General features: G+C 41.1%; 2 protein-coding genes and 1 pseudogene across 5 annotated transcripts; 1 reads left to right on the top strand and 2 right to left on the bottom strand.

The window, feature by feature from the left end:
- Window positions 1-4247: 4247 nt before the first annotated feature.
- LOC147899007 (germin-like protein 1-3 pseudogene) lies at window positions 4248-5023 on the bottom strand (annotated as a pseudogene).
- A 50893-nt stretch (window positions 5024-55916) lies between these two features.
- LOC147899006 (uncharacterized) lies at window positions 55917-57005 on the top strand. The gene has a single exon (XM_087378180.1). The coding sequence runs from the start codon at window positions 55917-55919 to the stop codon at window positions 57003-57005; it is 1089 nt and encodes a 362-aa protein (XP_087234306.1).
- A 6300-nt stretch (window positions 57006-63305) lies between these two features.
- LOC147899005 (uncharacterized) lies at window positions 63306-127808 on the bottom strand. 4 transcript variants are annotated; one of them, XM_087378421.1, is made up of 9 exons: window positions 127621-127806; window positions 115856-115966; window positions 97964-98056; window positions 97636-97726; window positions 97369-97522; window positions 72794-72879; window positions 72538-72670; window positions 71830-72083; window positions 63306-63656 (listed from the first exon to the last, which is right to left on the bottom strand). In XM_087378421.1, exons 1-9 carry the CDS (start codon window positions 127685-127687, stop codon window positions 63641-63643), a joined length of 1005 nt encoding a protein of 334 aa, XP_087234547.1. In that variant the 5' UTR covers window positions 127688-127806; the 3' UTR covers window positions 63306-63640. The 4 variants fall into 4 exon arrangements, with proteins under 4 accessions (XP_087234547.1, XP_087234550.1, XP_087234548.1 ...); XM_087378422.1 differs by lacking the exon at window positions 63306-63656 and having other exon boundaries at window positions 71224-72083; XM_087378423.1 differs by lacking the exon at window positions 63306-63656 and having other exon boundaries at window positions 71871-72090; window positions 127621-127808.
- Between the last annotated feature and the right edge of the window lie 16371 nt (window positions 127809-144179).

Here is a 144179-nt window from a genome sequence, read left to right as displayed (position 1 = left end):
ACCTTGCAACAAAGTAAAATGGGCGAGCGACCTTAAACTGAGATGCTGCCCCATCTGACCAAACCCAGTGTCTTTTAAACTTCAAGCCTTTAGACACCAACCATTGATGGTGAAGCATAAAGCAATGCTGCACATATAGTGTGTCATGTACTTTGTCATCTGAAATGTAAAGATGGATTGCTTTTTTATCTCACTCATCTCCTTCCAATAGCAAATATGAACCAAGATGGTCACTTGGTCATTATGCCAATGCATTGATTGAACCTCATTCTGCACTTTGAATGTATAGTTCTGTGCAAAGTCAACAACTGAAAGCACCACATCATCAGGAAAAATTATGGTGCACTCTTTGAATTGAGAGTGTTGCTAGTAACTACGGAAGTTGTGAGTGATAAACACATTTAAGTATTGCAAGTATTGAGGGATGATGATGGATAGAGGAGTTTCCTTGTATAAAAATTTTATTCTTTTCTTTGCATCACCTTTTCTAGTATCCTCGGTGGCATATTCATATGTATTTCATCTTATCAATGCACCATTTGCATCATCCAACTCACATGGGCAAAACAACGGTTGTGGGCACTTGTCACATTTGCACAATAAGCGTTTAAGCTTGTGCCATTCAGCATCCTCTTTCTTTGGACATATTGCCAAATGCCAGATTTTAGACACAAAAGAACAACTGTTGGTGTGGGCTCCCCTTGGGACCTACCATGCAACAATCTGCTATTCTGCCTCATGGAATTCACTGCTAGTCGGAATAAGTCTATTCTTGTATGGTAAATACAACAAGTATTCCTTTCCTTTAGTTTTTTAATGAAATAGGACTTCAGATTTTGAAAAGAACATAAACTAATATCTATAGAAGGATGCTCCTCCTTGAAATTAAGGAAGAATTTTGCCCACAAAATCGATCATCAACAATCATTATTATTTAAACCTAAACAGTAGACAAAAAAACTATAAGTTATTTAAAACTTAGAGTGCCATCATTATTTTTCTAAGTTCTATCACTCAATTACTATCTTAGCTGCTACTAGTAGTGCCAAATATGAGTAAGTGCTAGATAGTACTAAATGCTAAATAGTACTAGGTGCTAAGTATTGTTGTTGTAAACTCTAGATAGTACTAAATAGTAAATGCTAGATAGTACTAAATATGTTTACATAGTACTAAGTGCTAAATATTTTACTAAATGCTAGATAGGACTAAGTGCAAATATTACTAACTACTAGTTTAGTACTATTAGTAAGTGCTAATATTAATTACTAAAGTGCTAGATAGTACTATTAGTAAGTGCTAATATTACTAAGTGCTAATATTAGTAAGTGTTAGATAGTACTATTAGTACTAAATATTAAGTGGTAATATTACCACTTAGTAAGTGCTTATATTACTAGTGTTGGATAGACTAAACAGTAAGTGCTAGATAGTACTAATAAATAGGAAGTGTTAATATTAGTGAGTGCTGGATAGCAAGTGCTAATATTACTAAATAGTAAATGCTTAATCTATAGTACTATTAGTACTAAATAGCAAGTGCTAGATGGTAAGTGTGATATTACTAGGTGCTATATAGTACTATTAGTATTGAATAGTAAGTGCTAATATTACTAAGTGCTAGATAGTATTGAAGAGTACTTACTAAGTGCTAATATTACTAAGCGTTAGGAATTATTGAGTCCTAAATAGTACTTACTCAGTGCTAAATGTTACTAAGTGCTACATAGTATTAAATAGTGCTAAAATACTGTAAAATAATACTAAACAGAACTAATAGTAGTAATAGCATAGTTAAGGCAAGGAAGAGAACAATATCTAAACAGTACTGTATAGTACTAGTAGTAGGGTTAGTGCAAGGGATACTACTAGATAGTACTAAATAGAACTAGTAGCAGGGTTAGTGCAAGGAGAGAATGATTACACTCGAAGTCCTTCTCTAATACAAACAATCAAACATCACACACTACTAATTAACACTAAATAGTACTATTTAGTCAACGAGTATTCTATTTAGTCATAATAACTGACTTGAAAGAGCAAACAATACTATTTTGTCCTATCTTTATTCCTAGGACTGATTTCTAAAATATGGTCTATACTATAAACGTATTAATCCCCAATGTAGTATTTAGTACTGTGACTCTATGATTTAGTGTTAAATTCGCTTCATATAGAGTCTGTTACAGTGTTAAATGTTAGTTTTAACATTTGAACAATACTAATATTGTACCTAACAGTACTAAATAATTGTAAAGAGTACCAAATAATAGTATGTAACTTGGGCTTCGTTGAAAGGAGAAAGATGCACCTCTGTGAGCTCCAAGAAATGGGTGGGATGTTTTGCATACTTTTTTGGACCAAGCCTATGCCTACAAACATCCTTCTTGTTTGGGGAAACTCTGGTGTTGTCTTTCCAAAACTGGACAACACATTTAACAACCTCACAACTTAAGGAATCCTGTCTAAGCTTTCGATCTCCATTTGCGCATTTGAAGGAAGCTTGTTTTATGTCCACGTGATGTTTCTTTAGATTTCATGCTTGAATTCCAAGGGCTTTAGCTACTTTGCTATCACTATATTTTTTAAATGCTAAAGTCTTAGCAATCATGTGGAGAGCTACTCTCTTTGGAGCTAACTTATTAGCACTTTCTACTCTTTTCACAAGACTCAATGATGTCTTTAGATTATCCACTATTGCCATTGATATGGACTGGCTTTGAAAATTTGTCTCATCGACAACCTCTTGCATATCTGAATGTTTTATAATCTTAAACAAAATGTCAGCCTTCGTTCTCAAGTCCAAGTTCTTAATGGTATGCTTGAAATGTCGCACAACTATTAATGTCAAGTGTCTCATGTTCCTTTTGGAGCAATGTTGTGACAGTGCATTGAGCGAGTTCCCTTGGCACTTCTAGTGTGGAGTTCTCCATCCTACGCACAACCGTATTTCAATGGTAAATCATAAATTAATGAATGACACAAGAAGACAATACATCAAAACATGCATGCTCAATCTTACTGTACGAGAAAGTCATCCTAAGAGAGAGAGAGAGAGAGAGAGAGAGAGAGAGCTCTAGAGAGAGAGAGAGAGCTCTAGAGAGAGAGAGAGAGAGAGAGAGAGAGAGAGAGAGAGAGAGCTATAGAATCACTCAAACATAACTGGTCTTTGCGCCAAAGAGAACATACGGTCCAAAGTGCGAGGGCTTCAATGAGAGAGAAGGGGAGAGCCAGTTTGCACAGAGAATGGAGAGAGCCGGGGAGAGAGAAAGAGCAATAGACCTCTGAGAGAGAGAGAGCAATGGGCCTCTAGTGAAGATGAGCGGAGATAATTGCAAGGACAGAGACAAGACTCCACGAGAGAGAAGAGAGTCAACTGTCACTGGTTTCAAACATGTGCGAGTGATTCCACGAGAGAGAAGAGAGTCAATTGAGAGTAGATTGCCGATTGCAGATTCCTTGATGTGTGGGGAAATCATCCTCGATTGAGAGTGGATTGCAGATTGTAGATCGTGGACTCCTCGATATGTAGAAATCTAATCCAACTGTTAGCGCCTTTTAGTACACAATTTAGTACTATATCTATGCTAGAACCTTTGCCAAAAAGAGTACTTTTTTAGACACCGTAGCATGCTTTCACCCCTCTATGGCTTTTCCTAAATGTCATGTACTAGTTGGGAGATCCCTTGAATTCAATCTTTAAAATGCATTGGTTTGAACATTTCCTAGGCATCTTGTTTGGAAACTGAACAAAGAGGTGAGAAAGTAGCGGGTTCACTTTCCTAAAAGACATTTTACATTTAGGCATGGCTTTAAGAGTTGAATTTATCATTGGCCATCATTTGAGAGTCAGCGAAAGAGAATTGACCTTCATTGACTAAAGGGTAGGCTATCTTGATAACCATCCTTAGCTACAATGAATGTATAAGTGTGAGATTGTGAAGCCGCACTACGTCCACTATCAAGAACCATGTCCATATGTATGGGGATCTCAGAAGTCTGCGGCCTCGTGTGGCAACTCTCTAAGATCGAATCATCAAGGGATATCCAATGTGGAATAAGATACTTAAGCATTACACCATAGGTCTAGTTTTTTTTCCTTTTTTTTTGGCAAGAACTAAATTGATTAAAAAGAAATTTGTACAACATGAGCACAAGGAATCAAGGAGATCCTGATATCAAGATATAGACGCATGGACGCATGCACCACTCACTATTGAAACAAGAAGATGAAACATAAGCCAGGTCCAACTATGGCTACTCTTACATATATCACACTCTGACTCTACCCTCCAAAAGCCTTTTTAATTGCCTCCACTTCTTGCTGTGATATGGAGAAAGTTTTCTGGAGAACTATATCAGGAATCCCCGGAGTAGAACCGAACAGCGCACTTGCTACCAGAGAGAGGCCCGGGTTCTGGCTGTTTAGCGACGAGAAGGAAAGACCTGGCACCCCTCCTACATCAAGTTGGAAGTGCACAAGACCTCGTGGAAAGACAAACAGATCTCCAGCATAAATTGTGGTAGTAAAGAGTTTTCCAGTGGTGTCTATGAAGCCCACCAACTGCGCTCCTTCCACAGGCAAAATAATCTCTGATGCTCGTGGGTGCACATGAGGAGGCACAAACCCACCCGTGGCGAAATCTATCCTTACCACGGTAAGACCTTGGGTGTTGAGAGCAGGAAAGGTCGCCCCAGCAGCTATACTCAACCCTATCCCCAGGGCGTTAGAGACATTCGCAGCCTTTGCCACCAGGCTCGATTTGAAGTCGGCATAGGTCACAGAGGCCGGGTTCTTGCATGGAAGGCCATTGAGAAAGAGGTTCGTATTGCTAGTGTCACCAACGCAGAAGTCAAAGAGAGGGTCAGGATCAGCGGCGTAAATGGGACCTAAGGTTGCAGCTGAGACACAGAATGTGAAGAGGAGACGCAAAATTCTCTTCATGATTATGCTGTATGAGGGGCTTGAAGACGGAAACGCTTGGATTCAGGAATCAGGATGTGTTGAGAACCCAGTGGTGGACGGATAGCTGATTATATAGCCATGAAGCTGGCAATCAATTAAGCTAGAAAGAACAATTTTTAAGATTGAAGACGTTAATGGATGCATGACAGCCGTTGTATTGAACAAACTGGAACTCGTGATTGTGGTCGCGTACAAGGGTCACGACTCTCACGAGAAGAATTGCTACAGCAAAAGTCGTGGCTGGCGATTGCCGAAGATCAATCATGCGACTCGATTGAAGCCGAAGAGACATCTGTACGTGGAAAAGTTGAGAATTGTGCTATTACTGGGCAAGCCACAGCCAAGTGTGATATCGAGAGGCAAGGCAAGCCTCACGGGTCACGGTTCGAGGGCCGCACTTCCACGGACGGGTTGTCGCAACCTTGTAAAGTCCAGCTTTGCAATTCAGCTTTTGTAGTGTTGAGTCGATTCAACACGAGGAATGGCCTTTTTGCCTTTGCCTTACGGGTGTCGCCACTTTAATTTCGCAAGCCCGTCCTTATGAACAGAGGCTATAATGTAAGGCTGGTATACACTTTGCCATGTAAAAAGTGAAAATTGTTCTTTTCTTGCATGGGTCCTATGACCCCCAAGACTTTTTAACTATGAGTTCAAAGTTCATTTTACCTAGGTTTCGTTGGCAAAATCTATACTTTATGTGTGTGAGTGTGTGTGCATGCACATATGTGTGTGAAGGAATTAATATGAATGTCATGAGGACATGTGGCAGACAAAGTAAATGCCAATGTGTCAACAAGAGAGCACTAATGCTCGAGTGCACTACCTCCTACTTCATTTGGCTATACATGAAATGTTTTTGTATTTGTTGCCAAAATAAATGTAATCTTAATATAGAGCTAGTGGCCGTGAAATTTGTAGCTTAGTTCACCCATAAATGGATGTACTAGAAAAAACTAAATTCATACATATGCAATGCTCTATGAATAAATTCCAATATTATTTATCGTTTTTCTTTGGTTCCTTTTAGAGTCACTACCTTGCAATGAGGCCCATAAGCATGTCAAAGGTGGTTCTAGTTATTAATTCACAACATCAAACCTGCTAGCGAGCTATTTTCCATTTTTCATTTTTCAGCCATGTTGGGCTTCTTTGCACTGGTTTAGGGGGCACAAGTTGGTGACGTGTACATCTAGAGGTGGCAAAACACGACTGTTGGTTTTTTAAAAAATTTGACAACTCCCGCTATAGCATCCAAATTTTCATTAAATTTACTTATAGCACGCATGTCACCATGTCCTATCCTCTCACCCTATCACCCAAACATTCTTCCAAAATCCAAATTCTCCTAGAATATAAATTCTCTAATAATTCTTACCTTCTTCCCCTCCCTGCTTCTTTTAAATTTTGTTTTATGTGCTCCTCAAGGGCATTTGCCCTCGTGGCTCTTTGTGCTACGCAGGCTCCTTGGAAGTTAAAATGTGTGCAATTTTTGATTTCTATCACAAAGCTTTCAGGCAAGTCCTTGTTTCTCTTCCCAATATAGCTCGTCTAATAACAAAAATTATTTCACATTTCTTCATTCGCTTTCTTTATTTAAAATAAAGAACCATGTGGTACAATGCAGTTTGTCATGGGTTGCAAGAGAACTAGATAGAGGCTGTGTGAGTTAGGAAAGTTGATATACCAGTCAGGCTAAAGGCCATGGATATTATTGATACAAAATCAAAACAAAAACAAAAGACACATTTGCAAGCAATGAATGCTGAAGGAGAGGTCTACAACGGTGAGAAAAATGTCACTTTGCTTAGCAGTTAGTCTTAGAGGTGGCAAATGCACCCATTTGAGCAATGTCATCAAAACAAAGAATACAAGATGTGGTTTCGAGGTAGCAACATCAGTTCCTTTGGGGGACTAACCGGCTCGTGTCCTAAGATGCTTTACCATGCACCTCGACAATGTGAAAAGGGTGCATAGCTTAGATTAGCTAGCTGCGAAGAGGAAGTGAGGAAGCCATCGTTGCAGTGACATTATTCTAGCACAATAACACGAGAGTATCTCCAAACAAGGACATTTATAAGTCACAAAGGAAATGCAAGCAGTATGAGGAGCATATCATACACATGCTTAACATTATGCAGGTCAGTATCGTACTTGTGGCTATCTTTTTTCTTCACAAAAACTGGTTACTTTTCATTTGCATCTCATGAAATTTTGGCGAGTGAGGGAGGGAAGGAAGGGGGAAGAAAGAAAGAAAGAAAGAAAGTTTATTAAAGTCTTCAGAAGACCAATGGGTCTATGAAACTGTGAGAAACCTGACACAAATTTACAAGCTATGAGGGTGGATCTACCAAGCGAGCATCAACACTATATGATGTATATCCATAAAGACCATCAATACAGAGTCATAACATAATGTCAATATGATACTCATCACCATCACCCATGTCATCAGATCATCAAAGTACAAGGCAAATCCGGCCCAATATCATGGATCAACCAGTGGGATAGTGATAGAATAAAATCAAAGATAGGATGTTTTCGCCTATCCGTGGGTATTGTATGATGTGATCTCCTGGCAGAGGCTCTGTATCAAACTAGGTCTATGGTAACCCTTGTCAAATGCATCCCAAGCCTAAACAAGGAGGTAATGTCCCTAAATGCAATCTCTGAGTCTGTCCTCTTGGTAGTTATAAATCTTGACTATGCATAACAATGGTCAATCACTAAAATTAATGTATGCTTTCATAACTAGGGACCAATGCATGTTTGGGCATAGCTATTTTTTGTGAAATTTAGGGTGATCATGGAGAGCCAATATTTGTTTGCTTGTTTCAACCACCATGTTGGGTGTGTCAATTTGTAGAGGAAGATTTTCTAATGAATCCATGAGGCTACAGCTTGTTGGGGAGGCTTGCAAGTGAGAGAGATGGAGTTGCTTGTCAGGGAGTAGAGCTATAGGCAAAAGGGTCCAATGATTGCAGCCACTATGTTGGTTGTCTGCTGCTATTCTTCTTGTTAATTTTCATTTGCATTTTATGAAGTTTGGGGGGTGGGGGTGGTTGATATTCAACCACCATGCTGGTTGTTAACATCCATGCTCGTCGCAATTGTCATGTGCTAGTTCAACAGTGTGTGAGAGGAAATCAGCTTGATTAGAGCACATGGACACTTATAATAATGATAGTGAAAATCGACCACCATGATGGAGCTACCAGTTACTACCATTTAGGGAGCACATGCATGAATCCTAATTACTATGCATTGGGATGACCACTTGATCCAATAAAGTCTACACAAAGGGGATTCTTCCCCCCCTTCAAAATGAAGTTCCACATTGGAAAAAATATCTAGTAGTGCCCCTTCGAAATATAATAGGCAGCCAATTGCTCATCGACTCCTAGCAATTTAATTCAAATAGCCAATTGATCATCTAGGTGGCTGGGTGGCCACTAGCTATTTGTGCCATGCAGCCTCATCGACATCACACTACTCCACCCTCCTTGTCTCCACCACCCTCGTTGGCTTCACAATGTCATACCCTCATTGTCTCCACCACCCTCATCAACTTCACACTACTCTATCCTTGTCTCCACAATCCTTGTCAACTTCACACTGCTCCACCCTATCTCCCACCCTTGTCTCGTACTCAACCCTCCTCCTACACCTCTAGCTCTAGCTTATTCCATTCTTTCCTAGTTGTCTCCAAAGTGGTGGTAGTAATCTCCTACAAACATAGAGTGGGTGATATGCTATAGGACCTTAATTAGATCAGCAATCTACCCAATTCAGTTCGTAAGAGGCCGATGTTTGAGTCCCACAATGATTCAATTTATTTATCGTCATGAAGGTCGAGTTGAGTAGCTTACTAGTTGAGCAAAGTATTTTTGTAAAGTTAAGCAACCGTACTGCACTTGCTCAACTAAGACCTATTCTTTTATTGATAGAATACCTTTTTATAATGTAAGCTTGTTAATACATATAAACTATTGGTCTTGTGAATACTTCATTCTTGTATTGACAAAACACCTTTTTGTAATATAAACTTGTTAATATGTACAAAGGTGTTTTGAATTTGGGTCTTATGAATACTTATTGGTCTTATTTGAAAAATCCTAATAATAATATGGATTCAATCCTTATTAACCTTTAGGATTTCTCTAAATGTCTATCTAGAATTAAACTTAATTCAAGGGCTTTAAAACATTTTTTACACCGATCTGGTTGGTGGGCTCTCGACCATCATGTGTTGTCACTACTATGTTTCGCATATGGCCAAAGTCATTATGGCCCTTGAAGGGTTCCCTTTATGGGAAAGGGCCATATTAACGTGTCATATATGTTCGGTGGCATCATTCATGGTCTAGTCTGCCAAAAATAAACAACCATCTATTTTGCATCTATTGTGCTTTGTTATAGTTTAATTCACGTTCTTTGTTGCTTATCCAGCTCCATAGGCTAAAATACTTGCATTTTTTAATGCTTTAATTTATGCTCTTAGTGTGCCATTGGGCAATATTAAAATGATGCTGCTGTTTAAACTATCCCAACCTTATCGTGCCACCAATCCATGGTTGAACGAGGCTAGTGGTTGTACAACAATAATCGCTTGAGGAATCTGTAAATCATTCAACACACAACGACAACTATACATAAAAATATGCACGATCTTGCAAAACTCACAAATGGAAAAGATAACAACCACACAGGGTGCAATCTCCCCCCATAGGATGGTGCTCATCTTCCAATTCCTATGTATTTGATTGATTCAATAATTTTGAGCAACAACTGATACAAGCCCATGTACATTGCACGAACTAGAGATAAGCCACACGTGCACACCTTCTAAAATAGCTTGCCTTTTCTAGAAATAGAGTTTGATTTTCCGACTTTAGTTAATATGCTTAGGCTAAGCCTCTAATGTTCCAAAAACTGAAGTATGTACATGAACATTTGTAATCTCAAAAACTAGGATTTTTGAAGTAAGCCTTGTTTATTCCTCGCATCACTGATTGCACCTTACATGCACAAAAATATAATGAATCATGCTTGCCACCAATAGCCATCTCTGATTAGTTACTTTCCCCTAAATTCACAACATCCATAAATAATGAAAATATTTCAAGCATATGAAACCTTGGAATCAATCACCAATATTATTCAATCTTTTAGCATTTAAGCAATGCAAAATCAACAAATCATAGATGGATGGTGCACACATGTGGCACATACCATTGCATGGTGCACACACTGCTACACATACCATCATCGCGTAAGTGGTGCACACATTTCTAACCCTCATAAAATCATAGCCATGTATCCAGCCATGCGTAAGGATGTTGCACACACTACTAACATATCGTTGTTCATCGCGTAAGTGGTGCACATATTGCTACACAATCATCGCATAAGTGGTGTGCACTCTGCTACACACTCATACGAATAAGCAAGCACACACTGCATTAGCTATGTGACAAAATGCTAGATCTCACAACTAAATACTGAAATATTAAAGAATAATGGGATAATCCCAATTCTTGTAACAGGTTGAAACTTGTTATAGTTTAATTAATCTTAAGAAATTAATGTTTAAAACTAGCCTAATGGTTGGAACAATGTTTAAAATTAATGTTTAGGACTAGCCCAGTGGTCCACTAACCTATGGTTGAACCAGCCCGGTGGTTGGCATTGGTTATAGTTTAATTAATAGTTATTAAAAATCAATGTTTAAATCCATCCCTGGTTGAAATATGTTTATTTAACTTTTAATTTAGTCCTAAAACCATCATGCATGTTGCAGTTACGCTTATCTAGTGAATCATAAACTACTTATTGTGGTCAAATAGTACTAAAAGAGTGCCAAATATTGGTCAAACAATGTGTTTAAAATAAACACTTATTTCATTAATTTTGAACTCATATGTCTACTCTGGGACTAATCCCAAAAACCCTTCCCAATTAAAAAGTTTGCTTTATGAAAATATCATTCAAGAATCAAAAGTTCACTTTTTGGCACTATCATTTCCACATAATAAATTTCACAATCTATCTCTATAATGGTGCACTACTAATGCAAAAACTTTGATTAAATCCTACTTTTGTACTTCTTGTTTTTAACAATCCTATTCACGTTTTAAAAAAATCATGACTTATTAATTTAAATCCATGAAAAATCACTTTCAATATAAAGACTTATTAATATTATTTAATCCAAAGGAATGCACTTAAAATTTGATGTAGAAAACTATAACACTCTTGAAGTCCCAAAAAATTTAAAGGTTAAAATAGACAAGAGGCATGGAAGACTCTTTAAATGTGCTCCACAATTAGTAGTATGCTTGCAATTTTACAATGTCATATGTTTACAAGAAATATTGCTCTCCATGAGTCTTTGTACAAAGGAGTCTGACACGCAACCTTTTCAATAACTCAATTCTACCTTTACAAATGTGTTAAGTACAAATAGGCAACTAGTTTGTTTGAATGTCCGATTCATCGTCACTTATTGCTTGGATGCTTGAATGGTATTGTCATGGGCATTCTTCATTTGCGCTATCTCCTTCTACTTTCTCCTTAGCGAGCATCTTCAAAAACTCTGTAATGTGCAAAATAATGGGTAGTGGTATTCTTATTTTTTCTTCTACATCATATCCCATGTGCTTCCTTGTTTTCTTTGTCCTTGATTTCCAAGATACTATGACTGTCTCTATGGAAAGCTCTAAAACTGCTTCATGGTTTGGAACCCAATCCTTTTTCAAACAGCCAACATACAATGTATTTTTATCGTGGTTCTCCTTCCTACCCCTTGGCTCATACCATAGTGCTGTAAATGTTACAACTTTTCCCTTGTCGTCCATGCTCATGTCCACCACTTTTGCAACCTAGAACTTAACATTCTCATGCTCATTGTCTGATGGTCAAACTACAACAAAACAGTGGATCTATATGTCTACTTCTAGCATAAACTCTCTCTTCCTCAGACCACAATATGGACATGGGAGTAGCGAATCAAGCTCATTTTCAAAGACATCAAACGATGGGCGCAAGTCGTTACCAACATTTGGCCAAAATAAAGGCCGTTTTGCCTTGGCATCATTTGCTCGCATTTTCTCAAGGTCCTTTATCAATTGATAGGTCTTCTTAATTACAACAGCAATGTGCTCCTTCCAAGAGAGCTTCTAATCAGGAAATCTATGAAGCATTTTCTCTTTGTATGTAATAAAAGATTTTAAGCCTTCTATTTCACCTTTAGATTTCTTGCTGAAATCTTTTATAGGAGTCCATACTGGATGCATTTTTTTGCTCGAGATCGAAGTTAAGAGACAGTAAGATTCTTCGGGTTCCCATGTTGTATCATGAGAATAGTGTTACCACTGCATCACTGGTTTTTCATCCTTTAAGGAAAAGCGAAAGTAGTGTGGAGCGCTATGACCAATCAGGGCATCACCACCTTTTTGTATGAAAGGTAGAATAAAGCTCTTCCAATCATACATCCTTTCAACCATGGAGCATACTGTACCTTCCTTGCGGCCACCAACTTGCCTCCCACATTTTCTTATCAAGTTATTCATCATCTCTATGTCTTTATGTTTTAGCTCTCTTGAGACTATGCTAAAAACCTGATTGATATCCTCATGCGTGTCCAACCAACAAAAACCCAACTTCAATCTCATTGAAGATTCGATGAGCGATTAGCATTGAGCAAAATGTAAAAAAGAGTATATTCTTATTCTCTCATCCACAATTGTCTGCCTGTATTCTCAAATTTGCTGGTAGGTGACCTTTAGGTGGAGTATTTATGAATCGAGGAAATGTTGTTGTGTTCTAATCCATACCATCTATAATAATGCACATGTACTCATTTGGATGAGAAATAGCTTGCTCCTTCCAAAATGCATATCTTAGTCTAGAATGCCGAACCAATCCATGATGAAATTCCCTTTTTTTTTTGTATGATTCTCTTTGTTCTAAAGATGTTGCATCTCAAGTGCTCGCTTTAGATCATCACAATCACTACACTTTGACATTTTTTACCCTTTTGGGATTTTAACATGTACAAAGCTTTTCTTCCAAAGAGTATACAAATTGTGAAAAGATGTCAGAGCATGCCCTCTTTGTCTCCGTGTTTCTGCAATACACTTAAACACTTATTTTTTTGTCAAACCTATCAGAAGATGCATTTCAGATAGATGCGGTTGAGGTAAAGCATTTTCATGAATGTAGTCTTTTAAAATTGTTGTTGCTGAGACTATTGAGGCTCTTGTTTTGGGCCTTCCTGTGTTTCCATGAATGTTAATCTTTGCTCCATACTTTGCTTTATTTGCCAAATCCCAGTATGTTCCATGTGATAATCCTGTAGTAATGCGATATACATTATTGCAAATATTTTTTTCATTTATACAAGGCTTTATCTATTGTTCAAAATTTGGCTCTTTCATGTCATTTACCAGAAAGCAAGAGAGCCTCGTGAGTAGGTATTCATTTCTTTTGCTCCCTCTTCTTTGCCACACCTGTTCTCTACATCCCTTGATGTTAAGTAAGTTAATGGAATGCATACAACTTTGCTTGCAACATGTAGATCGCATTGCTTTTAGCATAACATCTTCATTCAATACTCTTATTCTCTTTGGTTGCTTTTCTACATCTACCTGGACTCACTTTCTTTTCATGCATATGTATGTCTGTTTCTTCTGTACGTTTGTACACTTCTCCTTATCAAATTTGTTTATCACTTTATTTTCATGGGATGTTGCATCCTTCATCTTATTCAATCAAAGTCAAATACCGAATAGTCTTATGTTGGTTTCTTCTATACTTCCAAGTTTTTGAAATTTTACACCTCCCAGTTGAATTTATTTATCATCGTGTTTTCATGGGATGTTGCATCGTTTATCTTATCACTATCAAAGTCAAATACCGAATAGTCCTTTGTTGATTTCATTCTTGCCCTTGAAGTTATCTTCGAACCATTTGAGTCAATATCCATGTCGTCCATTTTTTATAATCCAACACTTTCAAACTCTTTATGCTCCTTGACAATGTGTATGAATTCATCCAACCACTCCAGATGACATCACTTCTAAAACCTTTTGCTTTATTGGTACCAATAAACTCACCCACTTCCGACAAGATATCACTTCTATAATTAAGTGCATTGAAATCATCCAAGTTTGAGGAGACAACACAAATGATATCTTTATCTTTCTCGATGTGCGTAAATTCATTGACTCCAGATAAGGCATCGCTTCTGTAGTCTTTTGCCTTCACAATACCATAGAACTCACCGATGATATCTTTATCTTTCTCAACATGTGTGAATCCATCAACTCCTGATAATACATCGATCCTGAAGTCTTTTGCCTTCACAGTACCATTGAACTCATCCACTCTTGATAAGATGTCACTTCTATAGAGGATTGCATTGAAATCATCTAATTCTGAAGAGACAACACTTTTGATGCCTTTGCCTTTCTCAATATGCAAGAATTCATCCACTCCAGCGCACGCATTGCTTGTGAATTCTTCATCTTTCTCAATATCAATGAACTCCTCCACTCCTGATAAGATGTCACTTATGTACTTGAGTTCATTGAAATCCTCCATGTCTGAAGGGACAAAGCTTGGCTTGTAGCTAGGCATATCGATGGGCACAATACTTTGCACGTGCCTCAACCTAGGTGGTATTTACTTTCATGCAAAGTGACGCACCCATCCCATAAGTCCTTGTTCGCATAACACACCTGGGAGTGAGTTAGAGTTGTAACCGTTGTAACATCTAATTCGAGAACTATAACCTTAAAATGAGAACTCTAAAGGAATCTTTCAAAGATTCTCTTCTTTTCATGTGAATTTTACATATTTTTTAAAAAGATGGCCATTTTGTACAATGTCTTTTGACAAAAGACATAAAAACCGTCTTTTTTAAAAAATTTTCAACAATAGTTTTTCATAAACCAAGCATGAAAACCTTTACTTAGAATACAAAATCCACATAAAATACAATAATGTCTCAAAACCATTGCAATTTGGACCTATGCATCCAATGCAAATAAAAGGACCATGGCATGACATATTTCAAAAATCTAATATGATAGAAATTACATTGCTTCACAAATATTCATGCCATTGATTCTACAAAGAATAGTACTCATCTTCGAATCCTATACCTTCAAATGCACTAGAGCTAAAGTTGTAAGAGCCTTCCTCCTCCAAAATATCCACTAGAACATTCTCTGAGTCAACCCAACCAAGTTGAGATGCCACCCTCTTTCTTGCATGACATATCTTGGCTTTAACTTATGCACTGCATCTAATCAATGTCTTTGGAATCTTTCGGGATGATGTTATGTATTGTGTCGCCTTTAGCAATTGCCCTGCTTGTCTAAATTGAAATGCACATATCAAAATATCTAACCCCATTATTGAGTCAATGATATCATCTACCAAGCTATATGCTTGGTCAATGATATCATTGACCAAGTGAGCCAAAAGCTTTGAAAGCTCTAAATTTTTTGAGAAAAAAGGTAAAGTTTTTGTAGATTTAACATAAAAAATGAGCTTGGAAGGCCCCAAAACCCTAGAAACAACTGCAAACACGGATACCTTTCGACGATTTTTTGAAAATTCCTAGAGGAAAAAGCATGCGTCCACAAGTTAGGTCGATGATATCATCAATCAAGAACAGTGTTCTAGTTATTATGCCAATAACAGCATCAGGTAGCTAAGTTGGTAGGGAAGAACCACTGAAAGCATCTAAGCAGGAAATCCTTCTCTAGACAAGTTCTCCTACCAAGTGAAAGAACATCACTTCGATAGGCAAGAGGTGAAAGCACCACGAGGATGATGGGCTTCCTCATACTAATATGTTTCCAACTAGAAAAGGGAGAGATAGTAATAATAATAAAAGGAATAACTTGGGCTCGATGTGAAAAAAGGCTTCCTCGCAACATCACGCGCTGTGATCTTAGCTCGGCTAGGATTACACACTCCCCACACGCCAGGGGAACCGCTGGGATTATGTTTTCAAGAGGAATCTCGAACTCCTAGCCTTTTGATACTTGTTGTGTGTTGGAGGCACCAGTAGATATGATACCAAGTCCCTTAGGAGTACCTCCATGAATGAATGTAGGATAGATTTTTGAATGTTTGCTTGGGTTGGCACGGGAATTTCTAAAGATGCATCACAGAATAACACCTTTTGATGAAAGACATGAACCAGAAGCTTCTAGAAAACTAGTATTTCAAAAATGACGAGACAAGGAGGGCTATTCTCTGTGAAATCAGAAGCACCAACGAGTCATTTAGGGGAGATGTAGCGACAGATGTCTATAAAGACTTTTGCAATCTTCCTCCATTCGAAGGCAGAGTGCATGCTGGTAAAATCTCGTAGTATGCAAATTTGATGGCTTGCGGCATAGATCTATGATAGATTACTGCCTTATTTCCACCTGTTCAATCCACACCAAACATCCTCCCCATATGTATACACTTCGAGGGTTCTTGCTCGATGATATCATCGACCAAACGCACACCAAGTCGATGATATCATCGACCTAACACGTGGGTGCATGCTTTTCCCTCTAGGAATTTTCAAAAAATCATCGGAAGGTATCTATGTTTGCAATCGTTTTTAGGGTTTTGGGGCCTTTCGAGCTCATTTTTTATGTCAAAAGTACCAAAATATGAATCTACAAAAAATTTGCCTTTTTCTTCAAACAATTTAAAAGTTTGGCTCACTCGAATGAAAGTTTTCCATTCTTTCTATATGTGATTTAAAAAGTGGGTGAAAAGTCTCATTTGGACAATAATGAGTAGAACATGCTATTAGGTGCAACAAGTTAAGATAATAAAAGTTATTTTTTGATAAAAATACAAAGGGCACGGGAAGGTAAAACCTTTAAGACTTTGAGAATATAGAAAATCGAAATATATTTTGCAATATGGTGGAGGCCCTTTTTAATTTATAAGCATGATGTTTGAAAAATGCATAAATTTTATAAGTTTTTAGTTTTTGACTAAGCAAAATATAGATTTTTTCAAAAAAAGATATAATTTTAATGAAATTTTTAAGGAATCTTAAAACGGGTACCAATGTTACGTACCTGAAATAGATGTTACACTGTTTTGTGCATAACACTATGGGAAAAACGGAGCATAATGCGTGATCCAGCATGTAAAGCATATCCGATGGAAACAAAACTTTGCATGCACCTCAACCTAGGTGTTGTTGAGTTACATGCAATGTGGCGCATCAATCCGATAAGTACTTGTTGGAATAACATACCTAGAACAATCTTTTTTTATGCTTGTGCATGACACAGGCAAAAACGGAGTTTAATGCTTGGTCAACCATGCATATAATATCTGATGGGCACAATACTTTGCATAGGAATCTATTCAAGTGGTATTGACCTGCATGCAAAGTGACATGTCCATCCCATAAGTACTTGTTCAGATAACACACCTGGTAGCGTGTTTTTTTACGGTGGTGCATAATAATAGGAGGAAAATGATGTATAATGGGTGATCAAGCATGCAAATCATATCCAATGGACATAATACTTTGCATGCATCTCAATCTAGATGGTATTGACTTGGGTGCAAAGTAGCGCACCCATCTGATAAGTACTTGTTTGGATAACACACGTAAGAGCGTGTTTTTTTACGGATGTGAATCACACTGAGCCAAAAATGGTATTTAATGCTTAATCCATAATGCAAAGCCTATCTGATCGGCATAATACTTTGCACTCACCTCAACCTAGGTGGTATTTACTTGCATCAAAGTGACACACCCATCCTATAAGCTCTTATTCACATAACACACCTGGGAGTGTGTTTTTTTAGAGTTGCGCATAACACTAGGGGGAAAACGGAGCATAATGAGTGATCGAGCATGCAAAGCATATCCGATGGGCATCATAATTTGCACGCACCTCAATCTAGGTGGTATTGAGTTACATGAAATGTGGCGCACCAATCCGATAAGTACTTGTTAGAATAACACACCTAGGACAATCTTTTTTTATGCTTGTGCGTAGCTTGGTTGATCATGAAAATTATATTTGATGGACACATAACTTTGCAAAGGCCTCTATTTAGGTGGTATTTACTTGCATGCAAAGTGGCACACCCATCCCATAAGTACTTGTTCGGATAACACACATGGGAGCATGTTTTTTGATGATGGTGCATAGCACTAGGAGGAAAACGATGTATAATGTGTGATAGACCATGCAAATCATATCCTATGGACACAATACTTTGCACACATCTCAACCTAGATGGTATTGACTTGGGTGCAAAGTGACACGTCCATCTGATAGTATTTGTAAGGATAACATACCTAGGAGCGTGTTGTTTGACAAATGTGCATCACAATGAGGCAAAAACGATGTTTAATGCGGGAATCGACCATGCAAAGCATATCAAATGGGCACAATACTTTGCCTCAACCTAGGTGGTATTTACTTGGATGCAAAGTGGTACACCTATCCCATAAGTACTTGTTCAGATAACACAACTGGGAGTGCATTTTTTGACGGTTGTGCAAAACACTAGGGAAAAATAGTATATAATGTGTGATCGAGCATGTAAAGCATATCCGATGGACACAATACTTTTCACACACCTCAACCTAGTTGATAATGAATTGCATGCAATGTGGCATGCTAATCCCATAAGTACTTGTTGGAATAACACACCTAGGACAGTGTTTTTTGACGCTTGTGCATGATACTAAGGCAAAAGTGGAGTTTAATGCTTGGTCAACCATGCATATCCTATCCGATGGCCTCAATACTTTTCAAAAGTCTCTATTCACGTGATATTAATGTGCATGAAAAGTGGCATGCCCATCCCATAAGTACTTGTTCGGATAACACACCTCGAAGTACTTTTATCGACGCTTGTGAATAACACTAGGAGAAAAACGTTGTATAATGCATGATTGAGCATGCAAATCATATCTGATGGACACAATACTTTGCATGCATCTCAAAATAGATGGTATTAACTTGCAGGCAAAGTGGTGCACCCATCCAATAAGTACTTGTTTGGATAGCACACCTATGAGCGTGTTTTTTAACACATGTGCATCACATTAAGACAAAAACGGAGTTTAATGCTTGATTGACAATGCAAAGTCTATCCAATGGGCACAATACTTTGCACGTGCCTCAACCTAGGTGATATTTACATTCTTGCAAAGTGGAGAACCCATCCAATAAGTACTTGTTTGAATAAAACACATAGGACCATGCTTTTATATGGTTGTGCATGACACTAAGGCAAAAACGATGTTTAATTCTTGATCGACCATTCAAAGCATATGCGATGAGCACAATACTTTGCAAGTACTCCAACCTAGATGGTATGGACTTGCGTGCAAAGTTGCGTGCCCATACAATAAGTTCTTGTTGGAATAACACACCTAGGACTATGTTTTTTTATGATGTTGCATAACACTAGGGGAAAAACAGTATATAATGCGTGATCGACCACGCAAATCATATCGTATGGACACAATAATTTGCATGCATCTCAAACTAGGTGGTATTTACATGCTTTCAAAGTGGCGCACCCATCTGATAAGTACTTATTAGAATAACACACCTATGACCATGTTTTTATATGGTTGTGCATGACACCGAGGTAGAAATGATATTTAATTCTTGATCGACCATACAAAGCATATCGGATGGACACAATACTTTACACTCATCTCAACCTAGATGTTATTGAATTGGGTGCAAAGTGGCACACCCATCTGATAAGTACTTGTTCGAATAATACACCTAGGAGCATGTTTTTGACGGATGTGCATCACAGTGAGACAAAAACATTGTTTAATGCAAGAATCGACCATACAAAGCATATCAAATGGACATAATAATTTTCTTGTGCCTCAACCTAGATTTTATTTACTTGCACGCAAAGTGGTGCACCCATCCCATAAGTACTTGTTCAGATAACACACTTGGGAGCGCATTTTTTGACGGTTGTGCGTAGCACTAGGGGAAAACAGTATATAATGTGTGATCGAGCATGCAAAGCATATACGATGGGCACAATACTTTTCATGCACCTCAAACTAGGTGGTATTGAGTTGCATGCAATGTGGCATGCCAATCTGATAAGTATTTCTTAGAATAACACACTTAGGACATTGTTTTTTGACGCATCTCAAACTAGATGGTATTGACTTGCATGCAAAGTGGTGCACCCACCTAATAAGTACTTGTTTGGATAACACAATACTTTGCACACATCTCAAAGTAGGTGGTATTTACATGCTTACAAAGTGGCGCACCCATTCGATAAGTACTTGTTGGAATAACACACCTAGGACTATGTTTTTATATGGTTGTGCATGACATTGAGGCAAAAACGGTGTTTAATGCTTGATTGACAATGCAAATCCTATCCGATGGGCACAATACTTTGCACATGCCTCAACCTAGGTGGTATTTACATGCTTGCAAATTTTAGCACCCATTCGATAAGTACATGTTGGAATAACACACCTAGGACCATGTTTTTGTATGGTTGTGCATGACACTAAGGCAAAAATGATATTTAATTCTTGATCGACCATTCAAAGCATATGCGATGGGCACAATACTTTGCACGCACCTCAACCTAGATGGTATGGACTTGGATACAAAGTTACGCACCTATACGATAAGTTCTTGTTTGAATAACACACCTAAGACTATGCTTTTTTAATGATGGTGCATAACACTAGGGGGAAAACTATGTATAATGCGTGATCAACCATGCAAATCATATCCGATGGACAAAATACTTTTCATGCATCTCAACCTAGGTAGTATTTACATGCTTGTAAAGTGGCATGCTCATCGAATAAGTACTTATTAGAATAACACACCTACCCATGTTTTTATATGGTTGTGCATGACACTAAGGCAAAAATGATTTTAATTGTGGATTGACCATACAAAGCATATCTAATGGACACAATACTTTTCACGTATCTCAACTTAGATGGTATTGACTTGGTGCAAAGTGGCATGCCCATCCAATAAGTACTTGTTCAGATAACACACCTAGGGCGTGTTTTTTAGGAATGTGCATCACAGTGAGAAAAAAATGGTGTTTAATGCTTGATCGACAATGCAAAGCTTATCCAATGGACACAATACTTTGCATGCACCTTAACCTAGGTGGTATTGACTTAGGTGCAAAGTCGCATGCCCATCCGATAAGTACTTGTTTAGATAACACTCCTAAGAGTTCATAAAGTTAGTAGTTTTAAAAAAGGCGTGATTCAATGGATAGCCAATTTTGAGTAACAATTGACATGAAAAGTATTTGTAGGTTAGTATTTTAAAAAAACTCGTATTTATTAAGAAAATAATTGAGTCTAATTATTATGAAATCATTTATGCTTAGTAGGATAATTATTATGAAATCATTTATGCTTAGTAGGATATTTATATTAATCAAGAAAAGGATGCCTATAGAAAACTATTTGTGAGGTTAGTAGTAAAAAAAGGTGTGTTTATTATGAAAATAATTGAGTATAATCAATCAAGAACAATTGTTCTTAGTATGAAAGAGAGAGAAGGGTGAAAGGAAAGGAATAGGAAAAATGGTAGTGAAAAGAAAGAAAAGGAAAAAGAAAAGAGAAGGGTAGAAAAGAAAAATCTTCATTTGCCCTAAAGAAGTATAAAAAGGTCTTCTTCTCTTCATTCATTCTTATCTCAATAAATTGGAGTAAGAAGGAGCAAGAGGAAGAATCAAGGAGCCTATCTACAAAATTGAGTCTACATCCTATCTACAAAACCTTCAGCCAACTTAGCCAGGTATGAAGAATTTATATTCATGTTTTCTTTCTTAAATATTTAAGAAACTGAAATTGAGAGAAAGGAGAGAGAAACGAATCTTTTAGCCAATGAAAAATGCAAGAAAAGAGACGAAAAAAGCAACGGAAGGGAGGGAAGGGATTGAAGGAAAGAGATGGGATGAGAACGACTGAGGGAGGGAACTTGTGATGGAAGGAAGAGATGAGGAAACAGCCACAGGAAATACAGAAGGGAGGAAATGGCCGTGTGAGGAAAGAGGAGCAACGGAATAAGGGCATGAGGGATCCCTTCCCTTATTCCCTAGCAGCCGTAGGAATAAGGGGAGGGGTTATCCCTTCCCTTTATCGATAGCATGGGTGGGTGAGCGGGCAAGCACAGGCATTAGCGCACATGGGCGAGCATGGGTGGCGATAGCGTGGATGGGTGAGCGCGGGCGAGTGAGCGAGCATGGGTGGTGATTGCGTCGACGAGCGGGTGATGGGGCGAGCGAGCGTTAGCATGGCATCGGTCAAGCAATGGGGATGGCAGGCTAGCAGTGGCGATGGAAATGGTGATGAAGGATAATGGGTGATGGCGATGGTGATTGCGGATAATGTCGATGGTTTGATTTTTTACGATGTGGCAAATGACAATATTTTTGAAAAAGAGGCGAGTGATGTGGCGGGCGATGATGGCTTCCCACCTGTGAATCCCCACAATAATGCTTGAACTTACATCGACTCTCCAAACTTCCGTCGCTCCATCTTAATCTTCGTCCGCAATGCGACAAAAGAGAGGGGATGGGACGCAATGGGACGTCAGAAGAGAGGCGACAGGATGAGGGAAGGTTCAATACCCTCCCCTTAGGAAAGGGGGGTCATAAGGGAAGGGTTTAGTTAAGGGGAAGGGGGTTATAAGGAATGGGATTAGTTAAGGGGAGGGGTTATAGGGAAGGGGAGTTAGTTAATTAATTAGTTAAGGGGAGGGGTTAGTTAAGGGGAGGGGGTTAGTTAAGGGGAAGGGGGTTATAAGGGAGGGGGTTATAATGGATGGGATTAGTTAAGGGGAGGGGTTACAGGGAAGGGGGGTTAGTTAATTAATTAGTTAAGGGGAGGGGGTTAGTAAATTAATTAGTTAACTAATAAGGGATAAGGGGAGGAGGTTAGTAAATTAATTAGTTAATTAATAAAGGGAGGGATTATAGGAAAGGGGGTTAGTAAATTAATTAATAAATTAGTTAAGTATTTAGTTGATTAGTTACTTAGTTATTAGTTAATCTAGCATAAAGTGGAGAGGGAGGTCTACCATTTCATAATTTTAATTTCATTAGTTTGTATATCATTTTTTATTTAAATCAAAATTAATGAATTTAATTTATTTTTTTTTTGTAATTTTGAATTTAAGTTTATCTTAGATAATGTATTTATATTTTTAATTTTTAATTAATTTTACATTAAATGCATATTTAATTTAGTTTAAAATGTTTTGCTATATATATATATATATATAAGAGAAAAAAATGATGGATTTTTTGTCTATCATTTCATCATTTTATTTTTAATTATTTTACCTTGGTTTATAATTTATGTGTTTACATACTCTCTATTTCATGAGTTTGTAATTTGTATTTGATTTTTAATTCATTTTACGTTAAATGTATATTTAAAGTATATCTAATTTAGTTTGATAAATTAAATATACTTTAATTATATGTGAAAAGAATCAAACATTATATATATATAAAAGAGAAACAAAATGAAGGTTTTTTTTATGTCTATCATTTCATCATTTTATTTTTAATTATATATATATATATATATGAATATATATACATACATACATACATACATACATACATACATACATACATATATATATATATATATATATATATATAAGAGAAAAAGATGAAGAATTTTTTTAAAGCCTATCGTTTCATCATTTTATTTTTAATTATTCTACCTTAGTTTATAATTTACATGTTTACATACTCTCTATTTCATGAGTTTGTAGTTTTAATTTAATCTCTTCTTACATTAAAAGTATATTTAATTTAGTTTAAAATATTTTGTTAAATTAAATATACTTTAATTATGTGAAAAGAATCAAAATTTGTTTATAACTCGTCTTGCAAGTAACCTATTAAAATGAATATGAAAAAGAAATTATTTCTTGCATTTTCTTCGATTCGATGGTCGGTATAGCTTAGATTAGCATAGATTAGTTTATCCATAGAGGAGAGAACTCCAAAACAACCAATCAAAGCCATGCTCAAAAATTCCCGACTAGTTCCTAATCGGCGTCAGTCCTATGTTCACATGCAGTTTCACACTCTTTACACAACCCTATGAGCAAAGTTTCAGATGACAAATGACACATCAGAGTCAGAGTCTCAGTGGGCAAAGTTTTAGTGGACACAATGTAATTCTTAATGATGGATCATAGTTTTATTTTTGCTCATCTCATTGTAAATCCTTATTGGCTATTATTTTTTAATTTATGTATATGTGTTGAGCCTTGTAAAGCCTTTGGGGCTATTTTTGATCATCCATTCAAAGATTTTGTTAAATGGACACACACCTAATTGTATCAGTGGACACATTATAGCTTGGGCACATTACAGTATGATGGGCAAAATGCATTGTCTTTCAGCTTGGGCACATTACAATATGATGGGAAAAATATATTGTCTTTCAGTTTGTACTTTAATTCCTTATTGGTTATTTTATTGAAGCATTGTATCTAAAGTCTTGTGAATTATTTTTTGTCTAGGGTCTGCAAAAGGGTGGCGGTGCAAAACGGTTATAGTTGGGATGGTTTGTTGGGTAAAGTTGAGGGGGTTAGGGACAAGTGAGGGGGAGAGGGTATGAGGGAGTACTCTATGTATGTATATGTGTCGATGAGTGTGTTGTAGGTGTGTATGAGAGAATGTGTGAGTGTGCATGAAAAAAAGGGGGGTTTCCATGAATACCATGTCCTTGTATATGTTCGTAAATGTTCCAAGTCAATTAATGATAAGGATTAAGTGTAATAGAGGGTCATGTGTGTGTGTATGTGTTTGTGAGTGTGTATAAGTTTGGAAAGACTCGTATAAGCATGTAAGAGAACAAGTTGAGGGTTCAAAAAAAACAATTCTTCCAAAAGAGAATGCTTAGCAAATAAATGTAAAGCTCCTAGACACAATACGCTTCTATATAAGATAAATGTATATCTTCATAAATCATAAAATCTATATATATAAGAAAAAAAAAGGGGAGGAAAGAAGATAAAATAGGGCATAGGAGACCATGTTCCCCTCATGAGTGCATATGATTAAGACAAACATGGTGTGTGTTTGTCCTATTAAACAATCTATCCTTCTACACCACTGGTCCAGTTTCCAATGTCAAAGTAAACCAATTGCAAACATCCGCTATTGCCCTTTTCAAACACCTAGTGAGAGTAGTCCATTAGTAACCAACCTCTTAATACTGCATAAGTGTGAAAAATCCATATCATACTATTCCTTCTGACAAAGTATCAAAGTGGGAGTTAATTTTTATACTCACATTCATGTCAGTACATTGGAAAAAGGCACAACAATACTAATGACTAGTCTCCAATAGAATGTTCAATCTTATCTATCAGTACTTGGAGATAATCCACTGTAGAGTATGCCTCAAAGTTTCCAACACCGTATCTTCATGCCTTAGACTTTTCAATGCAAACCTGATGGAGAGGTATGTCGACTCACCCAGAACCATCACAACAAAAATGATATTGCCCTTTTCAAACACCTAGTGAGAGTAGTCCATTAGTAACCAACCTCTTAATACTGCATAAGTGTGAAAAATCCATATCATACTATTCCTTCTGACAAAGTATCAAAGTGGGAGTTAATTTTTATACTCACATTCATGTCAGTACATTGGAAAAAGGCACAACAATACTAATGACTAGTCTCCAATAGAATGTTCAATCTTATCTATCAGTACTTGGAGATAATCCACTGTAGAGTATGTCTCAAAGTTTCCAACACCGTATCTTCATGCCTTAGACTTTTCAATGCAAACCTGATGGAGAGGTATGTCGACTCACCCAGAACCATCACAACAAAAATGAAAAATAGGACAATATACTTTTTATCTGGAAGCCAGGCTTCAATACTGGCACACAGTTGTTATCCCTATCACTCAATCAAGATTAGCATCAATAAAACCTCAGCATTCTTGAAGCAGTTGGCATTTATAACGTTAAAGAAGTGTTTACAAAATGGTAGATGAATCCAAGTAAAATGGTAGATGAAGTGTTTATAAAATGGTAGATGAATCCAAGTAAACAAATGCTTATAAAATGCTAGAGTAATTCAAGTAATAACTAGAAATGTCACGTGAATCATAAAATTGGCTATTTTATCCAAGTCCTAGGGAATGTCCAAGGTCAAAAGTCCAAGTACAACCTCGGTGTACATATATCTTCCCTTGATCTCCTATTGGGAGTTTCCATTTTTCCTATTTGGATTTTCCATTTCTCAATATTACAATTAAATCTACATACATCAACGTGAGGTAGAGTTCCTAAGAGGGGCAAAAGTGGGCAAATCTATTATGCTCTATATTCTACCCAAATCTTCCTACAAGTAGGTATATCAACATGCTATAAAAGTTCAAAGTAGTAAATCTATAGCGGCTATGGGAACAATAATTTAAAGGATAAAAACCCTTTAAAAACATAAAATATTTGCTCTATAAGGCCCACTCTGCCTCATCATAAATAAAAAGTTTGTGATAGAGACTTTAAGAAGTTCATACTTTACCTTAAAAGGCTCCTTCTAGCCTTATCAAACAAAATCAAAGTGGCCCTATTTCAATCCTATTGAAAGATTATTAGAAGTCATAGTCTCATGTCCCTGGTACACTATCAATTATATATTCCCAATATAATATGGTCCAATCCACCAAGCGGAATGAAATATAGCATCAGAAACTCCTCTCAACCATGTATAAAAATTCAAGAAATCTTGTACTATTCACTATAAATCCTCCATGTTACATGAGGGAAAAATCTAATGAATTTCATGTATAATAATAGTACTACGTGGAGATAGAGAAGTACTATAGAAACTTATGCCATTAGTAGAGGTAGGAGTCCTCCCCAGTGCCAATAACTCTCAGCCCCTCTCTATCTCAAGTCATTGTAAATTATGTATAATATTTTGTCCATCGTTGACAACCCTTTCAATTATTCAAGTCCTCTCAGGTACAATTGGTATTTTAAAGCTTAATCAACCCTATAACTTCCCTCTGCTAATGGGTAAAGTTCATAATAATAAATAAACAATAACTTGAATATGTTTCTCCATTATTTCCATTATAATATATCCATGTTTAATAATAAAAAATATTATGGAGAAAATAATAATAAAAAGCATTGTCAAGTTCTAGAGGATGCAATAACCTCCACGGGGCTGAGCTTGTGCATAATTGGAACATCATATTCTTTATGAAAGACTTCAATATGATTTCCTATCTTCATGGGCCATCAGTATGTTAACAAGCCTGAAGCACACAAGGGTCCCCAAAGGGATGTGTGTATGTGTGTGTGTGTGTGTGTGTGTGTGTGTGTGTGTGTGTGTGTTAAGGGGAATTAATTAAGAAGATTTGGAAGAGGGGGGTTGGTAGTAAGGTTGGTAGTGGAAATTTGAAAATTTGGAAGAGCAGGGTTGGTGGTAAGGTTCAAGGGGTTCAAGGGGGTAATGTTACTAAACTAAGGGGGGGAATATAACAATTGTACATTTTAATAATTGATGATGTAAAGCATTCTTTACATCCATCTGATGTAAAGGCCATCCCTTTGATGCAGCCATAGCAATGACTGCTCTTACAATTGCCATCCTTGCAACCGGACTGAATGTTTCTTCATAATCAATGCCATATGTCTGTGCATATCCTTTGACTACTAATCTTGCCTTGTATCTGTTCACAGAACCATCTGCATTGTGCTTGACCTTATAAACCCACTTACAGCCAATTGCATTCTTGTCTTTAGGCAAAGGCACCAATTCCCATGTAGCATTTGCTTCCAAGGAATCCATTTCTTCATCCATGGCTTTCTCCCACTTTTCTTTTCCCATGGCTTGCTCAAAAGAAGTGGGTTCTGGTTCCTGCATCACTTTGACCATATAGGCATAGTGAATGGCTATAAATCCATCATATTTCAACCTATCCACAGGATATCTTGCTCTGGTAGACCTGTGCAAAATAGGCTCACTTCCAGTTGCTCTCAAAACATCCCTGGTCTTCCTTACTCCAGGTGTAACAACAGAAGGAATACCCAACTCATCATCAATGCTCTGTTCTAAGCCACTGGATTCACCATCCACATAAGAGTGACCTGCATTCACATCAAACATGGGCTGATCTACCTTCTCTTTTCCTTTTCGTGATACCGGCATACCATTATCTGCATTGCTTTGTGGAGATTCTCCTGATCTCAATCTGCCTGTCCATGGCGAAGTATGTGAACCACTGCTAGAGGACACTGCAGGTCCACTAATATTTTGTGATTGCTGTTATGAATTCTGTGCAGCATTACCATTTTGTGCATCTACATCAATCATCACATTTACTGGTTATACCCGCTGCTCATCTCATCAAAAACAACATCTCTGCTCACTGTAAACTTATGAGTATAAGGATTATAGCATCTATACCCTTTCTGCTGCAGAGAATAACCAATAAAGACGCACTTCTCAGCTTTTGGATCCAACTTGGACCTCAACTCATCTGGCACATGAACATAGGCAATGCAACCAAAAATTTTCAGATGAGAAATATCTGGTTTCCTACCAGTATACATCTCCTCTAGCGTCATGCCATGTATTGCTGCAATGGGAGTCCTATTCATTATGTAAACTACTGTAGCAATTGCTTCAGCCCAATAATAATCTGGAAGGTCTTTTTCATTTAGCATGGCCCAAGATACCTCTCCAATATGCCTGTTTTTCCTTTCTGCAAGTCCATTTTGCTGTGGGGTATGACTGCATGAATATTGCTGCTTTATGCCATGCTCCTGCAGGAACCTTGCAAACTCATTTAAGAGGTACTCTCCCCCTGCATTTGACCTTAGGCATTTTATTTGCACGCTTGTTTCTTTTTCAACCATAGCTTTAAAAGCTTTGAAGTGCCCAAACACTTCACTTTTCTTTTTCATAAAATACACCCAAACTTTTCTGCTGTAGTCATCAATAAAAGTGACAAAATAATGACAGCCTCCAATAGATGTAGCTTTAGTAGTCCACACATTAGAGTGGATTAATTCCAATGGCTTCTTACTCTCTTGAACATGCCTAGGAAATGGTTTCCTTGCCTGTTTTCCAAATTGACAGGCTTCACAAGCCTTATGCATTTCTGTAACCTTGAATTTAGGCAATCGTGCAACAATATTTTGGGCTTGCATTGATTTAAGTCATTGTATATTAACATGACCAATGCGTTTATGCCAGATATCAATATCTGCAACTACACTGGTCCCATGTGCAAACATTGTTGCACTCAATTCAGGCATGTCCACATCCAATGTAAACATCCTGCCCTTCTTCTTTCCTTTTGCTATCAAGTGACCGTTATTTTTCATATCCTCAACAAAGCATCCATGAGGATTAAATCTGACCTGCAAGCCCTGCTCAACCATTTGACCAACAGAAACCAGGTTTTTGGTGATGTTTGGGACATGAAATACATCAGACAGGTATTTCTTTTTCCCATCCTGCATAGACAAAGGAATTTTACCAATCTGCACAATAGGATGTGCAGTATCATCACCAGTCTCCACAAATCTTGGTCTTTCCATTTTCCTTGCATCTTGCATCCATTCTGCATGACCTATCATGTGGTTTGACGCACTTGAGTTAACATACCACACATCATTTCTTTCTTCTACACTTGTCACAGAATTGGTCATGTGCTGCACCATAAATAGATGCTCATTTCTATCATCACCCTATCTACTAGAAGATGCATAATTGCCTTGCTGCAATTTTCCATTCATAATGTCATTCTACTTTTTGTAGTAGCCTTTAGCCATATGACCCATTTTACCACAGTAGTAGCATTCAACATTGCTATTTGCATTTTGGCCTCTCTGCCATCCACCACGGCCTCTTTGGCTCCCCTTGCCTCTAGAGTTACCACGTCCTCCTCCATAGGACTAGTTTTCTTGAGTTTGCTACATATTCTGATTTCTACCACGGCCTCCAAATCGGCCTCCTCTACCTCTGCCTCTACCTCTTCCAGCATTTGCGTAGAAGACAGTTTCTTTTGAAGTTCCTCCTAAAGAAGATGCACCCCCATTTCTCTACTCTTCAGAAATTAGAAGAGCATACAACTCCTCAAAATCAAGAAATTTTTCATGGACGGCAATGAATGTCCGGAACTATGCATAATCTTTTCCTAGACCATTCAAGGTCACAGAAACTAGATCATCATCTTTGAATGGCGACCCAATGGAAGCAAGTGCATCTGCAATTTTCTTCACCTTCATGTGGTAGTCATTGATGCTCATATTTTCTCTCTGCACATTGTCTAACTCCTGCTTGAGCTGCATTTTCCTAGCTTGCGTATTTGTGCTGTACATTTTTGCCAAAGTATCCCATGCCTCCTTTGGCGTACTTGCATCCTGAATATGCACAATCATAGAATCCGAAATACTGATAGATAGCCAGTACATAAATTTTCTGGCTCTCTCATGCCATCCTTTAAATGCCTGCATTTCCTATTGATTGGGAACATTAGGAAGAACTGGTTCTTCTTCATTTCCTATAATGAACTCCCAATAGCTTTTTCTCATAAGGAAATTCATCATTCTAAACTTCCATGCCTGGAAGTTGTTCTTGTCAAGCTTTTCAGTGACAATCTGTGAAAGAGAATCAGATGCCATTATAGAACACTGCAAAATATTCTATCACTGCAAAAAACATAACTTTTGCCTCACACGGGCAGATCTACAAAATTGACGAAAGTGGTATTTGACCACACAGTCACTTCCTAGTGACAATTTTGCATCAACAGGCAACAAGGATGATTTTGCAACTCCCAATATCTTTGCGCATAGGCATACGATGCAATTTCTGTGGTAACTTTTCACCGACCAGCAGAGCAGTCGTCGCACATAAAAAATAGGGCTCTGAGTGCCCGCAAAGAACTTCTGCCTTTAAAACGGGCCTCGAAATGGTCTCGAATCAGAAAAATAAAGTCACCAAAGGCATCGCCCTTGCCCACAGCATATACTGCCCTCTCGCAATACCACGAAGGGCGTCTCAATCTGAGACAGTGTACTCTTGCACTTCCGGCTGTGCTACCTGTAGAGATTTGCTCCCAAACTCGAAAAAGGAAAGCAACACTGGTCCTCTTACCAGGACACCATGAACTTGGTTTGCTTTCTTGAGATCCTTACCATGAACCAGGCTCTGATACCATGTGAAGATAGTGGGAGAGAAGGAAGGAGTCTCACTTGCGGCTTTCTCACATACACAATGGGGGAATACACACAAAGGTGGAGGCTGAAAATAGTTTTCCTCTTCTTAGTTGTGTAAGCCAAAAGAACTCTAATACAAAGAAATAGAAGAACCCTATATGTGGGTCTCAAACCAAACTCAACTAACTAAGGTGGCATACTAACTGAACCACGAACTAGAGTAGATAAGGATAGCTGTCATCCAGCTATTATTCATGGGCAGTGTACCAACCGCATCTGCAGCTAACAAGTTGGTGACATAAATGCACAACAGTCACCCTGGCATATCACGAGTGGAGCTCGATATCTCAACGGTGTGTGTGTGTGTGTGTGTGTGTGTTTAAAATAAAAAACCTTTTATCAACACGGCACATGAAGCTCAGATAAGGGCCGATAAAAAATTATTTATTACATGGTTGTTCATACAAAGTGCAAAAAATTATAACGCCAGTGCAGTCTTGACAAGCATCTTACTTATTGAAGAGGAGAATCTGCATACTTGCCACCATCCAACAAGTAAACATGATGAGAACCAGGTTAACTTAAGTTGGGAAGATAGGTGTCATAGACTCTCCTCCCTTGTTATTGGGGTCACAGTAAATTAGAAACTTAGCCAAAACTTTAACAACATAATGTATAAGAAGAACCCGTGTAAAAGGATGGTTATATTCGAGTGTGGATCTAGTAGAGTAAATCAAGTAAAGAGTTAGGTTGCATATTTAGGGAAGCAACACTATAGGAAATATTTTAGTTATAAACAAAACACAACAAAGGGGGGGGGAAAGGATTATAGACAAAAAGGAAGGTTAGGATAAAGGCAATTTAAAGGGGACGTGAAGAAAAAGAAAGGGGAGAGAGGGAGATTATATATAGAGAAGGGGAAGGGGGAGAGGGAGTACGAGTAAAAAAAGAGGGGAAATCAATTTGAAGACGTTTATTGTAACAAGTAATGAAAAATTAAAAAAGTTTGGGGATTAATTCGTATGGAAATAAGGAAAAGAAATTAAATAACAAGGGGAGGAAAGCCATGTAAAAAAAGAGTGAATTAGAGGAGTGATAAGAGGGTTGTGTGTAACATAATGATAAAGCTAATGGGAATTTAGAGGGGAGAAACAAGAGAGGGAGAGAGGGGGGGAAAAGATTGAGTGCAAAGGAGGGGAAAAAAAGAGGGGATATCTATAATTAGAGAGGGGGTTGGGGAGGGAAATATATACATATAATTAGAGGGGGTTATTACAATATATATATTTATTTATTTATTTAGAGGGGGGGTAAATAAGAATAAATATAATTTAGAGATGGGGGGGAAAGAAAATTTAATGAATATCTATACTAAGGAATATATATACTTAGCCGAGGGGTGGGGAGGGACAAAATTTATTACTTAGGGAAAAGAGTAAATGAAGGAGAGCCAGGGGGGGTTAACTAAGTATACTAGACTCAGCCTAGTAACCAAAGCAAGAAAAAATTGATTACGTGTGTGATGGTATGTTTATAGCACCTGAGAGTCATGCGCTGATGATCTTCAAGAGGCAAGACGTGGGTAAAGGCACGATAAAGACCGGCAGCCAGTGAAATAGCACATGTGGCAACGGTTTTAGGAGAAGCGAGTCTGCATGATCATTAGGGGTAGTCTGCAGTAGGTCATTCGGAGCAACAGTGTAGCAGGTCATTCAGAGCAGTAGTGCAGCAGGTCATTCAAAGCCGCAGTGATCACTGAGGGGACTAGGAAGCAATGCAGCAGTCGAAAGGTGCAAGGCAGCGAGGTTCATCAAGGTAGCCTGAATAAGGCGCAGCCTTGAGGGGCAGTACAAGGCATTAAAGCCCATGGATGGTAGCACAAGCAGTGGCAAGTAGCACATACTTAGCAGGGCGTAGACTTGAGCAGCGTGGCAGCAGTAGGCATTGAGTGGAGAGCTTAGAGTAGGGGTACTTAGTAGAAGGATTTTTATAGGGTGAGATAAGAGTAGTCGGGAGGGTCGAGTAGGATAGGGGGTCAAGGCCCAAGGTAGATTTGGATCAATGGTGGACATAGATAGTTTTTAGGGAGGCGGGTTGGCTAGGAGCATAAAAATGCGTGTCGGTGGGTGGGTAGAAAGTGCAGGGAGGGGGTTTGTATTACCGCCGATAGGATAGATAAAAGTTAAATATTTTAGATAGGCTTAGATGGTTTTAAATAAAAGAGAGAAAAAAGAACGATAGAAAATAAACCAAGGGGTTGGGGAGGGGGGGTTAGAGAGAGAATTAAGAAAATTTAGGGGGAAATAGGAAAGATTACGAATAATTAGGAAAAATTAGGGGAAACTAGGAAAGATTAGGAGAGAGAGAGAGAGAGAGAGAGAGAGAGAGAGAGAGAGATGAATTAGGAGAAGTTATGAAGAAAAATATGAAGAAGAAATACCTCGAGAGAAGAAGAGGGTTGGTTAGGGTAGAGTGTTTGTAGTTTTAGTTAGAGAGCTTTTAAATATATAACACACATTCTAAAGAGGGAGGGTAAATAGGAAACATATTTAAAAGGGAGTTAAAAAATGAAAAATAATTAGCAAGACAAGGGAAAATTGGAAAAAAGCAAGGGGGCGAGGAAAAGTTAACGAGAAAAATATTGTGAAAAAATAGGAAGGGGGATAATTAGGAAAATAAGAAACTATGAAAAAATTAGGAAAGAGAAGAAATAAATAGGAAAATTAGAAAAAATATAGAAAACGTCATAAAATAAATAGAGAGAAATTTTAAAAAATTAATTAGAAAAAAATAAAATAATTAGAAAAAATTATGAAATAATTAAGAGGAAAAAAGGAAATTCAAAGAAAATACAAAGACAAATTAAGGAGAAATTAAGGAGACATTGATAAAAAACCAGAGAGAGAGAGAGAGAGAGAGAGAGAGAGAGAGAGACAAGGGGATCAAGGTCTAACAAAAAGAGTGAAAATTGTATAAAGAGAGTGTGTGTGTGTGTGTGTGTGTGTGTGTGCGCGCGTCAAAGAGAGAGAGAGAGAGAGAGAGAGAGAGAGAGAGAGAGAGAGAGAGAAAGAGCTACTTCAAGCGTTCGCTTCTTGGTTGTGCATGACACTAAGGCAAAAACATTGTTTTATGCTTGATCGACGATGCAAAACATATCCGATGGGCACAATAATTTGCACACACATTCAACTAGGTGGAATTGACTTACATGCAAAGTGGCACTCCCATCCCATAAGTGCTTGATCGGATAACATACCTAGCAGCGTGTTTTTTTATGGATGTGCATGCCACTAGAGCAAAAATAGTATTTATTGCTCGATCGATCATGCAAGGGATATCTGATGGGCACAACACTTTTTGTACGCCTCAACCTAGGTGGTATTGGAATGTTCTCAAAGAGGCACACCCATCCGATAAGTACTTGGTCAGATAACACGCCTAAGGTCATGTTTTTTTGCGAATGTGCATATCACTCGTGAAAAAATGGTGTATAATGCGTGATCCACCATGCAAAGCATATTTGATGGTGACAATACTTTGCACTCACCTCAACATAGTTGAAACGGACTTGCGTGCAAAGTGGAGCCCCCATCCGATAAGTACTTGTTTGAATAACACACCTAGGGCTGTGTTTTTATATGGTTGTGCATGACACTAAGGCAAAAACGGTGTTTTATGCTTGATCCACAATGCAAAGCATATCCGATGGGCACAATACTTTGCATACACCTTTAACTAGGTGGAATTGACTTACATGCAAAGTGGCATTCCCATCGCATAAGTACTTGATCAGATAACACACCTAGCAGCGTGTTTTTTTGACAGATGTGCATGACACTAAGGCAAAAATGGTATTTAATGCCTAGAGCCAGCCAAGCCTGGTCTATATATAAACTAGATCCGGGCAGGTAGCTATATTGAGCTAGAATATATATAAATGAATTTAGTGCTATTTCGTAAAAACTGTTAAATAATAATTTCCATCTTGACTTGATTGTTAAAGTGAATTTAGAACTTAGATTTTATTATAGTAGTATTTTTTGAAATACACTATAATATTATTATAAGAGTAACAATAGATGAAAATTTATATAGTATACCTAAACGTGGTTATTATTGGAATTGTTATAGATGGAGTTTTGCATCACCAGGATTCAAGTTCATGTGTCCCATGGGTTCAGTTTTCATAGCATATTTTAGAAGGTAATATGATAGGCCTATGTTTGTTATTTTCTGAATATTCATATGTGCTTGCCACAAGAGTAATATTCTTGCATGGTATGAAACGACATTACGATGTTCTAGTGATGGACGAAAGTAGATCCATCTTTGTGTGAGAGGATCTATAGTAGGTTTAGTATCTAAGTGTATTGGATATGGAAATTTGTATTTGCATTTGTGGTTTGTGCTTGAGTCAAATAGATTGCATGTTGGCCTATATGTGTGGATTTGTTTTCTCTTTACCATATACTTAAGCTTTCTTTGAATTGAATTCTCTGGCCAGTTATTAAAATCATTCATGTAAGGGGTATGCGCATCTATCTGGTTTGATACAATATCGACGTCTTGTTCATCTATCCATAGCATCATGTGTGCATGCATAGATCCTCGATTTTGTACCTCATATCTTATGATGTGATGGTCGACTCTACCTACTAGTCCTTTATCGCAAAGAATATATCTTGCTAAGAATTATTGCAGTCTAACATGGAAGAGCACTATGCATTCAACTGGACAATCTCTCCATGTGAAGTTTTTATTGAATTGTTTAGCAATGGTTATCGATTTCACACCATCTTGTGGTTGATACCTCATCTGCAATAAGTGTAAGGAATATATTGGGAAGGCCCCATGTGTCAACCATTGCCATTAGATATTTTAAGTTTCTGCGCTGCCATGAAGGAGATCCAAGAATAGAACTTGGTATCTAAAACTTAAGAATACGTCTAATTATCTCTTGTTCAGATATTCTTGGATCTTGTCGTCTTTGTTGGTCAATATCTCTTTGTAATACTGTAGTTTGAGAAGAGTTTGCTATTAAAATAGATTGACGTATTTGGTACATCAATAACAAGTATGGTTTATAAAGAATGAACACAAAGAACAATGTTGATATTCTCATTTTTAAATATACATTGAAGAACATCTTGCCATCATGAGCACCATATCCGAAAGGATAGAGGAATGGGAATAATGCATACTCTAATGTTAATTCGTCACATTGTGATAGACCTTCCATAGATGTTATGAGCTGACGCTCAATAATTCTTGTTGAATCACGAAGTACAATTGTCTCGACTTCATGTGATGTATTTTTTTTAAATTGATGAGTTGTAGGTAGCATGTTGATTTGTTCTAGTAATGACAAGTACTTGTCCTCATGTGCAATTTTCATAAGATCGAATGGTGAGTCAGAAAAGTGTCTTTCAATAATATCAGAAATAGCTTCTGAAGAAAGAACATTTACTCCTAGTTTTGGATGCGGCCGTTCATACATTGTCAAGCATTTTTTAAATATGGGGTTTGTTCTAGAGTTTAACGCTCGAATGTGTTTTGTTGTTGATAGTAAGTTTGTTGAGTTACTATAGAATCTTTGTTGGCGATTCCAAGATATTAGTGGATTATCCAACATCGATCTCCTTTGTAGTATACTTGTTGCTAAAGATGTAATACCTTTAGAAACGTTTAGGGATATATCGATTATAGAAAGCATTTGCATTTGAAATATGTTTGCACCTAATACATTCTGTAAATAGTCTGGATCATAGGGAACCGAGTACAACTTTCTGAATGGACTATCTATGCATGCTTTACAAGCCATTTTTGATCTATGTCCCAGGCCATTTTCTACATGCAAGCTTATGAACGTATTGGATAAGTCATATGGTGTTATACTTGATTCTAGTAGTGATATTACTGATTTTAACTTTGTAAAAAAACTTGTGTTAAATTATATTCTACCACAATATACACAATATTGCATCTTCGAAATATATTGAGAAGTGATTTGGTTCCATTCTTTTAGAAATTTATTGATGAATAGCCATGAGGAGAAACTCGGTTGTAATTGTCTTTTCTTGTTTTCTATGCTAATGTAGGAACCACGTTCTCTCCTTTCAATAAGAGACCTTTTCATATTTGTAAAGTAAATTATATGTTGAAGTAGAAGCACCTACTTTATTTTCCCGTTGTGGATGAGAGCATTAAAAATGACTTGAAATTCACCAATTCGAATTATCTGCAAATAAAATATCAAGGTTGTTAACACTTTATATTTTTCACTCAAAATTTATAACGTCTCTAGTTTATGTTGATACCGATTTGAATATAGCATATAGGAATTTGAATGTAGCATATAGAATTTTGAATATAGAACATGGTAAATAGATCTTTCTTTTTGCACATAGGAGTTTGTGTTTAGCATATATTTTTTTGCATATATTTGTAGCTATTTGAATTTGGGATATAGCAGTTTTCATTTATCACTTTGTATATATTTGGTAGCAATTTGAATTTGAGATATAGCACTCTAAATTTCATACATATCATTTTGCATTTAGAATTAGCACTTAGCATTGATCAACTAGCATTTTTGCATTTAGCAAATAGCACTTTGTATCCAACACATAAACAAATAAACTTAACCACACATTCGTGTGGGGGGAGAGTCGGCACATTTCCTCTCCAAAAATTATAAGACCAAGGAACATGCCCTTCCTTGGGTTGATATGATTTTGCATTTTGCACATAGCATTTTGCATATAGTATGTAGCAATTTGAGTTTGGGATATAGAACATAGCACTTTGCATTTTGCACATGGTACTTTGTTTTTAGAAATGTATGATTTTGTATTTTGTATGATGTCTCTATACTTCGAGTATTTGGTTGCTAGGCTTTTGCTAAGATACTGGTTTCACAATGTTCAAAGTTTGATCCTCGCAACCCACAAAGCCATATTTGTTGGGTATCTTATAGACTGATGTGGCTATAAGCTTTGGGATCCTTTTGCAGTGCGCATGATCCTAAGCACTGATGTTATATTCTTTGAAAATATTTTTCCAGCAGGTACAATGCGTGGTCGTGATGAGCCTTCCCATTTTGAATTTCCAAGCATACCTCTCAATTGTGCTCTTCCATCTAGTAATGAACTTCATGACATTCAGCTCATTGGTAACGATGATCTTTCTGATCTTGCCATGAATGATGATGATGTTTCATTGCCTAAGGAATCTCATTCTGACACTCCTATAGCTCATGCTGAATCCTCAATTCCTAACTAGGCTTCCTCTGATGCTTCCTCTTCCCTTGATTCATTTGAAGTATCCTCCTCCATTCCATCAAGCTCAGTAACAGATTCTCCTTCCCCTATTCATGATGCTTTTAATGATGTTTACGGTGACATGGATGATCTTCTCTAAGTAGAGCCCGATGCTATACCACCTAGTTGTCTTCCTCCTCGATCACGAAAACCATCTCCTAAGGTAATCAAGAATGCTCGAAATTTTTATGTAGGAGAGTGCCCTTGGTTTCAAGCTCAAGCCTATTGTCATCTTGACAATGGACCCAAATTAACTTCATTTGATGAAGCTATCAATGGCCCAGAAGCACAACATTGGAAACAAGCTATGGACGAAGAATACGCTTCTCTCATTCACTACTCCACTTGGATGCTTACTGAATTACCACCTCAGAGGTCACCAATTCCTCGCAAGTGGATATACAAAAAGAAATTTCATGGAGATGGCTCTCTCTCTAAATACAAAGCTCGACTAGTGGCCAAAGGGTATCCCCAAGTTGCCGGCCTCGACTATTTTGAGACTTTTTCTCCAGTTGTCAAGCTAAGTACCATTCAAGTTTTGTTTGCTTATGCTACATAGGAGGACCTTGATATCCATAAGATGGATGTAAAAACTACATTCCTACATGGTGACATTCAGGAATAAATTTACATGCTTCAAGTACCGGGCTATGAGGACTCTTCTCATCCATAGCATGTTTATCATCTTCTCAAGTCTCTTTATGGACTGAATCAAGCATCACGTTCTTGGTTTTAAAAAATTGACTCTTATCTCCACACATGGATTCATTTCCTCTTCTGTAGATTCCAATCTTTACATTTTTCATGAATCCTCTGCCATTGTACTGCTTACTGTATATGTGGATGACATTATTCTCTTTGCCAGCAATGTCACTACTTTGGCACAAGTTAAATATAGTCTCCATACTCATTTTGACACGGTTGCTCTCAACGAGATTGGTTATTGCTTGGGCATGGAAATTTTTCAAGATTGTTATGTTGGTATCCTCCACCTCTCTTAGCATAAGTATGTTCATGATTTGCTGTCCAAGTATAACATGGCTAAATGTAATTCAGCTTCTATTCCAATGGATCCCAGTGCCATCTCTATCTTCAATGCTACTACTCCCACTTCTGATCAAACTTCTCCTCAATTTCCTTTTCACAGCTTACTTGGAAGCCTTCTCTATACTATGGTTTGCTATAGACCTGATATAGCCTTGTTGTCATCTCTCTCTCTCTCAATACAATTCCAATCCATCTCCCATCCATTGGTAGTTACTCATGCATATACATCCTATGCTACCTCTATGGTACTCAAGCTTTTGTTCTCAACTTTTGACTCCAGCCCTCCTCTTCATTTGAACTACATGCATATTCAGATGCCAATTGGGGTACCAATGTTCATACTGGTTGATTCATCACTGGATGTTGTTTTCTTCTCAATGGCACTGCGATCAATTGGTTCAGAAAACCTTAGAAAGTGGTTGCAATGTCTTCTATAGACTAAGGCAGAATACATTGCAGCCTCTACTGCATCCCGGGAGATCGTTTGGCTTCATCGATTACTTAAGGACCTTTCTAAACTTCCAAATTCCACTCCCACACCTCTTTGGTGTGATAATCAAAGCACCATTGCTTTGACTAAAAAATCCAGTATTGCATTCATGAACAAAGCACTTCCATTTGCACTATCATTACATCCAAGATCATGTACGTGATCAAATTCTAATGCACTAAGCCTCTTCCCCGACCACTTTTCCAACTGCTCTGATCTTCTCTCGGCGTATCAACCATTCCTTAGCAAGGTTTCACATAAACGAATCAACTCAAACTTGTTTTCACCATCTCATGAATCGAGGGTCGTGTTTGAAGGGGGGTATGTTAGGTCATCCATGACCCTCAACCTTAATCATAGCCTAGCATCTCGGAATGCATCACATGGAGTAACACATGGAGAGCTCCACTATATATCATGTGCACCGAATGTATTAGATCCTATATTCTAGGAGAATATCACATCCGTGATCGTTGTATTGTGATCTATAAAGATCACTTTGTATCTTTCAATCGATTAAGCAATTGTTCTGTTTTGTATTATTTCTCTGTCATTGCTATTAGAATATTCTAATGTTGTGTTACTTTGTCATAAATTTCCTCCTCCAAATCTGAATCCTTAGATTGAGGCTCTCTGACCTATTTGTATTCCTCACCTTATAATTACACAGCCCTTTCCAAATGCTTCATTTCCATTCTCCATTTGACTTGACCTCCGATTGAACAACAGACACACACACCCCCCGCTCATTTTTGTTGAAAGTTTCACTGACCTACTGCTTGCTTGCTGATCGTTGTGGACTAGCTCCTGGCTGTGTTTGTAGTAGTAGAAGAGAAGAGCACGGGCGGTAAATTTTTTTAGTATTTATCGATGTTTTACGTGGCTCTTCAATCTTGCAATCGTGTCCCAGCAACCTACCACAAATGGGTGATTGTGTTCAATCAGTGGCATCAAACTTTCCTGGTCTTAGATTGATTTTTGATTATTTCATTGATTCGTTCATTGATTCGCACCGCAAGAATTTATCACGATTCAACATGATTTTTTTTAATTCAGAGCAGCACAGTTGGATTCCAGTGGGAGGCGCTTGTATCCTGGGGGCCAGTCGGGCCTCCTTGACATCACCATACACACAATCTCCATGCTTCTAGAAATTCAAACAATTAGTTCCAATATCAACCCATCGTGCCTCCTCTACATCATTATACACACAGTCTCCATGCTTCTGAAAGTTGTGATGCTTTTGGAAATCCAAACAATCAGTTCTACAAAAAAATGAGCATGCAACTTCGATTTATGCATTTTTCAACGATAACACACAATCACTGGATTGAACCTGTTCTCCCACCAGATGCATGGATCCAATAGAAACATCCTTGTTGCATGTGATTGTGGCTGTTGTTGCTCTCATTTCAACACACAGAGGAAGGAGAGGAGGATGAACATCTTTGAAGATTAATTTTATAAGACAGTGAAGGTAAGTTGAGTTGAAATCGAACGGCAGATTGTTGGTCAGCAGCCTACAAGCCCAAGAACTGGGTGGGAAGGGGTACCTTGATGGGGATACTGGAGAGGGAGGAAGGGGGGTGAGGAAGGGGATCAGTGATGTGAATGAAATCATCAGGGGAGGCCATGGTGGGGGATAGGAAAAGGAAAAGGAGGGGGCAAAGAAGGCGAAGAGGGAGCAAGGGAGCTATGGGAGCTAGCTTCAAGATCTTAGCTATGGCATCCTGTGTGGAACCCCCTGATAAGAAGGCAAATGGACATGAGCAAGAAAGCTGTGAGGTAGACGACAAAGGGGGCAGTTATGTTGGAAGAGACTAAAGCCCTTCACAAAAGAAAAATAAAAAACTTGAGAATTAAAATTATGACACATGGCTCAATGGGAAGCTAGAATTGCTTTTTATCCCACAATGCTACCTACCTAAAGAGAGGAAGGTGTGTGTGTGTGTGTTGCCTACTATTTCAATTAATCAAACTACATCTTCACACATTTTTTGTCACTTCTTATTTGATAAAAATAAGATAACATAAAATAAGACAATAATCCCCTTTGGCATCCCTTTTTGCCCAAGACCATGATTAAACTTGAATGCAAAAAATAATAATAGTTTCACAAGAACCCATTGTTAATTTGTCCCCTGCAAAGTTTGCTACATTCAAGTAGTTGAATCTATAGCTAATGATCAAGGGGGGGGGGGTTTTGATACTCATTCCTTATATTTCAATGTGCAAGAAACATCAAACTTGACTTGGGTTATCCATTGAGATTATTTTGCTCAAGTTCAAATAGGGTAAAGTTAAGCATATCATGTCCTTCATTAAATATATACTTCCAAGTCATCCTTTTCAAAATTTCAATACTATCATCACATAAAATTCATGTTCCCTTCATTTCTAATTACAAATACCTCATTCCATGTCACTTCTTATAGAGTAAAGTCAAAAACCCAGTTTTTTCAAAAACCATCTAGTGATCCTATTTCTATTGAACTAGAAAACACTATACTAAACAAAGGTGCTACTAAGGCCATAAAGTGCAACAAGATAGTGAGGTATTGCCATGGAGGTTGTGCTCCTGTCTCCTTCTTAAGCATAAAAATGGTAGGAAAATTGGCCGAACTTACCTGCGTCAATCATGGTAAAATAGGAGTTAGAACTATTGTCTTACACTTATAACCAAAGGCTTTAATGCCTAGCCATGGTTGTTATCCCTTTCATTCCCAATATTCGAATATAAAGGAGGAGGAGTTTGCATTAAGAATAAAATAAAATAAATTTCCCTTCTAAAAATCTTTTTCACCCATAAAGGGGCTTCTGATAGAAAGCTAGTAATCAATCCCATGTACCAAACTAGTAGCCAATCCCATGTTTCAGACTCCATAAAAATAAAATAAAATATTGTTTACAGATTGTCTCCCTACTATTACATACAATGAGGCTATGATGTCCCTACTTATCCAAATTTCAAATTGTAATAAAATGAAATTTACCAATAAAAATGTAGCCAACTTGCAGCAATGTCAATCCTTACAATTGTAGTAAAGCATTTATCTATAAAGGGAGATCACTCCATCGCATAGACTGATTGAAGTATTTCCATGAATCAAAGTAAAGTCAATCGCATTGCTCGATATAATCCTCAACATTCTAGATCCAGTCCGTCACCAAGAAAGGTTAGAGTTAATAACCATATGCATGTTGTTGTCGTCTAGCTAGGACTCAAGTTATTATAGCTTGTCAAGACAATGAACATATCAAACAATCATAAGCAAGGAAGTAGATGTGTCCTAGAGGGTAAATCATATGGTTAAGCTTCAACCCTTTAATATTTTATTGTCACAAAAGGGGGGGGGGCAACGAGAGCTCAATTTAAGTAGGCTTACTAACCGAGGAGGCCAGTAAAGGGAGTGTGTAGTCATTCTACACCAAGGCTAGAATCTTCCTCAAAGCCTTGCCCATGACTAGTGTCATTGAAGGGCTTGAGAAGGCACTCCTGCCCTTGACATAAGTACTTCATCAACCTGGGAGGAGGTGAATGAGCAAGAAGAGCTTGTTACAGAGCTTGCTAAAACACTTATGCCGATCGTAGTGGAACATTAATAGCGGGCTATAGATGAGGTGGGATGGTCGACAGCATATAGCAAGGATGGACGAGGTTTTTAGAGGTTAAGGGAGGGTTCAATGTTCAACTTACCACTTCCATCTTGTGCAGAAGACGAAGTCAGGCAGCTACATAGCTCAGGGTTTGAACTAAGTTGCAAGAATCCCATGAGGAAACTAGCCACTAAAGGAGCTATAGGAGTAGTAAGAGAGAAGGAAGATAAGAGAATGCTCTGATTAAGAGCAAACCGGGTCATGACTGATGGTTCTAGAGTTCAAGTGGCACTGTGAGTTGTGTAGAGCTAGGCAAGGCATTCTATGTGCATGAGCTGTGAGCCTTCAACATAGTAATTGCCTTTGATGGAGCTTACACAACTAGACATGTAAACGAATGAGATCTTCTCGCCTAGTGAAGAAACCCTGAGTGCTTCATCAGAGTGCTCTCAACGAAAGTAAAATGGAAGAGGGTGAGAGAGAGAGAGAGAGAGAGAGAAGAGAGTCACACAAGTTCAGAACACCCTAATGTTCTAGAGAGAGAGAGAGAGAAGAGAGTCACACAAGCTCAGAACACCCTAATGTTTTATGTCCTCCATATATATATGTGTGTTTGAGTATTGTAAATAACCGAGGTTAAGGCACAATGGCCTTTAACTCCCACAACCTCCCACTTAAAGGTCAATGTGCCTTTAAGGAAGAACAACCAGTGATCATACCATCTGATTGCCATCATCTGATTGCCATCAATACATGACAATACTCAAACCACTGACTAGGTAGACTCTTCATCAACATATCTACAAGGTTAGCATCTGTATGAACCTTGACAAGCTCTATGTGCTTGTCCTCCAGTACCTTCCTGATGAAATGGTACCTGACCTCAATGTGTTTGGTCTTTGCATAAAATACTGGATTCTATGCTAGCCAAATAGCACTCATGGAATCACTATGCAATGTCGGTACACATGTATCAATCCCCAAATCTCCCACTAGCTAATCAAGCCATATAGCCCCCCTACAACCCTCTATGGCTGCAATATACTCGACCTCTATGGTAGAAAAAGCAACGCACTTCTGTGTGCGAGACATCCACAACACTACACCACCTGCAAAGGTGAACACATAACCAAAAGTGGATCTCCTACTATCTACATGCCCTGCATAGTCTGAGTTTGTGTACCCAAGTACACGCATCTCTCCTCTACCAAAGAAGATGCACATCTCCTTGGTACCCTTCATCTACCTCTCACGATGCACTTAACGGCCTCCCAATCCCAACCGCTGATGCATAAGGAACCTTGTCCATCAAGGTCCTCTCCTCAACCGGTTTGGTACTATCTTCTTAACTCAATTTCACATATGGAGGCAATGGAGTACTTATAGCCTTCCCCCCCTCCTACTTCGGTCACACGTGATGCACATACCAAGAATATAACCTGCAGGTCCCAAATCCTTCATGTTAAAGGCCTCATGCAACTTGGCCTTCAATGCATCCACATCATAAGTGTTCTTGCTAGCTAATAGCATATCATCTACGTAAAGTGCCAGCAGTATCAGGCTATTATCCTTAGCCCTTTTAGTGTAGAGGCAGTAATCAATCTCACTTCTTTTGGAACCCTGGGACTGAATGAAAGCATCAATCTTCTAATACCATTCTCTAGGAGCTTGCTTAAGGCCATAGAGAATCTTTTTCAATCTGCAAACCAAATGCTTTTTGCCCTTTTCTTCAAAACCTTCGAGATGTACCATGTAAATTTCCTCATGCAAATCCCCATGCAAGAAAGTTGTCTTAACATCCATCTGCATAAGCTCCATATTCTCTGCTGCCACAAGTCTAAGTATACATCTAAGTGTGGTCATCTTCACAACCAGAGAGATCTCATCAATTTCCACATCCTTCTCTGTTAAATTACATGGCACAGCAAAACAGAAACTGAACAAAGAATAGAGAGTACACAGCAAACTAGAGATGAACAAAATTTTCCTTCGATATTGATGTAGTACAGATGATAACTCCGTCCACCCGTGCGCTTCCACAATGGAGCTTAGATGGCGATCTAGGCAGATACTAGGTGAAGAGCTACTAGCTGAAAGATCTCTACTGGAAGATCTGATATGGTGCAATGGACTGGGGAGGTCACCTCTTTATAGCTATGAGGGCAGTAGTCAAATCAACATAGTCGATGGAACCCACCAGTCAACCTAGTCGGTAAAGCTGACCAGTCAACCTAGCTAGTGGAACCGACTAGTCGTTCATGGAATATTCAAAGAATATTCCCTATACCGTCAATCATCTTTCTAAGGTCAATGGTCTCATTGATAGACCTCATCTGACATGCAAGTCAGGATCCATCCAGTGTCCCGAGCTCACACATGGCTTCTCCTCATATGGAGGCCTTACAACTTGAGCACCTTGGACCACTGGTGGTTACCAGGAGGGTGGGGCATTGAGCATATCTAACACCCCCCCTCAATGTCCACCTGTAGGTGAACTACCTTCTCGGCCCAATGCCAAGTCTCTGAAGATGAACCTGAAGCTGATCCTTCCTGAGTGCCTTGGTGAAGATATCTACTCCATTTTGCTCTGTTGGACAGTAGACCAATTTCACTATCCCGTCCTTGATCAAATCATGCACATAGTGATATTGAATCTCTATATGTTTTGTGCGCGCATGAAACACTGGATTTTTAGCAATGGCCATGCAACTTTGATTGTCGCACCTTAGCACAGTTGCCTCATCCTCTTGCACTCCCATGTGCCATAAGATCCTCCTCAGCCACACTATCTCACAAGCAGCAAAACATGCTGGGGATAAAGGCACAATCTGCTATCCCTTGTATAAGTGGTACTACCATGTCAATGTGCCGCATCATCACCTTATCCTCTTCTTTATATAAAAAAGGCAATAAGGGAAATCATTAGAGACTTTTGCTTCCCATAAAATTTGTGCTCTCTTTTAGCTCTCTCTCCATCCTTATTCTTTCTTTCTTCTTGCTTCTGCTCCTTGCTGCCATCAACTGTATCAGAGCAAGGTTTCGCAATGGTGGAGGTTTGCTTCCAGGCAATGCTGCGCTTCATGGTGCTCGATCTGAGAGAAGTGAGAAGAGACTCTCTGTTTGATGTTTGCTAGAACGATTGGCATCTCATCTCATGGAGAGCTTTCCATAAAGTTCTACAGCTTTGGAAGGGGGGGTAGAAGCAACCCAATTCCTTCAAGGGAGCATGTGTTTGGGAAGAAGTATTTGTGCACCTAAGCACAGTTTGATGAGTCAAGAATTGTGCATGATATAGTGATCGAATGCCAGACAAATGCGCCCAACAAGGAACCGTTATTTGGCCACCAGGATAGACAGCCAAGTAGCTGTGCAAGGGAAGAGATTAGCGTGGAACTTTAGAGGAAATCAGGCAGTTTTTGTGGATGGAGTTTCGCTAGAAGTGTTTTAGGATGTGCATAACTGGCTCTTCAATCCTTCTAGAGCAGCATTTCTATCATGAAGTTGTCAGGAGCTCCTGAGTCATTAAGTATTGGTGGAGGTGAGCTACAAGGAGCTTGCAGTTCTGCCAATGTGTGGAGCTTCAACAACCACGACAAAGGAGGCTACAATAATGAGCCTTGAGACAATGCCGGTGAGAGAGGCTGGAGTTGAAGCTGCTCACGCTGGAGCAGATGGGGAGATTGTAGACAAGCCTTCACTGAGGGGTCCCGTTTGTGAGCTGTCGATGATGAAGGTCTGATAGTTGAAGGCGCAACAGTCCATTGAGTGGCCGTCTGTCATAGCTACTAGCAGGCACTGCGTTCCCAAAGCCTTGCTCATGGATCTAGAGAGGCTACGTTGAAGGAAGCCTCTTAGTTGGCTAGGTGGCTGCTCGTGCCTGTGAGTTGCTGTGAAGGATCTCTATTATTGGAGACTATTTAGCTTGATATCCTCGTCACTTGAGCTGGCTCTAGGCTCGAAAGAGGTGACGCTATCACATTACAATTGGCATATGTCGAGGCTATTTTGGGGCTTTTTTGCCGGAGCAGATGAGTGCTATAAAGGGCAGCAAGCATACAAGGAAGTTGCTGTAACAATTGCTGTTTTTTATGACAAAATGGTCAATTTCAGGACTGAATATCTCTTTCTTGGTGTAAAATTGCACTTTGTGCTAAACTGGAAAGTTGTAGTTCGCAGAATAGACTACAACTTTGCTTTTGGAAGCAAGTTGATCCAGTATACGCTGCAGGAGTTACAGCCTCTGCAAAACCACAAAAAGTTGTAGTCTACTGTCTATTTGTGACCAATGTGCAGGAAGCTGTTTTCAAGTGAGAATATCTGAGAATCCACAAGGATTTGGCTCACGAGGTCAACTGACAAGTTGTAGATCTTTCTACAAACTACAACTTTGCTGTTTATAGCTTTGGCATCCGGTCTTTTAATGAAAATATATTGCTATTCAAAGATAGGGACAGCGTGCTATCTTGCCCAAAGTGGATGTGAGGTATTGTAGGAATTTCTCTTGCACATTGGGGCAAGAAAGTATCAAATTGGGACACATTGGAAAAGGAAATTTCTGAAAAATCAGAATATTCCTCAAGGGTGATGCTAGAGGTTATGCCTTTGTGTTGAGAAAAACAATAATATTGTTTGCTGCAGATTTATAACTGTTTTTACTGTCATTTTGGGACAGTTTCTCTGAGTTTTGGATGCCTCTACCTTTGTCACATGTTGGGACAGAATTTTGAGTGAGTTACACTCAGTTTTGCAGGCATATTTCACTCAGTTTTGGAGTTATATTGGTGAAGGAAATTAATTACAGTTTTGGTACTGTTTATGCATTCAAAGTTGGAATATATATTGGTTGCAAGTTCTCTCCAATAGAGGACAGATTTTACAAGCTCTTTTAATTTCCTTTGTTGATTTTTTATTTGCTGAGATATGGCTTCAAGTGGGAGTAAAGGTGGTTCACTTCTTAACATCAAGAAGTTGGAAGGAGCACACAATTTTGCCATTTGGCAAAAGCAGTGCTATAATGTGCTTCTTCAAAAGCATCAAGCCCATCCTATCAAGGAAAAGGGAGTGAAGCCGGCAAATATATCAGATGATGATTGGGAAAGTGTTGATGAATTAGCACGTTCTACAATCATGCTTTCTATTTCAGATGTGCTTCTATTTAATGTTGAAAATGAGAACAATGAATGGGATATGTGGAAAAGGTTGGAAGATTTGTATGCTCAACAAAATGAAGCAAGCAAGGTTTATTGGCTCAAGAAGCTCATGGATCTTAGGATGAAGGAGGGCACAACTATGAGTGTGCACCTCAATGAGTTCAACTCTATCATCAAGCAGTTGGCAAATCAGAAATTCAACATTGATGATGAGTTTAAAGCAACATTCTTGCTTTGTACTCTTCCTGAGAGTTGGGATATTTTCAGAAGAGCTTTGAGCAATTCAAATCCTATTCTTATTTATGCAGATGTTGAGAGTTAGCTTCTCATGGAGGAGATGAACAGGAAGAACAATTCTTCAAGTAAGTCTTTCACTGCCCTCAACACAAGAGGAAGACCTCAAAATAGAGGCAATGATAGCCAAAGGAACAGATCCTGCAGTAAGTCACGTCCTAAGAAGGATATTGAATGTTTTCATTGTGGCAAAAAGGGGCACATGAAGAAAGATTGCTTTAAGCTAAAAAAGGAGCAGAAAAAGAGCAACAACAACAATCAAGATGCCAAATATGATAAAGGCAAGCAACAAGCAGAGTAGTAATAGTGGTGTGAAGATTGAAGAGGTAAATGCAATCACTCATGAGAGTGAGGATGGCATTTTCTTTGTTTCATCACTTGATGCACATGCTTTAGTCACAGAAGAAGATGGTGACATGACCACTTGGATCATTGATTCAAGTGCTTCCTTTCATGTGACACCACACAGGGAGTGGTTTTGCTCATATAATGGTGGTTTACAAGGTGTTGTGCATCTTGGAAACAATTATGCATGCTCTATTGTAGGGATTGGAGATGTGAAACTTGCATTTTCTAATGGCACACATTTTATGCTTCATGATGTTAGGCATGTGCCAAAGCTGAAAAAGAACTTGGTTAGTACTGGTCAATTGGATGATCAAGGCTACTACACTATGTTTAGTAATAGTAGGTGGAAGATAACCAAGGGAACCAGAGTCATTGCAAAGGGGTGCAAGTGTGATACTTTGTATTCTTTGCATGTTTCTAATGTAAAGAATCATGTGGTTGCCGTAACTGAGGTGCCAAAGGTTTCATTGTGGCATGGTCGGCTAGGACACATGAGTGTTACAGGAATGCAAACACTATCTCAATTGGGTTATTTACAGTCTCTGAAATTTTCAGAATTTAAACATTGTGGGCACTGCATTTTTGGTAAGCATTCACAGTCACCACATAAAGTGGCATTGTAACAAAGATTGACACCCTTAGATTTGGTACATAGTGATGTATGTCAAATGCCTCAGTTGTCTATGGGTGGTCATGAATACTTTGTTACATTTATACATGATGCCACAAGGAAAGTGTGGGTCTATTTCATCAAGAGGAAGGATGAAGTTTTTGATGCATTTCAAAAGTTTGTCACCTTGGTTGAAAATCAGACAGGCAAGAAGTTGAAATGCTTATGCTCTGAAAATGGAGGAGAATATATCTCCAAAAGATTTCAAGAATTTTGTGACAAGAAAGGGATAGAAAGGGAATTCACAAGCCCTCATAATCCTTCACAAAATTGAGTTGCAGATCGAATAAATCAGACTATTCAAGATAGAGTCCGTAGTATGCTGTCTCATGCTGCTTTACCCCATAGTTTTTTGGGCAGAGGCTATTCAAACAGCTGTTCATATCATCAACAGGTCACCGAATAAGTAGTTGGATGGAAAAGTACCTGAGGAACAGTGGTATGGCAAGCCACCCTCATATAAATTTACACTTGAGAGTGTTTGGCTGTGATGCATATGTGCACATACGAAAAGATCAGGGCAGCAAACTCCAACCAAAGTCAATTAGATGCATCTTTATTAGATATGGTGACAATGGTGAAATGGGGTATAGATTGTGGGATCCCATTGGAAGGAAAATTATACGCAGCAATGATGTGATTTTTCATAAGGAAAGCATGCACAGGCAGCCCACACAAAAATAAAAAAATAGAAAGGCTGTCTTTAAAGAAATCATTGTGAATAGATAGCAAAATATGCCCAATAATATGCAGCAAGGTGCTGCTGCAAATGTCCCTAATGCAGAGGGAATAGAGGCTGAGAATCAGCCCAATCAAATTGCCTTTGATATGCCACAGATAGAGCCACATCTTGGTGATGTAGGACAGGTAGAGGAGGTGGTACAGCCACAAAATATTGCTTATTTGCAGGCTGAACAACCAATCAATCAATATGATTGGGTGAGGAGATCCACCAGAGTTTCCAGACCTCCTGATAGGTTTGTTCCAGGACAGAACTACGTGGTTAATTTTGTCATGCTGACAGATTGTGGTGAGCCTTCATGCTATCAGGAAGCAATGAGAAGGCATGTTAAGAGAAAGTGGGAGAAGGCCATGCATTCAAAGATGGATTCTCTTATCAAAAATAAAACATGGGATTTAGTGAAACTACCAACTGGTAAGAATGCCTTACCATGCAAATGGGTGTACAAGATCAAAGTCACTCCTAATGCTAAGAACAAATACAAGGCAAGATTGGTTGCCAAGGGGTTCAAGCAACAGAAGGGCATTGACTTTGATGAAATCTTTTCTCCTATGGTGAAAATGACAACATTGAGGACTGTTTTGGCATTGGTTGCACATGAGGACATGGACTTGTGTCAGATGGATGTCAAAACTGCATTTCTTCATGGCGATCTTCATGAGGAGATTTATATGGTACAGCCAGAAGGGGGTTGAAGCAGGCTCCAAGGGAGTGGTACTTCAAATTTCATACTTTCATGCAATCTCAGGGGTTTAGGAGAAGAGATGTTGATCACTATCTCTATACCAAGAAAGCAAAGGATGGTAGCCTTATTTTGCTCATCATTTATGTTGATGACATGCTTATTGCGGGCAAATCTCAGTATGATATTGATGCATTGAAGATGGGACTGCATGAGACCTTTGATATGAAGGATCTTGGTGATGCAAATCACATCTTAGGGATGCGTATTATACGGGACAGAAATAAGAAATTGCTCTATTTGTCTCAGAAGGAATACATTGGCAAGGTTTTGCAACGTTTCAATATGGAGGGAGGCAAGATTCTTAGTACTGCATTGCCTCCATATGTGAAACTCAGTGAGAAAGACAACCCACAGTCAGATGATGAAAGGGCTGAAATGGCCAAGATTTCTTATGCATCCGCAGTTGGCAGTCTCATGTATGCAATGGTGGCTACACATCTAGATATTGCCTTTGCAGTGGGAGTTGTCATTAGATACATGGCAACACCTGGCAAGAAGCATTGGGAAGGCGTGAAAGGTATCATGAGATATCTTAAGGACACAATGCATGTGTGCATTTGTTTTGGGAAGACAAACTTGGTTCTTCATGGATTCACAGACTCAAACTTTGCAGGATGTGTAGACAAAAGAAAGTCTACTACTGGATATGTCTTCACCTTAGGGGGTGGTGCTATTTTATGGATCTCTCGGTTGCAGAAATGCATTGCTTTATCTACCACAGAGGCAGAATATGTTGCAGCCACAGAGGCATGCAAAGAAGCCATATGGTTATCTCGTTTAGTGAGAGATATTGGTTTATCAAGAGAGGTTCCTATTTTGCATTGTGGTAGCCAAAGTGCTATTCAGCTAGCACGTAATCCTATGTTTCAGACGAAACACATTGAGGTGAAATATCATTTTATCAGAGAGGTGCTTGATGATAAGCGCATTCAGCTTGTCAAAGTGCACACTGATGACAATCCTATCGGTCTTCTGACCAAAAGTCTTAATCCGCAACGCTTTCACATTGCAGAGGACAGATGGGTGTTGGTTGAGATTCTCATGCTGAGTTTCTCTTGTTATATATATATTTGTACATTCCTCCCTTTTACTTTTAGGCACATTGGCTTTCAAGTGGGAGATTATTGGGGATAAAGGCACAATGTGCTATCCCTTGTATAAGTGGTACTGCCATGTCACTGTGCCACGTTATCACCTTATCCTCTTCTTTATATAAAAAAGGCAATAAGGGAAGTCATTAGAGACTTTTGCTTCCCACAAAACTTGTGCTCTCTTTTAGCTCTCTCTCCACCCTTATTCTTTCTTTCTTTCTTCTTGCTTCTGCTCCTTGCTTCCATTAAAACATGCTGTCAGCCTCGGTTAAAGACAATGCCTCAATCCCTAGACAGTAGTGCATCAAGCCTAAGTCTGTCATCTCAAACTCTGTGCTTAGTGCCTTTCTAGTCTGCTGGATCATGTCTTCATAATCACCTATAATAAGGAGATCATCTACATATAGAACAATAATAGCAAAATTTTCACCTTTCCTGTACACAAACAAGTTAGTATCTGAGGCACATCTTTTGAGTTATAGCCTAAGAAGATATATTTGGTGCTTTTTGGTTGTAGCTTATTTCTCTCTTTGCCTAGTACATGCGCATAGCATTCACACCCAAATGTTCTGAAGTGGGAGACAAATGGCTTCTTACCACTGTAAGCCTCATGTGGTGTTTTACCTTTGAGTGCCTTTGTATAGCTGCGATTAAGGATGTAAACCGCAGTATTGACAGCCTCAGCCCAAAAGTGGTTTGACAGTCTAGCACCTTTCAACATACACCTCCCCATCTCCACGGTGATCCGCATTCGGCGTTCAACAACCGAATTTTGCTGAGGCATATGTGATGTTGTCGTTTGTCGCTTGATCCCTTTGCTCTTGCAAAAATCTCCAAACTCTGTAGAAACAAACTCACCACCACCATCCGATCTGATTTTCATCACTTTTCTCCTTGTTTCATTTTCAACAAGCTGTAGCCATTCTTTCAATTTACCAAAAGCTTGAGCCTTTTTGCAAAGAAAGTACACCCACATCTTCCTACTATAGTCGTCGACAATCAATAGAAAATAGGAAGATCCCCCCAAGGCTTGTGTAGGCATCTTATTGCACAAGTCAACATGCACTAACTCTAGAGGAGCGTTTGCTCTATTCTTGTTTCTTGTGGGAATGCCTTTCTCTGTTGCTTGCCCATCATGCAAGCTTCACACGGTTCTTTGATTTCTGCTACTGCAGGTAAGTGAGCAACCATACCTTGCTTCTACATCTCCTTCAGCACTGCAAATCCGATGTGGCCGAATCTTTCGTGCCAAAGTTTGCTTGTGCCCACTCCAACGGTGGCTGTAAGAGCACTTAGCTCATATAGGTCGTTCCTCCTTACTCCTGTGCCAACAAGATTGCTAGCACTATCCAAAATTTTTGCTCCTATCTTGTTAAACCTCACCTCATGGTCAAGGTCAAAGTTGCATCTGTATGTGTACGGTCCTTTTTTCGTACGTACGTACGGATTTTCATACATGACTTTGGGGGGGGGGGGGGGAAATCGGGATGCATACTTATAGTATTACTTGGCTCCTGTTTTCTAATCCGTACGACATCCTTGTGAAGGCTCCCGAATCCCAAGAAAGGCCATACGTATTACAGTCTACGTCCATGAATCGACTCTCTGCTTGCACATCGACCTGGCTGCCTCAAAAGCCTATTTAGGCAGCTATTTGCCCTCTTCTTCAACACCTTGCTACCCTCTATTTAGGCAACCCTTTGCCCTCTTCTTCAGCACCTTGCTGCCCTCTATTTAGGCAGCCCTTTGCCCTCTTCTCAAGAGCCTATTTAGGCAGCACTTTGCCCTCTTCTTCAATCCCGACTCCCGAGTCCCCTCAATCCTTCACTCTTCTTCAATTTTCCCTCTTCTTCAGCACCTTGCTGCCCTCTATTTAGGCAGCCCTTTTCCCTCTTCTACTTGCTTTGGAGGTGAGTGGTCACCATAGAGTTGCAGCCCGCAGCGTGCCTCTACGCTCTACCTGCTCCAAGCGTCAAGCTAACTGTAATGGCTGCTCTTTTTTCTCGTTTTGCAACAAGTGCTTTCTCTTTAGTTGATGCCATCTAACAGGGCAGCCTACAAGGGCTTCAAGCCCTCTTTGGAAATTGTTCCTTTGCCCAATGTCTTATTTGCCCCCTTTTGCAAATTTGCAGCTTGCAGATTTGCAAATGGGAAGACAAAAAGGACCAGAATGGGAATTTGTAGAGGCCTTAAAGCCTTTAAGGAAGGGCCAATACACTTGTAAATGTAAATATTGCCCTCATTCATGGAATGGAGGACCGACCTATATAAGGGCACATTTTCTTGGGCTCACAGGCTTGGGGGTCAACAAGTGTACCGCTCCTCCCAAAAATGTGAAAGATACTTGTCGAAGATTACAGGCAAAGGCGGCCCTGAAAACTGCTGCAAAACAGCTTGTTGGAGATGTGGCTAATTTGGGAGATGCCTCAGTGAGTGGTACTGCAAGTGGAAATGCATCTGGCAGTGCATATGAGCCAAAGCAAAAGAAGTTGAAGATGTCAAAGGGAACCTTGGCCAAGGCATGGGAGTCACAGGCACAGAAGGATGCATACATTGCTCTCCGTCGTTTTTTCTTTGCAGAGGATATTCCTCATTGGAAGGTGAGGAGCCCTTATTTTTTGGAGATGGTTCATGCCATTGGCCAAGTTGGGCCTACTTTCAAGCCTCCATCCCACAATGTTTTGCACACAATGGAGATAACTAATGAAGCAGTATGCATAGATCAAGAGATGCTACAGTTTCGGGATAAGTGAAAAAAATATGGCTGGTCTGACACTCGGTGTTGGCCTATAATCAATATTATGGTCTCATGCATATTTGGTTCAGCCTTCTTGAAGTCCGTGGACACAAGTGGGCAGTATAAGTCAGGGGAGTACATCTTTGGGATACTGAAAGATGCCATTCTTGATGTTGGGGCTGAAAATGTGGTGAAGGTGTGTATGGACAATGCATCTGTGTGCGGGTAGGAGAATTGGTGGAGGAAGAGTGGCCTCACATTTTCTATACTAGATGCACATGCCATTGCCTTGACCTCTTGTTTGAGAACATAGGAAAGCTTGCATGGGTGAAGCCAGTGTTGGTACATGCTAACATGATTGTGACATTTGTTACCCAAAAACACACTATGTTAGCAATATATAGAAAATTCAGCAAGAAGAAATTGGTGAGGCCAACACCAACACGGTTTGCTTACATGTTTATCATGTTAGCAAACTTGTTGTATGAGAGGGTATATAATGGATTGCGCCGCATGGTTGTCAGTGATGAGTATTGCAAGAAGAAGGTGTCACGCACTGTGAAAGCACAACAAGTGTCTTCTATTATATTAGGTGCTTCATTTTGGCAAGATGCAAGACTCATTGTGAAGCTTTGTGCACCTATTTTAAAGATCCTTCGCCTGGCTGATAGGGAAGGGGCTACCATGGGACTTGTATATGAACTCACTGATTGGATGGTCGAGAAGATGGCAACTATTGATGGGATTGAATCCTCAAAGCTGGCTGATGTTAGAGCCTTGTGTGTTGACATGTGGGATATGATGCATTCTCCATTTCATGTGGCAGCTTTTGTTCTCCATCCTATTTGGAGAGAGAAAAATCCAGATAGTGACAAGGAGGTGCATGATGGGTGGATGGATGCCATAGAGCGGTACACCAAGTATGATGTTGACAGCCAAGGCACCTTATGTGATGAGTTGGATATTTACAAATCCATGTCAGGCACATTTTCTCGTGCGATTGCAAAGGATGAAAAGAGAATGCACCAAGGGGTAAAATGGTGGGAGACATTTGGGGCTCACACACCAAATTTGCAACGGTTAGCTCTTCGAGTGCTCTCGCAAGGCACATGTGCTTCTCCTTGTGAGAGGAATTGGAGCAGATTCTCTCTTATCGATACTAAAAGAAGGAATAGGCTGCTTCTAAAGAATACCGAGAAATTAGTATACATCCATACTAATTTGCGTCTCATTTCCAAAATCAAGGAAAGGGGATTTGAGAAGATAGAAGTGACCCTAGAAATGATCAACAAGGAGAAGGATGATGATAGGCTGCTAGCAAGGCAAGCAGATACAGAGGGAGAAGACATTGCATCCCCTATTGTTACACTTACAGGAACGATGGATGTTGCTATAGCTTCAAGCAGCTCTAGTCTTTTGGAGTTCCATGGCGAGGCAGATGAGGATGATAGTAATGAGGAGGAGGAGGAGGATGAGGAGGAGGGTGTGGGCATTGATGCAAATGGTGATGAGGATGAGGATGAGCCAGTGGATGAGGATGAAGATGCAGCTTGAGGCTTGAGCCTCATTGGTTGTGAATTGTCATGCATGCTTTATTTCCAGGCTGTGGCACACTGGCAGCCTTTTCTTTATGATGTTTTGCCTTTCATGTTTTGGTGTAGTTACTAGTACCTACTTCCTTTGATCATGATGTCTTGGTGTATTGATTATTGATCTATGATCTATGATTCCATCATTTGACAGTGGACACTATGTATGATGTATCAAAATCTAGAATCTAGATGACTATGGTCTATGGAGGCTGGAGTCTTTCATGAATGATGAATACGATTCATGACTCATGAGTGATGACTTTAAAATCAATACAAGTTTCAAGTTTCAGTTTAATACCTCTACGTCAATTTAATGTGTACAATGATCAATGATCAATCTATATTTTTCTGAAAATTTTTGGGTAAAATTAGGGTCACGTATGTTTCAGCCCCAGGGGCTGAACCATACTCCAATCATACTTTTGTACTCGTATGATGTACGCGTATGGTAACGTATGGAAAAGACTATGGTCAAGGTCAGTTATGGAAGCAACTGATAGCAAATTTCCCTTGATTTGTGGAACATACAGCACATTAGATAGTTTCTTAACATCTCCATTTACATAAACAAATAAAACTGTACCTGTACCCTCAACAGGGCATTTTGCGTTATTTCCAACCATCACGATGATGGGTTCCTGTAGAGGCTGCATGGAACAATATAGACCCTTCTTGCAGGTCATGTGATGGGAGGGACCACTATCCAACACCCATGAATCAGTGGTTGACACTTCTTGAACTAAGGAACACTCTTCCTCAATGGCTAGAAATAGATCCAACTCTGCTTCCGCTGTGTTAGCTATTCCTTTCCCCTTATCTATCTTCTTCAAGGTACCATTCTTTTCATCTGCTTTCTTGACCCAGCAATCTACAATCGCATGGCCCTTCTTCTTGCAGTAGAAGCATTCTCCCTGAAACTTGTTCTTGCCACCCTTCTTCTTTTTGTCACCACTAGTAGAGGACTCACCTTTGTATTAGAGAAATATGGTATAGCCTCATCTGGAGGGTAAAGAGTGATTGCATAGAGATCTTATGTCTGCCTCAAGGTGAAAGGTTAAGAATCTCATTCTTATGTCACCTCTCATATTCATTGATTGTGTGTCTATTCCCTCCCTTTCTCAACCATTAGCTTTCTTCAGATGTGATTGAGTTTTTGGTGTGATTATCTCTTGTATATTTGATGAAATCCATTTGTACTTTGCATCAAACACATCTCTAGAGAAAATGAACTTTCGGTTGGTGGGATCATATAATTTTCTCTCTTTACTTGTCAACCATGATGCATTTGTTTGACTTTACATCCAACTTTATGTGGTGATTATCATGTATGTGAGCATATACTATGCATCTAAAAAGATGTCCAATCCTTGGCTTGCATTCAATGAATATCTCATAAGGTATCATAACTTGAATGCGTTCGATCGGAAGCTGATCAAGTAAGCAATTCATAATGTTGATTGTTTTTCTGACTTGGAAGATGCTCCTTACTGATCATTGTTCTAGTACTATTGATAAGTACAATTCTTCCTTTCAATGCTATATGGTACCTTGTTGGGAAGTGTTTGCATATGTGAATTGTCTTCGAACTTCTTGATCTTTATAAAAGTTCAGGAATGCAGAAGAAATGAATTTACCTCCTTGGTTTGGTTTGAGAACTTTGATTTTTCTTGTTGTTGGTTCTCTACAAAGTGTTTGCACTCTTGAAACTTGGTAAAAACTTTAGATTTCTCTTTGAGAAAATAGAGTAGAAATATCTCTTGTAGTTGTCAATGAAATTCAGATAACATATTGAACCATTTATGCTACCGGTTTGTGCATAGTAGTTGAATGAATCAAAGTAAGAGTACTGTTAACCTAGAGGTGCTTCTTCCCAAAGTTTCTTTGTCAAAGTAGCAAGCTTTGTAACTTTTTTGAGAAGTGTAAGTTTTGGAATGCCGATTATCATATTTTCATTTCCCAAGTACATTAAACTTTTAAAATTGACTTGTCCATAATCTCTTGTATCATATTGAGAAAAGCGGCATAGGTTGATACTCAATTGACATGGCATGTAGCTTTGATTGTAGTATGTCTGAGTGTAAGGAGATAGCTACACCTATGGAGGTAAATGCGAGGCTGTCTGTGGAGGATGCCTCACCATCAACAGACATTGGGAGGTACAAGAAGTTGGTCGGCAGTCTCATCTATCTGTGCAACACCAGACCGGACATCAGTTTTTCTATTGGCATTTTGAGCAGGTTCTCCAATAAGCCCCGGGAGAATCATTGGAATGCAGGGATGCGGGTGCTCAGGTATGTGAAGGGCACTCTTGATTATGGCATCACTTATGGTACGGGCACTTCCTTGGCTGGTCATTGTGACTCAGATTGGTGGGCTGGAGATATTGATTATAAGAAATCAGTTTCTGAATATTGTTTCTCTTTAGTTTCAGATATCTTCTCTTGGATTAGTAAGAAACAACCAACAATCGACAAAACTCACCTGTCTTGCAATGTGCAGTTTTATCCTTGAGAAGAGTGGGTCAATAGTATTATGCATGATCTTTATACTAGTATAGTCAATAACAACATAATGTCCTCCACAAAACCCTCTTGATTATCCACTAGATTGTCTCTGCATTAATTGCTAGTCTCAAAATTCCTTCAATCCCTTGATGATACAAAATGACCTCCATAATTGTGTAGTGCCTTGTTGTCTTTTCAAATCTTTTTGTAGTTATGATTGGAGCAAAGTATTGGGGGGAAAGAGAAGGTGGTAAAAGGAAGAATTATCCCCACTGGGATCATCGTCTAGATCAATTAATGCATTTTTGAAATTGTAAGGTCCACTTCTTTATACTTTTCATACTCTTATAGCATACTCAACCACTTAGCCAATGTTCCCATGGGATTTGGGGATTGAAAAACCTGTTAGCATGACCATCAATTGTGATAATTATAAAATTCAAACCATTACATAATGCTTGAACTTTTCTATGCAAAATATCAAAGAGTGTACATGCTTGCTAGCCACAAGCTACCTCATCTCTGTATCCAACACTTTCTTAGAAGAGAAATTGATTGGATTCCACTTGTTGCCAATGAATTCTTGGAAAGCTTTGAACTTTGAAACTAGGATTAGCAAAATTTTAGGGGATGAAGATTGTTCGTATTACATTGATTTTTCCCCTTTACTGAGGATTTAGCACACTCTTATGATCATGATCACATCATCAATATATATGGTAATGAAGGTTACATATCAGCTCTCTTGATGCAATGATGTCTTTAGTGACCTTGATGGCTCTAATAAATCCCTCAATGTTTCAATGAAAAATTCTTACAAATAGAAATAAATATCTAGTAATCATTGCCAAAATCCTTTAGAAGCTCTAATTTCTTTGAAAAAAGCAAAATTTTAATATGTTTTTATAATTTGACATTTTTTACACAAAAAATGAGCTCAGAAGGCTTAAAAACCCTAGAAATGGCTACAAACACAGGTACCTTTGGATGATTTTTCAAAATCCCAAATCAGAAAAGAGTGCACCTGGTAGGGGCTTGGTAGAGTCTACGTTGGACTCGTGTGGTTTTTGGGCCTTTTGAGCTCATTTTGGGTGTTGAAAAGGCCAAATTATGTATGTATCAAAAGTTTTTTTTTCTTTTTGGCAAGGGATTTGGAGTACATATAGATTTTTAAATCTTATATCCTATCATTGATATCTCAACCATGGAGTATATGGAGTAATTGATATATATACACATAAATGTATATAGGATTTATGTAGATAAATTTAATATCAATGTATGGAGATAAATTGATATACACATAAATGCATATTGGATTTATGTAGACAAATTAAATCTCAATATATGGAGATAAATTGATATATGGATAAATTGATACATACACATAAATGTATCTAGGATTTATGTAGATAAATTGAATCTCAATGTAATCCATAGATATGGCTAAGACCTACCTACAAATGTATGAAAATTTTTTTGCGTAGTTTTCAGGATGCCAAAAAAGTTGACAGAAAGTTTTCCTTTCATGTAGGATTTTTTGTTGTTTTGGAGTTTAATCCATACCTAAAAAGAGTCCTTAGGAATGTGTGTGTATGTGTGTATGATAGGGGGTGAGTTAAGGATTGTATGAGAAGGGTTAGCATTGCCATGTTAGCAATTACCATATCAGCTAACCATATCGTCATAGGCCATGGCAACAACCACATCATCATTGACATGTCAATAAGCCATGCCATCATGCCATATCAGCAAGTCCAAATCATCATGCCATGTCATCTTTGCCATCTAAGCACATAGTATCATATAGGTACATTATTATAAGAAACATACGAATACACATTGCCATATCATCACACAATGCCATAGCATTATTTTTAACCACTCTCTGGACAAAGTTTGGCACAGTTTCCAAATGTCCATAGCTTTGATCCTAAAGGATTTTGTCATACTGTTAAAAATAAAAATGATCAACAGATCATGCTCTATGCATTGAGCACTATTCTAACATTTCTACAGGTCCGAATCATTTAATCCTCATTATCGAAACCACTTCTCGATCCATTGTAGGCACCCAACACACAAAGTGAACAAAGATAAAAATTTATTGTTTCCTCAATGATCGACGTGTACTAGAGCTATAATCTAGCATAGTTATAGAGAATATTGAACTCCACCAATCCAAGTGAACCATTGCCTAAAGCACCCCATTAGTTCCCACCGGTGTCAATCCATTTGGATCTACTGTTGTACTCATTCACACATCTGACACCAGCTCAGTATCTTGGTAGTTTGGCACTTCATCACATCTTGCAAAGATTTGTGACACGGCAAAGTTCTCTCTCAGGACAGTTTCATACATCTTGCAGACACATGCCACCCATGTATGGTTACATTTATTGACTACTTTTTGGCATTGGTTCTAGCATGCCTAGTATAGCCTCTTGCCTATTCCCAAAATTTTTTAATCATCATTTTGTTATACGACGATAGTGTGGACTCAACCACTCTTTTTACTAGTATAGTATTGCAATCGCTCTTAAGAGATGACCACCATTATTGACCTTGAGTTATCAATTTGCAAAAAGAAAATATGCATGTTGGACCTATTGGATATTATATGCCTAAAAATAACAATCATTTGTGTCAACATATATTGTAGCTGTCCTAATCTCTACAATAGTAGTCAATAATAGTGCTCTATCTGGGATTCTTGAGACATTATTCAAACCCCACACATTGTAACTCACACAAAATATTGCCTCTTACAAATGAGACTAGCAATGAATGTAATGAATGGATCAAACATCTAAATATCACCTCTTACAAATGAGACTAGCAAGCACCTTGCATGCAATGACGAGTTGAAGAATAAATTTTGCCAAACAATTAAAAAGAAGAGTAGTTGTAAACAATCCATATTTACTATGTTATATAAATAGTATGTAGTGATACTAGACTTCTTGTGTTAATACAAGAGCAAGAGTCACCACACATGTACTAATACTCACATATTCACATACTCTGGAGATAGAATGCCATAGGATTATTTAGTCTAAAGATCAAAGCAAAGATTCACTTCACATTTCGTTCCCCTTGATTGGTTACAACATTGTTTTCTTTTTCGGCTTTAGTTATTGCTCGACAAAGATACATGCTCCTCATTTTATATACATTCCCTCAATTCAATGATAATATAGTTAAAATTTTATATTTCAAGGCTCCTTACATTCTTTACTTCAATAATGTCAATGCCAAACCCAAATACGAGATGTGCCCCTCAGAAGACAACCAAGCAGATCTACCCATTCCAATTATTGTATAGCTGGCCATTGGCCATAAACCTCCAACCTCCTAAGATGTTAAGCCAATTGTATTGTAATTATGTCTACAAATGTTATTTTGCGCTCTTCTCCATTGGCAAATCTTAGGCTTTTGATAAGTTTCTCTAGTTCACTACTTGGGCTTCAACATATTGACTTCTTCAACATATTGACTTCTGCTTTAAGAAATACATCTATGTGATCCTCAATTTATATCGTGCAAGAGCTAGTCCTTGACTTGATGCATAACTATGTATATCTTGGAACATTATTTGAACAACATTAATGCTACTTGGTCAAGATGTCAAAAAGATTGTCTAAACTACTTCACATACAAAACTTTTGAGTTAAACTTGGCCCATAAGAACATGCCCTAGTATATAAAGATATCTTAAATCAATAGAAATTGGAATACTTGATAAAGTTTTTATGTGGATTATAGTCTCGCACCACTATTCTTCTGTGCTTCCAAAAACCAATCTTCTTGTGTGCAAGTGCTCTTAAAGCAACCTACCATATGTATTGTCATAACTATCTTGGAAGTTGCTAGTTTTTACTATTTACCTCATTTTAAAGATTAAGAATAACGTCTTTGTTGTATTTGCAAATTGGCATTTAAAGTATTTGCACACAATGATGTCCTTTCAGTTGACCTAGTGAGCTTGCAAACAACAAATGATTCTCAAATTTTGTAGTCAGTGAGCAAGAAAAGAGAGAAAATAAACTTGAGCAATCAATTCATTAACATGCAAGTTTGGGACATCTCCAATTCATCTCCTGAACCACCTGCGAAATTAAAGCAAGTGTTAAAGTGTCGAAATAAAGCATGTTAAATATCACATTTTCTACATTTGCAATTTCATTTCTATTTTTATAAAAGAGTAGTTATTATAAATCATGTTTGCTTGAGCCTTTACTAAATTCTATCTACCTCCTCTGAGATAGTTCATTTATATAGACTGAAGAGAGTGTTCTTCGATAACTTTCAAATCCATTGATCATGTTATTTGTATCCCATCAATAGATCCCAAGACATAAGAATGTCCAAATATAAATATTAATTTTAGATATAGCATGTGAACATAGAGCTAGCTCCAGCAATTAAGCACTCTCACGGCAGAGGTGTACCAGCTAAATGGAACAACCATATGGACGCCCTGAGCACCACCTGTACTGCCCAGCTGGATCGCTACACAGACAGCTGATGAAGTTGTCCAGGTAGCCCTCAGCCATTGGACTATCTAGCTGGGGCAATCCTGTAGTTCTTTGAGGCACCTACTCAGCAGTAGCACGTGTATACAGATTTACAGCAGCATTTGAAGGTCCAGATAGCAGCCATACAGTCACAATGCAATGGTTTCTGATCAGTCATCTTAAGCAGATCTGAAGCACTAGCACATCGGCCATTATTGTGCACCATAAACCTAGCCTTGGGTGCAGCAGCCGCTAGCAGCACGCAGCATCAGAGCAGACAGAAGCCTTCATTGTTCTTACTGGTAGGGACTACAATGTTCAGCTAGTTGGCATCTAAAGAATAGAAACACTATATCATCGACAGCTACTTAGATCAAATGCTGTAATTCTACCCTTACCATAAGTTAATTTAGGAGCAAATATAAAAAATTCAAAGACTGTGACACAGCTTCTAAGAAGACACTGTAGAACTCACCAACCAAACTCCAGAGCCACAGGATAAAGCCTCAGGCGCCGAGGTTAAGGGTAAGACCCATGGTCTAACCTTGGTCACAGCTCGATAGGTCCTCATGCCCCAAACCAGAGATACAAGGAACCCTACAGCATGCATACTAGCCTTGCCAGATGGCATGCATGTTGTCAAGGCCAATATCCAAGCACTAAATGTATGCAACTTGCTATCTATAGCCGAAGGCCGAGGTAAATGTTGCTAGCATCCCAAACGGGGTCACACAACTCCCCAAACTGCCACAGGTGTCTACTGCCTCACTGAGATACCCAAGCAATTAAGTGAGAGCATAGCTGGCCTGCCGACAAGATTCAGAAGCATGAATTTGAACTGCAAAAATCCACACTGGATCTCTCTGCCAACTAGACCTCTCCAAACACAGTTCACAGACCAATGCAATCACAGTTAAGCATGAGTAAACTTTTAACCAGCTCGGAGCTCAAACCAAGCTCAATCACGAGCTAATGCATACACCCGGAGAGCTTTCCAACCACACTGCTCGTACAACCTTGGCTCTCCTGCCTGTGAACACAACCCAAGGCAACCTCCACAAGCCTGTACAAAGCAACTAAAAGACAGGCCTAACTCTCCATTCACCGCTGTCCGTACACAAGCGCACATGTCCATACATCTGACCTCAGACGTGAGCATCCGTACAGTCTGCTTGCGTCAGCTGTTCACTGCCTCTGTGTATTCTGTACACACAGTCCCTAACCTAGTACTCACAGCCATACTGGTCCCGTATACACAGCAGCACTAGTAATCAACCGTACAATTGTACGGAACGTCAGCAATACAATTGTACGGAACGTCAGCAACAACCAGTGATCATTCGTACAATTGTACAGAACAGCAACCAGCAGTCCGTACCAGCCCGTACAGCCGTACCAGTGTGTGCAGCTCTTGCGCAACAGCTCATACCCGTCCGGAATTCATACCAGCAACCCAAGCTTGCTTTTCATCCCCGTGATCCCGTCGACTTCCGTCCATTTTCCTTGCCTGGAGGCTTCCAAGGTCCTCCTTGCCAAAATGGTTTTGCATGGGCATGCCACTTGGCAGCCCACGTCTTGGTTTGCCCCCAAGCCTTCTATTTGGTCAATACCAATGACCAACTTAAGGTACATTTGCCCCTTGCCCCTTGTATGGAGACCATACCAATGAAAAACTTGTAAATCCTAACGTTCTTTAGGCCCCTCTTGGGCCTTGGCCCTAGACCTTTCATTTTCCCCCAAAGCAATAATGCTAGGGGTTCTAGCACAACCCTTGACCTCGCTCCTTGTTTTCCCAAGGTCCTGCCCAACTGCAGGCCAACATGCATGCGCTAGAAATCACGCCCTCGTGACAAGAAGCCTGAACAAGAGTCAAAAGAACTTGTATGATGCATCAGCTATTAATTTTGAAGAGAAACAAAATTTCATCAAATGATTCATAGACGGTGTTACACGTGATCTGCAGTCTCATTCCTATTCCTCTTCGCAAGTATGCGTGAATTTCCCATTTCCATCCATTTTCTTGTATGACTATGAATATGTCATGAATCACTCCACCCAATATTTTCAGCCCTCCTCAAATGCTTAAACTGGCACAATCAGCTATCCAAAAAACCATGCACACAAATACAGAGACCTTCGCACCCACATCAGCTGATCATGGCATGAAGGCAGAAAAATATGATCTTTCTGCACATTTTTTTTTAAAGTATACAAATCACTGGACAACTGCTTCCTCCAAACCATGCCTTCACAGACATCAGTGACGCACGATGGCCCTTCAGTAGACCAAAGGGTGTATGTAGCAAGGTATAAACACTTCTCATGCAAAGCTCAACTACCATTTTAGCCATGCATTTTCAGCATTCATAGTTACAGAGACATGTAGCTTGCTAAGCGCAGGAATAAGTTCCAATTGGTAACAAAAAATGCTTCAAAGAAGAAAACACAGAGTTTATGCAAGTGCTTCCCTAAAATTTCTGGAATGATGACGTTTAATTGTCCTTTGTAATTATATATTCCTTCAGGAAACTAATGACGTGTCCAACTCATCATGTGCACGGGCCTAGAGGAAGGTTCTTGTGTAACTAACCCACTTTTAGGGATAGGTTCTTGTGTTGCTTCCTCGATGACCTTGGCGGATTTATCATTGAGTTGCACTATACGCGGAATCATGACATCCCTTGGGCTCGCAAAATTGTTCATCGTGTTGGGCTTGAGGGTAGGTTCTTATGGGACTGCATCTCGTATTGACGCAGGTTCTTGTGTTACTACCTTATGAATCCCAGTGAGTTGAGGTTGCATATTCAATGTTGTTAGAAGTTTTGGAATCCGAATGTATCGCTCGCCTTGATAGTATCCCTAGTCTTCCAAGAGCCTTATCGCAACCCAACACTTGTGAAACTTCTATCTATGAAGTGTTGGAGTTTGTCCTTGTAGGCGAGGCAATTGGAGACATCAAGCCCCGCTCCTTGATGGGATTGCCTATGTTGGCGAGGGACAAGAAGGGGTCAAAAACGCTTCCACCATGACTTTGGTCTTCTAGGGTTGCTGCTCTCTTTTGAAGTGGCATTGTGCACAAAGGATGGCTCATGCACCTATTGTTCGCAGAATTTTTGGGTATGGCCCCTAGCATTGGGCATGAAAAGTAGAGGTGGGAGACTAGTTTGCGGCAAGGGTTTTCCTTTATCAAGATTAGGACTTCAAGTTGCATTTTTATGGATTTCCTTTCAAGGATCGTACCAAGGGGAACTAGAGGCTTTTGGAACTTTGAAATTTCCTTCGTATAAAATTTCCTTGCCTCTTGCAGGTGGTCATATTGCGGGGAAAGTGGAATGAACTTTACGGAACATAATTACTGTTGTTCTCCCCCCATACGTGAGAGTTGCGGTTCTAGCTCTCCAGTCGATTTGGCAGTCCACGACATAGCACCAAGTCCTTCCCAATATCATTTGTTGTCGATCGTCTTTGTGGGAAGAACATAAAAATGAATCTCTACCACCTGGCGAACAACAATCAATTTCAAGTCTACATACCCCAATGTACTTAAGAGTTGGCCATTGATTGTGCAGACTGAAGCAACATTAAGGGCTAGGGGTACCTGTAGCGCTTCCCATATTTCCCTTGAATGCTATTTTACATGTATCTTGATACAATTAGTGACGTGTTTACAACGTCACAAGAAGGCATGAACCAGCACATGCTGCAACTTATACAATTTGAAGCCAAATTTATTTATCAACATGTTGTGCCGTATGCAAGATCCAAGAAAGGAGGGAGGAAAGCGACGATCCAAATCCGAACCCGAATCAGACATGCATACAATTTGAAGCCAAATTTATTTATCAACATGTTGTGCCGTATGCAAGATCCAAGAAAGGAGGGAGGAAAGCGACACACCCCAAAAGCTGTCCTTCCATTCGAATGCCCAAAAACACTCTATACAATTCTGAGCCCTTTTTTTAACATGAGATCCTTCTCCCAATACCAAACAGCAAAAGGACTCCCTTTCCATATCCACCGCCTCCCCCCTTTCACACCTCCCTTCTCTCTCTAGAATTCTTTCCCCCTTATCCACTAGACCCTTCTTTTTTAATTTACACTACACCTAAACCCTTCATCAACCTAGCCATTCTACCCCCCATGGGAGCTCGACCTTGCTTGACACATTTAATGACATAACTTGGGCTCAGGTGACCCATTTCACACGAAACGAATCTCATCCGGAAGCCTGTGAGACTGCCTACGTCCCTCTAGACTCACAGAGGTGAGTTTACAAAAAGCCAGTACAGCCTCTTACCACCAGCATCACTAAAGCCGCAAACCACCCCAAAGGCCATGAAATAGATTCTCACATAATATATTCCCACCCAGCTGCGGAGTGCGCAACACATTAACAGTTGCATGGGCTCAACCTCCCAAAAAAGGCCCATCAACCTATATCAAAAGCAAAAGTTACAAAGTTGCCATCCACTGTAAAAGAAATCATCCAAAGAATCAAGGCCCCACTAGCCCCCACGCATGCTGCCCACCATGGACAATAATAGAAACAACAAGATTTGAACATAAACGCTGCCACATAGTGTATCGATCCAAGTGACACAGTGCCTTCCCCAACATGGACAAGGCATAGCTCAAAAAGACAGCCATAACTACAAAAAGCTGTTATAGGGAATCACCAAACAAGAGCCTTTTGCGCTATCTCAATACTGACACCCTACTCTAAAGTACTCCATGCATAGCAGCCAACCAATCAGCAAACTCGCCCTCTATTGGGACACCACATAACTCCACTGATCATTCGGCATCGCAACTGTAATTGAGGTTGGCTCATCTTCACGGAAGCCACAGCCTTTGAGGTCACCTCCACAAACATAGATCCCTCATATTCACCCAGCCCATGATCTATAACTGAACCCCTCCACAAGCTCCATTGCCATCGTTCAGGAAAATCATGCATATCAAGCACTACTTGCCTTCCAAATCAATTGACAAACCTATTGAATCAACCTGCTATCGAATCAGGCTCACTTGGCCTAATATTGTCACCACACTTCCACAAAGCCCTTTTGGAGACAAGACTGAAAAGCTGAAAGTCAGCAAACACCATAGCACAGCAAATGACTCTGCTTCCAGCACTGGCATCCCCCCTATCCCTCATTGCTCTCATGCATATTATCACAATTGTGTGACTGATGCTCAAGAGTTTGTATGCATCAACCAAACACAATTTTATTATTGGCAACATCATCGCAATGGTGTTTATCTCAATCGTTTGCAACCCACCATTCATCGCTTCTACAAACACCCCGTCAAGCTACCGATTCTTCCACATCGCCACATCAATTCTCAAGTTGCTTCCTCTCCTTTGAATCCAAGTCTGTAAGAAATCCTTGATTTACTATATTTAGAAATGTGCTAAGGAACAGAAAGGAGACTGAAATAGCAGAGAACAAGGAATATTTGTATTGCTTGAGTGTCTGTAGTGTGTCATCCATACAATTGGGCCTCTCTTATATAGAGAGTGAAGAGTCACACATGAAAAGGTGTGTACTCCAAAGTGTATGTGCATGAAGAGGTGTGTACCCCTTGTGAAGGGTGTGACCCTTGATGATATCAGATAGGCGCTAGAAGGTAGGGGGCATTTCCTACAGACACGAGCGAAATTTGCTCTGATACCACTGTAAGAAATCCTAGATTTACTATATTTAGAAATGTGCTAAGGAACAGAAAGGAGACTGAAATAGCAGAGAACAAGGAATATTTGTATTGCTTGAGTGTCTATAGTGTGTCATCTATACAGTTGGGCCTCTCTTATATAGAGAGTGAAGAGTCACACATGAAAAGGTGTGTACTCCAAAGTGTATGTGCATGAAGAGGTGTGTACCCCTTGTGAAGGGTGTGACCCTTGATGAGAGGGTACATTACAATAGGAGTATCTCTTCCATAGAATGTCTCTTGTGATGGGTTGTGCCTCATAGGAAGTGTCCCATTGAAAGGGCATACCCTTCCACAAGTGTCCATTCATCAAACCATCCATAAGTCTAAGATATAGAGAAAGGAATACGTCACAAATCGTGACAAAGCCTTCACGCTGAGCCATGAATTTCTCTCTCCCCCCGTGACCAGTGCTGTCCAGGCGAAGCCACCAAATATGAAATGAAATTTATTCATCAATGTGTTGCGCGTGTTTTGTACGCAAGATCCAAGCAAGAGTGAATGAAGGTGTAAAGCAACACACCCAAAAGCTGTCCTTCCATGCCATTGTCCCAAAAACACACTATAGTTCTCAGCTCATTTTTTGACATGAGATCCTCCTCCCAGCACCAAACAGCCAAAAATAACTCCCCCTTCCACATCCCACCACCTCCTTCCTTTCATGTCTGCCTTCTCTCTCTAGAACACCTCCCCCCCCAGCCCCCAAAACACCCCTTATCCACTAGACCCTTCTTTTTTTATTTACACTACAACTAAACCCTTCATCAACCTAGCTATTCTACCCTCCCATGGGAAATCAACCTTGTCCGACACATATAATTACATAACTCAGGCTCCGGTGACCTGTTTGATATCAGCAAACCGAGTCTCATCCTCAAGCCTTTCTACCTCCATAGTGGAGGGGGGTTCACAAAACTCCATTACGGCCTCCCTGCACCAGTGTTACTAAAACCCACAAACACCCCAAAAAGGCATGAAATAAATTTTCACATAACACTATGATTACCGATTTGAAAGGAGTCAAAGGGGCTTGCATGACGCAATCAGCTATTATTTTGGAAGCGAAACTAAATTTTATTAAATGATTCACATATGGTGTAGCACCTAATTCATCAAATGATTCACATCTGATGTAACACGTGATGCGGCAGTCTCATTCCAATTCCTCTTCCCAACTTCACATGAGTTTCCTATTTCCATCCGTTTTCCTGTATGACACTGAACAAGGTCATGAATCATTCCACCCAAAGATTTCAGCCCTCCTCACATGCTGAAAATGGCACAATCGCCTATATAAAGAATCATAGGTAAACAGATACAGAGACCTTTGCAACCACATCATCACCACAGATTGTCATGGCATGAAGGCAAATAAGTATGATTTTTCAGACTTTTTTAAAAGTAGGCACAAATCAATGGACTAGTGCTTCCTCCAAACCCTGCCTTTGCAGACATCAGTGACACGCAATGGCCTTTCATTAGTCCAAAAGGTGTAGCAAGGCATAAACACTCCAAGGTTCCATGCAGAGCTCCACAACATTTTAACCGTGCGTTTCCAGCATGCGAAGTTACAGAGACACGTACCTTGCTAAGTGCAAGAAGAAATAAATTCCAAGTTCCAATTGGTAGCAAAAAATGCTTCGAAGAAGAAAACACTGACTTTATGCAAGTGCCCACCTAAAATATCTGCAGTGATGAGGTTTAATTGTCGTTTGTAATTTATCTTTCCTTCAGGAAACTAGTGAGATATTCAGCTAATCGAGATCCTCTAGATGCTATTTTACATCTATCCTGATCGACTTGTTGACATGTTTACAATGTCACAAGAAGGTAAATACAGGGGTGACGAATCAGAACATGCTGCAGCTTATACTATGATTACCAGTTTGAAAGCGGTAGTAAAAAACACCTAGAGGCTAGAGATTCATGGAGCAAATAAGCATAAAGGATGGAACCTTTAACCTCATCCCTCAATGACCAGAATGTTTGCTCCAATTTCATTGAGAAACCACTTTTGGCCCTGGGGATCCAAAGGAGTTGAGCTATCTACCTGTACTCATCTCCACAATCTCCTGGCAGAGCATTGCCATTGTGAACCACTGCATGTATCAAGGATAGATCTCCATCCTCTAATCCAGGAAATGTGAAAGTACGAAGATTGTCTGTTATATGCTCTGCAATGCTGAGTCTTGCTCCAATGATGACTGCACCAACTGCTGGCTTGTCTGCAATGTATCTAACAGCAATGTTGCTGACACTGACACCATACTTCTCGGCGATCTGCTTCAGAACCAGTAAAAGCTCCTTCACACTCCAAAGTAAACATTGTAAATCAATGAAGAGAAAAGAAATTCCTTCTGCAATATATCTATACACTGAATGCATTGTATTGATGCAAGGAGGCCTCAGGCAAGACTAAAGTGACAATGCATAATCCGAAGTTAGAGACAGGAAAAAAGCCACAAGACATGATACCACCCAGCTATTACACCGCTACAGAACTTAGAAAAGAGAACAAAATTCAGAACAACTGTCTTCAAAACACCAGTGTCAAGATGATTTGTTCAAATCATCCTAAGCTTGTAGCATATGAACTAACTCAGGCAAAGACGTAAAACAGAAAATGAGGTTTCACCTGAAGGGAATGATGCTACTTAAAACAATCTCAAACCCTTATTGGCAAAAATTTTAACAAAAAAAGTGAGATGGATCATGATCATCAAGAAATACTCTGATACATTCAACATCAACAAAGCACCTGAAATAGATTCCAGCCACCCCATTGGTCTATTGAATATTTGTACTTTGCAAGTGAGCTTGTATTCAACTCAAGTCGCTTGGGTTCCGGCTTTCCAATATACTTTTCTGACAAAAATCCGCCGAGAAGGGTCCTGCGGTTTCAATATTGAACCGATTGATAATATCAAAATTCAGATAGCTTGCAAAGCACCTTCCATGCTCTGATATTAGCTCTGCTTGTAAGGTAAATGAGACAAATTTGCAAGGATTATTACCCATAAGCAAGGAGTTTGACATTATTTTGCAAACACCATGGTACCATTTTTGACTCAGGTCTGGTGTCAATGATAGAATAAGCAACCTGCAGCCAAACAAAATGTAATATGTAGAGCTCTTTCTGCTTCCCATAGAGTTTGATCTGGGCATTAAATAGCTCATTTCATAAAACTACACATTCTTCCTTGCCCCTTCTTTTAAACCATCCTGTCAATCAACCCTAAGAAGGAAGTTGGGACATAACACAATTCTTATAAGATTTCAGATGTTTAAAGCTAAACAAGAAAAGACAAACTTAACTGCCTTTAATTGATGGGATAACTGCTTACTCTTCAGATAAACTAAAAGATGACAAACATTGATAATATTCTCCATTTCCTCCTCAATTCTGAATTTGCAAATGATGTGGCAGCCAAATTAATTGACGTCATAGTCTCTCGGGCTGCACTTAATCTGCATAGTTCCTAGAGCTATGATATATTGGCACAATAATTTAGTCTATACGTTAGCAAGCCATCCGAATGAGACTTGGACTGGCCTTAACAGGATCCCAAAAGGTAGGGAAGTCGAATATCAAGAATGCAAGATTGTTGGTGTAATAAAAAATCACCCCTCGTTAAGAGCATCTTCGAAAAAATATTGTACCGCAATACATCCAAAATCCATTTGGCAGGGAGGAATTGGTCATCAATCAGTAGGTCCATGATATATAGCTTCCTGGTGGTTCTTATCTATGTCATGAAGGGGACAGTTCAGGATTTTGGGCATCCGCCGCATGAAGCAGATTTAGGAAAGGTGACATGGTGTTGTGTACTGAGACACTGGACATGTAAACCAGTACTTGGAAGCCTCACAATCAAGAAAGCTCTCAAGTGGGACAACCACTGAAACTGTGTTAAATCATTGGCTTACCAGTAGACCAGAAATAAAAAAGAGAAACTGAACTAACATTGAATCTTCTTAATTTCTTAGCTTATTTTCCTGTCCTCGTCCTGAATCAACAATTTTTCCCTATGGGAAGCTTTTGCTTCATCATAGGTAGAATTTTAACCTAGTTATAGCATGATCGCAACTTTTTGAATGAACATAGTCATCCTCAAGGCTCAAAAATACATACCGCTTTAGCAGTGCTAGTCCATGACAACATGCAAGCCTTCATGTATCCCCTCGTATCACAACATCTCAACCTTCGTGTACCCCCCCACCCCCCTCTATTACAAACATACGTTCCAATTGCAATGTAGCATGGCCTCGGATGGGTCAATGACAGAAAGTCCTTACAAAGTCCATTGGTAATTTATAAAAATGTAAATAGTTGGTTGTTATGCTGTGTCTAAATTTTTTGATCAAGGATTTTTCTGTCAAGGTCTTCGCTGATGGGTCCGAGAGACAACAAGAAGGTTCTAGGAACCTCCATGCATATAATGTGGGTTAACTTGTTAGTCATGCGAACTGTGTCAAAAGCTTTTGCAATATCTACTTGCAAGAGTAGAACATCCTGCTACATGTATTTGGCATATTTAATCCCAACATAAGCATTGGCAATGTTATCTGTGATATGGCGACGTGGAACAAAGCCATATTGGGAGGGATGCAACCCATTGTGCAAATAACCTTTAATCCGATCAACCACCATTTTGGCAATGATCTTGTAAATGACTGGCATGAGCATGATTAGCCTCCAATCACCAAGTGAATCACATAGCTGCTTCTTTGGAATCAGCTTGAGAAGACCCTTTTTCCATAACACAGGCATCTGCTGATTTTGCCATGCTGTATTTACCATTTGCAGCAAGGTGAATTTAAGAAGATCCCAAAATGCAAGAAAGAATTCAACAGTGAGACTATGCCATCCTGGAGATTTCCATCTGCCACAGGATCTCAGTGCATCAAACAATTCCCTTTCAGTGAAGGGATGTTCAAGTTCCAAAGCCTGAGCATCAGACAGAATTGGATGAACATGCTGCAAAAGAAGCTAACGTGCAGACACAACCCGACAAGAAAGAGTAACACGACCCGACGAGAAAGAGTATCCACATGTCCAAAATGAGTGGAGAAGTGCTGCACACATAAATCAGCAAGCTTTGAATGAGATGTTGACCAAGAACCATCAGGCATCCAGATCCGACAAATATTGGCAGCCTGTCTTTTGTAGTGTAAACTCTTAAAAAATTGCTCGAAAGAGCAGCCTTTATCCAAAAAAGCCCATTGTCTGGATCAGGTTTCCCATTTAGCAAGCTTTCTGCGATCATTGGATTAAAGAGAGAATTGAGCTTGACATAAGCGCATGCTTTCCTCTGAAAACAAAGGGCGAAGATGAGCAAGCTCAGTCAAACTCTGACAAGTAAATTTGGCATGTGCTACAATCTCCCTTGTGGCTTGCATATCCGATTTGCCATAATCCCGAATAACTGCTTATATCCGAGCAACAAAAGCCTGCCAGGCACAGTGTCACAAGAAACGTTTCTAGAAACGCGTTTCGAGAAACGTTTCGAGATTTTGACAGACGTTTTGTCTAGAAACGTCTAAAATTAGTGTATTTTATATAAATTATTTTATATAAATAATAAAAATAGTGTATTTTTTATTTCAAAAATTTCAAAAAAACTTTCACGTGTTGCACGTTTCTTAGAAACGTTTCTTCACGTTTCTACTGCCCGAAACACGTTTTTTGGTGACAGAGGCCAGGCATAATCCAAATCAATGTGTATCTGACGAGAGAGAGGCTGAATAGCATCAGAGACCAAGGCTTTAAAGTCAGCATGCTCCAAATAACTATTATTAATCAGCAAAAGCCTTCAGCAAGGCAATCTGTCAATGGGAAATTCATGTCAGGAAAGCCTCAACCAAAGAGGAGCATGATCCGAATGTGTGAAAAAGCATGATCAACCCAAATTTGACAAGTAAAGGCATCACAATGCTGTGGATCAACCTGATACCATCTGTCCAAGCGTGCCTGATAAGAAGATTGAGCATTATGCTAAAAGATATAGCCCGAAAGCATGGGCTGTAATTCCTTCCAGAGTTCAACCAGGCGCAACTGGAGCAAAAAATCACACCATGCTTGTGTTTCAGAAGCCAACATATGAGTGTGGCCTGAGGTGTTGTCCCACAAATCAAGGCATGTTGTCGCCATGGATAGCTATGCATGGCAACCCATATCAAAGCTCTATCACAAGAAGATTGGGGAGCATAAACCGATGCAAATTCAAAAATTTCCCTTTGAACAAGGCATTGAACAATAATCCATCTACCATGGCGATCATTGAGAGCCACAACACGTTGAAGGTCGTGCTTTACCAAAAAAGCCACACCAGAAAAGGAGTGCTCTCCAGCATAGAAGTTATCATAACCAGCAAAATGGCCTATCTAACCAGCATACATATGCTGATTATGCTCTTGCAAAGCAACTATATCAGGCTGCAATTGCCTGATATACATCCAGACCAGTTTCCATTTGCGACCATCACACATTCCCATGTACATTGAGAGTAACACACTTCAAAGGATCAAGCATATTCACAGTTATGGGATAAGTATGTACAGCAACTAACGGGCTGTCGACGTCTGCATTTCCACCTCAATGTCCGGGCCTCTGCCCTGGGATGAAGCATCAGCCCAAGGAGAGGACAAAAGTGCAGCAACTTCTTCTTCAGGAAACAAGGTCCGATTTGCAGTCACAGCAGCCCAGGTCAAGCCAACACCAGAGTTTTCAGCAAGTGTTTTCCCATGAGAGGATGCACCACTCCAAGTCCGAGAAGGCAAAGGTCGCCTGGGGGAGATCACTTTGCCAGGAGTTTGCCATCCATCAATCAAAAAAATTTCCCCCTTTCCCTGAGGTAGAGAGGACAAAGGCACAGGAAAAGAAGCATTACATTTTGAGACAACCGGGGCTTTGCCTGTCTTGAACAGAGAAAAACTGTTTGACCCCTTTATTTTTTACCACAGAGCAGGCATTTGCATTCTTATTCAAAGGCTGACCCATTTCAGCTTGCACTGGCATCCGTGGAGCTCGTGAAGGGCATTGTGAAGCCATGTAACCAAATTGCTTGCATTCGAAGCAAGCACCTGCACACAGCCCCCACTTGAGCTTGTAAAAGGCACTCCCCATGGAAACATTATTCACAGTAACCGAATATGAAGCTGGAGTGGGATGATTCGTATCCCACAAAATGCAAAAGCGATTCGAATTTCCATTGGGTCACAGTGGACATACCACCTTACCGAGGGAAGCTGCAATTTTAGGTAGAAGAGAAGACAAGCATTGAGGAAAATCCACAACTTCTACCCAAACACATCAACGATGCCGAATTCCAACGTTTGTGGATGTCTTCAAACCCTTCATGCATAACCTCATAAACAAGCTGAGCCTTAGCAAAGTCATGAAGGGAATCATCTGAATCCATCACCTGTTTTTGTTTCTTGTTGGAAACCGACTTGTCTTTGTGAAAGGTTTTCTCATGAGAATAATCCGCCATTCGAGTAAAGGAAAAGGCTTGGAAGCAGCAAAGCTTTACAAGGAGGAACACAACATGGACAAAACTATACGGATTGTACAGACAAAACTGTACGGACTTCTCCTGGCTGTACGGATAAAATCGTACGGATTTTTGACAGTAAGAAATTTTTTTATTATTCCCCCCCCCCCCCCAAATTTCTAACATTAAAACTATACAGATTTTTCCCGATTGTACGGACAAAACTGTACGAAAATATCCTGGCTGTACATATAAAAACGCACGGATTTTTGATAGTATGAAAAAAAATTTTCCCCCGAATTTTTTGACAGAGCGTACGGACACAAAACGGGCATCAAACAGAACCTCAGGGCGTCAAATTGAGGGAGAAACAAGCAGCTACAACGTGGCAGCACGAGGACTAGCGCAGGATCTCTCTCTTATACCACACACACACACACTACACACATACACACACACATACTACAAGCACACGTGCGCACACACACACTTTTTATTTTATTTTATTTAGTAGAATCTTATATTTCTGTGTGGGAAACCTCAAAAGAGGTAAAAACCCACCAATAAGTACTTACAAGGAAAAAATTTACAAGTAAAACCTCAAAGCAAAAGTCATAAGGCAGCCAAGTAAAAAGTTACATATCAAGCTGGAGGAGGATCAAACACAACATCCTCTAGCTTCAAATTGTTGCTCTGTAAAAACTGATGCAGTGATGAAACCACATCATCAATGAAAACAAGCTGTTTTTTGCCATTGTGATTCTTCTTGATATAGGATGGTACCCGAAATTTCTAAATCACAGGGTCAAAAACTTGTTGTAACATGGGATGAAAAGATTCCAGTAAAAAAGGTACTTCTGCATCCTGGACAGAAGAAAACTCTGGCACATCTATATCTTTCGACGAAAAAGCTGCATCTGATAAAGCCGGACTTAGCATTTGAGCTTCATTCTGAGGATCAACCTGAGTAAGAGCAGGGGCAGCATCCTAAGAGAGAGCATGCATATCATCCTGTAAAATCCCCTCTGCAGGGGTACATCCATATCCTGAGTAGAAGGAGACTAATGGTGCTCAACAAGGGTGCAATCCTGAGCTTCTTCAGCAAGAGGAAGATTTACCTGTGATTTATCTACCTTCCTCCAGTAGTGCTTCAGAGCAGTAGAAGGCTTCTCCAAAGAAGCCATAGCAGCAACCGAAGGAGAAGGGAGAGTAACCATGACAGCTAAAGAAGGAGCAGGAGGAATGGGCCTAGATGTAGAATGGCAATCACGTGCAAAATGACCAACCTGTCAGCACCGATAACATGCAGTGGAAAAAGATGCAAAATGCAGCCTGATGCGCATCCGATGGGCAAATCCCAAATCAAGATCCAGAGTAGATGGCACAGGCTGCGTCATATCCCACAAAATGCAAATGCAAATACCACGGGAAGCTTGCAAGAACTCCTGTCTCGGAACATGAAGAGGCCTTCCCAAAAAAGCTGCAAGAGTTGGAAGATGCTGAAGAAGAGGCACAGGCAGCGCTTTGAGAGTAATCCAAACCGGACAGTGAGTCAGAATGGTAGCATAAGGATCGTAAAGTGGATCCCAAAACATCACATAAGCGAAGAAACCAGCCCGAGGAACACCAACACGACTGACTAGCCGCTCCACCACATCAATCGAAGAAACGTGGGCATAATAAAATTCTTTGCCCAGAAAGACAAAGGATGAAATACAATCCGGACCCATTGCAGCTTCAGCCCAACGACAAAGTTGAGCGGCAAAAAGAACCCTACCCATAAAGTAGAGACAGACTCCAAACTGCTGAGCCTGTCAAAGACCTGAAACCAGAAGGGCAGAATCCAAAGAGCAAACAAACGGGGAACCTGATGAAGGAACATCTGTGACAGAGGCTGAGCATAACTGATGCACAAGATCCAGCTGCAGGGAAGAAGAAGGGCCATTTGTGAGATCAAGCTTTGCCGATTTGAAAGAGATGAAGAAGGCAAAGCACCGCGCTTCCGTCGAATGCAGACTCGAGCAAGAGGAACAGAGGAAGCATAAAAAACAAAAGATGTTTCGGGAGCCTATACGGGCTGTACAGGCGGGGAAATCTGTACGGATTTTGCAGGTATGGATGAAGCGGGTACTGGCGTCTGCACCACGTCTGCCTGGACGGAGGGTTGTATGAAGGGCTGAACCAAAGGCTGTGTAGATAACTGCATGGGTCGGGGGGGTTGTACGGACTATACGGACTTCCGTACAACTGACATGAGCTATACGGATGGTGATGAAGGCTGTAAGGTGTTAGACGAGGGTTGTACGGGCAAAACGAGGGAGGGAACAGAGGGGGATGGAGGGTCAACTAGCGCTGCGGGGGCTCCAAAGCTCTCCATCGTCCTCCACACACACTTTTTTTTTCGTGAGAAGAAATGTTTTATTGCTGTAAAATAATTACATTCATAGTTACTTCAAAAACGAAGTAACTACTACTCAACTAAAGATCTCAGTATAAGCTGTATACACATCCTGATCAATCAAACGAGTTTGAACACAATCGTAGAATGATTGCTGCAGAGATCGTTTGAAAAAAAGAAAAGATGAAAATAGTGGATCACCAAAGACTCTATGATTTCTGTCCATCCATAAAGTCCATAGTGTCCAATAGCGCACCCATACAAAAAATAAATCAAAACCCTGTCTTGCTGGATGAAAACCAAACAACCAAAAAAATCTGCCAAAAGTAACAGTAGGAAATCTCGCTCGAAGCCTCCGTCGGATGAGAGCGATGAAATCACAAGTATGTGAACAGAACCAAAAAATGTGAAGCACAGATTCAGTAGAGTGCTGGCATCTATGACAAACAGCCGGAGCAATATGTCTGTGTGCGAGTAACTGGCCAGATGGAAAAATGCCAAGGAGAACTCGCCAAAGGAAAAGCTATTGCTGAAGAGGGACTTTGTAATGCCAAAGGAGACACAGCCGTTTTCTCCACCACTTCATTGGGCGATCCATATGCCAAACAGTATTTGCTCTGTGAGAAATCCAAGGCGGAGGTAATAACACTTTATACAGAAATGACACTGTGATCTGTGAGAGCTTCAAGGGACGGGCAGATGAGGAAGAAGAGCATAAAATCCAATCCTCAAGCCTATTCTGAAGTTCCAAACGAGGTACCGGCAAGTACGGTTGAAGCATTGCTGAAATTCTATGCCATAAAGGATGATAATGAGCTCCCAAGCCGTATTTGCTAGCAGCCATAGAAAATGATAAAATTGTGCCATCATCCTGAAGTACATCCGCCACAGATGAAATGCCTTTGAACGTCTGGGTTCTTGTATGGCCAAAGGAGGGTGGAATACTTTAGACCAAAAAATATTCTCAGCCCTCAAAGAGTTTCCCGACAGAGAATCTCTACCATGCCATTCCAAGTGGGATAAGATATGTTTCCAATCAAGAAGCAGGCGAGAGACAAAAGGGCAGCCTCTGATCTTGCCTTGGATAGAGCCAAATAAGAAATCCCACTGAGTAGGCTGCCAATGCCCGAAGGCAGAGGTATGAATATATAATAAGACAGAGCGGATGATGAAAGCCCAAGGCTGATCTCCTTGCATAAATTGTATCATCATTTTCCCTCTTGAGCAAGTAAATGCATTTGAATATTGAGAATGTTCAGACCCCCGTGCATCTTTGGAGAACAGAGACGATGCATAGAGAGTAATCTGAGACTTTTTTTGCCATTTTTTGAACACCAGAAAATTTTCATGATAGCTGACATAAAGGAAACCAGATCTGCCTTAGTGAACATAGTGAGAGGTAGATAAAATTGTATGTATGCTATCAAAATGGATTGTGTAATTCGCAAACGAACATGTAATGGCCAAGTTGCAAGCTTCCAATATTCAAGTTTTGCCCTTAACTTTGTTAGCACCCAATCGGTTTGTTGGGAACGGAAGAGTCCCCAACCTAGAGGATAACCGAGATGTCGAATGAATTGAGAAGCGGGGACAATTTCCCCAAGCCACAGAAGGCTGTGCCATTCCTGTGCATGCAACGGCAACAATTTTGATTTCTGAAAATTTACCCAAAGACCAGAAGCCAATCCATATGTAGAAAGAGCCTGCATAATCATGGACAAATCAGTCTGAGTATTTTTTCCTCCTCCACACACATATCTATATCTACACACACACACACACACACATTTTTTTTTTTTTTGTGAAACTAAGAAAATTATATTATGAAACATCCATTTTACAACAGGGCAGTGCTCGAGAAAAGAGCCACTGCCCTATCCATCAGAAACAGTAAAAGAAAAGCTGAATCTAAGAAACATCCAAATCTTCCTCATGCAAGGCATCATATAAGGACTGCCGCAATGAGGCTCGGAAGAACTCATAAGCGTGCTGAAGGGGTGAATTCACATATGCATGATTTCACAATAGCCAGAGGGTCCATAAGGCCCAGTATCTGATCCAATGGAAGAAAAGAGAATATTGTGACAAAGAAGCTGATAATCTGCGAAACATCCAGAAAAACCTCGAGAACCTATGTGCAGGAAATCTGAGAGATAAAAAATAGGAGATCTTGTCCAGAAGGTCTCTGGAATATGAACAGAACCACAATAAATGCGGAATACTCTCAGGAGTATGATGACATCTTGGACAAAGAGGAGAGGCAATCCTTCTTTGAGCCAATTTCACTCCCACTGGAAAAATACCAATAATATCTCTCCAGAGAAAGAGTCTCTACTTCAATGGCATTTTTAACTTCCATATCAATTTCAATTTTCCTTTCCACCAAGTTAATGACTTATTCAGATGCCAAAGAGAATTTGCATGATGAGCAATCCATAGAGGAGGTAATATCAATCGATAAGCCTGTATGGAAGTCAATAGATGCAAAGGCTGAGAGGATAATCCTGGACTTGAAGACTGACAATGCCAATCTTGAAGCCTATCTCTTACTTCCAATGTTGGAATCAAAACCAAAGGGAGTAAGAGATCTGCAATAGCTTTCCATATGGGTCTATGATGCATCCCAAGATTGTAGTGTTGGCATGCTACCGAAAAAGAGAGAATACGCCCCTGAGTATCTACCACATCATCAATGAACCAGATGCCCAACTTCATGAGATTGTAAGCTCTGATTGGTTGTTGTACATCAAGAGGAGAGTAAAAAACAGCACTCCAATGAAGGCTTTCCATTCGAAGCAAGGAAGCTATAGAAGCAGGATGGGGAGACCATTTGATGCGAGAGAGCACTTTCTTCCAATCCTGAATCAAGGCAGTAGAAAATGAACAACCAGGCATTTTACCTTGAAACTTGCCAAGTACTACTTCCGATGGATCAACTAGCCAATGTCCATAAGCATTTGTGCGCATCTGACCACACAAAAATGCCAACATAATAGACCAAGGCTGCTCTTGCTGGAAAAAAGTCTTGAGCATAGTGATCTTTCTTGCCAACACCTGAAATTTGATGTTTATAATATTCAAACCACCATGCATTCTTGGTGAGCAAAGCAGGTCCATTTTGAGCAACCTTAAAGCTTTTTTATGAAGCTTAGTTTTCCAAAAAATCTCCATGGCTTGAGACATAAAAGAAGAGAGATCTCGAGATGACCAATGTAATAAAGGAAGGTAAAACTGGACATAAGCTAGAACAATGGACTAGACAATTCGAAGCCAAACATGCAATGGCCAAGTAGAGATCTTCCAATATTCTAATTTGTCCTGAATTTTCTTTAATACCCAAGATATTTGTTGCTTATTTCTGATTTTCCAGCCAATTGGATAACCCAAATGTCTTACTATGTTTTCTGGATTTATAATCTGGCCGGGCCAAAGGATAGCATGCCAGTTGCAATGCTTGAGAGGCAAGAGTTTTGATTTCTGAAAATTAATTTTTAGACCAGCTGCCAACCCAAAATCAGAAAGGGTATCCATCAATAAGCCAAGCTCCAAAGGACTATTCTTTGGCATGAAGAATGAATCATCTGCATAAGCCTGTGCAATGAAAGGCCGTGAGCCAGGAATCTGAAGCCCCACTAACTGTCCAGTATCAACCAGATGATCCATATAAAGAAGCAAAGGATGTGAAGCAATAGCATAGAGCAAAGCACTGAGAGGGCATCCCTGTCGAACTGATCGTTCCAGAGTCCAAGACTCAAACAAATGATTCCCTATAAAGCATTGAGCAGTGGAATCTGAGTAAAGCTAATATATGACATTAACTAGCTTTGGCCCAAAACCAAGTTTAGACATGATTTGAGAGACATAATCCCACTGTACTGTATCAAATGCCTTTGCCACATCCACCTGCATGACCAAAACATCTTGAGCTCAATATTTTGCATATTCCATTGCGATGAGAGTATTGGAGATATTATCATGTATATTCTTTCTTGGAACAAAACCATATTGCCTGGGATGAAGTCCATCATGAAGGATATCCTTTATCCGATGAACCAACATTTTAGCAGTAAGTTTATATATAACAGGCATCAAAGTGATGGGCCTCCAGTCATCCATAGTCTCACATAGGGGTTTTTTGGGCACAAGCTTAACCAAACCATGCTTCCAAGATGAGGGAAGATGTTGATGCTGCCAAGCTACATTAATGAGCTTCAAGATTGGACCCTTCAATTCAGCCCAGAAGGCTACAAAAAATTCAACCGTCAAACCATCCCAGCTAGGGGATTTATGTTTACCCAAATGTTTGAGGGCTTCATCCAATTCAATATCTGAAAAAGACATTTCCAGCATTGAAGCTTTTTGCAAAGAAACAATAGGAGAAACAAGCTCAATAAATCTGCTCCGAGCCAATCGAACCTGAGGAGTAGAAGAAGATGGCTGAGAAAAAAGAAGCTGAAAATGATCCAGATATAGATTTTCTAGCTGAGATAAAGTCTAGGTCCAAAGACCATCGGGTTTCCTGACTCTCATGATAGATTGACTTCATCTATATGCATGTAAATTCCAAAAGAAAGATTTTGAGGAACAACCCTTATCTAGCATAGGCTTAACTCTAGCCCTTGTCTGCCATTTGGAAAGCTTGCGTTTATCATTAGCATCAATTATGGAAGAAGCACAAGACAATGAACTCTGCTCAGAAGCAGAAAGAGACCTTTGATGGCTAATCTGTACCAAGGACTGCTTGTATGATTTTGCCCACTGGATATGCTGTCGGGTTTCTGCCATGTACCATCTTCCATATTCCTTGATGACATTTTGAATACGATGTACAAAAGAGTTCCAAGCAAAGTCCAAATCCTCCTGAGCATGAGATAACAATGGCCTGCAAGCCAATCTAATCATTTGCTGGAATTTTTCATGAGAAAGATATAATTGATTGACCTGTAAGTGTTTGACTGAAGAGAGCTGCATGTCATCCAGAGGCATGCCAAATGAAAAGTTCAGCCAAAGTGGAGTGTGATCAGATAGTTGTTGAGAATAGTCACTTCACATTTGACATGTATAATCATCATATTGCTGAGCATGAATAAGATACCATCTATCAAGCCTGGCCCAATATTCTGTAAAAGCATTATGATGATATGTAAATCCCAAAACTGAAGCGTGAGTTGCTGTCCATAAATCTGCGGTACGAAGTGATGAAGTCATGTGTTCCCATTGCTGAATTTCAGAGGGCAGCATATGGAATTTATGTGTGGTATTGTCCTTCCAGTGAGGAGAATTATTGAAGTCACCACAAAGTATAGCATTTGTGGACCAAGGATATTGCTTTATGGAGTCCCACATTTGAGCTCTAGAAGCTGAAGTTTGAGAGGCATACAAGGAACCTATTTCAAAAATCTCTCCATTGATCATACATTGGATAATCATCCATCGGCCACAAAGATCATTATATGTGCTACCCAGGGCTGCAAATCATGTCTGGCTAGAATGCACAGCCCAGAGAATTGATCAGATCCTGCATAAAATATATCATATCCTGAAAAGAACCCATGCTGGCCAGCAAAAGAATGCTGATTATGCTCTTGCAGACACAACCTCTGGATGAGTTTTATTTATATAGTGCCAAAGGAGCCTCCATTTATTCGGGTTGCAGAGGCCCTGTATATTATAAGAAACACATTTAAGAGAAGCACGCATGAAAATATGTACAAGAAATGAGCAATCCTCAAAAAGAAAAGGAGGCATCAGGCCTCTGCCATTGCCTCAGGGTCTTGCTGACCCTCAGAATCCAATTCCCTGACTAGATCATCTTCTTCACAAAGCGGAATACCCTTCTTGACTGCATTAACCCATGCCTTTGAGATGGGGCTGTCCGAAGAGGTAGATGGTTGACCAGGAGAAGGAGCAGAAGCATCCCAATTACGAGATTGGAGAGGTCGTTGTTTGAGAGGCACTGTCTTCTTTGTAGTCTGCCAACCCTCATGAGAAGATGAATTATTTTCCACTATCTTGCTTTTTCCTTTATCCTTGTTTTAAGCTGAATTGGCTTGGCTCCCTGTATGAACTGAATTTAGGCTTTGTTCCTTTGGCTTCAGTCTTTTCCACATGTCTTCTGACCTCCTTTATTAGATGGCGGAGGAATGGCAGCTCGAGGAGGTGGATGAAGGATAGAGGGACACTCAGAAGCTAGGTGCCCAAACTTGTGACAAGAGAAACAAGCTCTAGCAAAAATGCCCCATTTCAAAGTGAAATATTTCTTTCCCAAATTAACACCCTCAATCTCAACTACAATAGAAGGAGGGGTTGCTCTATCAGTATCCCATAAGATGCAAAAACAATTTTTATTACCTGTGGGACGAGGGGGACAGATCACTTGTCCCAATGTCATCGCTAAGCCAGGAAGCTCTGTTCTCATGTAATCTGGAAAATCAACGACTTCAACCCATACAGGGCAATGATGCTTTATGAGATTCTGATGGTCCTTATTAGGAGACCAAGGCATGATGTGCACCATTTGATGACCAAAAATTAAAGGGGACATTTCTAGCATCTTTTGTTTTGTCAAGGCATCCAAGAGATGAGCTTCATAAAATCCTCGGGAGGCAAAATAGACTCCTTCCACATAGCATCCACCTAGGAGAGAATTCACCCATTGTCCCACATCATTAGCCGAGGATATTTTGCATGGGAAAAAGATAATGACTGCAGTTTGAGAGAGCTTCTTCAGAGGATGCACAAGAGAAAGCAACTTCATTCTGTAAGTGAGTTCCGGAGCAGGTAGCATCCATTCTCTTCTACTTTGTTGAAATTCCTCATTCAACATGTCAAACACATAGGAAGCATCTTCAGATGAAGGAGCTATGGGGGACAGAGTCTCCCTTGATTGTCTTTTAGGTTCTGGAGAGAGCGCTCTCTTGACATAATACTTATTTGTTTCTGCCATTGAAGCTAGTCGATTCAGTTGGAAGAGTCAAATCAGAAAAAAGATGGCAACGCTATATCAACGGGGCACGGAATTTTGATACAAGGGCACGAGACCTGTTGCGACAGAAGGCTTGCTGGAATACTGCCTTACACACAAGAGGACACAGGAACCTGTTGCGACAGAAAACTTGCAGGGATACTGCCTTACACACAACTAGCTAATCCAACGCACTGGAAGGGTGGACAGGATCTGAGAGGAAACCCGTAGCGAGGTGCTTGGTGGCTTGAGAGGGCACACAGGATGGCGAAACAGTGACGAATTTTCAACATGCAGAGGTAAGGGCTGCGAACAAGCTGCACACAGTCCAAAGGAAAGAAACATGGAGCAGATCGTCTTGCTCACAGACACACAAACGGAGAGCTGCAAGGAACACACACACACACAAACGGGGAGCTGCAGGAGGCTGAAACGAAGTGGAAAAGAGACTAGACGGAGCTCTAGAAAGGTGGCTGATAACAACGAGCAAGCGCAGGAGGATGAATGGACCGTAGGCAGCAGTAGGGATAGGTCGGGATCACCAGCAGGGCCGGCTGAGGGCTGGAATCGCCATAGCTAGAGCTCTCTCTCTCTCTCTCTCTCTCTCTCTCTTTTGTGAAACCAGTAACTATAAAAATAATATGAAATCAATGTACATGACATTAGACTCCAAAAGAGAGCCTAATGAAAGAACTCAAAAACAGTGAGAAAACACTTCAAGGCTAGTAGCATCCAAGTCCCTTGCAGCATAACTATCATATAAAGATTGCTTGAGGGACATTTTGAAGAAAGCATATGCCTAAGGAAACTGTTGTCCCATCCTAAAATGCAATCTCTGTGTCCAAATAGTCCATAGTGCCCAAAAGCGAGCCCAGTGAAAGAAAAGGAGGAATGGAGACATCTGAGATGAGAAGCATCCAAACATCCAGAAGAGTTTCCCGAATCTGATAGAGGGAAACCGGAGCCGCAGCAAATGAGAGACATGAGTGATCAATATTCGAGAGTGCGGGCAAGACCATAACAAATGGGGAACTGTCTCACGGTGATGAGAGCAACGGGGGCACGAAGAGGAAGCAATACGACGTGCTTCCAATTTCACCCCAATGGAAAAAGCTCCCACTATACATCTCCAAAGGAATAGCCTCTGTTTCAATGGCAATTTAGTTTTCCAAATTTTCCTGAGTTTTGATTGCCACCAAGATAAAGGCCTATCCAAATTCCAAAGAGTATTGGCATGCTTATCAATCCATGGCAGTGGAAGAAGAAATCTGTAGACCATCGAGGATGTCAAATTATGCAGTGAAAGTGAACAGGTAGCAGGAGACAAGGAGTCAGACTCCAGTCCAGTAATCTGTCCTGTACAAACGTTCTGTACAAACAGCGGAGGAACAGGAACAAATGGCTGCAACATAGTTGCAAGTATTCTCCAAATGGGCCTATGATGCAGACCCAAGGGGAATGTCCTGCAAGCTTGTGGAAATGAAAGCACATAACCATGTTGATCCACCACATCTCCGACAAATCTTATGCCCAATTTCATAATATTATATGCTTTAATAGGTGCCTGTAAAGCAAGGGGCGATTCAAACACCTTGCTCCAATGGATGCTTTCCAAACGAAGAGAGTTACCATGAGGGGAGGAAGCACCTGACCATTTAGCATAAGAGAGAATTCTCTTTCAATCATGAATAAAGCAGTAGAAACAGGACAGCCAAGAATTTTCCCCTGAAATGTGGTCATGACTGCTTCCCAGTGATCTGTAATCCAATGCCCATATGCATTGGACTTCATGTTTCCACACATAGCTGCTAACATAATAGCCCATGGCTGTTTTTGCTGAAAGAAATCAGCAATCATAGTGCTCTTTCTTGCCAACATATGAAACTGAAGATTGAGAATATTCAGTCCGCCATGAGTCTTAGGAGAACAAACAGACTGCATGGGAAGTAGTCGCAAAGCCTTTTTGTGAGATTTGCTTTTCCAAAATATCTCCATAGCCTGGGACATATAGGAAGCCAAATGCTTAAAAGACCAGTGAAGAAGAGGCAAATAAAGTTGCACATATGCCATAATGATAGATTGTACTATCCGAAGTCGAACATGTAGAGGCCAAGTTGACAAGTGCCAGTATTCCAGCTTCTTGTTAATCTTTTGAAGCACCCATTTAAGCTGTTGTTGAGGGGTAATATTCCAGCCAATGGGATACCCTAAATGCCTCACAATGGTATGGGAAGAAATGATGTGGCCTGGCCACAGAAGTGCATGCCAATCAGCTTCTTTCAATGCTAGAAGATTCGATTTCTGAAAGTTGATATACAGTCCAGCAGCTATGCCAAAATCATTCAAAGTATGCATCAAATGAGAGAGGTCACTTTGAGAATTCCTGGGCATGAAATATGAATCATCAGCATATGCCTGTGCAAGAAACAGCTGTGCCCCTGGAATTTGCAAGCCATGAAGCTGTCCTGTATCTGCAAGATGGTCCATATGCAACAATAACAGATGAGTAGCAATGGCATACAGTAGCGAACTAAGAGGGCATCCCTATCTCACTGAACGGGTCATAGTCCATGTCCTTGACAACCCACTACCAAGCAGACACTGTGCAGTGGCATGAGAATACAACCAGTAAATAACATGGACAAGCCGAGGGCCAAATCCCAATTTATGCATAGTCTGAGAAATAAAATCCCAATGGACAGTATCAAATGCTTTCGCAATGTCTACTTATAGAATGAGAACATCTTGTTTAGAATATTTGGCATACTCAATTGCAAGCAAAACATTGGAGATATTGTCAGTAATCTGCCTTTTGGGAACAAACCCATACTGCCTGGGATGAAGTCCTGCTTGCAAGATAAATCGAACCCTAGGGACAATCATCTTGGCAATGAGTTTGTAGATGACTGGCATAAGAGATATGGGCCGCCAATCAGCCATTGTCTCACACAACCTCTTTTTGGGGATTAATTTGACAAGGCCATGTTTCCAAGAAGGGGGAAGAGATTGTTCTGCCCAAGCATGATTGATCATAAGAAGAAGAGTGTCCTTGAGATCACCCCAAAATGCACAGAAAAATTCAACAGATCCATCCCAACCAGGAGAGTTGCCTTTACATAAATGACTCAAAGCATCATCTAGTTCATTAAGCATAAATGGCTGCTCCAATACATGAGCCTGTTCCCGAGACAATATAGACTGAACATGCATAAGAAATTGAGACCTAGCTGCATTCACTTGCATCGAATAATCAGGCTGAGGAGAAAAGAGATGCTGGAAATGACTAGAGCATTGCGATTCCAATTCTGATTTGGAGGTGGTCCAGGTGCCAGGTCCAGGTGCCATCATCCTGCCTGATCCTGCAAATATCCTCCTTTCGCCTATCCACATGCAGGCTTTTAAAGAAGGCCTTGGAGGAGCAGCCCTTATCCAAAAGGGGTTTCATGCGAGCTCGTGCCGATCATTTTGATGGATGATATGAACCGCATAAGCACAAGAATCCTGTTCAGAGGAGGTGAGCTGCCTATAAGAGCTGATTACATCCATTTGTTGCTTGTGAGATTGAGCCCATTTCAGCTTAAGCCTGAGGTTTTCCATGTGACTCCGTCCATAATCTTGAATAACAGCCTGCAAGCGATGGGCAAGACTGATCCAAGCAAAATCCATGTCCTCCTGAGCATGTAAGAGGAGGGGGCGGACAGCCACTCTCACCATGTTCTGAAATTGTTGATGAAGCAAATAAGCACTATTAAGATGGAGTAGGCAACGACCAAAAAAAGGTATATCATCTGTCAAATGTGCTATAGATAATGTCAAGCATACTGGAAAGTGATCAGATAGCAAGAGGGAATGATCAACCCATAATGCACATGTGAAACTAGCATACTGCTGAGCATGCAACAAATACCATCTGTCAAGTCGAGCCCAGTAATGAGTAAAAGCATTGTGACCGTATGTATAACCCATATCTCTATCCCTTGTTGAGAGCCATAAATCTTCTGCATGCAAGAAAGAAAGCATATCCTCCCAATGTCGAAGCTCAGTGAGGATCATGTGAGAACGATGAGTGGTGTTGTCTTGCATGGCAGGAGAGTTATTAAAGTCTCCACACAAAAAAGCATTAGAGAGCCATGGATATTGCTTGAGGGAGGCCCACATTCGAGCTCTTGTCGCAGAAGTTTGAGAGGCATAAACTGATGCTATTTCATAAAGATCGGCATCACAGATGCATCTGATTACCATCCATCAACCTTGGGGTCGTTGTGAGCAACCGTGGGCTGCATATCATGTTTCACCAGCATGCATACCCCGAAAAAGTGCATTGTACCAGCATAAAAGATATCATAACCAGCTTGCTGGCCAGCAAGGAAGTGTTGGTTGTGTTCCTATAAGGAAATTACATTGGGGTGCATTCTATGTACATAGTGCCAAAAAGGTCTCCACTTATTGACATTGCAAAGACCTTGAACATTGTATGTAATGCAAGTAATTGAAGCAGACATAGAAGATATGTACAGTCGAACCAAGAAACATAGTAAAGTTATAAGCTGTCAGGCCTCAGCCATGACATCGACGTCCACCTGGCCTCCTGGATCAATAGCTCTATCGTCCTCATCATTGTCACATACAGGAATGCCCTTCTTGAGCACATCAACCCAGAGTCGAGAAGTCAGGCTATCAGCAGGGGTAGAGGCCTGACCATGGGTGGAAGTAGAGGCATCCCAATGCCGAGATTGTAACGGTCGTGGCTTAAGCGCAAATGCCTTTTTGGGTTGCTTCCAGGCACCCTGGGGAGAGGCATTAGATTCTGAAATTTTGCCCTTTCCCTTATCCTTTTGCTTGGCTGAAACCTGGACCACACTTTCTTTGGGAGGAACAGATTTAGATGCCACATCACCCAACTTGCTAGGCATAGCCTTAGGCCCCGGACCATAAGTTGGAGGGGCAGTATTTTCTGGAGCAATAGCTGTAGGTGGGAGCTGATGCAGGACTGCAGGACACTGTGAAGCTAGATGGCCAAACTTATGACATGTGAAACAAGCACCTGCAAATACTCCCCATTTCAAGTCAAAATATTTTTTGCCCAAGGGAACATACTCCACCTCTACCGCAATGGAAGGAGGGGTTGGGTGATCTGTATCCCAAAGAACACAAAACCGATTTCGATTACCCGAAGGACGGGGTGGGCATACAACTTGCCCCAAAGTAGCTGCCAGACTTGGTAACTCAGCCCTCATATAATCCGGAAAATCCACTACCTCAACCCATACAGGGCAATGATGTCGAATGAGACCGTGATAATCCTTATTTGGCGACCATGGCATGACATGCACCATTTGTCTGCCATAGAATAGAGGGGACATCTCCAATATCTGCTGACGATATGAGGCATCCAAAAAGTGCACTTCATAAAAACCTCGAGAAGCAAAGTATACTCCTTCAACAAAGCAACCTCCCAACAAAGCCTGAACCCACTGAGCCACATCATTTTACTCTTTTTTTTTTTTTTTGGTGAAACCAGTAACTATATTATTAACATGAAATCAATGTACAAGACATTAGACTCGAAAAGAGAGCCTAATGGAAGAACTCAAAAACAGTCAGAAAACACTTCAAGGCTAGTAGCATCCAAGTCGCTCGCAGCATAACTGTCATATAAAGATTGCTTGAGGGACATTCTGAAGAAAGCATATGCCTGAGGAAACTGTTGTCCCATCCTAGAATGCAATCTCTGTGTCCAAATAGTCCATAGAACCCAAAAACGAGCCCAGTGAAAGAAAAGGAGGAATGGAGACATCTGAGATGAGAAGCATCCAAACATCCAGAAGAGTTTCCCGAATCTGATAGAGGGAAACCGAAGCCGCAGCAAATGAGAGACATGAGTGATCAATATCTGAGAGTGCGGGCAAGACCATAACAAATGGGGAACTGTCTCTCGGTGATGAGAGCAACGGGGGCAGGAAGGGGAAGCAATGCGACGTGCTGCCAATTTCACCCCAATGGAAAAAGCTCCCACTATACATCTCCAAAAGAAAAGCCTCTGTTTCAATGGCAATTTAGCTTTCCAAATTTTCTTGAGTTGTGATTGCCACCAAGATAAAGGCCTATCCAAATTCCAAAGAGTACGAGGCACTTGCCATATGTGAAGTCCATAATGATATAATGATGAAAGCTGTAGACAGATGGTGGATGAAGCAACAAAAAGATAGTGTGGCTCCAGTTTCTTGGAAAACGTCAAACTGGAGTTCAGGAAACATTTTGTATCTCCAGATGAAGCTTCTACAGAGTGGGATGAGTATCGGTACCTCAAGCAAAGGAGTTATCTATGGCAGAGTATACTGATAAATTTTGAGAAATTGTGATGAAAATCCCCTAAGCCTTTACCGCAATTTGTTCAAGTTAAAGATTATATGTTTGGCTTGAATGATAGGATCAAAATGAAAGTCAAAGGAAAGTATGCCGAAAAATTGGATGACGCAATAGCAAAGTGGTTTTGCACGGCCTGGAACTCAGTATGAGTTTTCAAAAAACTAACTTCCAGTCCATGTTTTCAAGCCAAACATATCCAGAATCCTTAGAATTCAAAGCGATAGGTTAGAAATAAGTTAATACTTTCAAAAGTGGCTAAAGATAAAAAATGATACTTGGGATTGAGAAGAACAGCCTGTAAATGAATCACAGATTCAGAAAGAAGCTGAATCTGAGTACAGAAACTGTAGAACTTGAGGAAAATTCCAGCAAATTGTCAAGCTAGGAGAAGAAAGAGCAGATTTACGATTGGATATGCATGTAGAAGTGATCCCACAATGTCAGAATTGGGCCATAGGAGCAGAAAATCCATCGCAATTTATCTAGGAAGAATTCTTGCTGCTGTGAACTGATTTTGAGCAAGTTGAGAAATATGTAAAAAGATAACAAAACGAATATATTGATTTCTAACTGCAATATTAATTTAGTTGTTCTAGGTTAGAATTGCATTTAGTATTAGTTTAATCTTTTGATTAGGTCTTTGAAAAAATTTGCCCCATGACCCCTCTACCCATGCACATAATCAATTAAACAAGTAGGCCTACAACAAATACCATCCTAAGTTTTCTAGGCTCACAACTTGACCTAGACAACTCATAATTTACCCAAACGGAAGTCATCCTTTAGACCTCGATGTGCCCTAACTAATGTAATGTGCATGTGAGTTATCAAGGTGTGAGTCCTAATGCTCAAAGATTATGTGTTTTGAAGATCACATCGCCTCCTGGTTAAACACTACGTGTTCTTGATCTGCCCTCATTAAGCAAAGCATCATTGCCCAACACACCAAGGCTCACCCACAAAGCCAATCTAAAGGTATCAAGAATAAACCATGGATACTTGAGACCCAGCTGATGTTAAGAACCCTTGTGGATCAGTCTCATACGGCATGTTGATATCACGTGAAGAAATAAACGACTCATAACTTCACTGATGTGAGGTCCACCTCATGCACTAGCTCCCAATATCTTGTCACTAGATGTGACTATCATGGATATACATGATCCTCATCATACTGTAGATGTGTAAACAAGACCATACTAACTGATTTCTATATTATATAGTATCAATAGATTAAAGTAAAAAACTTAGGCCGAAACAACCTTGAACCCGGAACAGAACCCGTGAGAGCAGGGATCCTGAGAAGCAAGCCACATAGCAGCCATCTATCCAATTTTTTATTGGTCAAGCATCCTATGGATAATGGATTGCTGATTTGTATCATTTTCTCAAGGTTTCTAATAGAAGGTTCCTTTCTTTGGAGAAAAAAAGAGACATTAAACACACTTCAGAGTAAACAAGAAAAATGAGAATAAAAATCGCTTCATAAGGAATGTTAAGGTCACCTCCCCACTTGTGAGCCCCCATAAGAGGACTTGTTAAGGTAGGATTAGGAGTTCTTCCATGTGGGCAGCAGACTGGCTGTCACATGGGCAGCAAACATACATTCCTATATCAGATCTGAGAGAGCTTGAAGGGATACCTTGTGGGCTCGGGGGTATTCAGTAGAGATGCCAAAGCAGCAAGCACAGCAGCAGGGAGCAGCAGGGCAGCACAAGGACTGTATGCCAGAGCAGCAGGTACTGAGGCTAGTACAGTAGGTACAGTACTGGTCGGCAATATGGCAGCAACAGCAGCAGGTCCAGAAGGACTGCTACAGGTCAGCAGTACAGCATCAGCAGGTATGGCGACTGGAGCAGTGTTGTCAAGCTTGCTGTTTGTAAAGATCAGAAAGGATGAGGTGGTGACCAAAAAGGAAGGCCCCTGCAGCAAAGGCCTTCAATAGGCAGAAGGCAGGTCACTTGATTTGGAACCCTACAGATTGGGTCAACTGACAAAGATGATCATGCCCATGTTACATCTACTGTTCTTTCGTTCTCCACTTCTAAAGTGTTCTCTATCTCTCCTTCTAAGGACATGTCCGAAGGGAGATTTGAAGTGTTGTCCTTTGACAAAACCTTCCGCATTTAGATGTCTCTTTTTCTCAGCTGGGGAATCCAAGAACATTCAGCTACATGTTGTATTAGCTTTGCTAGTTTCCTGACAAGCATAGGTGTGTTTTTCAACACCCATCTCAATTTCAAAAGATTCCAAAATCTCTTGGATAGACCCACTGCTTACTAAGCTTTGAAATCCCAACCCAAACAACAACAAGATTTGACATCAAAAAGAAAGATAGCAAAGCAAAAAAAGAAAAGAAAAAGAAATAAGAAGGTTGATAATTAAAAACAAAATAACAACTAATGCTGACAGAAGTTAACAAAGATAAACCAACACAAATACAAGAAAACAAACATGACACGAACGCAAACACAAGGAATGAATTAAGCTCTCCAGTTTGGATTTTGATTCTACTGTCAAGGATCCTAAACATATCCATAGCCAAAATTCCAAAGATATAACAACTACAACATAGAACAGAGCAGAGTTTCTTCATTACTTTTGTTGTGTTATAGAAATAATAGGATTTAATTACTAACATAAGAGACAAAGAAACTTATACTTGTTCAAAGACAAGAGAACCTATAGAATTATGAAGAAACTACTTCATGATTAGCCATATCAGAAATGTTTTGAGTCAATGTAAGGCATTCATATGATATTCAACACAGCATACTATGATTGTTGTCGTTTATCACAGATATCAATGTCCAAACCTAAAGAAGATGCATCATGCTAAGATCTAAGAAACTCCCATATTTTCCACTAGCTGTACAAGTTCAGAAAACTCATGAGGATAAATTCTCCCACTGACAGGCTCTGGACCTTTGTACATAAAAGAATTTGGGTCTTTGTGCATAAAATCCTTGAACTTTGGAATATCTTAGACAAAACAAGTCATCTATGAATCTCCTAACCTGAATAAGTTTATGAGGAAAGATCGAACAAGTGATAGGTAGAAGTTTGCTAAGAAAACAACACAGTTAGTGCCCACGTTGAAAGAAGAGGGCCTGGATTATCGTGTAATATGGCCCCTAGTAGACTAGCTAGCCTGTGGGTAAGCCAGCCTATGGCTAAGATGGGGCTAGTGAGCCCAATTGGCCAGTTCACAAGATCTTAGCATGGCTGGTCAGTTCAGTCGAGACCAATGAAGGCAGTGAGAGACACCTCCTTTGGTTCACCTTGCCGTACCAATTGCACAATTGCAAACTGGTAGCTCTAATACTTCTCAGCATGTCATATTACACATGCAAAGCCTTGAGTTATGATAAAACATATACTGATTATTCTAACTATATCGGCTTCTCTTCCGCAATAGTCACATTACAATCACAACTCTTTTCATGTAGAAGAACTACAACACTATATAAGAGTCTTGAACAGAACATATTATTCTTCTAAATTTAATTGGCTGCAGTTGAGGTGGAACAAGAGCTACAACAGAGCAGTTGATTGCAATAGTCACATTACAATCACAACTCTTTTCATGTAGAAGAACTACAACACTATATGAGAGTCTTGAACAGAACATATTATTCTTCTAAATTTAATTTGCTGCAGTTGAGGTGGAACAAGAGCTACAACACTATATAAGAAAGCATCACTTTTGTAACAGCGTTAAATAAACCAAGCTTTTGCTCAACTGCAACAAATTAATTTCTAAAGAGTAATGTATTCTGTGCAAGTCAACTGTCAGTTATATGGTGTTATGCTGTTCTTCCACATGAAAAAGCTCACAACCACAGCATGGCTATTCCAAAAGAGAAGTTGAGACAATTACAATAATATGTATATCTTTTTGAAAGCACTTATCATTCCCTGGTGCAAAAGCTACCAATTTGCAAATATGCAACTAGTGCTTAAGGGTGAACGACAATCGCCTTTTACCTTTGTTAGACTCCAACTAAATAACCGTTCTAAGATCTTGTCAACTGGAAAGGTGGGCTCACCTGCCCCATCTCAGCCCTAGATTGGCTTACCTAGTCATGCTAGCTAGCCTACCAGGGGTCATATTACATAATAATCTTGGCTTCTCTCCTTGCAACTTGGCTGCTAGTACTTTTGATGCTACTGAGGTGTGGTGCTGAGGTGATATCAGGTTGAAAATATGCCAGTGTCTCCGACTAGAAGAGTCTAGTTATGTTTTCCATATTTGAAGCGACATGCATGGGACTACATCGAACACTAGATTATGTCCTTGCTATAAAAATCCAGATTTCAAGAGACAATCGAAGAGCTGTAACTGCACAATGGACTCAACTATACCTGATTGGATACAACACAGCAACCGGATCGAAGAACTTTCTCACTGTGATATGTGTCAAAGTTTGTGAGTGCCACTTCATGAATCTTTCCTTCTTGTTTCAGCTGCATCAAGACATTTGTTGCATCAAGGTACCTTTCATCCCCATAATCCCACCTGTATGCAGGATACAAAGTTCTAAGCTTCCATGGCAAGAATCACTAAAAGTACTAAACAACTCTACACAGAACATTATACAACAAACCACTGAATTGCAAACTTTTACCCACCAGTGAAACTGCACCATATCTAAAGTAGAAACACCCAATTTTCGTCTAGACCGATCAATACTTGCCTCCACTACACCACGTGTCATTAATCCTGTATGTGAGGAAGCAAAACTCAAATTGGCGAAGTCTCGTATCGACGTCGAAATCCAATCAAGAAGGAAAATGGACACAGCTCTGAAATAAAATCTATTTACATCCTTTACATTTAGATCAGAATTTCGAAATTCATAAAGCTTGAAACCAGTTCACTAGATTGGGAATAAACTTGTGAATCTAAAAAAGAGAAAGCACAAAACTCTGAAATTCAATCTATTTAAAGCCAGTTTACCAGGTTGGGGAACAAACTTTGTGAATCCATATGTGGGCATTGCACCTTTGTACTCCTTCAAGAATCGTCCGTACATCTCCTCTGCAGGTCCATCTGAAGAAACAGAACACTTTTCATGTGGAGACGAGTAGTTTATTTCCCGAAAAATAGTATCCATATGTACAAAACAACACGGGGCTATTACAGACGGGCCAATAAGAATATTTGGAGTGCAATAACCAACGTTCTCAATGTGGGTTGTTTTAGTTGTATATACGATAATAAGCAGTTTCAACTTTTAGCCTACAAACACAGCACAACATTGTTCCGACTTGAAGATCAAGGGAGCATGGATGCATAACAAGCCAGCTTTCGTCTTCAAAAGCTTTATAAGGCACCAAATAGCCTAATAGCACCATTAACAATAAAAACGTCAAGGCTTAGGATATTGGATGCGCTTTCACAATTTGAAAGTAGAAAATTTTGAAAAATGAACCCACTATGGGGGCAGACAATGGCATAACATGAGCAAAAGCATTGTCAGCCATTGGAATCCATCAAGATTAGACCCCAATGGCGACACACAGATAATAATTGTATGTGCACGTATATACACGTGTGCTCTGTGTGTGTGTGTGTGTGTGTGTGTGTGCACGATGTATGTATGTGTGTATGTGTGTGTGTGTCTTTGGTGATCCTACTTTCTCTCTATTTGGCTTTTTTAGGCGTTCTTTGCAGCAATCTTTCTTTGATTGCTTGTAGACCCGCTGCATAGATCATGAGGTCTTTTTGGCATATACTGAAATTTTCAGTTGATGTAATTGTAGCACCTTTTTTTGAGGTTGCTACTCATATAATATAATCAATCAAAGATTTCACCCAAAAAAAAAAAAAAAAAGTGTGTGTGTGTGTGTGTGTGGAGAGAGAGATGGTTGTAGTTGAGTGTGTGCAGAGTGAGAGTGAGATTCCGTGCTAGCCCTCGTGCTCCCACGCTACAGCTGCTTGTTTCTCCCTCAGTTTGACACCCTCGAGGTTCCTTTTGACGTCCGTTTTATGTCCGTACGCTCTATCAGAAAATCCCCAAAAAAAAAATCGTACTGTCAAAAATCCGTACGATTTTGTCCGTACAGTCAGAAAAATCCGTGCAGTCCGTACAGTTTTGTCCGTACAGTCGGGGAAGTCCGTACAATTTGCCTGTCAGGAAAAAAAAAATTTACTGTCAAAAATCCGTACGATTTTGTCCGTACAGTCAGAAAATTCCGTACAGTAAAAAAATTCCATACAATCGGGGAAGTCCGTACAGTTTGCCTGTCAGAGAGAAAAAAAAATCATACTGTCAAAAATCCGTACGATTTTGTCCGTACAGCCAGGAAAAAACCGTACAGTTTTGTACTTTCTGTGCTTTCCTCCTTGTAAAGCGTTGTTGCTTCCAAGTTTTTTCCTTAACTAGAATGGCGGATTATTCCTATGAGAAAACCTTTCACAAAGACAAGTCAAACAGGTGATGGATTTAGATGATTCCCTTCATGACTGTGCTGAGGCTCAGCTTGTTTATGAGGTTATGCATGAAGGGTTTGAAGACACCCGTAAAGGTTGGAAAGATCCACTTCCCACCACTGGCATTATGGTGAAAGTGGATGATATATTTGATCTAGTTAAGGAGTATGCAAAACATGCCATTATAATTTTCTTCCCAGACGGATGCCTGCTGCTGCAGATGTTGGGAATTGGTTAGCTCATTCTTATGTCAAAAAAGTTCATTATGCAGCGAGGGGCTTTTTTGAGATCACCATGGCTGACGAGGAGCACCATCAGGTTTTGCTGGAGCACTCTCCTCTTTTCTATGGCCAGTAGATGGTCCATGTTCTGCCCTGGTCTCCCACCCGGGATTATCAAGCATTGATTCGGCATCGTTGCCCTGTTTGGGTAGAAGTTGTGGATTTTCCTCAATGCTTGTCTTCTCTTCTACCTAAAATTGCAGCTTCCCTCGGTAAGGTGGTATGTCCACCACGACCCAATGGAAATTCGAATCGCTTCTGCATTTTGTGGGATACAAATCATCCCACTCCAGCTTCATACTCGGTTACTGTGAATAATGTTTCCATGGGGAGTGCCTTTTACAAGCTCAAGTGGGAGCTGTTTGCAGGTGCTTGCTTTGAATGCAAGCAATTTGGGCACATGGCTTCACAATGCCCTTCCCCAGCTCCACGGATGCCAGTGCAAGCTGAAATGGTTCAGCCTTTGAATAAGAATGCAAATGCCTCTTCTGTGGTCAAAGATAAAGGGGTTAAACAGTTTTTCTCTGTTCAAGAGAAAGGCAAAGCCCCAGCTGTCTCACATGGTAATGCTTCTTTTCCTGTGCCTTTGTCCTCTCCACCTCACGGGAAGGGGGAAATTTTTTTGACTGATGGATGGCAAACTCCTCGCAAAGTGATCTCCCCTAGGCGACCTTTGCCTTCTCAGACTTGGAGTGGTGCATCCTCTCATGGGAAAACACCTGCTGAAAACTCTCGTGTTGGCTTGACTTGGGCTGCTGTGACTGCAAATCGGACCTTGTTTCCTGAAGAAGAAGTTGCTGCACTTTTGTCCTCTCCTCAGGCTGATGCTTCATCCCAAGGTAGAGGCCCGGACATTGAGGTGGAAATGCAGACGTAGACAGCCCGTTAGTTGCTGTACATACCTGTCCCATAACTGTAAATATGCTTGATCATCTGAAGTGTGTTACTCTCAATGTACAGGGAATGTGTGATGGTCGCAAATGGAAACTGGTCTAGATGTATATCAGGCAATTGCAGCCTGATATAATTGCTTAAGAGCATAATCAGCATATGTATGCTGGTCAAATAGGCCATTTTGCTGGTTATGATATCTTCTATGCTGGAGAGCACTCCTTTTCTGGTGTGGCTTTTTTGGTAAAGCACAACCTTCAACCTGTTGTGGCTCTCAATGATCACCATGGTAGATGGATTATTGTTCAATGCCTTGTTCAAGGGGAAATTTTTGAATTTGCATCGGTTTATGCCCCCCAGTCTTCTCATGATAAAGCTTTGATGTGGGCTGCCATGCATACTTATCCATGGCGACAACATGCCTTCATTTGTGGTGACTTTAATAATGCCCCTCAATCGGGTGACAACACCTCAGGCCACACTCATATGTTGGCTTCTGAAACACAGGCATGGTCTGATTTTTTGCTTCAGTTGCGCCTAGTTGATCTCTGAAAGGAATTACAGCCCATGCTTCCGGGTTATACCTTTCAGCATAATGCTCAATCTTCTTATCGGGCACGCTTGGACAGATGGTATCAGATTGATCCACAACATTGTGATGCCTTTACTTGTCAAATTTGGGTTGATCATGCTTTCACACATTCGGATCATGCTCCTCTTTGGTTAAGGCTTTCCTTACATGAATTTCCCACTGACAGATTGCCTTGCCGAAGGCTTTTGCTGATTAATAATAGTTATCCGAAGCATGCTGACTTTAAAGCCTTGGTCTCTGATGCTATTCAGCCTCTCCCTCGTCAGATACGCATTGGTCTGGATTATGCCTGGCAGGCTTTTGTTGCTCGGATGCAAGCAGTTATTCGAGATTATGGCAAATCCTATATGCAAGCCACAAGGGAGACTGTAGCACATGCCAAATTTACATGTCACAGTTTTGACTGAGCTTGCTCATCTTTGCCCTTTGTCTTCAGAGGAAAGCATGCTCTTATGTCAAGCTCAATTCTCTCTTCAATCTAATGATCGCAGAAAGCTTGCTAAATGGGAATCTCGATCCAGACAACGCGCATTTTTGGATAAAGGCTGATCTTCCAAGCAATTTTTTAAGAGTTTACACTACAAAAGACAGGCTGCCAATATCTGTCCGATTCGGATGCATGATGGTTCTTGGTCAACATCTCGTTCAGAGCTTGCTGATTTATGTGTACAGCACTTCTCCACTCATTTTGGGCATCTGGATACTCTTTCTCCTCGGGTCGTGTCTGCACGTCAGCTTCTTTGGCAGCATATTCATCCAATTCTGTCTGATGCTCAGGCTTTGGAACTTGAACATCCCTTCACTAAAAGGGAATTGTATGATGCACTGAGATCCTGTGGCAGATGGAAATCTCCAGGATGGGATGGTCTCACTGTTGAATTTTTTCTTGCATTCTGGGATCTTCTTAAATTCACCTTGCTGCAAATGGTAAATACAGCATGGCAAAATCAGCAGATGCCTTTGTCATTTACCAGATCATTGCCAAAATGGTGGTTGATCGGATTAAAGGTTATTTGCATGATGGGTTGCATCCCTCCCAATATGGCTTTGTTCCACGTCGCCATATCACAGATAACATTGCCAATGCTTATATTGGGATTGAATATGCCAAATACACACAGCAGGATGTTCTACTCTTGCAGGTAGATATTGCAAAAGCCTTTGACACAGTTCAATGGGATTTCATCTCGCAAACTATGCGAGCTTTGGGGTTTGGACAAAAAATGCAGCAGGTTATTTACTGGCTTTACAAAGATAGCAATGCGGCTTGCATTATTTCTGGGGATATCTCTCATGAGTGGACTCTTCGTTGTTCGGTCCGCCAGGGATGCCCTCTCAGTGCTTTACTGTATGCCATTGCTACTCATCTTATGCTGCAATATATTGATCATCTTGTGGCTATAGGATCACTTCATGGCTTGGAATTGGATGCTAATCACAGCATGGTTGCTCATGCTTATGCTGATGATTCTTTCTTTACCCCGAAGAATACGCCCCATGATCTTGGTGCCTTGATGCAGGCCCTCTCTATTTATGGTTTGGCAGCTGGTCTTCATGTTAATTTTCAGAAGTCTAAGCTGCTCCCTTTGCATTCCAAAGACTGACATAGTCTATTATGGCCCGGGGATATCATTCCACCCACTCAGTTTGTTTGTCATCTTGGTTACCCTTTGGGGTGGGAACTCACTCGCCAACAACAAACTGATTGGGTTTTGGCTAAGCTTCGGAAAAAGCTTGAGTATTGGAAACTGGCAACCTGGCCTTTGCACGTTCGTCTTCGAATAGTGCAGACCATCCTTGTGGCATATATTCAATTTTACTTGCCATTGATCATGTTCACTAAGGCAGATCTTACATCTTTCATGTTTGTCTTTATGGAACTCTTTTGGCAATCCAAACATGGCAAAAAAAGTCTCAGGCTGCTTTCGATGCATCACATTTGTTCTCCCAAGATGCATGGTGGATTGCACATCACGGATATTCATGTGCATATTCTTGCCCATAGGGGGAAAATGTTGCTGCAATTTTTGCAAGGTGATCAGCCTTGGGCTCTTATGATTAGGACTCTAGTCACTCATATCAGTATTTTTGCATTTGGTCATTGGCAACTCGATCACTGGGATTTCTTTTTTGGCTGCACTGATGGCACTTTGCCTGGATGCCCTTTTGTCTCCCGCTTGCTTCTTGACTAGAAGCATGTTCTTTCTCATCTAGAATGGAATGGATGGCAATCTTTGCTTGGGAATTCTTTGAGAGCTGAAAGCATTCACTGGTCGAAAGTCTTTCAGCCTCCCTTGGCTTTACAAGAACCTCGACGTTCCTACTTTGTCTCATTTAAAGGCATCACCGCGGTTGCTGATGTTATAGATGATGCTGGTACTGTGCTCCCCTTTTCTCTAGCAGCCACTATATATGGATTGGGCTCTCATTATCGTCCTTTGTGACGACAAATTACTTCTATGCTTTGGCCCTTTGTTCCGATTCCTCCTTTGGAACTCCACGACCGACTGGAAGATTGGACTTTGACTTCTCCAGGGTCCTCTTCTCGTCCTTTGAGGCTATCTCAGATTACTGTACCTGCATTGTATAAAATCCTTTTGCCTCAACCTTGGGTTTCAGAGAGAGGTGATTCTGTTTGGCGAATGCATCGCCCAGCCAAGTGGTGGAGGAAAGGATTACAGCAACTTTGGGCCTATAAAGTACCGCTTTGGCAATAGGTTTTCTTTTGGCGAGTTCTTTTGGGAGTGTTTCCATCTTGACAGCTATTAGCTCATCGACACATTGCTCTTGCACTTTGCCATAGATGTTCTGCTTCTTCGGAGACTGTGTCTCACTTGTTTTGGCATTGTCCGTGCTCTCGTGAGTTTTTTGATCTGCTTCGAAAGCACCTGCGAGCGAGATTCCCATCTGTTCCATTTGGGAAGTTCTTCTGGCTATTTGGGTTTCATCCATCCAGACCGGAGTTTCATCTTTTCTTCGTTTGGGTTCGCTATTGGGCACTATGGACTTTATGGACATATAGGAATTGTAAAGTCTTTGGTGATCCTACTTTCTCTCTGTTTGGCTTTTTTAGGCGTTCTCTGCAGCAATCTTTCTTTGATTGCTTGCAGACCCGCTGCATAGATCATGAGGTCTGTTTAGCATATACTGAAATTTTCAGTTGATGTAATTGTAGCACCGTTTTTTTAGGTTGCTACTCATATAATATAATCAATCAAAGATTTCACCCAAAAAAAAAGTGTGTGTGTGGTGTGTGTCGCGTGTGTGTGACAGAGAGAGCTGCGTGCAGGTGTGTGTGTGTGTGAGAGAGACGACCTGCTCCACGTTTGCTTTCGACTGTGTGCAGCCTGTTCGGAGCCCTTATCTCTGCTCGCGGGAGATTTCGTCTTTGTTTGCCATCCTGCGTGCTCTCTAAAGCCACCTTCAACGCCTCATTTTTTGTTTTCTCTCTGCTTTGCCCACTCTGTGAGTGCATTGGATTTGTGTATGTTGTGTGAAAGACAGTTTTCCTAGAAGTATTTTCGTCTCGCAACAGGTTACCGTGCCCAGCTGTCCTCGTTGCTTTATTGAACCTATTCTAGCCCAACCCCTACAGCGTCACCGCCCCTATTTTGGTTTCAACCCAACCTCTCTAGTTCGTGTACTATCTGGTTACTCCCTCTCTCGCTTGGTTCGTGCCCCGCTTGTCTATTCCATTTCTACTTGCTATCTGTCCCAACTGAATTTTCTGTCCTGTCTGTTTACTTCGTCTTGGCCCTCATTCCCCTCTATTTCATAGCTTGTTACCTGATTGCAATTTCAGCGTTGAATCTTTCTATTGAATCGACTAGCTTCAAAATGACAGAAACAAATAAGTATTATGTAAAAAGGGCACTCTCTCCAGAACCCAAAAGACAGTCAAGGGACACTCTGCCCCCCACAGCCCCTTCATCTGAGGATGCTTCCTATGTGTTTGGCATGTTGAATGAGGAATTTCATCCTCTAAAGAAGCTCTCTCAGACTGCAATCATCATCTTTTTCCCAAGGAAAATACCTTCAGCTAATGATGTGGGACAATGGGTAAATTCCCTCTTAAATCCCATGTGCTGCCCTCTGAAATTCAGCAATGGGAACATATGATTTCATCACTTTGCACCGCAGATTTATGGACAGCAACTCACCCTTCAGTTTTGGGCTTTACATATCATCATAATGCTTTTACAGAATATTGGGCCAGGCTTGATAGATTGTATCTTATTCATGCTCAGCAATATGATGATTATACATGTCAAATGTGGACTGACCATTCTCAACAACTGTCTGATCACACTTCACTTTGGCTGAACTTTTCATTTGGTATGCCTCTGGATGATATGTGGCTTTCTCCAGTCAGAAACTTACAGGTCAATCAATTATACCTTTCTCATGAAAAATTCCAGCAAATGATTCAATTGGCTTGCAAGCCATTGTTATCTCAAGCTCGGGAGGATATTGACTTTGCTTGGAACTCTTTTGTGCATCGCATTCAAAACGTCATTAAGGAATATGGAAGATGGTACATGGCAGAAACCAGGCATCATATCCAGTGGGCAAAATCACACAAGCAGTCCTTGGTACAGATCAGCCATCAAATGTCCCTTTCTGCTTGTGATCAAAGTTCATTGTCTTGTGCTTCTTCCATAATTGATACCAATGATAACGCAAGCTTTCCAAATGGCAGACAAGGGCTAGAGTTAAGCCTATGCTAGATAAGGGTTGTTCCTCAAAATCTTTTTTTCGGAATTTACATGCATATAGACAAAGTCAATCTATCATGAGAGTCAGAAAATCAGATGGTATTTGGACCCAGACTTTATCTCAGTTAGAAAAACAATGTCTGGATCATTTTCAGCTTCTTTTTTCTCGACCATCTTCTTCCACTCCTCACGTTGAATTGGCTCGGAGCAAATTTATTGATCTTGTCTCTCCTATTGTTTCTTTGCCAAAAGCTTCATTGTTAGAAGTGTCTTTTTCAGATATTGAATTGGATGATGCTCTCAAACATTTGGGTAAACATAAATCCCCTGGCTGGTATGGTTTGACGGTTGAATTTTTTGTAGCCTTCTGGGCTGAATTGAAGGGTCCAATTTTGAAGCAGATTAATGTAGCCTAGCAGCATCAACATCTTCCTTCAGCTTGGAAGCAGGTCTGGTCAAGCTTGTGCCCAAAAAACTCCTATGCGAGACTATGGCTGACTGGAGGCCCATCACTTTGATGCCTGTTATATATAAACTTATTGCTAAAATGTTGGTTCATCATATAGAGGATATTCTTCACGATGGTCTTCATTCCAGGCAATATGGTTTTGTTCCAAGAAGGAATATACATGATAATATCTCCAATACTCTCATCACAATGGAACATGCTAAATATTCAGCTCAAGATGTTTTGGTCATGCAGGTGGATGTGGCAAAGGCATTTGATACCGTACAGTGGGATTAGGTCTCTCAAACCATGTCTAGACTTGGTTTTGGGCCAAAGCTAGTTAATGTCATTTATTGGCTTTACTCAGATTCCACCGCTCAATGCTTTATAGGGAATCATTTGTCTGAGTCTTGGACTCTGGGGCGGTCAGTTCAACAGGGATGCCCTCTCAGTGCTTTGCTCTATGCTATTGCTTCACATGCTTTGCTTCTTTATATATGATCATCTGGTTGATACTGGACAGCTAGTGAGGCTTCAAATTCCTCACTCCCGGCCTTTCATTGCACAGGCTTATGCAGATGATTCTTTCTTCATGCCAAAGAATTGTCCTCTGGAGCTTCGCTTATTGATGGATACGCTTTCTGATTCTGGGTTGGCAGCTGGTCTAAATATTAATTTTCAGAACTCAAAACTCTTGCCTCTCAAGCATTGTGACTGGCATGCTCTCCTTTGGCCAGGTCAGATTATTCATCTGGAGAACATAGTAAGACATTTGGGTTATTCAATTTGCTGGAAAATCAGAAATAAGCAACAAATGTCTTGGGTATTCAACAAAATTCAAGACAAATTAGAATATTGGAAGATCTCCACTTGACCATTGCATGTTCGGCTTCGAATTGTCCAGTCCATTGTTTTAGCTTATGTCCAGTTTTACCTGCCTTTACTACATTGGTCATCTCGAGATCTCTCTTCTTTTATGTCTTAAGCCATGGAGATTTTTTGGAAAACTACGCTTCATAAAAAAGCTTTGAGGTTGCTCAAAATGGACCTGCTTTGCTCTCCAAGAATGCATAGAGGTTTGAATATTCTAAACATCAAATTCCATGTGTTGGCAAGAAAGGTCACTATGCTCAAGGTTTTTTTTCAGCAAGAGCAGCCATGGTCTATTATGTTGGCATTTTTGTGTGGCCAGATACGCACAAATGCTTATGGGCATTGGCTCGTTGATCCATGGGAAGTAGTACTTGGTAAGTTTCAAGATAAAATACCTGGTTGTCAATTTTCTACTGCCTTGATTCAGGATTGGAAGCAGGTGCTCTCTCGCATCAAATGGCCTCCCCATCCTGCTTCTATAGCTTCATCTCTTCGACTGGAAAGCCTTCACTGGAGTGCTGTTTTTTACTTTCCTCTTGCTGTACAACAACCAATCAAAGCTTACAATCTCATGAAATTGGGCATCCGGTTCATTGATGATGTGTTAGATACTCAGGGGCATATTCTCTCTTTTCTGACAGCTTGTCAACAATACAATCTTGGAATGCATCATAGACACATATGGAAAGTTATTGCAGATCTCTTACTCCCTTTTGTTCTGATTCCATCATTGGAAGTAAGAGACAAGCTTCAAGATTGGCATCTTCAGTCTTCAAGTCCAGGTTGATCCTCTCAGCCTTTGCATTTATTGACTTCCATACAGGCTTATCGATTGATTTTACCTCCTCCATGGATTGCTCATCATGCAAATTCTCTTTGGCATCTGAATAAGTCTTTATCTTGGTGGAAAGGAATATTGAAATTGATATGGAAGTTGAAAATGCCATTAAAGCAGAGACTCTTTTTCTGGAGATGTATTGTTGGTATTTTTCCAGTGGGAGTGAAATTGGCTCAAAGAAAGATTGCCTCTCCTCTTTGTCCAAGATGTCATCATACTCCTGAGAGTATTCAGCACTTATTGTGGTTTTGTTCATATTCCAGAGACCTTCTAGACGAGATCTCCTATTTTTTGTAGGATCTGATAGGAAAGAGAGTGCAGATAGCAAAAGGTCGCAGAAGAGCACCCATCACGTCAAACTTGGATTATCCAAAAACTAAAGAGTACATGGTACAAGTACCTACACCTACGACTAAGTGTCCTAGGTGTCACATAGAACTAAGTGTCCTATGTGGCCTAAAAGACACTAACACTATAAGTGTCTTTATTTATGCCTACAAGGCACATACCATGGCCTATAGGGCATCACTAGAACCACCAGAGGATGGCCTACAAACCCCCCTCCATGGGATGGGCTGAAGTACTCTGGAAACGTCTGAGAATACCTCGTATTTTCTAGTCATGGTGGCACATGTTCATCCAAAAGGATATAGCCACCTATGAATGTACAAGGGATGTCAGATCATGTAACAAAGGAAACCAAGTGTAAAGCCTGTCAAAAGACTTCGAACTTGGGACGAGGAAGTGCCTTTGTAAACATATCTGCTATGTCCTCCTCTCTGGGAAGATAGGGCAACTCTATGTCTCCTGCTGACAACCGCTCCCGAACATAATGATAGTGAACTTCAATATGCTTGGTACGCGCATGAAACACTGGGTTACGCGCAATGGCCAAAGCACTCTGACTGTCAGTGTAGACAATAGTGGAGGATGTCTGGCGAATACCAAGATCTGTAAGTAACTGTCGAAGCCAAACACACTGTACTGTAGCGGTGAAAGCTGCCCTGTACTCAGCCTCACAGCTAGACATGGCCACTGTTGGTTGCTTCTTGCTGAGCCAAGAGATACATGAATTGCCAAGCAAAAAACAATTGCTAGTATGTGACACTCTGGTGTCGGAACATCCTGGCCAGTCACTATCTGTGTAAGCATGCATGGTAAGTGAACCCTGATCACCATAGAAGAGGGCTAAATCCTAACTGCCTCTGAGATATCTGAAGACTCTCTTCACTGCCTGCCAATGATGTGAATTGGGCATGTGCATGAATCTGTTGAGCTGAGATACTGCATACTGCAAGTCAGGTTAGGTGTGACATAAATAAATAACGCATCCAACAGCCTGGTGATAAAGAGTGATATCGCATGGTGGGCTCCCATCATGAGCTGAGAATTTGAAGCCAGGGTCCACTTGAGTAGAGATTGGCTTGCAATCCTCAAACTGAAAACGAGCAAGGAGCTGTCCAATATACTTGGACTGAGACATCATGATACCCCCCTCAACATGAGCAAACTGAATGCCCAAATAATAATGGAGCCGTCCCATGTCTGACATGTCAAAAATCTGCTGCAAATCAGCTTTGAAAGCTGCAATTTGCTGAGTATCTGGGCCCGTGATGAGCATATCATCCACATATAAAATCAGCACTAAAAAATCAGATCCACTCCCACGGATATAAAGAGTGGGTTCTGTGGGACTATTCTGTAAACCAAGGGATAGTAAGTGTGCATGAATTTTGGCATACCATGCCCTGGGTGCCTGCTTCAAACCATAAAGGGCTTTTCTAAGCCGGCATACTTTATTTTAAGAATTAACAACCTCAAAGCCAGAAGGTTGTGTGACATAGACTTCTTCCTGCAGATCCCCATGAAAAAAAGCAGTTTTGATGTCAGATTCATTCTCAACCATATTCAGCCATCTCTCAAAGCATAAGAAAACTTCAAATTTGGCTTTTAAAGGATATACCTAGCAATATCTTGTGAAATCATCAATGAGAGTCATGAAATACTTATACCCCCCGATGGCATTTGTCCTCATTGGGCCACAGACATCACTGTGGCATTATTAGCACATCTGACAGTCCCCCCTCGAGGTGCGTCAGCTATACCCCCTTCTTCTCATACAGTGCGCGTACTAGTAGGCGTGCTCTTGAGGCTCTCCAATGCGGGCTACCCACACAGGCACGTAGTTGGTATGCCCAAGGGATATCTCTGGTCTTTCTTCGCACATTCTGGAAGACTCTTTGGGCAAGCTGGCGGCCGAGGATGATCTCTTACTTTCTATGGATGGTGGCCCACAAGGGGCTACCAGTTGGCAGCTGGCTGAGGCAGATGGGGCAGGAGGGACACTGCCAGATGTGTTTTCAGGAGGAGTCCCTGAAGCACTGCCTTTGGAGCTGCTCGCATGCTCAGACAGTGTGGAAGGGAGTCATGGGGATCTTAGCGAGGGCTGCACCCGAGCTAGGACCAGTCACTTGGGGAGCTGTTTGTTGGTGCAGCACCGAGATGGGACATCACTTGGCTTATGAGTTCTCTAGGCAGGATCCAATTTTCTTCATCACGCAGGCCACCTGGGCATATATGGACAGCTTCCCTTGGCATCTGACAGAGACTGATGCAGGAGCGATGACTCGGCACCCAGTTTGGGAGATCATAGGGAGTCTTGCAGGCTGGCATATCTGGACTTCCAGATGCGCGCAGACCTTAGGAGATCAGGCTTCTTCTGCTACCCAGACCCTTAGCGGACATTTGGAGCACGATCATTCACACGCTCAAGGGTCAGTGGGATCAGATTCAGGGGGAGGGAAGGAGAAGAGACAGCGCTTCCTTCGCGACTGGGACCATCGAGAGCTGTTCTTCTAGCACTCTGCTCAGAGTCTTCAATGGCATTACTCCCCCCCACCGTGGCTGTTTGTCCACACTCCGATGATTATGCCCTGAGAGGCTTGTAATTAGTATTTTGTTACCACGGGCTATATCCGTTTTGTGATTGCAGCCCGCTGGCCTTTAGGCCCTCTTGTACTCTCGTTTTCAAGCAATATAACTAGCACTACTTTTTGTGCCAAAAAAAAAAGAATAAGGCATTGTATGATCATCCATCGACCATGGTGATCATTGAAGACCACAATAGGGTGAAGATCATGCTTAACCAAAAAAGCTACCCCAGAGAAAGAGTGCTCTCCAGCATAAAAAATGTCATAACCAGCAAAATGTCCAAATTTTCCAGCATACAAATGCTGATTATGCTCTTGCAAAGCCACTATATCAGGCTGCAATTGGCATATATACAGCCAGACCAATTTCCATTTTCGAGCATCACACAAACCCTGTACATTCAAAGTGACACATTTGAGATGATCAAGCATATTTACAGATATAGGACAAGTATGTACAACAGCAAAAATGTCTTCTATGTCTGCATTTCCACCTCAGTATCCAGGCCTCGGCCCTGAGAAGAAAACTCAGCCTAAGGAAGAGACAATAATGTAACAACTTCCTCTTCTGGAAAGAGGGTACAATTGGCTGTCACCTCAGCCCAAGTCAAACCAATACCAGAATTCTTAGCCGGTGTTTTGCCCTCAGATGAAACACCATTCCAAGTTCAGGAGGGCAAAGGTCTCCTAGGTGAAAAGACTTTTCTTGGGGTTTGCCAAGCATCATTCAAAGTTTTTTCCTTTGCCTAAGGATGAGAGGCCGAAGGCACAGAAGAAGAAACGTCACCATTTGAAGCAACCGGTGCTTTCCCTTTGTCCTGGACAGCAAAAAACTGTTTCACCCCCTTAGTCTTCATCAAAGAGGGGATAGTAGAAGTCTTGCTCGGAGGCGAAGACAAATCAGCTTGCACTAGCATTTTTGGAGTATGTGAAGGGCATTGCGAAGCCATATGCCCAAACTTCTTGCATTCAAAGCAAGCACCTACAAAAAGACCCCATTTCAGTTTATAGAAGGCACTGCCCATGGAAACATTATTCATTGTAACCGAATATGAGTCTGGGGTTGGATTATCTGTGTCCCACAAAACACAAAATCTGTTTGAATTGCCATTAGGCCGTGGTGAACAAATCACTTTGCCAAGAGATGCTGCAATTTTGGGCAAAAGAGAAGCCAAACATTGAGGGAAGTCCACAACTTCCACCAAGACAAGGTATCTGTGTCGGATCAATGCCTGATAGTCTCTGGAGTCTGGTGGGAGACCAGGGCAACACATGAACCATATGCTGCCCATAGAAAAGAGGAGAGTGCTCCAATAAAATCTGCATGTGCTCTTCATCTGCCATGATCACTTCAAAAAAAACCCTTGCTGCATAGTGAACTTTTTTGACATAGCAACCACCCAGGGTTCTAGTCAACCAGTTACCAACATCTGCAACAGCAAGCATACGTCCTTGAAAAAAGATAATGACGGCATGCTTGGCATATTCTTTGACTGGATCAAAAATATCATCCACTTCCACCATGATGCCTGTGGTGGGAACTGGATCTTTCCAACTTTTCTAGTATCTTTGAAACCTTTGTGCATCACCTCATATACAAGTTGAGCCTCTGTAGAGGCAAGAAAGGGGTCATCCTGACCCATGACCTGCTTTTGCTTTTTGCTTTGGACTGATCTTTCTTTTTGAAACGTCTTTTCATATGGACAGTCTGCCATTTTTTTGAAGAGGAGAAGAGGTAAAGAAACTGAAATATGTATAGAGAGCAAGTAAAGAAGAAAGAATCTCACACACACTACAAAAAAGTATAGGATAGGAACAAGAAGTAGAAAGAAGATAGAAATAGAGAATTACAGATATGAAAGGGAATAGAACCAAAAACAGAGAGAACGGGTAGATAAACGAGCAGCTAGGGAACACAGAAAGGAAAGCTATACGGCCAAACCCAACTTGCAAAAGGACACGACGGGAGACTTGAAGAAAACGCCCAAGCTAGTAGAAGAATGCGACAGGAGCTTGCAGAAATCAGCGCAAGAAAGCATGACTACCAAGACTGTTGTACAGAGGGTCGTACAACCTGTACGGACAACCATACGTTCTGAATGGATGCAGAACAGGGACGCGGAACAGGGACGCGGACTGCAGCAGAGAGGCGCAACTACCAAGAACTTCTGTACGGAGGGCCATACAGCTTGTACGGACAACCGTACGTTCTGTACGGTTGCAGGAGTAGGGTCGCGGACTGCAGCAGAGCTGGAAGGGAGGCCGAGGAAGAAAACGGGAGCCTAGGAAGCCCTAGAGACGCTCATTTCGCCATGGTTGGGGTCTCTCCTCTACACACACACACACACACACCTATCTCTCTCTCACACACACACAAACATATAACATCTTGGCTCGATACCGTTCATTCGATGAAGATGCTCTAGTAGCTCCAGGGTCATAGCCCTCTGGATCATTACGGTATCGAAGTTGCTTCTAGCTTTTCATCTAGTGGCTCCTACACCGCCAAGTCTGGTTCTTGATAAGCACACTACTATGGTACACACGTCCATCCAAGGTAGCACCTAATGGCACCCCCACCTTCAATCACGAACCCACCTTCGAACTTGAGCACTCTAGGTACCAATATCCTCCAACTGTCCCCCTCATGATAAGTGAACAGATTGAAGTTCTCCAGCCACCATGCTCTCAGGGTCTATTCGAAACGTCCTATGTCTAGGTATGCAACCAAATAGCATACTTGAGATGTTATATCCCAAGCATAAATCCAAATTACCTAGACCGTAAGTCTCCACGTATGGTTCTGTGTTGTCCCTCTCTAAGTCACAGCCTCCCTCTGACTCTGAGTCCTCAGGTCTTGTCAAAGAATCCTGCTTTGTGTTAGCAACACCAGCCAAGCACCCAGATGACTCCAAGCACTCGTTACTGTCCATCACCTTTGCAAAGGTCTCTGACTCCTCTTCTGACCATTTCTCAATGTCAGACATCCTGACAGGAAGAGTCTGCTCCATAATCAAATTTGTCATTCTTCGGCTTGCTTTTGCCAAACTTACTCTTACCCTTGCCTTTGCTCCTATCCTGAGTTGTTAGGGCTTTATCATCTTGTTCCATCATACTTCTTTTCCCTCTTGTAGCAACAGCAATGGAACCAACACCTCGAACGGGCGCCACCCTCTGCCCTACAATCATTGTAGTCACAAAACTCCTATAGCTCCGGGGGATCATTCCTAACCATAGCCTTGCCATCCTAGTCAAGCTCATCCTTTGACCAACTGCCTCCAGCTAATCCCGCACCACCTTCATTTCAAAGATGTGATCCTAAACTGAATCCCCTTCCTGAATCAAGGTTGTCCTTCAGTAAGGTCCTGGCCTTCAAGCTCCACTTCCCGTGAACTTTCGTCAGGGCTCTTATACCATGTTAGAAATTATCCCTACAGAGGGTATCCCGCAGTGGAAGACTGATAGAGCGTCCATGGGAATTGCACACATAAGTGTTTAACTACAGAATCAAATACTTCTTTTACTTGTGTGTACTTCGCAACCATAGTTATGTGTGCAAGCCAGTAAATAGACAGTGGTCCAAGAAAGATATAGAATCCAAATGGTATGTTCCGTCCAAAACCGGACACAATATAAAAAGAGAGATGCAAAGTCCACCAAACCGGGGTCCTCTAATCTTACCAAAAGTTCTCCTACTATCTGCTTGGCACTCCTAGATCCCTGAGCCCGTGTGCTCCTCTCTAAGCTTATGTAGACTCTCCGTCCAGTGATCTCTCCACCTTACTGCCCAAACTGTCAGCCTAGGTGGGCAGCCCTTCCAAGCTTAGTATGCAGCCCTCCAACACTCTTTTCTCCTCCTGGATGTGAGCCCAAAAGAGGCTGGTCTGCTGCTCTCGTCTGCTGGTGGTTGGCTGCTCCAAATGATACCAAAATGAGGCCCAAGTGCCTCCTTTGTATAGGGAAAGGCCCCCTCCAAAATAATCAACCAATCAGTCCTAAATGAACCGACTGGAACTGACCTACCAGCCGACTCCATGCTGGTCTGTAAAACCCCCTGTGGGGGCACATGCTTTGAGGTTTGGCTGGCCCTGCCTGGCCACGTAGAAGGCTGCCATTGGTCCTAGGCAGGCCTGCCCAAATCCGCCCTGTTTGTGGCCATATAGCAGGCCCAAAGCCTGCCCACAACTGTCATGATTCTTCCTCCTCCACACTGCTGCAGACCCGCATCCTCCAAGGCCACTTCCAGCTTCAGGTTCTGCTCCAAACCAGTCCACCCTATCCGTAAAGGTGCTGACATCATCCCTGCCTCATCGCAGCCTTTCCTTGCTGTAAACCCTGCGCAGGTCTGCCTTTCCAAGCAAAGGCAGCCTCTGGCCGCACATGTCTCTGCCAGATCTGCCCTCCACAGTGGTTTGCCTCTGCCAGGTACTCCCATCTCTGTGCTGCCCACATGGCAGCCTGTTTGCCGCCCATGTGGCAGCCCCAAAACCCTTTCTTTTTCTTTGTGGTCCACCCCCGCGATGCACTCCTCATTTGGGAGCTCACAGATGGGGAGGTGACCTCTACTAATCCAACATATCATCAATCAATAGCTGAAAACCTTAATGCCAATCATTTTAATACTCGTGTAATCAATGTAAAGATTTATAAGGCCACACAGTCCTAACCATCAAATCTCTATCAGCACAGATTTCACTTTATCAACATGCTTCTGTTTTCTCTCAATATTCAAAAATAGTAGAACACAAGCACAGCAACATAATATAAGTTTTCAGGAGGTATATCTATACAAGAGAAAACCCACAGCATAAAGCAAGCACATAATAACTAAGCAGTAAGAAAACTCACAAATGTCTGCCATATCAAAAGCACAGAATCCAGCATCCGCATATTTCTTCATCTCCTGAATTGCCGTCTCCATATTGATTTTCCCATGCCCCCCAGCCACCTGCCATAATCCTAGATTGTGAAAGGGATAGAAGAGATAAGGGACACACAAGGAGACAACAAAACATTTAGTCACTCAAGAGGTCATGGTGCTTCCGCATGAAGCAGAAAAAAATTATCTCTGAGGGCTAAACAAAATAAGAAAATGAAATGTTTTTCACGTATGATATCAAAGGAAATGAATGGCCCAGAATTGGAAACCCCCAGAAACAAAACATTTCAGTTAAGAAAGAAATTTACAGCACACGTATCACTAAAATAGAATGGTTGTGCCAGGTGCCAATTAAATCTTCTGTTCAACCTACACAAAACAAAGAAGGCATGAGAAAATATAGATACACAAGCCATTTTTTCAGGGAACAGTGTTCCGCTACTCTTCCTTGAATGGATAAACAGCAGTCCCCAAATCTGCCATACTTGGAACATCACTCGAAGGGATGGCAACTTGGACAACTAGAGATGGCATCATGGTATTCCTGAACACTGTATCAATTATCCTTGGCATTCTAACGTGTAGGCAACCTAACTCCCCAAGCAACCTGATCATAAACTCCCTGTTGCATTCCCTCCTATGTGAAACCTGCTCCCTCCTCATTCAGCCTCTCCTTTGCCTACATCCCTCCCACTTCCTTGCTCTCATATCTTGCACCAAAAGTATCTTTTCCAAAACCCAAGCACAATTTTCAGCTCTCACATCCTCACCAACATGCTCCCTTGACTTCCCAAGGGCTCTGCCTCATGGCATAAACATCGATGATTGACCTCCTTGGTGAATGAGGTTGAGTGACTGACCAAATATGAAAGCGAACAGGAGTATGCACACAAAAGTGTTGGTATTGTAGAGCTACAAGTTCACTTGGTCGGCCTTGATAGCGAGGGCATCTGCATTGTCGCATAAAGATCTTAATTAAAAAACTGCCCTTGCAAGCTCTATAAATGGTGCTTCATCGCCACAATCCAAGTCCTTGTTGGGGTAGAAGGTTTAATGCCCCACCTGTGCAAACCCATATGAAGGCGACTCAGGGCTTACACCAAGGAACTATGGATCTGAGAGCGGCTGCCATGTGGGCACACCATATAGGCACCCATGGGCAAATGTACGTGGAAAGAGTTGTCTACATGGGCCGTCGTGGGCAGCAGCATGGCTCCCACATGGACAGCGGTTGGCATGCATAAGAGTAGCCCTAGGGGCTAGATCTGGTCCTACTTGAGGGAAGATCTATCGAAAATAAGAGCCCATGGCTGGGGTTATGGAAGAGCCCACCTAAGGGCCAATAGGAGAAGTATTGGGGGGTTTATAGCCCCAGGAAACGTCAGCCAGCCTCTTGAACAGTCAGTGGGGCGCTAGAAAGAGGTTGGGATATTCAGTCTGGTCGGCCAAATCTGGCTTGACTTCAGCTTAGCAGTCCAGTCAGCATAGAACCATGCATGTGTGTGTTTGGGGGGGCGCAGCCGCCCTCATCCTATATAACTGGGTACATATGCCCCCTAGTCCTTACTGCCACAGAAGCCATTGAAGCTCACTAAGGAGCAGCATAGCAAAGGACAGATTTTTGGAAGGAGCATAGGTGCCCACACTTCAGCCAGACATTGCAGCACTTTACTGCAGATGTAAGATCATTACATCAATGCATATCTTGTAAGAGATTCACCCATGTTGGTGCCAAATACGGTCTCATGTATGCTTGCACTAAAAGACGTGGTCTCTTAAATGGAGCTGCCAAAAGTCATGTAGGGTTTCGCAAAAAGGAACCTCCATGCAATATCAATTACATGTGCACAAAATTAAAAAAAATACAACAACAAGTATGAAAATACCAAAAAAATATCAGATAAATAAGTAAGGGTGTAGCCAGATCTTACAACCATACAAGTGCTTAATAGATGATGACTGTTAAGCATGACCAACAACGCTTTCTTTTGCTCGGTCCACTCCATAAATAATTGGGTCATTGTGGGCAACCAAACCCTTTGTCACCATCTATGACGTATTTCTTTCCTAAAACCTTATACTTATGGATGGATATCTATATGGACAGTGGAAGGGTACATATTGCTGAACATCTTGCAGTTCTGGCCATCCAGTGTCTACCAAAGAAACCACCCCCCGGTCTTGTACTACAATGGCTTGACTAGCTAACTCATCTACCCTTTGATTTTCTTTTCTGTTTATATGACCAAACTTGCAAAAATCAAACTAACTACTTAGTGCCATAGCCTTCTGATTAAGCTCCTTCAAATGAGGACTTCTTGTCCTGTAATGCCCTTACATTTGCTTTATAATAAGTTGAGAATCTCCTCTTACTTCCAATTCTTTAACTTGACTTTGAAGACAACCCTCCAAACCAAGAATCAAAGCATCGTACTCAGCTGCATTGTTAGTTGTGATACCTGGAAGCTCTTGTCCTCTTGCCCACACCTCTTGACCTTTAGAATTCATCACGAACAACTCTGCACACCTCTAGAGTAGCCAGTAGTATGCCTGATCAACCTTTGCCTCAATTGGCAATCTGATAACTCCTACCGCCAAATCACACATCAGCTTCTCTCGCGTGAAGCCCAACTGAAAATTCACCTCCGCACCATGGGCGTGCCAAAGGTCCAGTCCCTGTGGCCCCATCCACTTGTCCATCATAAGTGAAATATGATCTCCCATAATAGCATCAAACACCACTGGGGACAACTTCTCCAACCCTGTGGATGCGAACTGGAATCTCCAAACTGGGTGTGTCTGGGAGCCCACTACGCTGATTGAGCCCCCTTTCCGAGTCTGCAAGACCACAAGTGTTACCTCCAGGGGTAGAGGGTAAGAGTCCAGAATCTCCAGATAATTCCATGGTCCCAATCTCCAGAAGTTCCGGAGTAAGGGACGCCCAGGCTGGAGATTGGGAGCTGTTGATCGGGAGGACGAGCCCCTTCCCTCTGGCTTCCTCCCCAACTGGGCAAGATGCTGCGGTGAGAAAGCGAAAGCGGACGTCGTCTTACCCTTGCCTGTTGGCAAGGGTGTCGAGGCAGGGGAGGGGTGGGAGGCTGAAGAACCTGCTGAGGAGGTGGAGAGGGGGGGGGAGGGGGAGGGGGAAGGGAGGCGAGTGGTGAGGGTGACCATACTAGGAGCGGCGAGGAGGAGGGGCAGGGGCGGGGGCGGGGGGAATCTAGAAGGAGGGGGAGTGGAGAGGGAGCGGGATCTGGATCTGGAGGGGAAGGGGGGCGAGGGGCGGGGGGAGTAGGGGCGACCGCCGACCACAGGCCCCCTTGTTGATCAGGCTCACCAGGGCTGTGGATTTGCACATCCTCAGCCGCTGCCGGGCTAACGTCCACAACTTCCACCATCGCAACGTCAAGAGCTCCTAGGGCTCGCTGCTGATGCAAGGGTGAGTGCGGGCGCTAAACCTCCATCACGGGAGGATCCTCTAGCTGGGCAGTGGCCCCTTCCGCTAAGAGAGGTGGATCTCCACGTAAGGGCTCTTGCTGCTGCTCCTCCTCAGGTGCCTCTCAAAAAGCCATGTCTCTCTCTTTGCATCTAGCCCTCTGCCTACGACACTTGCAGATATGTTTGCTTGGTTTCTTTTTTCTTTTAACCTGGGTCCAGTCTCCTTTTGAGGGGGTCACTCACGCGGTTTGAGACTCCTGCTGCTCTTGTCTGGGGGATGCTGGGCTCTGGCCTGCTGACTCTGCCTACTCTGCGGGGGTGGGGGGGGAGGAGCTCGGCCTTGGCCGCGGGGGCAATTTTTTGCTAGGTGACCCATTTTTCTACAACGAAGACACTCGCCTGGTAACCTAGAAATCTCCACTCGCTGGCGATGTGTGCCCCCTTCGAGGGTCTCTAGGAGGATCAACTCTGAAAGGGACACTGTGCTCTCAACCACCAACCTGATCCTAGGGACCCCGTCATCTGCTACCACTGAAGCGGCCGAATCTGGCGGAGACTCGAGCATGGTGCCAAATGCCCGACCAATGGAGGAGAGGATGGCTCTATTCTCCTTTGGGAGCCCTGGGAAGCGGAGCGTAACCGAAAAACGGGGAACATGGTGTGTCGTGTCCATGTCCTCCACTGTAAAGCCATGGTACCAAGGAAAGAGGTACACCAAATGCGGGCCAAGGAGGATGGGGCTCCATAACAATTCGGTACACCATTGGCGTAGGGGGGGGGGACATGGGTAGTGGGAGAGGGGGGGGATACGCGACATGTGCGCAAGGGGGGGACGGGGGTACGTGACATGAGCGCAAAGGGGGGGTACACGACATGCACGCAAAGGGGGGGCAGGGGGGTACGCGACATGCGCGCAAAGGGGAGGGGGGGGAGGTACGTGACATGCGCGTAAAGGGGGGGAAGGGGGGTACGCGACATGTGCGCAAAGGGGGGGGGCATGGGGTGTGGGAAAGGGGTTTAGGGGGGGGGGGGGGATACGCGACATGAGAGCATGGGGGGGGAGGTGCATGGTGGGTTTGGGGGGGGGGGGGGAGGGTACGCGACATGCGCGCAAAGGGCCGAATGGGGGGTAGGAGGGGGGGTACGCAATATGCGTGCAAGGGGGGGGGGTACGCGACATGCGCGCAAAGGGCCGAATGGGGGGTAGGAGGGGGGGTACGCAATATGCGCGCAAGGGGGGGGTACGCGACATGCGCGCAAAGGGGGGGTACGCGATATGCGCGCAAGGGGGGGAGGGGCATGTCAGGTTTGGGGGGGTACGCAACATGCACGCAAAGGGGAGGGAGGGTGGTTTGGGGGGGGGGGAGGGGGGGTTGCACGACATGCGCGCAAGGGGGGGAGGGGGGTGTGGGTCCGCGACATGCGCGCAAAGGGAGGGGAGGGGCATGGTGGGTTGGGGGGGGGGAGGGGGGTATAGAGAAACTGTAGGGTTTGCAGTGGAGCGATCAAAAAGTAGACAATACTCAGACACAACTGAAGAACGGAACTCAAAAAACATAGTGCCTATCGGTAATATGAAAAACTGAATACAGAACCTCAAGCCGTCGTGTCTGAAGGACCGTGGCTGAGGTGAATCAAAAAGATGATTCCATGTAGAGAGACAGTAGAAAAGATAGCAACAGAGGGAGCGTAACGCAGTCCTCCGTGTAGCTCAATGATGACGAGGATGATGAAGGGCTGGAGCTGCCCTAGGAAATGGCTGAAAACCAGCATGCTCTGAGGAAGGAACCTTCAAGCTATCTGGAATAGCAACATGATGAAGAAAAGGAGCTGATTTGGGGCAGAAAGAGCTGATCTGGAGCAGAGGAGCAGAAAGGGACAGATCTGGAGTAGGATGGGACAGATCTGGAGCAGAAGGAGCTGATCTGGAGTAGAGGAGCAGAAGGGGACAGATCTGGAGTAGGATGGGACAGATCTGGAGCAGAAGGAGCTGATCTGGAGTAGAGGAGCAGAAGGGGACAGATCTGGAGCAGGATGGGACAGATATGGAGCAGAAGGGACAGAGCTGAAGTAGAGGAGCAGATCTGACCAGAGGAGCAGAAGTTGGGACAGATCTGGAGGAGAGGATGGAGCAGCCAGGAGGCAGGAAGGAGAGGCAGAAGAGGAGGCAGCAGAGGAGGCAGAAGTGGAGGCAGCAGTGAAGGCAGATCTGAAGAGGAGAGGTAGATGGAGCAGGCGGGCCTGCAGCAAAAGATGGAGGAGATGAGGAGCAGCTGCAGGTCCTGTCCTGTCAAAGGAAGTGTGGGGGCAGAAGCCTTTTATAGGCCAGACCTAGCTGGTCGGCCAGCTGGTCGGCCAGCTGGTCGGTGGGCCTGCCAGCTGGTCGGCCAGTTCTGGTCGGCCAGTTCTGGTCGGCCAGACCAGCTGGTCTTTCTGGCCACTTGGTTGGCTGAGATGGCTGGCCTTTTGGCTGGCCTGTGAGCTATTAGATTGCCCCATAAATTGGGGATTGCTTAGTTGCTGAATAGGGGGGGGGGAACATGCGCGCAAAGGGAGGGGAGGGGCGACATGCGCGCAAATGGAGGGGCGACATGCGCGCGAAGGGGGGGGGATGGGGTGTGGGAGGGGGGGGTACGCGACATGCGCACAAGCGGGGTGGAGGCATTGGGAGGCAGGTACGCGACACGCACACAAAGGGGGGGGGCATGGGGAGGGGGGGCGACATGCACGCAGGGGGGAGGGGCATGTTGGGTTGGGGGGTACGCGACATGTGCGCAAAGGGGGGTGACATTTTCTGATGGTTATGATACATGATTTTTTGACAGTGGTGCTAGCAAGCACATCACATCCTGCATGAAGTTATTTAGCTCACTTGCAAATGCACCAAAGGGGGGAACAGTTACGTGCAAATAATGCATCTTATTCAGTAAAAGGCATTGGGCAAGTTGCCATTACTTCATTATCTCGTGGTCTAGTCCCTCTAGACAACGTACTATATGTACCAAGCATCAGCAAAAACCTCATATCCATATCAGCCATAGCTACTTGTGGATATCATGTTCTTTTTTATGGTGTTAGGTGTGCAGTCTATGATGTTACACATGCCTTTACTATGAAATGGCAGACACATTGCTTAGAGGACTTGACAGAATTGATGCATATGACAGATGCTTGAATGATGCTAGACTTGCAGATGCAGATACTTATGCTATCTATTGATGCTTCTATCATGGCATTCATGGCATGAGAGGTTGGTAAAGTTGTGTACATAAGATATGGTTGTTGATCTTCCTAAGATGCATATGCCTGCAAAGCATGTCTGTGAAGCATGTTTACTTAGAAAGATGCACCGCTTTGCATTTCCCAAGGATGAGAGAGCTGGTGCACTCTGCAAGTTGTATTTGGTTCACAGTGATATTTGTGGCTCCATGAGAGTTGCAGCCATAGGTGGATTTTACTACTTTGTGACTTTCATCGATGATTTCACCATGTACACCTGGATTTTTGCTCTAAAGTCCAAATCTCAAGTCTTCACATGCTTTAAGTATTTTATTGCTTTGGTAGAGAATGAAAGTGCTGAAAATTGCCAACATCAATACGGACAAGGGGGAAAAGAATTTGCTTTGGTAGAAAATGAAAGTGCTGAAAATTGCCAACATCAATACGGACAAGGGGGTGAATACATGCCAAAAGAATTTGCTGATTATTTGGCCTCACATGGCATACATCATCAATGCACTTTACCTTACACTCCTTAGCAAAATCCCGTGGCTGAAAGGAAAAACAGATCAGTCATGGAGATGGCCAGGTGTATGCTCAAAGGGAAGCACTTGCCTAACAAATTGTGGTTGGATGCAGTCATGTGTGCAAATTATATTTTGAATAGATGCCCAACCAAGGCATTGAAAACAATCCCACCTTATGAGGCTTGGACAGGCCATAAGCCCAAGATTTCTCACATGAGGACTTTGGTTGCTTGGCTTGTGCACATGTGCCTTCACAGACACGAACAAAGTTGGATGACAAAGCTGTCAAATGCATTTTTATTGGGTACAGCTCAGAAAGCAAGGGCTACGAGCTCTACCAGCCTCGCATGGGCTAAGTTTTTGTTAGTAGAGATGTTTTTTATGAGTCATCATCATGCCTTTGTTGGACTGTCAACAACAGCCCACAGTTGATGCATCAGATATTTTTGACAGCTTGATGCCTTTGTTTCAGTCAGACCCTCATGATGATGCTACATCTGAGGTTCCTCCTCCTCCTCCTAATGGTCATTTATAACCAGTTGTGCAGTCTAAAAATCAGCAATATTTACCACCTGATATGCCTCCGATTGATCAGGATATCATGCACAGGGCAATTGACCAAGAGAGAGCTGCAATCAGGAGCCCAAAACACTTTCCCGTTGGCTGTTTGACACTCTCAAAGACAACAAACAAGATGCTCCTCTGCCAGCCCGTACTAGATCAGCTCTTAAAAAAGGACGTGGTAATTTAGTTGCTACAGCATGCAATGAAGAGCCACTATGCCATAAGGATGCCTTTGACAATGATCACTGGTTGCAGGCCATGCAAGCTGAATCGGAACAATACATCGTAATGAAACTCGGGAGTTGTGTGACTTGCCTCCTGGCAAGAATGCCATTGGAACTAAGTGGGTATACAAGGTCAAACGGAAAGCTCCTGGTTCAATGGACCGTTACAAAGCCCACCTTGTTGCAAAGGTTATGCACAACAACAAGGCAATGACTTTGAAGAAACTTTTGCCCCATTCCAGGATCACCACTATCAGGATTGTTATTGCCCTTGCTGCCACTTTCATTGGGAGGAGCTCTTCCTCGACCTAAGTTTGAAGCTTTCCGGCAAGCTTTGAGCTTGGTACCTTTTGTAACTTGATCTATTATGCTCTGTACAGTCATAGGTTGCTATATCCATACAAGATAAACATATACAAACATGACATAAATTCCTCAAGTATTATGAGACGTGTCCAGGATACTTCAGCCCATACCATGGAGAAAGGTTTGTAGGCCATCCCATGGGCTACCCATTGGTGCCTTCTGTTCCCTGGTATGTGCCTTGTAGGCCTAGATATAGGCAGCTAAGACAGTTAGGGCACTTATTATATGTGCCATTTAGTACACTAGGTACTACTAGGATACTCTGTCCTAGGGTTTCATTATTGTGTGTACTTTGTACATTTTCATTCATTAGAGAAGTACGGATTTCAGCTCGTTGGCTTCCACCTCCATTGCTTCCATTGCTAGCTCTAGTCTGCATGCCTGAAAGCCTAGACAACTCTGCCTCTCTCCAGGAATCTTGACCGCAAACTGTCAAGATAAATTGCTACCAGCAGGCTCCCCCACTCCTACCTATTGCGAGAGACCACACCTCTAGGCCTCTCCTTGGCAAAAGATGGTGGCACTGGTTAATGTTGCTGAAAACATATGCTCCTGGATCAAAAGAAAATACACCGACCTCCCAACCACTGCTGCTCTCTGAAGCTCTCGGTGAAGGATCCAGGTATTGTGGCTGCTAACGTGTATGGCCATGAAGTCCGTGCACATTCCAAATCACTAGTGTCCAGCTCATGGAGAAGAGGCTTGAGTAAACAGAGCTCTCGTGAGGAGGAGCCTGTGTGGCTGTATTTGATTTCTGAGACTTTGAGGGGGTTTAGATGGAGAGTAATTCGCATCGGTGCACCGCCGAATCACGGGTATAACAAGTTCTTGATAATCTTGAGGGCCCACTGCATCATGAAGGACACCTCAATCCCCAATTTCGGCTGTAAGGACCAGTGCATGACCTGTGAGTAATGTATCCCCGGTCCAAGGTGAATGATGCCTATGGCATACCCTACGCCAAGTTTCTCAGGTGGGAAACCAAGCTGAAAAGTGGCCGTGTTGCCATTTATTAAGCCAAATGTCCACCCCTTGCGGGCCCATCCGCTCCTCCATCATGCTGCAAATCTGATCCTTCATCCTCCGATCAAACAAAGCAGGGATCCATTTTTCTTTTCTAGTTGTGACGAAGTTGAACCCCCAGAACGGGCGAGTACGGTAAATGACCACCCCAATCGAGCCCCCCTTACAGGGCTGCAATATCATAATTGTCACCTCCAAAGTGAGGGGGTATGTATTGGGTATCTTCAGGTAGTTCTAGAGACCTATCCTCCAGAAGTGCCTAAGTAGAGGCTTCCCAGGGTGAGGCACCGGTCCTGAGAGCTGAGATAAGTCTCCTGGAGAGGCCTTCTATGTTGAGGCTGTGTCCTGCAGAGGAGCGGACAACTAGGAATGCACCGAAGAAGCCGTAGCCTGAGGAGTTAGGGGGGGCTCTGTCAAACCCTTGCCCGGAGGCTTTGGGTCTGAGGCAAGAGGGGATGCAAGGATAAAGAAGAGACCGCTGGCCCTGCCTCAATAGGAGGGGGAGCGAGGGGGGAGGAGGGTTGACAACTCAAGGGCGGGTGGTGAGGGCGACAACAGCAGGAGGGGGGGAGGAGGAGGCACAGGGGGAGGGGGAAAGGAGGGGGGCAGGCTACGGGGGGGAAAGGGGGAGTTGGAGAGGGAGATGTCACCCCCATCGGGGAGTGGAGGATGGGGTCCCCGGATCCGCTGGCTCTGACGCTGCTAGAGCCATCTAATCCTGCTGCCTAGTCAACTCTTGTGGACTTGGATGCAAGCAGATTCCGATTGGATTGGAGTCATGGTTCATGTGCCAACTCTGCGACCATGTGACTAACTCACCTCATGAATGCGTGGAGGCTGTTATAATAGCTCTCAAACTATTTGAGCCAACTAAGGGATAGTCCTTTTTGTCATACGTTTCAAAAGCGAATGTGGAGGTCCCTCTCTCCTGCTTTGGCTTGGATGACAGACAGGAGCAAATCACAATCCTCGACTTCTCTGGCTTTCTCTATGACAAGGCCTCTTTTTTCTTTGGACACTCTATTTAGGCAATCTCTTTGGCCACCCTATCAATGCAATCTCTTTCTTCTCTAAACTATCTATCCCCGCACTCTTCAGAGGCACAGGTATTACATAGGTTCTCTTGTTCCAATTTGAAGCTACATGACCCATGTGATGGGACTGTCGGGCTCGAATCTCCATCATGTATGCTAGCTATTGCGTTATTGCTTATGGTCCTATCAAATCACTAGGTGCACAACAAACCCGCCTGGGATGATGCTCAATGAAGTGAGACTGTAGACTACAGCTCATGGAGTGGGGAGGGCTAAACTGTGAAGCCCTTATCCGCTGCTGAATATTAAGCTACTTGGAGTCTGATGGGTGCCGGAGACTCATGCTGGCCCCTTTTTATAGGCTCCTAGTTGGCCAAATCATCTGACCAAAGTCGGCAGGTATGCAAACGGCAACGCTGGTCAAGGCTGCAACCCTTCACAAGTTGGCCAGATCAGCCAACGCTGACCAAGAAATCAGCGGGTGGGCCTTTTTTACATGTTCTGATGCTGATTTGGCTGCCTGAGCCGCGGGTGTAGAAGCCCGTGAGAACCTCTGCATTTGCTCCTCCACTCATTGTTGCAGGTTTCCCAGCCATTGTGAACAAGCATAATAAGTTGAAATTTTGACTCACTCTACTATACCGACAATACGACTGCGGGAAATACAACCGCCGCTTATTATAATCACTCATACTTGTTCAGGCGACCAGTGCCCAACCAAGCTTAAAATTGCTTTAAAACCCCGCCTCGAGTTTTCAGGAGGCAATTGCATCGATTCTGCTTTATTACCACGCGCAACCCTTCAAGTCTGTTCAAGGGGCTCCACAGACACTGAGCTCAATCAATTTCAGATGTTATTTTTAAGTATGACAGCGCCCACGGTCAGATAACCAATCGGACTGTAAGATATCCTTTCGAAAATCGCACCGTTTTGAAGTTGGGGGGTTTTGTAATTTCGTAATATCATTCACAGCCTGATCGTTCAGTCAAAGAGAAGCTTATAGTGATTGCAGGTTCGCGAGTGTGACAGGAAAAAGCAGTGCATTTGGTCACTTATGACCCACCGGCTGAACGTTCGCACAAGGCGGGGACATGGCGATAAAGGGTGAACAAGCAAAAGTCGAAGCTATTTGATTTCTCATGTATGCATCTGCCAAAGAGGACACAATAAAGCTGTGACTCGTTGAAATGGCGCCCTAGTCTTTCCTCGGCGGATTGCCGTTAAAAGCGTAGGCTCTCGCGGAAAGCATGCAATCATTTATATCCGTGTGTCTGTGTAAAGCAGAATTGTACTCCGACAAATCAGTGGCGGCGAATCAGAGAAGGGCGAGAGCTGTACCGATTAATATGGACGGAATGCGGATAGTTCCGAGAGGCTTGGAGGGAAGTGGAGAATCGTGCGCCATGGATGGGAGCTTCGCGAGCAGCCTTACTATCTCCTCACGTTTGCTTGTTACTCGAGGAAAGTAGACCTTGCGAGATTATCCACCAAAGTAAATCCAATGGCTTCATCGTCAACCACAATATGAGCATTGTGCAAGCTGAAAATGACGAGAGTTAAAAAGCAAATGAGCATTGTGCAACCAAAGCCGTAGGGTTCTCGATTTTTGCAAATAGAAAGTGTATTAGAACTAATCTCTCTCTTCTTGAAGCGAAGTGTTTGCGGTTTAGTGTCATGTGAATTGTTAAAATTGACCTTGAAAAGTAAAAGCAAAAGGTTTCAAGTTTTGGGGGTTTGCAATTATTTGACCTAAAAATAAAAATCAATAAAAATCTTAAATAAAAATACTCTTTGAGATTGAAAGGACCATAAGGTATTTGAATCATAATTGAAATATTTGCACTTTTGTAATAGTGGTTCAGAGGTCTTAAGGTCTAGGGCTTGTGAGTCTAGGCCTAAGTTGTAGGGTGTGAGTGTGTTGGCTCTTTGTAGGGCCATGGCAAACCACTTATGTTCCATATTCAAAAAAGTTTGAACTAACTAAACATAGGTTAAAGTAGCTAAACCCTTGAGTGAAAATAGTAGACACGCACTCTAGCACCGCACACAAGAGATTTGCAAGACATCAATGAGTATAGAAACAAAGTGTATATATATATATCTTGGGCTAGGGTTACTCCCCCAAACCACCAATCATACACCCTACCCACATGCTATTCTGTTCATAGCATCACAAGTACACGTACACATGAGTGCAAATTCGCTCCAATGCTTCTTCAATTAAAGGTCTCATGTCTAAGATACATAGAATTTCCCTTCATTTCAAATATTTAAGCATGCCAATGGCTTGGTGAATAGGTTTGCCAACTCATAGAAATAATGGATAGATTGAATGTCTCCCTTATGAGTTTGATGTTGAATGGAATGATAGAAAATATTTATGTGCTTCACATTTCCATGATCTTTTGGATTCCTTGCCAAAAAGACTATGCTGGTGCCATAAAAAAGTATTGTTAAAGGTTCCCCTTCGGTTGACCAAAGTTCACATTGGAACATTTCCAACCATATTGCTCACATCTACATTTGGTTAGAGCAATATACTGTACTTCTATTTTTGCCAAAGCTAATGTGGCTTGTTTCTTGCTTGACCATGTTATACAATGCTGATTGAGCAAATATTTACAACCTCTGGTAAACTTTGCCTCTTTCTTCCACCTTCATTTGCCTCACAATGAGTCCCCTCAATTCAAAAGAATTCAAAAATATGTTAATTAGTGAAAAATTTAGGCGGGGGGGTGGAAAATAGTGAAAAAATTAGGCGGGGGGGTGGAAATGCAAGGGGATGGGTAAGGACATGATGAAACTTCAAATGGTTTCAGGATGACCAACCTTTAAATGGTTTAGGGAAGTAACCAAAGTACCATCCCTCTATTTATGAAGGAGGGAGGGAAGGAAGGAGGGGGGGGGGGAGGGGGCTGTGGGGGGACTCCCTTGTTATTTATGAGGGTAATTAGTTATAACCCTTATACTCTACTTCTTTCAAGCCCCTCCTCAGCATGAAAATTGAAAGCTATCCCTTTGACCTTAGTTTAATTGGGAACTCCATCTTTTCACTTAAAAAACCAATTATTCTCAATTGAAAACTGAATGCCTTCACAATCACCCTTCTTCTTAGGTTAAGTTATATGTGTAGAATAATCTGTCGAGATTAAGGGCCTTTAAAATAGGTAGATGGAAGCATAGATATGCAAACTAATGGAAGAATTAGATGAGATCCATTAAGGGACCATGCACACCATTATTGTTCAAAGGGTTGTGATATGTGGCTTGTATCTTCATATATGGACCTTTGAGATAGTTGAATATGATGTCCACTAACTTCCAATCATGATCGCTTCCAACATATCAATTGTAACCATGTTAATGTAATCTAATATAGAAATGAAATAGTGAAGTATAAAAACTCAAGACATTGCCTGAATAGAATACAAGTAGCTTGAATTCACCCAAAAAAAGAACATAGAATATCTCCTACTTTGGGATCCTTGAATGTTAAGCTGATCATGGTAGGGACAACTAACCAAACTGTTGAGAAACCATCTCAAATCATGCGTTAGATATGTGCATAGCACTAACCCAATAGAGTGCTATAAAGGAAAGGGTTAGATACCCTAAAAGAGTTTGTATATCTTCTACATTTGCAACTAAATCTAGTGTACAGCTAGTCATTTGTGGTGTGCTCTCTAGGTGTGCCCTCTCTCCTCATCTCCACTCTTCTCCTCTCCCCTCTTCGTATTTTGTCATGGTATCAGAGCTCTCTTGCCTTCTGTTGAGGCATTGAGATCATCGTGTGAGAGATTGAGAGTTCTTGAGTGTTCTCTTACGTGAGAGACTTCCATTCATTTCTCTGAGAGAATTTCCATCTGTTCATAGGAATTCTGTCCATTCTTCTACTACATTGGAAGAGAGAGAGATTTCATTCATTCCATTCATTATTTGATTCATGAATGACTCTTTGAGTGTCCATTTAGCTTTGAGAGAGAAAGATATATTCTGAGTGAGAGAGATTCTAGGTCGATTGAGAGAGACAAAGGTAATTGTGAGCTTTTGAGAGGGAGAGAGAGAGAGCTCATGCTCTCTTTGAAACTACTTGAGGCTACAAGCATTTGCTATCAACCTTCATCTACAATCATGCAAGAGCACATGGGCGACTCAACCATAGCATGCCTCTACAACGAGCTCCAGATACTCCTGCTCCACATTGACTAAGGCTGCTTATAGCCACAACCATAGCCTATCTCCAACAAGCTCCTTGCATAGCCACATCAAGCTAGTAGCCGCCCTGCTACTCACAAGCAAGGCAAGCCATACGAGTAGCCAATCGACCATCTACAGTAGACCTTCAGCACGCCTCCACCAGCTCAGCTTAGCATAGCAACACCAGCATGGGCAGCGACTTGCACGGGTCGCCTCCCTCCACAAATGGTTGCTCCATGGGCTCTCCATCCGCATGCAACAACGTCCAAATGACCATACTAACGCTACAAGTAACTCCCAGTTCCTAGCAATGCGACTCCTGTGACATCTACAACGAACTAGCCATAGGCGATGCTCAGTCCACTGAGCCACCGACTAGACCTTCAGCCTCTAACTCAATTGCAATTGCCACAAGTGTTGTTCATCGACGGGATCTATAGCTCCTCGCCTCAAGTGCCAAGTCCCATGACCTCCACAGGTGAGCAGCCCAGGGGGCATCACACATAGCAATGGCGATAGCTATATCTTCCTATAGCCTCCCACGCCTTCAGCATCGGCCTAGTCTACATCGTTGAGTGAACCAATGAATAGCTACCTTTCCAATGGATCAGCCTCTGCTAACTCAGTGTCTCTCGTTAGCTCCTAAGCCCTTAAAAACCCCCATGGCAATAAGTCTGCATGCGACTCTCATGGCGCAATCAACAGGCATAATGAACATGAAGCTTCTCAGCACACATGTAGAAGAGACAAATTCCATCGACAGAATCACATTCCGTCAAAATCCTAGAAGATTTCGTTTAAGACCCCACCTTTGAACGACATGTGGCACCATAGCCTTTTGCCACGTGGGCATATTTACCATGTAAGCAACCTTGTTGCCACGTCAGTAAGGTCGATCTTCTAGCCACATCATCATCCACATGGTAGCCTTATCTACCACGTCAACCCTATCCTTTGCCACATCAGCAAAGCCTTATCCCTTGACGCGTCGATTGCCACATCAACCTTAGCACCATGCCATTTGCACCCTTTTGCCCCTCCACCTAGATCCAGCCGTATCTCTTGATCCACGAAGAATTTGAGGGTGCTCCTCTTGTCACATCACATGCACATTTCGATGCAAGTATCACACACTTTTGAGCCTTAACGACAAATCCATTTCTTGCACGCACATCAGCCTCTACACCGATGCATCTGACCCAGCACCTAAAATGAACAAAGAAAAGAAATTATTTGCTGCTTTTTACATTGCTAGATGGTTGGTCTAGATCTAGTTCACAGTAGATTAGATCATCCTTATAGGAGATAATCCCGCAAAAGCCAATCAAAGCCATGCCCCAAAATTCATAAATAGTTCCTTCATGGAGTTAGACCACCCTTTGCTCACATGACAGTGGCACGAGCATGGCGACGCCCAAATATGTTGATATTTGCGATGTATAATTTTTCCATCCTTTCGACAATTCTTGGCATTATCAGTGATCAACTGAATAATATTGTCAGGATCAATTTCTTTAATGCATCTACTTAACTGCTCTGTAATGAATTCTCCTATCTTAGCCGCACCTCTTGTATCAATTGACTGTCGGAAAGCCTCCCCTTTGAACGTCACAACCATGATGTTAATCAACGGTCACTTGCTATAACATTCTTCCATCCATCTGATACGATGGTGCAAGCAGTCTTCTCAATGCCATCATAAAGCACTTGTTGCATCTCCTCTTTTAGCCTACTATAGTAAGCATCCAACATGCTATTGCGAATAGCATCATAACTAGGCATTGTAAAATTGCAAAAGGATTTGCACAACAATATGGTCAGGACTATGATGAGACTTATGCTCCAGTAGCAAAGATGGATTCCATATGGTTCTTGATATCACTAGTGACACTCAATAGATGGAATGTGTACGAGCTAGATGTCAAGAATGCTTTTCTCAATGGTTACCTAGACGAGGAAGTCTACATGCAACAACCATAAGGTTATGTTGAACCAGAGAAAGAGAATCAGGTTTGCCATCTCAAGAAAAGTCTCCATGGCTTAAAGCAAGCATTGAGAAATTGGCACAATAGAATCGATAAGTATTGCTAATCTAGGATACATGAAATACAATGCAGATCTACTCTCTACTACAAAGTCCATGGCCCAAGAGGATCCTAGAAGGCTTAAGGGAGCCCTAACCCTAAATGATCATGTATATAACCTATTTTCTAAACCTAATTTACGAATGTCAGCTAGATACATGGGTGTGCACTCTTCTTTTTCTCTCTCCCACTCTCTCCTTCTACTTTAACATGGTATCAAAGCCTTCTCTACGAGGCTGTGGAGCTTTTTGAAGGCCTTGTAAGGCAAGTAATTGCAAGCATTGATCTCTCATGAGTAAGCAACGTGAGTTACAATGGAGTTGTCTAGTGATGCTATTGCTCAAGTGAGATTTTGTGAGAATGAGAGGAGAATAAGTTGAGCTGTGTGCATGATTTTGAATAGCTATGAGTCTTTCTAATTGAGAAAAATGGTGAAAAGACTTCATTGATGCTTCTATAACAACAATTGCATTTTCTTGATGCTTACATGCTCTTCTACAAACTATAACACAAGTTGGAGCCACTTCCATTTTTGAGCTGTTTCTGCATTTCTTGCTCCTTCATACTTCTTTTTAGCCTAGGAATATCTATTTGGCATTGTTGTTTTTGAAGTAACTATTTGAATTATTGAGTGACTTGGTGCAAGTAATAATAGACTAGACATGAAATTTCATTTTTCACAATACACTCTTGAGGTCTTAAACATTGTAAAGCCTTTGACATAGCTTAAACTTGAGGTCTAAGACATCTTCAAGGAGATTGAATAGCCCAAGGAAAATCAACTTCATTTTGGTTTCATCGACATTCATTTTTCTTCAAGTATAGTGAAGAAATATACAAATTTTGTCATTTTTGTTGTCATATGTGAAGATTTTTACAAGAGAAAACGTACTATAAGTGTTATTATATGATTGGAGATTTCTATATAAAGTTTGCCAACCCAAGAAGAAACACTGGAAGAGAAAAATGCTTTTGGAGATGGCGAACAGGTGATTAGCCCATGGAGGCCAAGGGATCAATGAGGAATAATCTTGCTTTTCAACTCATAAAGATAAGACTTTAGTCCTTTTTAGTATCCTAATGACCATTTGCTCTCATGAGTTTAGGTATTGGGATTCAAGGACTCCTTATCTTTCCATAAATTCTCATGACCACTTTGTCGTAAGCTCAACCTATTTGGGATTGAAAGTCTTTCTAGACTTTTCACACCATTCCTCATAACTACATGGTTGTATTCCCAAGGTTTTGGATTGAAAGGCTCTACTTCCTCTCCATCATTCCTCATGACACTGCATGGTCATAATCTCAAGTATCTTGGATCAGGATCAACAACTTGCTCTCGATTCATACAATGCATGTACCAATGTGTCCCATGTTGCCCCTCATAATTGAGTTTGCAAATAGAACTCATATAGACACCAAATGAGCTTTGATAACATTAAGTTTTGGAATGGAATCAATTGGCACATTGATCTAGAATATTGAGTTTGTGAAAAATTTTGGTGCTTTGACTTGATTTTTGCTTTGTGCACACTTCTTGCTTAGTTTGGATATCGAATTGAAAGCTACAACATTGTTCAATTGTAGTTGTTTCTTGAATATTAGACTGCCACAATAATAGCAAAGATTTTAAGGCATGTTCGGCGATCGCTTTCAAATACTTGCGAGGTCTCACCCTAGCTCTTTTGGATGGGCCTTCTTGTGACTCAACTCTTGGAAGCACAACCTCCATATGTTTTTCCTTTTGCCATAGTCTATAGACCTTATATTGTCTTTGTTTATCTATTAGCATTGTCATTGGACAAAGCACTTTGAATTGAGGCACAAGCATGCATGTAGTATACTCCCTCCATTAGCTTCAACTAGCATTTGCAATGAGGACTAACCTTGTGGAAGCCAATGTGCCCATTTTTTGTTTGTGTCAACAATCCCTAACATTGGAAAGATTAACAAAGTATTATGAACCATATCGGCAACTACGATAGCCTTTGTTTCACTTGTGCTAGTGCTTGGGCCATAGATTATGCTATGAGTTCTTCCTCCAAAATCTCTATAAGTTATAATTGCTAGGCTCCATTGCATCAATGATGCAACAAGAACTAACATGATGAATCGAAATCTCTGAGTTTGAGATTCATCACAATAAAAGCAAAAGTCTTTGTCTAACTACCAGTCCATGAAGGGCTCTAATATCTTCTTGGAAGAATGAATGGAATAGACATGCATTCTTGATTCTACTATCGATTGGATCCTTGCTAGAGACACCTCATTGTTTGTTAAGTATGCCATCACAATTAATAGATGTCTATTCATAGGCAATAGTTGCGAAAAGGCAAAGTCAAATTGGAAAGTAGTAATTTGTTCTAGAGTTAATATTTTGGAAGGATAGGTCAATCTTAACAGTGCAACTGATTCGATCAAAGATGCATCAAATCGACATATTTGCTTAACCTCTTTCACAACATATTACTCACAATGTATGATGTGTTGTTTAGAAGTTGTTCATTCCAAATAGAATTCTTCTATATGGAATTTTATACATGCTACTTTTGTTCTCTTTCTCATAGCTCATGACACAAATTTGATTAGATAAATAACTTCAAATTCAAAGATCAAACCTTTACAAATGGACCAATGACATTGTTACAATAAAAACAATAACCTTGAAGCTCTATTTCAAATAATCATTTTTTATTCTCTCTAGCCTTAGGCACTAGGAACTATTTCCAGAGCTGAAAGAAGCAGCATAGCTTCATGTGCTTGAAGAGAGAACCCAAATCTTACACATGCTTCTCAAGTTGAGTAGCTCAAAGCATGAGCTAAGCTAAGAAAATTTTGTAGCTCTAGCGGAGATCGCACAACAAAGAAAATCAAACAATCTTCTTATGCTTCCATAAATCATCAGGGTTATTATAAAATTGATAAAAGAACAACTCCTCTAGATAAGCCTAGAAAGATCAACGAGTAGCACTAGTTTTAGCTAAAGAGAGTGAATGTGTACTCTAGATTAGCAAAGAAGATTCACTAGAGAAGAGCAGCGAGCAGAAGAAGGTTCAACCAAGAAGATTGCGCATATCATGGATCCCTATAAATCTCCAACATTCATGAAGTGCCCAAAATCAACTCTCAAATCACATGAATCAGAGCCTTTCTATACATTATAATTGTAGAAGCTACAAAAAACTAGGCTGAAAGTCATGCTTTAATGATTTGAGATCAAACCACCAAATTGAATCAAATGTTTAAAGCTATTCTTGAAATAACAACACCCCAAAAATAAATAAAAAGTTTATAGCTATTCTTGACCAATAATATCTCATGAAAAGTTCAAATATATTGATATAAAAAAGTAACAAGGAATAGCTAAGAGTAATTACTCAAAAAAAAGTTTCCATGTATTGATCTTAAAAACTAAGTACAAAATGTTTTAAATATATTGGCATAAAAAAATAGCTAAGGGGGTAAATCACTAAGAAAAAGTTTCCATATATTGATCTAGAAATTTGATTACAAAAGGTCTTATCTTCCCTGAGCACAAGCAAGTCAAATAGAAGAAGTCCATTTCTTTGTAGCAGATGCACTTTGTTTCCATCTTCGTCATTCACCTCTACAACATTTAAAAGCACTTTTGAGATTGTAAATAGCATAATTAAAGGCATAGTAAACATCAACATTTAAAAGAACTTTTGAGATTGCAAATAGCATAATTAAAGGCATAGCAAACATCAAATGGATTTGCAAGCCAAAATTATTTGTCATTTATTTGTAAAGGACTTCCCATAGCATAGACACCAAGGCCAATAAAGGACAATAGAGAGACCACCATTGTGATCAAGGGTGAGCATAGACACCAAGGTTGATGAAGGATAGTAGAGAGACCACCAGTGAGATAAAGGGTAGCAGCTTATGTTGAGCAACAAAAACATAGAGTTAACATACTAGCAAAACTGTGATTCTGAACTAGCACTTAATCATTCACATTAGACAGCACACTAGCCAACCATTTGCATTGGAAAAAGCATAGCCTCCAAAAAGTAGGGGCTTTAGGTTATTTCATCACCTAGTAAGCACCAAGTTGAGTGGTACTAAGCCTATAAGTAAGCCCAAAGTGCAACATGAAGTTTAGCATCCCAGTCGCATTTATGAAACTACACTGTCTCAGTCAAGATTAACTTGAGTGTCTTATTAGTTGATTCAACTTCACCATTACCATGAACATAATAAATTATTGAATTTCTATGCATAATCTTGATTCATCCTTTAGTAAAACTGAATAACTACATTGAGAAAATGTGAGCCTTGATCACTAATAAGCTCTATGGGGCATCGATCTCTACAAATTGCATTCTCAAAGCCATACTTGGTAGTGCTCCGAGTTGAGTTATCATGAAGTGCCTTAGCTTTGGCCCAATTAATAGCATAATTAGTAGCCAATATTGTATATTCTATGTGAATCTGGCAGGTTTGAAAGAAACAAAAACATCCAAACCCCATCTCTAGAAGGCTTCCTAAGGATGAGTAGGTTGTAATGGCATAGACTGGTTTGGCAAGGCACTCATCACACAGTGTACACTTACTTTGAGCATTCTTAAACAAGGTTTCGTACCATAAACCTAGCTGTAAGACTTTTGTTGAGATATGGTGCCATGAGCACATATTAGAGGCTAAGGTATGGTATAGAAAAGAATTAAAGTAGCCACTCTAAGATGTGGACTACATGATGTGGAGATGTGGATCAAGGATATCCACAAGGAGAGATGTGGACCAGAGGACCCCACAAGTGTTGACTATTCAAAAAGATGTCTCTATAAGAAGCCTATCTCTTGTATTGTAAAAGCATAGATTTGAAATAGATTGATTCTTAGTTGCTCATCATCTCTTTCATGGAGTTTCTTCTATGGTTTAATCCCCCTTGATCTTTTGCTAATTCCATGTTGCACTAGGAGAGCATGATCTGCACTTTCTCATGGTATGAGAGCTTAGTTCTAGCTCTCCTTGATTAGCTATAGGTACTTATGTTTTCTCATGCTCTCTCTTGAGTGATGTACTTGAAATTTCCATATAGTCTTAGCCATTCATTTTCTCATGAGAGAGAGACGAGAGAGAGAGGTCCTTCTTGAACATCCATTCTTATGTGAGGTCCATTTCAAGAGAGTTTCAAAGGTTGTGTGCTCTTTGTTTAGCCATATTTGGTTTCTATTTGGCATATCTCTGGCTACTTTTCCTAGTTTTTTGGTCCCTTGGTTACGATCACAAGCAATGCCTCTGCGATAAGCTCCACCAACTTCAATAGCATCTTCAATGCGGGACGAAAGAAAATCATGTCAGACCTTGTGGAGAACAAATTATGACCTGCATTACACCACTTTGGGATTGAGCTCTTGCAGCAGCCTCAACATTTGGCTGTCAGAGCCTGTAACGTTGTAGGGTGAGTGCTGCAGCCAATGCACCACCAACGTATCACCTTGCTTCAATTTCAACGCCATTGGATTGAGGTTTCCCACTCGATCAACCACCCCATGGAAATCAAAACATAGGTAGAGATTCTGTGCAAAATTGGAGACTCGTACCCATTGTTCTAGTGCCTCCATGGACAAATAGCCCATGAGCGATGCCATCAACAACTAGCCCTAGACAACCTGGCTTTGTGCTCAATGACAACACATACAATGCCAGCTGATAGTAGCAAAAGCCTGCACCTCAGCTGCCCGTATCTATAGTGGCTCCTTCTGTTAGCACGCAACATCCAAAGCTCGAGCCTTCTCTCAAACAAAGACCAAATCTTCAACCATCAATAACTATAGCTTTAGCTCCAACCCAACTGCAATGACCCTTTGCTCAAAACTCTCCACAACAAGCTCACAATTCCAAGTGACCAGATGGCAGCCTCTCCATGAGCCCATCTCCAATAGAAACTATCCAAAACAGCCTCCATGCAAGGCTCCCAACTCAAGATGGATTGCATGCACAGCTTGCAAAATGAATCTCCAACAATGTGCATGCCTCCATGAACTATGAGCAGACCATCAACGAACAGTGCACTTTTAGCAACACAAGCTCCTATATCTCCAATGCAGCAAATAGCCTCCATCCGAATGACCAGTTCATAAATGACGCCAGGCTTCATCATGGCTTCTTTTTGACACCTAGCAACTCGTCTACCTCACACGTCTATGTAGAATCAACCCGCTCCAGCCAAGCTATCTCTTTGCAAGTCCAAGGTTCAACCTTAGGACACGTGGTAATTCCATGTGGCAGGAAGGTTTGGTTAGGGTGTCCAAGCTTGGTTTGGTTGTTAGTTAGGCAGTGTGGTCAAAGTTTTGCGAAGTGGCAGATAACACTTAACTCTGGTCAAGTTAACCACATTAGCCATGGTTAAGTTATGTGGTTAGTTAACTATGCCACCTCTGCCAACTAAGCACACAGTCTCTTCACAAGCACACTTTGCATGCAGCATGTGAATTCCTATGCCACATCATTAAAGGCCACCTCTTCTTCATAGAAACTTCGACAAGCCGTAACTTCCAATCCAGGAAGAATTTGCACGCACTCCAAATAGGAAAAGTGATTGTCTTTATGAGCTCTACATGCCTATCAATTTAGAATCATTATTAGCAATTAGACACTGCCATTGAAGCAAAACAAAGCTCATGGTAAGACCTTTACAACAAATGGAAAAGCAATGCATGAATGCAAAAAGCATGCCAAAAGCACAAGTGTATGAGATGACCATAGCATAGAACATCGCATCCACACATAAAGCATTAAGGCACATGGTAAAACAAAGCATCATGCATCATGATACATCAAGCAAAGAAGAGAACGCCATCAACATCAAGCATTGAGAAGCAACAACCTTGCCACCTTTAGCCCAAATGTTTGTAAAACAAACCTGACCACCTAAGAGGCCATGTAAGCACCCATGGGAGGATTTGATTTTGTAATACCCACACTTGACCACCTTATGTAGCAAGGTATGCACTAAGGGGAGGTGATGGAATGTAAACTCACATCTGACCACCTTGCAATTGCCAAAGGATCATGGCAGATATGGTGCCATGAGCACATATTAGAGGCTAAGGTATGGTATAGGAAAGAATTAAAGTAGCCACCCTAAGATGTTGACTACATGATGTGGAGATGTGGATCAAGGATATCCATAAGGAGAGATGTGGATCAGAGGATCCCACAAGTGTTGACGATTCAAAAGGCCGTGTCTATAAGAAGCCTATCTCTTGTATTGCAAAAGCATAGATTTGAAATAGATTGATTCTTCGTTGCTCATCATCTCTATCATGGAGTTTATTCTATGGTTTGATCCCCCTTGATTTTTTGCTAATTCCACATTGTACTAGGAGAGCACGATTTGCACTTTCTCAACTTTTTTGGTGGTTAACTCTCCCTAGAGATGTCCACTAGATGGGCCTGAGTGAACATCTTGCAGAACTATAGATCACTCATGTGGTAGAATCCATCGACGAAGAACACCATCTACACACTAATGGTAGAGATTTCCACCAATTAAAGTGAATTTCCAAGACTTCGAGGCTAATTGCTTGTGCTTCCTTGGAGCATATTGCTAGGAAATGTGACCTTAGACAATAATCCCCATCAACTGGGCATACTCTTGCTCCTAGTCATCAATTGCAAAGAGCTTAGCATTTGAAGTTCTATAATGACTCCTTGAATACCTTTTGAGGCATGTAAATACATAAATGATCAACTCCTACATGAATTTTCTGGGGCTTATGGGTAATCTTAAATTGAACTCCTATAAAAGAAGCATCCAAGGCACAAGGTGTCCTTAAATGATAGTTTTGTTGATCAAATAAAGAAAAGCTTGGTGTGATAAACATAAAAAATAAAGGGCTCTCAAGTAAATAATGCCTTAATTTGTACACACTAAAAATCATGCCCAAAGATTCTCGCTCAGCGGTGCTCTAGTTAGACTAAGTGGGGGTCAATACTTGACTGGCATATTACACTAGATAATCCAATTGACCATCTGGTTGAGCCAAAATAATGCCTAATGCATATACAGAAGCATCAACATGCACATGGAAAATGACCTTCCATCTAGGTTGCCTCAAAATAGGTGTAGCTGTAGCTTGGCCTTTCAAGTCATGAAAGACCATATAAAATTGAGTAGTCCATCCAAACTTGGCATCCTTTTTAGCCAATTCATACAGTGGAGCTACAATCTAGGCAAAGACTTTAATAAAATGCCTGTAAAAACTGATGAAGTCTAGAAAAGAGTGCAAATAAGCTAGATTCTCAAGCTCTAGCATTTGTTGAATAGCATGAATTTAACTTGGCTCAGTGCATATACGATCTTGTGAAATGGCATGCCAAGAAAAATACCAACTCAGACACAAAACACACTCTTAGCCAGATTGAGTGAACTACCAACTTGTCTACATCTCTGAAATACCTTTTTCAAGTACTAGAGATGATCTGCATCTCAAGAATAGACACAAAAATCATCTAAATAAATGGCAATGAATTTAGTTAGGTGGTCCTTGAAAGTCTCCACTATAAACTTCTAGAAAGTTGATGGTGCATTTCTCAAACCAAAAGGCATCACTTGGGTTGCATAAGCACCCCATTCTATAATAAAGGTAGTTTTAGATTAATCTCCTAGAGCTATAATAATTTGGTTTTAGCCACTATAAACATCCATAAATGAGTACATATCATGGCCTGCAACTTGATCCAAGATCCTTATTTTGCTGAATTGGTTTAGCATTTGGCACCAAAGGTATTCTATGTTGACAAAACTTGGAAGGAAGTTTATCTAACTTAGCTTTTACCTATTTAGCATAATTTGGATTCATCCTGTACCTTTGTTGCCGAATTGGTTTAGCATCTAGCACCAAATGTATTCTATGTTGACACAACTTGGGAGGAAGTACCCAAAGGCCAGTATGGTTCCAAGAAAAAGCATCCTTATACATGGTGAATAATTATTTGACAACCTTAAGTTGCTCAAAGAGAGATTGGCACTTACCACCACCGTTGCATTTCTATCTTCTGTTCCAAGAGTGAGTTCTTGGGTCGGCGGTTTTGGCACCAACTACTTAGTTTCATAATGTATAATGGTTACTAGTGTCTTAGTCAGTTCTCTTTCTCCTTCAATGTTTTTAGTAAAGTTCTTTGGGAATAAATCTATTTGTTTAGCAATTTGATCGACTTTTAGCTTTTGTTTAATGTTAGGAGCCACTTGGAAAATATAAATCTCACCAATAAGAAGTATTTGTAGTTCCAACAATCATGACTCCACATCTTGAGTAAATGGGCTTGTAACTTCCAAATCCTTAGGCCAATAACTATTGGGAATATTTTGAGGATTGGTAGGAATGAAAACGTCTTGATTATCAATTTTGATGATCATTTCTTCTGAACCACCAATCATGTAGTACCTTTGCACTTTCAAGCCAAGGTTGTCGCAACAAAATAGGGTAGGCATGTTGCTCCATGGCAATCACATAAAACTAACTATATAATAAATGCTTCCTATAGAAATGACAACATCTTGTAGCATACCTTTTGGGTCAACTGGTCATTCATCTACCATCCATAATTGAAAATGAGATGGCTTGAATGTCTTTAACTTTAGCCTCTTAGAAATTTCTTTAGAAATAATGTTTACCCTAAACCACCATCTACTATCACACTTGCTATGGTCTATTTTTTGACTTTGATGGTGATCACTGGTACTTTTTCATTGACCACTAGGGTGTCAATGATAGGTACAGTGACTAAAGAGTCAACCTACTTTGGCTACTTTGTAGATTTTTTAATCTACTAAGTGAAGAAATTACAGCAATACAGAGCTATCTGCATCAATTCAGCAAATCTCAAACTACTTTTCATATTCTTGGATATTTCCCATACTCGAGCTAGCTCTACACTAGAATGTGCCGAAGTGCTATGTTTTTGTATACTTTGTCCCTTAGATCTTGAAGATTTACTTGGTTCAATGATATGTATTTGAAATTGCATCTCTAATGCTCATGCTCTGCCCCTCAAATCTTTGGCAAGTTTAGCAGCAAACTACTTTTGTGCCTTCCAATTACTATCTTTGTTTGAGGGACTAGTGTATGTAGGAGTTGCATTAGGGGAGAATTAAAAGGGCCTCATAAGGAATGGATTAGGACTGATGCAAGACTTATAGTGGGGTCCAAGGGAGTCCTAACCACCCCACCTAGGTGGGTTAAGCCCACAATTGAGCCCACTTCTTACACCTCTTACACCTAAGAGGGGGGCACCTCTTACACCACTTATACCCAAGAGGGAAGCACCTCTCCCAAAGTCAAAATTTCAAATTTTAAATTTGAATTTGAATTCCCTCTCTTCCCTCCCTCCCCCCATCCTCCTCCCTCCCTCCCTCCCTCTCCCCTTGCACACACCTCCTCCTCCTCCTCCTCCTCCTCCTCCTCTTCCCTCCTCCCTCCTCCTCCCTCATCGTCCTCCCTCCTTCCACATAACTCTGCATCCTCCTCCTCCCTCCTCCTCCCACATGCCTCCTCCTACATTCTCCTCTACTCTCCTCCCTCTTGCTGTTGTTGCTACTACTCCTTCCTCCTCCCACATGCCTCCTCCTCCTCGTACATCCTCATCTATTCTCCCCCCTTCTGTTGTTGCTATTACCTGCTCATCCTCATCTCGCCTCCCTCATGCTCATACATTCTCCTTTGCACTCATGCTCATGCCTGCTCCTCCTTTTGCTTCTCCTCCCTCCTACTCACATACGCTCCTCTTCTCCCCTACTCATGCCTGTCCTCCTCTTGCCCTCCTACCTCCCGCTCATGCCTGCTCCTCTACCCTCATGCTCACCCTTTCTTCACCTCCCTCCTTCTCATGCAAGCTCCTCAAACCTCATATCCTTGAGTCACCTTCTATCATGGCCTTCCACACTCTCTCTATAATCTATGACTATTGATGGCACCATTTAAGGAGATCTCCACAACTTGGACCATGTAAACTTACATTCGTAGGCTCAATATGTGCTCCATGGTATTTCTTTGTAAAAAAAGTACATTGAACCAATGGAGATGCTTTAAAGAGCAAAATCTGAACTACAAAGTTGTTTTAATGAAATTTCTTACCTTGGATTATCCACAGTGCTGCATTGTTTATGCTAAGGTTTACTTGTTCTCTCGTTTTAGGAACTTCATGGAGAATGAGGTGAGAACATTGGGCATGGATGATATTGGTGCCTCTTCATACCCAAAGGCACAAAGTTATGCATGTGCAAAGTTGTTGGAGAGGTGATGCAAGACTTGAAAGGCATGGTGATACAAAGGAGATGCCTAGAATTAATCATGTTGCTGATGTAAGGCATGAAGCTCACACATTTGCTTTTAAAATTTTTGAGTTTGATATTATGGAGAGTATAAAATATTTTTTATTCCACTACCAACACCTTCCTCTATAATGCAATTTGTTCATGCATAGAAATCGAGGGGGGAAGAAGAATTCACATGATGCATTAAACAATTTGAGAAGATACTTTTAGACTTAGAGGACATGAAACTTAAGGGGGCAGTAGAATATTTATTTAAATTTCTATTTCTACAATGATGTTCTTCATGTGTGCAGCATATTCTCTATGCA

Source organism: Dipteris shenzhenensis, chromosome 8 (genome assembly GCF_047967505.1).
Source record: "Dipteris shenzhenensis isolate YYH24624 ecotype China chromosome 8, Dip_SZ_1.0, whole genome shotgun sequence".
NCBI classification, from domain to species: Eukaryota; Viridiplantae; Streptophyta; class Polypodiopsida; order Gleicheniales; family Dipteridaceae; genus Dipteris; species Dipteris shenzhenensis.
The sequence above is the reverse complement of the archived record's forward strand: the minus strand, read 5'-3'. Positions and strand labels throughout refer to the sequence as shown.

Excerpts from the sequence above, each read along its gene's own strand:
- LOC147899006 (XM_087378180.1), top strand. The coding sequence starts at position 55,917 with ATGTTAGCAAACTTGTTGTATGAGAGGGTATATAATGGATTGCGCCGC.
- LOC147899005 (XM_087378421.1), bottom strand. The coding sequence starts at position 127,687 with ATGGCGCACGATTCTCCACTTCCCTCCAAGCCTCTCGGAACTATCCGC. Across the intron at positions 72,880-97,368 it reads GCTGTGTTGTATCCAATCAG|GTTGCTTATTCTATCATTGA; the intron begins GTATAGTTGAGT and ends GTTTGGCTGCAG. Across the intron at positions 72,671-72,793 it reads GTCAAACTCCTTGCTTATGG|GACCCTTCTCGGCGGATTTT; the intron begins GTAATAATCCTT and ends TTGAAACCGCAG.